Here is a 144,179-nt window from a genome sequence, read left to right on the forward strand (position 1 = left end):
GACTCTACTTCCGTAAATGGTAAGAGCGGTGGGTGTAACCACAAGCTCCAGGCTGCGACAAGACAGTTGCCGCTGACCCTAGGCATAAAGGTGGTGTTTGGGTACCAAGGTATCCAGGAGGACCCTGGGGCAAACTGAAGGCACGAACAGTGGGCTGACAGTGCGTACAGCCCACTCACTCACTTTGCAGGCATAGGGTAGACGGCAAAGCTGGTTAGAAGATAAATATTACAACTCCCCGCTTTCCAGCGGCTCAAACGGCTGCCATGGGAAAGCCTCAAGGACAATAAACGGTCCCATGTGACGGGCTAAAGGCTTGGAGACTGGTTTTGCGTAAGCACACCCTCAAAAACGACACAACAGTGTTACCCTACTATGTAACAATCAAGGCCTGTATGACAGGCGAGATAGCAGTTAATTGGACCTTTGGAGATCTTCCCTCTGTTTCCAAGAGATAATGTATGTAAGTCACACCACTTCTCCAAAATGCATTACCTGTTTTACCAAACAGTGGGCATGTGGGAGGGGCACTGGCAGATCCCTGCGTAACGGTGGTTAAAAGAACTGGTTAAAAGCAGGAGAGTGATTTCTGCCTACCAGGGTATCCTTGGTCATTGAAGGGCTCAAAGATGAGGGATAAGCCTGTTACATCGCTCAGTTAGTGGAGGGTGTCAGGCCTAGGCGAGAGAAAAAGCTTAGGGCATTATCCTTGAGAGGTGGTGCCGGTGCTTCCACCCCGAGTTGTGTGAAAACACCATATAGGGACGGGGTCTCCAAAACCCTCATAGGGTTGTCCCTTCTAACAGTTTGGATAGATATGGAGAGCGTGCTCTCAGGAACTGGTTTGAATTGCCAGCGTGCATGTGTCATGTGCACCCCAGGGCATGATAAAGTCGCAGGGGGGGGCATAGAGTGTGTCCCATTGCTGGAATTGTCTTGTAATGCGTCCAAGGAATATGGGCGCTTGTACTTTCTGGTCCGTAATGGAATGGTGTACTGACTGTCCTATAGCTCGATATAAATACTTTTCTATCAATAGAGCTAAGTTACCATAAGATTTCCCCACAAAGATCCAGAGAAGCACAGTGGGTTACGGTGATCTTTGAAGTGAACCCCAGAAACCTGTTCCCCTGTTTATCGCCCACCTAGAGTGATGGCACCACTTGGTATTAGTACCGAGGAGGTGCCCACGTGATCCTGTTTAAACTGTGTTGTTCAAACAATAGACATAGGTGAAAATGCTGTAAGGCAAGGGAAATGGGGGAGCCATGGTATAATGGCAAAGATCAATCTGTCATCCAGCTCTGTAAGAGAAGAAACCGGAGGGAGAGTCTACATGCTAGACCAGGGTTCTTCAATTCCGGTCCTGGAGGGCCGAAACACCTCTGTTTTTCATCCTCTCCTTCTAATCAGGGGCTAATTCAGACCTGGGACACCAGGTGAGTGCAATTAACTACCAGGTAGAAATAAAAAACAGAAGTGTTTCGGCCCTCCAGGACCGGAATTGAAGAACCCTGTGCTAGACTGTCGTCCTGGCTTAAAACCTGACAAGGTGCCGAGGAGATAGCTTAAGGGGGGGTGGCACTTGGGGGTAAGAGTGCACATCCCCCATCTTCCCATATGAGCGAGGCAGAGATGGGGAGAGACAGCTTACATTAAACCAGAGAGAGGATAGAGCAAGGAAGCCGGAGGCTTTGCACACTATCCTCCTCTGCCGAATAGGGTTGTGCCCTAGGTACGCCTCCTTTTAGGGGGTTAGGAGGGCGGACCACTGCTTAACTTAATTTTTCCCTGAGCTGCTGACGATTGTTTTTGTCCACTCACAGCACCCTCAGCACCTTTACTTCCCGTGGCTATGAACGCAGGTTTGAACTAAAGGAGAGAAGAGAGCTAGCAATAGTACCGTGTTGAAGGTAGTAATGCTGGTGTCGTTAGCTTGCTTTGCAGCTAGCTAGGCAGGTTAGCTTAAGCCTTGCGGCGGGAGCTAGCCCTTTGTTTATGTGGTTAGCTAGCTTTGCAGCTAGTTAGCCAGATTAGTTGAAACCTGTGTGTGCTAATCTAGTCAGCCGAAGCCATGTCGAGCTAGCTAAACAGAGACTGACGAGTAGAAAATTAATTATACTTGAAGCAAAAACCTTTCGGTCTGTACTCAACTATCAACAGGAGCTGAAGTCCTACATTCAGCAGCATTATGGTTCGCCTGAGAACAGTTCAGTAGGAAGCCAGGAATCTAGTCAAGCTGAGGAGAGCTTAGTGAACCCGGTCACTTCTGCAGAGAAGAGAGACAAGAATGACCAATTGGAGGGCGAGTGGCTCCCTTTATGGAGGGGCTCACCTCATTCACCACTCGACCTTAATTAAGTTCACCAAAGTGGTCAAACATGGCTCTCATCTGAACATTGAAATTGTCCAGTATGTTGTAGTAGATTCACCCCCTTTCTACTCTAATCGTCTGTTTACTACCAGATTCGCTTTCTGCCAGGCCCAGTTCATTGCATTTCTGCTCAAATCGCTCATAAAAACGATCAAAGTATTGTTGCTGCCGTTCCAGTGCTTTCATTGTGTCACTAATACGGGTATGGCAAAAACCCATATCCATCATTTTGTTCTGCAGAACACTGAAGAGAGCGTTAGTTTCATTGAAAATTCCATCATAGGCCATTAGCAAAAAGCAAACACGGTGGCGTTCTCTAAATGGTTAGCTGTATAAAAAAATAATCTGCAAAGGCATTTAATAGTTGCTTCTGGGCCTGTTTGATGAGCTGGCACTCATCGATGCTACGAAATGCCAACTCCAGTTTACCTAGGTAGCATGTAGCAATTCAAATCTCACTGTTTTCTTTTACCTTTGCATTGTGCATGCTGATGTTCAATCTCCGTTGTTCAGTCAATGCCAGATCTATCTGTGAGCTGCCAAATGTCTTATGGGGCTATCTGGCTTTGGATGTGAGACAGATTTCTCATGCTTGTTGAATGCTATAGGCAAGTTGTTCAATTCGCAGTAACTGGCTCTTGTCCACACGCTGTCGCTGGTGGAGAGCAGCAGGCAGGGGAAGCAGTAGAGTCGGCTGCTAGCAGCGCAGCCACAGAGCCAGTCTTTCCGTTGATACCACCCAGATTTAAATGATTGTGTTACTTTCTGTCCCTTCCTTTGATCTAAGTCCCTAAAATCATGTGTTGGTCTTCCATCCCTTATCACCCCCTAGAAAATCCAAAACTGTTTCAGATGCAATATGTTAGCCATCCTGATCAGCTTAGTTTAGCTAGCAGTAAAACGAACGTAACAGCCAAAAGGTGGCAGATGACGTGTGAAGCCCATAGGCAGGAGCGAGCTCTGCCTATCCCAATACTTTTTTCACGCCAATACACATTATTTGAGTGCAATGAAAATGAATGGGACATATTGACACATGAAAGGCAATGATGCTCTCTGCCTGCCTTTCGCCGTCCGTTACCTGGCAGTATTGGTTAAAAAAAACATGCTAGCGCAAATCATGTCAATGCCTTGCATTGAGTTTGAAGGGGTGGGAGAAAGACACATGGCTACCAGATCACCGCAAAAAAATCAATTTTATCGTGCAGAAAAAAACATGAAGATGACAAGATGATTATTGATAGATTGTTTTTTTCCATACATTTTCACAGTGTAGGCACTTGCCGGCAAGGAGTCTGGATGTGAAGAATCACAGAAAGACAAATTGAGAGCCCTGGTATCAGAACAGCCAGCCAGTCGACCTCCTCTCTCCCTCCAGACAGGGCCCCAGCGCCCCAGCTGTCTGCTCCCCCAGGGGGGGCAAAGCTTCCCTGCTTGCCACACAGGGCTCACCAGAGCGCTGCTCTCCCCAGGAATCAATCACCAGCTCTTATTGCACCTTCCATCTGTCTATAGCAAAACACCTAGTGCCATCTGGTAATTGAGCCCTAAACACTCCCTAGACACGAAGGCTTCCTATATGAGTCCTGTGTAGCATGTACTGTATCCATCTGATTTACAGAATGTAGATCTATCTAAATCTGTTGTTGTAGATAGACACAATGGTACGTTCTGTTGATGAGTGTACCCTTTGTACATTTATTTTTACTTCTAACATTTACTAGAAAAGAGGCTTCAGAATGATAGCTCACACAGCATTTTTAATCAATTGGAAAAGCCATCCTTAATTTTTTACATTGCACTTATGTTTTCAAAACATTACAAATGCCTGTTTACTTCATTTAGTTTTTCTTGGAGTAACAAAAAATGTACAACACATACAGTATTACAAAGGAGAGACTTGTTTCAGACTTGTCTTTTTACAATTCTTTTTTACATTCTGCTTCTGCTTGAAACACTTTGAAACAGCTTGAAAAGAAAAATGCTAAGAACAGTAAAAGGAACAGAGACACGAGTTAACATGGAATAGGCATGACTAGAGACTGATTTGACTGGATTAGAAACCGTGTGGTTGTAGACGTCAACACCTCCCTAAAAACGTTTTTTTAAACAACTCAGACATGAATCCACTTAAACACCACAGATACATCTTGCAAGTCCCAAGTTCTGACATCATTAGTGACTATGAGTTTCTCTTTAGAGCATCAGTGACATCGGTAGAGGTCGTACGTGAGGTGAAGAGGCAGAATGCCTATTAATGTCGCTCCTGACTGGTCATCCAGGAGATAACATTGTCAGCCCACTGTATTGAATGAAGAATAGCCATACTACATTGACTGAAGAAAGTGCATCAACCATTTAAATAAATGCTAGTTCCATCCTCTGATCCATAAAAGGGAAAAAGGTGGGAACCCAAGACACTGTACATCCTTCATACTGTATCTGAACAGCAATTGATTCAGGTCAATGCCATAAATGGTTAGTTTGCAGAGTATTGTTCAGCAAAGTGTAAATACCAGACTGCATAATAACACAAGGATACAGGATAAAATACACTCTGTACAGAGAAAACATTCTGTACAACATCCGGCATGAGAATCGGTCACATAGCTCCCTGAGTTGTGTGACGTATGAACAGTAAACTTCAAGTAAATATAATTTCAAAATGACAAAGAACAGAGAGCAACGGTTTCATACCAGCATTCCAATGCATCTTATGCGTTTCTCCCAAACACTTGCTAATCAATGTATCTGATGTAACTCTAGCCTTTAAGGGTTGAATGTTAATTTGAGATACACACTTGTAACTTGAACTTTGGCTACAATTACACAACCATGTCTCAAGTAAGGATTCTGCCCTCAGAACATTCAGTAAACCATTTATACTTATGTCATATTCATGTCGCAATATATGACAGTTAGGGGAGTTTCCCTTAAAACAGGGATGGGCAACTGGCAGCCTGAGCGGGCCCTCCTTTTGAAGGCCTTTGGATCAATTTGCCCCCCAAAAACATGTTTTTTAGGTGGGTTTTTGGGAAATTCAGTCGGGGTCTCAACTTTTTGTTGCGAGTTAAAATAGTAGAATACACATGGTGCAATTTAGAAATGTGGTTGGCATCAACAGTTTCTCTTGTTATGTCAGTCACAGAGTCAGTCAATTAGCCCATGACAGCTAAATCATTTTTGATTGCTAAGTTAGCTGGCTGCTAAACTATCTAAACTTGTTATTATGGTCGAATTACCATCCATGGGCCCCCATTTACTTTGGTAGTCAGTCTCACTCAGTTATCATATTAAAAACGGCAAACATTTAGCTCCACCCTATGCCAAAATGTGTAGAATTGCAGAAAACTTGCTTCAAAACTGCAACATTTTCTTTACACCCCATTGCAAAATGTGTAGAATCTCACAAAATTAACTCTAAAATGTTTTTTTGTTGTTGTTGCTCTCTGTGTGTAAGCGAGCGCAACTGCAGCCCCTCATGATGAGTTCAGATTTTTTGTGGCACCCATCAATACAATGTTGAACAGAGCTAGACTAAGCTATACTAGTATGAAAACTAGTGACATGACATTCATTAAGTAAAGAATGGCACATGTACAGTACCTATGCCGTTTCATTTTTCAAAAGTCAACAAGCACACAAACAGGATGATGCAAACATGTATTTGCATATAGAAAAAAATGCAAAGGTAAAACAGGGACAAGGGATTGGATCTCTTGTTTAAAACAAACCAAAAGCACGAGGTAGATGTTTCACAATTATGTATCAAATGTAGGGTTGCAAAGCTACCAGTAATTTACCAAAGTTACCACAATCTTCAGTAATTTTGATAATTAACAGAAAATCTATGACAATCTATCATAACTTTGGTAATTGATACTAGTACAACTGTAAAAATAAATAAATAAATCATCATATATAGTATTAATTTATTATATCTGTGTCCATATTGTCCATGGGTTTCTAGTAGATAGATCATATGGTTCAAGAGAAAATAGCCTAATTAATGAAAATAATTATTTAATCAACAATGGAATTATTTTCATTTACAAACTGGGTGGTTTGAGCCCTGAATGCTGATTGGCTGAAAGCTGTGGTATATCAGACCGTATACCACGGGTATGATAAAATATAAATTTGTACTCTTCTAATTACTATGGTAACCAATTTATAATAGCAATAAGGCACCTCAGGGCTTTGTGGTACAGTATATGGCCAATATACTATGGCTAAGGGCTGTATCCAGGCACAGACCTTAGCCGTGGTATATTGGCCATATACCACACCCCCTCTGGCCTTATTGCTTAAATTATACCATGGCTTTGTTGAATACTTGTTTCTGATTGGCATTCAAGAGCGTGCATTATTTCCCTATAACGCACGGTATATCAGCACCGTATAATTAAATGGCTATAGTTCACTCTTAAATGTTTTGTTTGAGCTGCTTTTGAAAGCAAAAGTCGAATTGAAAACATTGCCATTGTTGAATTCGATTTTTCATAATAGCAAGCTAGGACTGATGGTTTGGTTAGCTAAACTAGCAAGTCTGTTTGGTTACCACGGCAACTAATGTAGGTATCTAGTAAACTTGCTAGCTACTTGTGGAGGTTGAATAATACACATTTCTAGTGTGATAATTTATAGCCATGGAAATAAAAGGGATAATCAACTCAGTGGAAGGTCAGTTTCACTCCGCTAGCGCGTCATGGAACACATCTTCCACGTCGTTCATTATTTTCCATAGAACGCATAGCCCCTCGTTGATTATCCCTTAACTCTGCAACTCTTCCAACATTTTTCACAACTGCCACCAGTTTGAAGCCAAAACATTGACAAGAAATACATAGACATAGTAAAATAAAATAAAGTTTGTAAAAAAAAAATATTATATATATTTCATGCTAAAACCCTCATATTAAACAAATGCTATTCTCAAAATTATGGTTTATATTTAGGATAATGTTTAACAGCTTTGTCATTCTATATTTTTGTAATCATCTTATTCAATTATTTAATGTATTTTACATGTGATAAAGCCACACAGAGTGCAAGAGATTATTGCAGACCCTGTGATAATCGAATACACCCAAAATGGCCACTAAATGTCTTGTGATGGATTACATAAAATCATTGAAAGATACCAAAATTCTGATAGTCTACCGGTAAACTTAGAAAGTTTCCAGTAATATACCCTCCGTTTGCAACCCTAATCGAATGTGAAGATATGTTCCTTCATATCCTCTTAAGTAAATTCACATTCAGGAGAACAGCAATGACAAAGAAAATACAAACCCATCAATATGGAGAAAAAGTAAACAATGAGATTAACATTGTCACTGGCAATAAAACCAGTCTGACTTAATTCATTTTACACTTGGAAAGGAACACCCAAACTATGGTTCTGAAAGCTATAGTATGTCTGTGGTAGAATTGTACAGTCTAGGTCAGGGGAGTCATTCATTTTGCCCCACACTGACAATGGGTTATATTTCCTAGCTGTCAAAATTAGCAAAAAATAGACAACTATCCATCATTTTTGGAATTTGATGCTCCCTGACTGTCTAGCTTTCATTTTGGTGATTAATAGCGAGCTGGACACAGTCAAGAAACTGTATGAATGTAGGTCCATGATCATTTCTACACCCCCCAAAAAACTATTTAAACAAAAAGAAAATAAATATATATATATATATTTCTTTTTTACTCAAACCACCCACAGGCCAGATTGTATGTTTGACACTCCTAGTCTAGGTCAGTGACTTATGTATGTAATGGATGGTTGACCTTAGTCAGAAAAGACACACAGAACATCATAGGAACAAAACAGGTTCCATAACGTATACTGTACACACAACTCAAACAGGGTATATACACCTGAAATCTATATCTAAAATCCATTCCTGTTTAAGCATATTTACATGTTCATAATCAGTAATATATTAACAATATCTGATCTAAATAGGCTAAAAACCAACACCATAAAGCATTGCACTTCGAAAGACAGTCCCTTTGCCCTTCATTTAAAATTGTCCCATGCGATATCCAAAAGAGTAGTAACACCTCTGTGAAAGCAATACCCTTCCATTGCAACAGAAACCATAGCCTACTGAATAGTTTGAAATACATGGCCCTCATAGGCCTTTGAATCCAGAATTATCCCTTGTTCATTTGCAGCACAGAAACAAAAGAAGAAACTGAAGGTACTGTATATTGGAACATCCTGAGAATTTCCTTTCACAAGAGAGAAGCACAATCATTCTACCCTGTACTGTACAACAACCAGGAGCCATTTTGCATCCTTAGGAAAACAGTCCAGGATTAAGCACTGTGTGAGCACCAGGGCATTGATTTAAGGAAAGGAGGGTTAGGATGGATGGGAGAGGGGGAGCAGCCTGTTTAGAGTCCCATGGTGGGTGGTTAGCTGGGCTTCAGCTAGGTCTGCCGCTTGGACGAGTGCCTAAAATAGCACCCTATACCCTATATAGTGCACTACTTTTTATGGCCTTGGCTAAAAGTAGTGCAGTGCACTATATAGGGAATAGGGTGCCATTTCAGACACAGGCCATGTCTTGAGTCCCATAGTGGGTGGAGGCGAGCTGGGCCTGGGCTAGGTCTGCCGGTTGCCGTACATCAGAGGGATGATGTAGACAGAGATGTCATCTCCAGAGCCCAGCCGCTCGTTGGCTATCCTCCAGCCTCGGTCCTTCAGGACCCCCCGTGCCCTCATGACTAGGTCCTGAGCTGCCATCGTGTACCTGGAGCACAATGGAAGAGACAAAGGACAGTATACTTAGACATAGAGCAGACAGCTAGTTCTATTCATCTCCAGTGTGTGAACAAATAGCAAGAGAATAATGACATGACAACCTACCAATTAGAAAGTCTCTAAACTCTTCCACCGGCCACCTAAAGCTAACTTACTAAACCCCAAACTAAGAAAGCCTTGAAGGGGTGTAGAACCTTTCGTAAACGATTTGAATGTTTTTCCTGTTTTGATTACTTAATCAACCACCATGCCATTGTATCCTCAAGAAACAAACCTTTCCATTACTAGTCTCACAAGCTCTTTATCAACTTACATACTTATCCAAATGTTTAGAAATGAGTGTAATTACGACAAGATAACAACGTTCATCCTCTCCAAATAAGAGTGGGGTGAGCGGAAGTTCAGGCTTGTGACTACATTATCTATCAGTCTATCTGGCTAGGGGCAGCAGCTGTGCTACTGTAGTATGAGTGGAACATGCCTATGCTGGTCGTCAGGGTCACAGTTGGCCAGGAAGCAGGTGACTGCTTCAGCAACCTCCTGGTTGGAGAGAACATCCCACAGCCCGTCTGTCCCCATCACCAGGACGTCATCAGCCCCGTGTTCGTACTGCGTCAGAGGGTAAACTTTGACCTGTGGATGGGCATAGAGGGAGGTGATGGTGATGTTATTACAGAGAGAAGGTCACAGAGGCACATCCTGTCTGTAAACCATTTGTAACAGGTCTCCTTCACTCTATCAAATCAAAGTTTATTGGTTGCGTACACAGTTTAGCAGATGTTGTTGCGGGTCCAGTGAAATGCTTATGTTACTAGCTCCTAACAATGCAGTAAAATGTCAAACAGTACACAATAATAAAACATGTATAAAAAAAAAAAAAAATATATATATATATATATATATATATATATCAGAATAAATCAAATTAACAACCAAATAGCACTGTAACGGTAATCCAAACCAATCTATATACACCAGATGAATTTACACATGATGTACTAAGAGTAATATGTACAGCAGTAGGTATAGAGTGGGTTATGTCAAGAATCCAGTATATAAATAAATATGCGGTGTGTATAAACAGTAACTAAAATGCAATGTACAGTAGTAGAAATATTAGAATGAGCTATATAGAGAATACAATATTTAAATACGCAGTAGAAAACCCCATGCAAAATGGATAGAATTGCAGGAAATTAGCTTCCGGACCAGAGTATGGAATATACACTGTGTACAAAACATGAATTTTTATCCATATCAGGTCCTTTTTATGTGCTATATTGTAGTTGGGGAAAAATGTTTAGAGAAGTGTTTCCTTCTTTTATGATTGGTAGTGTATGTTTTCATGTGTATTTATGTGAGTGTGTTGTATGTGTATTTATGATATATGCATGTGTTCTTGTGTATTTATGATGTGTTTATGTACACTGAGTGTACAAAACATTAGGAACACCTGCGCTTTCCATGACATACAGTGCATTCGTAAAGTATTCAGACCCCTTGACTTTTTCCACTGTTACATTACAGCCTTATTCTAAAATTGATTAAATAAAACATGTCCCTCAATCTACACAAAATACCCAATAATGACAAAGCAAAAACAGGTTTAGAAATGTTTGCAAATGTATAAAAAAAAAAAAAACATATACCTTATTTACAGTGGGGAAAAAAAGTATTTAGTCAGCCACCAATTGTGCAAGTTCTCCCACTTAAAAATATGAGAGAGGCCTGTAACAAAATGAGAAAAATAAATCCAGAATATCACATTGTAGGATTTTTAATGAATTTATTTGCAAATTATGATGGAAAATAAGTATTTGGTCAATAACAAAAGTTTCTCAATACTTTGTTATATACCCTTTGTTGGCAATGACACAGGTCAAACGTTTTCTGTAAGTCTTCACAAGGTTTTCACACACTGTTGCTGGTATTTTGGCCCATTCCTCCAAGCAGATCTCCTCTAGAGCAGTGATGTTTTGGGGCTGTCGCTGGGCAACACGGACTTTGAACTCCCTCCAAAGATTTTCTATGGGGTTGAGATCTGGAGACTGGCTAGGCCACTCCAGGACCTTGAAATGCTTCTTACGAAGCCACTCCTTCGTTGCCCGGGCGGTGTGTTTGGAATCATTGTCATGCTGAAAGACCCAGCCACGTTTCATCTTCAATGCCCTTGCTGATGGAAGGAGGTTTTCACTCAAAATCTCACGATACATGGCCCCATTCATTCTTTCCTTTACACGGATCAGTCGTCCTGGTCCCTTTGCAGAAAAACAGCCCCAAAGCATGATGTTTCCACCCCCATGCTTCACAGTAGGTATGGTGTTCTTTGGAAGCAACTCAGCATTCTTTGTCCTCCTAACACGACGAGTTGAGTTTTTATCAAAAAGTTATATTTTGGTTTCATCTGACCATATGTCATTCTCCCAATCCTCTTCTGGATCATCCAAATGCACTCTAGCAAACTTCAGACGGGCCTGGACATGTACTGGCTTAGGCAGGGGGACACGTCTGGCACTGCAGGATTTGAGTCCCTGGCGGCGTAGTGTGTTACTGATGGTAGGCTTTGTTACTTTGGTCCCAGCTCTCTGCAGGTCATTCACTAGGTCCCCCCGTGTGGTTCTGGGATTTTTGCTCACCGTTCTTGTGATCATTTTGACCCCACGGGGTGAGATCTTGCGTGGAGCCCCAGATCGAGGGAGATTATCAGTGGTCTTGTATGTCTTCCATTTCCTAATAATTGCTCCCACAGTTGATTTCTTCAAACCAAGCTGCTTACCTATTGCAGATTCAGTCTTCCCAGCCTGGTGCAGGTCTACAATTTTGTTTCTGGTGTCCTTTGACAGCTCTTTGGTCTTGGCCATAGTGGAGTTTGGAGTGTGACTGTTTGAGGTTGTGGACAGGTGTCTTTTATACTGATAACAAGTTAAAACAGGTGCCATTAATACAGGTAACAAGTGGAGGACAGAGGAGCCTCTTAAAGAAGAAGTTACAGGTCTGTGAGAGCCAGAAATCTTGCTTGTTTGTAGGTGACCAAATACTTATTTTCCACCATAATTTGCAAATAAATTCATTAAAAATCCTACAATGTGATTTTTTGGAGAAAAAAAATCTCAATTTGTCTGTCATAGTTGACGTGTACCTATGATGAAAATTACAGGCCTCTCTCATCTTTTTAAGTGGGAGAACTTGCACAATTGGTGGCTGACTAAATACTTTTTTCCCCCACTGTACATAAGTATTTAGACCCTTTGCTATGTATCAATATTAGGAATGTGTTCTTAATGTTTTGTTCAATCAGTGTTAATATATATGTATGTGAATGGTGTGTATGGACAGTATGTGAATAGAAAAGGCGTGTACAGTAGTAGTTATATAGGATGAGCCATGACTAGAATACCTATAAAGTGGGTAAAACAGTCTGCAAACATTATTAAAGTGACTCTGTAGAGTTTACAGATGTGTACAGTACTATGCGTCGCTGGTGTGGTTTAATGAACAGGCTAATGACGATAACGGAATTGCGCTGAGACTCAGACTATTCACTTAAAATGTAAGCCAAACAAAAACCATTGATTTCAAAGTTTAACAAACCATACAACTCTATGCACAATGACTACTTTTAACAATTTACTCTGAACATTTTACAAAAACACATTTACTGGAAGAACTGTGCAGATGTAAAGTTTGGTACCAGAATTTCAGTAAAATCTCCCTCTGTTTTTTTGTGTCCACGTTTTCCAAAAACTCTTAAATATCTGCTTCAACTTCAGATTCAACGATGTCTGCAGAACAAATGGGATGTCAGCTATGAAATGACACAATAACTTTGAAAAAATCTATTTTGGTTGTTGAAGTAAGTGAAGTGGATGCTATTCTACACACTGACTATTATTTTAATGAGCTCTGCCCCCAAACAAGACCACATTTGGTTGATCCAGACCAAATCTGAACCATTCATAGACATCTATGTTTCACAAGTTAGGACATCAAAATTCAGCACAGTAGAGCTCAGTAGGGTACCGTAGAGTACAGTTCAGTACAATATAGTGTACTCAACTCGTGTGCTCTACTGTACTATACTCTACTGCACTGTGCTGTCCAAACTTGTGAACCCAACTGTGGTTTGTGGCTACTATGATTTCCCATTGTAGCCATTTCAATTGCATAAATTCGGTTTCCGATTTTTCGGAAATTGGCTGGAGTCTTCAAAGTTTTTGGGTTTTGATGCATTTCTAATACCTTAAGACTTTTTCTAAAACCCCTTTTCCATCTGTTTGACCAGAAATCAAAGCCTTTGCTTATTCAGAATCTTCAGGATGGAAAATGGTTGAAAAATGTATATACAGAGCCTTCGGAAAGTATTCAGACCCCTTGACTTTTTCCACATTTTGTTACGTTACAGCCTTATTCTAAAATGGATAAAATATTTGTTTTCCTCAGCAATCTACACACAATACCCCATAATGACAAATACAGAAATACCTTAAATTACATAAGAATTCAGACCCTTTGCTATGAGACTCGAAATTGAGCACGTGCATCCTGTTTCCATTGATCATCCTTGAGATGTTTCTACAACTTCATTGGAGTCCACCTGTGGTAAATTCAATTGATTGGACATGATTTGGAAAGGCACACACCTGTCTATATAAGGTCCCAGAGTTGACAGTGCATGTCAGAGCAGAAACAAAGCCATGAGGTCGAAGGAATTGTCCGTAGAGCTCCGAGACAAGATTTTGTCGAGGCACAGATCTGGGGAAGTGTACCAAAACATTTCTGCAGCATTGAAGGTCCCCAAGCACACAGTGGCCTCCATCATTCTTAAATGGAAGAAGTTTGGAACCACCAAGACTCTTCCTAGAGCTGGCCACCCGGCCAAACTGAGCAATCGGGGGAGAAGAGCCTTGGTCAGGGAGGTGACCAAGAACCCGATGGTCACTCCGACAGAGCTCTAGAAAAGGCACCTAAAGACTCTCAGACCATGAGAAACAAGATTCTCTGGTCTTATGAAACCAAGATAGAACTCTTTGGCCTGAATGCCAAGCGTCACGTCTTGAGGAAACCTGGCACCATCCCTATTGTGAAGCATGGTGGTGGCAGCATCATGCTGTCGGGATGTTTTTCAGCGGCAGTGACTGGGAGACTAGTCAGGATCGAGGGAAAGATGAACGGAGCAAAGTACAGCAAGATCCTTGATGAAAACCTGCTTCAGAGTGCTCAGGACCTCAGACTTGGGCGAAGGTTCAACTTCCAACAGGACAATGACCCTAAGCACACAGCCAAGACAACGCAGGAGTGGCTTTGGGACAAGTCTCTGAATGTCCTTGAGTGGCCCAGCAAGAGCCCGGACTTGAACCCGATCGAACATCTCTGGAGAGACCTGAAAATAGCTGTGCAGCAACGCTCCCCATCCAACCTGAAAGAGCTTGAAAGGATCTGCATAGAGGAATGGGAGAAACTCCCCAAATAGATTTGTGCCAAGCTTGTAGCATCATACCCAAGAAGATTTGAGGCTGTAATCGCTGCCAAAGGTGCTTTAACAAAGTACTAAGTAAAGGGTCTGAATACTTATGTAAATGTGATATTAACGTTTTTTTATTTTTAATACATTTGCTTAAATTTACAAAAAAAACGTTTTGCTTTGTCATTATGGTGTATTGCATGTAGATTGATGAGGGGAAAAAAACGATTTAATCCATTTTAGAATAAGGCTGTAATGTAACAAAATGTGGAAAAGGTCAAGGGGTCTGAATACTTTCCAAATGCACTGTATGCCATAATTTCTCACAAATATAGACTCTTAGCTTTCATTTGACACCCAATTTGACATGCTCCTATGGACTACACATTGGTGCTCATGGGTCCTTTTACATGGAAATGACCATATGTTCTTCCTTTCCTTTATTTTTTATTTTTGATAACAGACAGCTAGAGCCTGCAGGTTCCACAAAGAGGTCTTCTAAATGTATAGATCAGTGCTACTGTGCCCATTAACTCTGCCACAGCACACTCTTTTTTATTTATCTGGTATAATAAAAAGGCATCCTGCTGCATGTCACACTCTGAGAGCACCAAGTAATGCCCCTGGCTTTGGTCTCTGGACAAAGTGCCATGGTTTTGATGTATTGTTGTTTCCATGTGCTGGTAGAGGGAGTACTATGATGACAATGACCAGGGGCATATTGCTATGTTGTTACTCCATAAGAGGAATGTACTTCACCTCACACAAACTGAGAGTGCGAGTCAGTCAATGAACAAACACTGCATGATGACAGTGTCGCTAATGTATCATCAGTCATCAGTGACATGTTGTGGACCTTACGATCACAAGTCAAAAAGCTATTGGCAGAAAATTAATGCCTCTGTCTGACTGGAATAATAACCAGTGGGAGTAACAATAAAGAATCTATTTTACAATATACAAGGGAGTCGCCGACATTGAGACGCCTTACTGTAAAACAGTGATGACACTCCCACTAACCGCATCTTCCTTTTGACCTACAAGCACCAATGTTTGAACATGTGATCAACAGGAAATGCCTTGAACTTGGGTTCACCGAGTCTGAAACTGCAAAAACCACTGAGGACCAGATTCCATAGCAATTTACGAACTCCATCTTATATACACATCACATACAGTGCATTCGGAAAGTATTCAGGCCCCTTGACTTTTTCCACATTTTGTTACATTACAGACTTATTCTAAAATGGATTAAATCGTTTTTTCCCCCCTCATCAATCTACATGCAATACACCATAATGACAAAGCAAAAACAGGTTTTTAGAAATTTTAGCAAATGTATAAAAAATAAACTGAAATATCACATTTTTATATAAGTATTCAGACCATTTACTCAGTACTTTGTTGAAGCACCTTTGGCAGTGATTACAGTCTTGAGTCTTCTTGGGAATGACGCTACAAGCTTGGCACACCTGTATTTGGGGAGTTTCTCCCATTCTTCTCTGCAGATCCTCTCAAGCTCTGTCAGGTTGAATGGGGAGCGTTGCTGCACAGCTATTTTCAGGTCTCCCCAGAGATGCTTGATCGGGTTCAAGTCCAGGCTCTTGCTGGGCCACTCAAGGACATTCAGAGACTTGTCTCGAAGCCACTCCTGCGTTGTCTTGGCCGTGTGCTTAGGGTCGTTGTCCTGTTGGAAGGTGAACATTCACCCCAGTCGGAGGTCACCTCCCTGACCAAGGCCCTTCTCCCCCGATTGCTCAGTTTGGCCGGGCATCCAGCTCTAGGAAGAGTATTGGTGGTTCCAAACTTCTTCCATTTAAGAATGGAGGCCACTGTTTTCTTGGGGACCTTCAATGCTGCAGACATTTTTTGGTACCCTTCTCCAGATCTGTGCTTGACACAATCCTGTCTTGGAGCTCTACGGACAATTCCTTCGACCTCATGGCTTGGTTTTTGCTCTGACATGCACTGTCAACTGTGGGACCTTATATAGACAGGTGTGTGCCTTTCCAAATCATGTCCAATCAATTGAATTTACACAGGTGGACTCCAATCAAGTTGTAGAAATAGAAACAGGATGCACGTGCTCAATTTCGAGTCTCATAGCAAAGGGTCTGAATTCTTATGTAATTTAAGGTATTTCCGTATTTGTCATTATGGGGTATTGTGTGTAGATTGTTGAGGAAAACAAATATTTTATCCATTTTAGAATAAGGCTGTAACGTAACAAAATTTGGAAAAAGTCAATCTCTAAAAACCTGTTTTCGCTTTGTCATTATGGGGTATTGTGTGTAGATTACTGAATACTTTCCAAATGCACTGTACATACTGTCTGCACATGTATTTACAGTCACTTTAAAGTTTAGAGCAACAGCAAGGATAGAGGATAGGGAAAAAAAGGTTCAAAAGAAGAACTCTTCAAAAAAGCTCATCTACAGTACGGGTAGCACACAGTCTGAACCATGACTGAACTCAGAGGGCGATGAATTAAAGATCAAGAGAGTGTTGAGAGCTTCGTGACTATCAGGAGTCAGGAGGTAATTGTTCAGTGGAGGGTTGGTTGGAAGGTGAAAACTGGTGAGAAAAAAAAAAAAAAGGTGAAAAAAAAAAGGTGAAAACTGCTTTTAAGACGATGAGTTTAAATGTGAATGTATGTATGTATGTCAATAAGACATGTACAGTGGGGAGAACAAGTATTTGATACACTGCCGATTGTGCAGGTTTTCCTACTTACAAAGAATGTAGAGGTCTGTAATTTTTATCATAGGTACACTTCAACTGTGAGAGACGGAATCTAAAACAAAAATCCAGAAAATCACATTATATAATTTTTAAGTAATTCATTTGCATTTTATTGCATGACATAAGTATTTGATACATCAGAAAAGCAGAACTTAATATTTGGTACAGAAACCTTTGTTTGCAATTACAGAGATCATACGTTTCCTGTAGGTCTTGACCAGGTTTGCACACACTGCAGCAGGGATTTTGGCCCACTCCTCCATACAGACCTTCTCCAGATCCTTCAGGTTTCGGGGCTGTCGCTGGGCAATACGGACTTTCAGCTTCCTCCAAAGATTTTCTATTGGGTTCAGGTCTGGAGACTGGCTAGGCCACTCCAGGACCTTGAGATGCTTCTTATGGAGCCACTCCTTAGTTGCCCTGGCTGTGTGTTTCGGGTCGTTGTCATGCTGGAAGACCCAGCCACGACCCATCTTCAATGCTCTTACTGAGGGAAGGAGGTTGTTGGCCAAGATCTCGCAATACATGGCCCCATCCATCCTCCCCTCAATACGGTGCAGTCGTCCTGTCCCCTTTGCATAAAAGCATCCCCAAAGAATGATGTTTCCACCTCCATACTTCACGGTTGGGATGGTGTTCTTGGGGTTGTACTCATCCTTCTTCTTCCTCCAAATACAGCGAGTGGAGTTTAGACCAAAAAGCTATATTTTTGTCTTATCAGACCACATGACCTTCTCCCATTCCTCCTCTGGATCATCCAGATGGTCATTGGCAAACTTCAGACGGGCCTGGACATGCGCTGGCTTGAGCAGGGGGACCTTGCATGCGCTGCAGGACTTTAATCCATGACGGCGTAGTGTGTTACTAATGGTTTTCTTTGAGACTGTGGTCCCAGCTCTCTTCAGGTCATTAACCAGGTCCTGCCTTGTAGTTCTGGGCTGATCCCTCACCTTCCTCATGATCATTGATGCCTCACGAGGTGAAATCTTGCATGGAGCCCCAGACCGAGGGTGATTGACCGTCATCTTGAACTTCTTCCATTTTCTAATAATTGCGCCAACAGTTGTTGCCTTCTCACCAAGCTGCTTGCCTATTGTCCTGTAGCCCATCCCAGCCTTAAGCAGGTCTACAATTTTATCCCTGATGTCCTTACACAGCTCTCTGGTCTTGGCCATTGTGGAGAGGTTGGAGTCTGTTTGATTGAGTGTGTGGACAGGTGTCTTTTATACAGGTAACGAGTTCAAACAGGTGCAGTTAATACAGGTAATGAGTGGAGAACAGGAGGGCTTCTTAAAGAAAAACTAACAGGTCTGTGAGAGCCGGAATTCTTACTGGTTGATAGGTGATCAAATACTTATGTCATGCAATAAAATGCAAATGAATTACTTAAAAATCATACAATGTGATTTTCTGGATTTTTGTTTTAGATTCAGTCTCTCACAGTTGAAGTGTACCTATGATAAAAATTACAGACCTCTACATGCTTTGTAAGTAGGAAAACCTGCAAAATCGGCAGTGTATCAAATACTTGTTCTCCCCACTGTATGTATGTCAATAAGTCATACGTTAATGTTGGTATGTCACTAACTTCAATGCAGACATTATAATGTTTGGATGGAATGATGGACAAAAGTAGTGCACTATATAGGGCAGGGTTCCCCAACTGGCGGTACACGCATGGTTTTATTTGGCCCCCAAGTTCTGAGCAAAAAATTATATAAAATGTGTTTTTTTTTGTGGAATTTTAATTGTTGGACATAACTGTAAAACACAAAAAAATCAGCTCAAAGTGATTTTAATTTAAGACATCTGTTCCCAAGTATTCCCACTCATAATAGACACACACACGACGTGATCGTAAACAAATGTAAGCAAGGTTTGAAATTCTTATGTTTTAGTCAAACATTATATCTGTTTGGGCTTCTTGTGGTCAATTTGCAGTCTACAAATTATTTGTAATTATGTTTCGGCCCCCCGACCATCCGCTCAAGAAAAACATTGGCCCGCGGCTGAATCTAGAACAGGGTGCCATTTGGAACACAGACAGTTTCCTGTCATTTGATCATGATGACATTGAGGTCAGTAAGGTCTGATGCACTTTTATGGCACTATTAGAGACTCTCCAGGTTATTGATAGACAGGAAATAGATAATAAGGAGTACAGTACTCTACCTCGGGGCAGCAGGACAGGAAGGGCTTGATGTAGATGTTGGAGTCATGCACTTTGAGCTCGTGGTCTCCCAGGCCCCTGGTGACCCCGATGGTAGCCAACACACGTGCCTGTGGAGGGATGAGACCATCAAAGAGAGGAACTATAAACATCACCTCCCTCTGACCCTATGATCCTCACTCCCCAACTCTGTTTTGGCAACACGTATTATTTCAAACCAATGTTTGGGTTCATTTGATCCATTGAAGTCCTTTGATGTGTGTGGACCTCAGGGTCAGAGTCAATTCTACCGGTTTTTCAACTCTGTCAACTTGGCGGGAGATGGAATTTAAATTCCGAATCGTCTTTGAAAAATCTCCCTATTAAATACATTAATTAATTTCAATTCACTGCTAGAATCGACTGAGTTGAAATTCTATTTACTCTGGCCCAGACTAAGGGCAAATTTAAAACTGGACCAATGATGGCCTCATGACTTTAATAATGATGACCCCCAAGGATATCTCCCTGGAGACTTCTCTTTGCTACAAGATACATGACTGCACATCTTATCTTCATAAACCCACACACCCTAGCGGTTTGAGAGGCGAGCCAGCAACCAGAGGGTTGCCAGTTCGAATCCCGGGTCAGATGGGACAAATCTGTCGGGAGGTGAGCTGCCAACTGTAGGGTTGCTAGTATCATATCCTAGATGCCATTGCCTACTGTTGTGCTGTTGAGCAAGGCACTTAACCCCCCACAACAACATCTCCCTGGGCGCCCAGTGTGGCAGCCCCCAGCACCTCTCCAAAAAACCTGTATATGTATGTACTGTATGTGTGGGTTTAGGAGGGGTTGGATTAAAAGTGGAAGTAAAATTACAGTTGGACCTTGTGTGCAATTGACCAATAGTCATTTTAAATCTTAACACACACACACAAACACCATTTAAAAAATAAAGGCAAATAAACACAAGCACTGCTACATAATCCACGTTTTGCCACCTCTAATGCAATGGAAGTGATTGTTCACTGTACCATGAAGCAAAGTACAACATCACGGCATGTTCCGGTTCTGTGAATCCTTAACGATCTCTCTCCTCTCTACCTAGTCTAAGACACCGACGCTGTCTACGGTCTCCCTCATTTGTACGCTGTGTGAAATTCCTTTTGATTCCTACTGTCTGCACATATCGCCTCTGCCTCTGAAAAGGGCTAGCTGCTTGGAGCTGGGGAGCAGTGCTAATTGTATAAGGAGCCATGTGAGGAGGAGAGAGAGAGAGAGGAAAGAGAAAGGAGGGAAGACAGAGGGGGCGAAAGAGTATAGAGGGGGCGAGGGGAGAGAGAGGAGGCAGTCGTACAGTCAGTTGGGATGAACTGGGATCAGTATGCAGTGCAGATGCCGCAACGAGAGCGAGATGAGAGAGAGAGAGGAGGAGAAAGAGAGAGGGAGAGTAAGGGGGAAAGACAGAGATAAAGCTCCTTGAGCGGAGGAGAAACATCCTGGGATTAATTAATTAATTGTTGAGGGTACGTACGGCCCCGACAGGCTGTGCCGGGCTTTGAAGTGCGGTGGCGCTTCTCTCCAGCACAACCCAATCCTCTCCCCTCCCTTCTATCACTCTATATCGCTCTCCCCCTCACTTCAAAGGAGGGACTCGGCTCGGCCGGCACTTGACGTCGTGGGCACAGATGACTGTGATAGGAGGCTTACTGTGGTGTGGTAACAGACCGCACTTGGGTGACATCTGCCTGGTCCTCATCTAACTGACTACTGCCTGCATGTCAGATGAGGGGCATAGGCCCTAACATGCAGGGTAGCATACGCTGATAACCAGACTTTGGCTTGGCATCTCAGGAACCCCATTAACATGATATAGGCTAGCAATCTTATTGTGTGTTCAGTGCAACTGTTATAAAGATGGTCTGGAATGCCACCATTGTGAGCCTTCCTGCAGACAAAGACTGCTCCCTCCTCCACAGAGTGACACTGGGCTGACTAATGGTGCCCTGGTGGAGCTTTGATTACAGCTCAGCAAAACAAGGCTGTGGGAGTAGCCCTGTTAACAGGCAGGCTCACGGGCGGCTGGGGCCGGGGCGGACGGGTGAGAGCAGTCTTACCTTCTTCCCTTCGCCATAGATTAGGGGAAACTTCAGGTCGTCATCCTCAATGGTTTTATATGCCCTGCACACAGGAGAGGAGAGAATACTTATGTTTTTTTGTGTTTTATGGCAGCCAGGCAGGCAGAGGTTCGTATGCAGTGGAGATACACCGCCTCATAGCCTCCCTCAGGGCCTGCAGCCTAGACGAGTGAGGAGACAGGGATAGGAAGAAAGGAGCAAGAAAAAAACACACCCAGACAATACAGAAAAGGAGAGACAGATAGAGAACTTGCATATTTTTCTAGCTGTGACAAAATGGTAAATGCCAATGAATGTATGAGATGTTACTGTTTTAGATTGTTTTGGTGTGTGGTGTGTGTATAGGGAGGGGTGATTGATTGATGTTTCCCCCCTGTATATTCCCCCATATTCTCAAAGCGGTGTTTAAACTACCTCAACTCATGTGTAATTCAATTGTATGTGGGAGTCTATGAAGATGCATTACAAGAGATCAGACTGGAAAATATTACACACGTGCTACGGAAAGGTCCCAACATCCGCATTCCATTTGAATCTGGGTATCTATAGTACATTAAATGTTAAAAGTCCATACTTGTCTCCAATGTACTCGTGAGTCATGAACACAATGCTTACTGCCCATTATTTTTCAATGTAAACCTTCCACTTTCCTTGCTTAGCAGTAGTTATGACCATATCGAAAATAACCACCCGATTGCCACAAATCACACACCATTATACTGACTAAAATGATTCTGGGTTTCCTACTCCAAATTCACACCTGCGTGTGAATGTGAAAAACACCGGCTTGGTAATAGAAGCAGTCCATGCATACCTTGTCGGATTCATTTCAGCTGTGCTGGTGTAGAGAGAAGAGGGTTAGACAGGACTGGAATGGTTTTTAGATTACAGGTTCCACTCGGGGAGACCATATGTTTCCACTCTAAGCCAGCAGGTCACACACACTCAGCACTTTCTGCAGAGGTAGAGCTGAGGCCAGGTTACCCATCCATCCATTTGGCATTACATGAACTCTGCGTGTAAGGCTGTGCACTGAAATACGGTTGTTTATGACGCTGCTGAACTAAAACTAGAATAGACAATCACTATAATAGTATCATACTGTAGGGTTATTTTCATTCCAACATTTCATTCAACATTTTACCTGCATAAAATACCTAATAATTAAAGAAACACTGTAATTTAGAATTTTGTACAATTAGTGTGGGAGAAGTGGAAAAATTATTGTTCTCCATCAATAAAGAGAAACCACATGGTATTGACAATTTAGATGGAAAACTACTGAGGATGGTAGCGGACTCTATTGCCACTCCTGTTTGTCATATCTTTAATCTGAGCCTGGAGAAAAGTGATTGTCCTCAGACCAGGAGGGAAGCGAAAGTCATTCCGCTACCCAAGAACGGTAAAGTGCTCTTTACTGGTTCTAACAACCGACCAATCAGCTTGCTGCCGGCTCTTAGCAAACAAACAAAACAAAAACGTTTGACCAGATACAATGCTATTTATTTGTGAACAAATTAAACAAGACTTTCAGCATAATTATAGAGAAGGGCACTCAACATGTACTGCACTGAAACAAATGACTGATAATTGGCTGAAACAAATTGATAAGAATATTGTGGGAGCTGTATTGTTAGACTTTAGTGCAGCATTTGATGTTCTTGACCATAATCTGTTATTGGTAAAACGTATGTATGTGTTATGGCTTTACATCCTCTACCAAAACCATGGGTTGAGAGCTATCTATCCAATAGAACACAGAGGGCTTTCTTTAATGGAAGCTTCTCTAATGTAAAACATGCAAAGTGTGCCATTCCTACCTATAGGCTAAGCACGCACCCCTGAGGGGCCTCCGTGTTGAGGGTCAGCGTGGCGGATGTGTTTTTGCCTACCCTCACCACCTGGGGGCGGCCCGTCAGGACGTCCAGGATCCAGTTGCAGAGGGAGGTGTTCAGTCCCAGGGTCCTTAGCTTAGTGATGAGCTTGGAGGACACTATGGTGTTGAATGCTGAGCTGTAGTCAATTAACAACATTTTCACATGGATGTTCCCTTTGTCCAGGTGGGAAAGGGCAGTGTGGAGTGCAATAAAGATTGCGTCATCTGTAGATCTGTTGGGGCTGTATGCGAATTGGAGTGGGTCCGGGGTGTCTGGGATGATGGTGTTGATGTGAGCCATGACCATCCTTTCAAAAGCATCTCATGGCTACAGATGTGAGTGCTGCACAGCGATAGTCATTTAGACAGGTTACCTTGGCGTTCTGTGGCACAGGGACTATGGAGGTCTGCTTAAAACATTACAGAACGGGTCAGGGAGAGGTTGAAAATAACAGACACCCAGTGAAGTTTTGCGTGAACTCCCCGTCTCTGAGCTTGCTGGAGATAAAGCATTTGTGACAGCGTGACATACACACATGAATCCTGCTATAATATCTGCTCCCACTCACACCTCTGGGACAACACTTGGTTGCTGCAAACAGCACCAGACATTCACAGGCTTCCTGACGAAGACCCAGTTTGGCGTCAAAACGTTGTCTGATTAACCTACCCCTGGGAGCATATACCAGTGTGTGGATTTATTGTTAGTTAAAGTAGACTATTGTTTTAATCATATGAGGTCTATTTACGACCACCACAGTGTGGTATGTGACTGAGGGAGGGGAGGAGAGGTGGTGGGTGTAGCTGCTAGCTTCTTGTCTGTATCCTCTCTGCTCTGCTGATGATGAGAGATGGGCAGGAGTGCAGTGATGTCATCTCTTATGATCGGGCAGGTCCACTGCTCAGTGCAGAGGGGTGACAGAGACATTAGCTCCACGTGCTCAGCATCCTAACCACACACACACGATTTCTTACCCGGGCCACGCCAATCGGCGGATGAAGGTGTGTTTTAGGACGCTAAAGGCCCGTTACGGGTATGGGGGTGGTATGATAGTATCAGGGACAACACCCCCTTCTAGGTGTCTGTAAATGTAAATGTGTCTAGCAGCTTGATCAACATGGTACTTTTTGGTAGTAGGTTTACAGGCATATATTATGGTAAGTATAATTGAAACTTGTATCTCATATGGTAAGTGGTGAAATAAGTATAGCTAGTTATAATTGTAATGGCTTAGCAGATTATAAAAAAAGACTATCAGTCTTTACTTGGCTAAAATAATATCTATTGTTTAAAGGAAACTCACTCTACAATTACAGAAATATATTTCTATAATGGGCAAAGAAACTCAAAAGGGGTGATGATATTAATTAATAACAATTTCGAGCCGAATTTGCAAAATGTCCAAACAGATCCGAAAGGAAGGTGGATAATTTTAAATATGCCATTGGACGATAAACATATTTGGCTAATTAATCTATATGGTCCAAATAATGATGATCCACACAAAATGATATATACTAATCTATCGTGCTTACAAGCAACAAATTACTATTATTATGGTGATTGAATTATAATCTGTTTTAAGTACCCCAATGGATTGTAAAGGAAATCACACTACAAACTATCACCCTCATGCACTTAGGGAAATTACGAATATCATGGACACATTAGAACTAGTGGATATATGGAGGCTTACAAATCCAGACTTAGTGAGATATACAATATATTACCAAAAGTATGTGAACATATGCTCATCGAACATCTTATTCCAAAATCATGGGCATTAATATGGAGCTGGTCCCCCCCTTTGTGGCTATAAACACCTCCACTCTTCTGGGAAGGCTTTCCACTAGATGTTGGAAAATTGCTGCAGGGACTTGCTTCCATTCAGCCACAAGAGCATTAGTGAGGTCGGGCGCTGATGTTGGGCGATTAGGCCTGGCTCGCTGTCGGCGTTCCAATTCAAATCAAAGGTGTTCGATGGGGTTGAGGTCAGGGCTCTGTGCAGACCAGTCAAGTTCTTCCACACCGATCTCAACAAACAATTTCTGTATGGACCTCGCTTTGTGCACAGGGACATTGTCATGCTGAAACAGGAAAGGGCCTTCCTCAAATTGTTGCCACAAAGTTGGAAGCACAGAATTGTCTAGAATGTCATTGTATGCTGTAGCGTTAAGATTTTCCTTCATTGGAACTAAGGAGCCTAGCCCAAACCATGAAAAACAGCCCCAGGCCATTATTCCTCCTCCACCAAACTTTACAGTTGGCACTATTCATTGGGGCAGGTAGCTTTCTCCTGGCATCCGCCAAACCCAGATTCCTCCGTCGGACTGCTAGATGGTGAAGCGTGATTCATCACTCCAGGGTCCAATGGCCGCAAGTTTTACGCCACTCCAGCTGACGCTTGGCATTGCGCATGGTGATCTTAGGCTTGTGTGCGGCTGCTTGGCCATGGAAACCCATTTCATGAAGCTCCCGACGAACAGTTCTTGTGCTGATGTTGCTTCCAGAGGCAGTTTGGAACTCGGTAGTGAGTGTTGCAACCAGGGACAGACGATTTTTATGCACTACTCGCTTCAGCAGTCCCGTTCTGTGAGCTTGTGTGGCTTACCACTTCGCGGCTGAGCCGTTGTTGCTCCTAGACATTACCAATTCACAACAGCAGCACTTACAGTTGACCGGGGCAGCTCTAGCAGGGCAGAAATTTGACAAACTGACTTGTTGGAAAGGTGGTATCCTATGACGGTGCCACGTCTATGGAGATTGCATGGCTGGCTGCTCGATTTTATACAACTGTCAACAACAGGTGTGGCTGAAATAGCCGAATCCACTAATTTGATGGGCTGTCCACATACTTTTGTATATATAGTGTACATGGAGGAGGCTTAATCAAGCTAGTCGTCTTGATTAATTTCTTGTATTATTTGCGCTGGTAACAAAAGTAAAACAAGTTTTGATAGGGGGCGGAATGCGGTCGGACCATCAAATAATTGGTATCCACATTACTCTTACAGAATTTCCACCTGGGTGAGGATATTGGAAATGTAATCAAAGCCTACTGGATGACAACAAGTTTTATCCAAGCGAAAGGATTTTATAAGTGACTTTTTCCTGCATAACATAGGTAGAGCAGATCCACTTATTGTATGGGACAGTTTTTAAAAAATTGACCTTTAGAGGTCATGCAATTCAATACTCATCTTTAAAACACAAACTATTTCAGTCAAAATGTTCTTTGTTAATATGAAGAAATAACGATACAGATGGATAGCAATAAAAACTGTAACATAGAGGTACAGAATAACAGAGGAAAAAGAAAAAGAAATGAAGGAACTTATTCGGGAACAATCAAGTATCATCTATTATAAAAAATCAAGCCAATCGAATGGAAAATGTTGAAAAATGCACCAAATTCTTTTTGAATCTTCAACATAGCTACCAAAAATAATTTACAGAAACTTACAAATGACGGAGTCATCCATGATTCACCAAATTATATTTTGAAAGAGGAAGCAAAGTACTTTAAGCATATGTTCTCTTTTCAGTCTCCTCCATTTCCACTAACTGAAGGTAACTGTAAGGATTTTTAATTGTAATAGTGTAAAATTAACAGATGTACAGAAAGACTTCTGTGAGGTCCAAATTGCAGAGGAGGAACTTCTTGATGCAATTAAAGCCTTTAGGCCAGGGACAACTCCAGGGCTGGATGGCATACCAGTTGAGGTATATGAAACCTTTTTTTGATCTACTCAAAGATCCACTATTAGCATGTTTTAACCACTCCTATTAACATTTTATACTATCAGATACTCAGCAAGGTGGTTTGATTTCACTACTACTGAAACAGGACCCAGGTGGTAAATATAAAGATCCAGTCCATAAAAAAACTGGAGGCCCCTTACACTTACTTCATTGTTGTGATGCAACATTTCTAGCAAAATACATAGCGCATAGAATTAAAAAAGTATTGTCGGATATTATTCATCCTAATCTGATAGGTTTTTTAAATGGACGATACATTGGAGATAATTAGACAAGTACTTGAAACAATAAAACACTATAAAAAACCTGGAAACCAGGCCTGGTATTCATAGCTGACTTCGAAAAGTCTTTTGATAAAGTACGATTGGAATTTATATATAAATGCCTGGAATATTTAACATTTTGGAGAATCTCTTATACAATGTAACCCCAGGTGTAAAATAGTAAATAATGGCTAATTCTCAGAAAGTATTAAAATGGCCATCGAACTGTTAGCTATTAAAATCAGATCCAACAATAATATCAAGGGGCTAGAAATTCAGGGCTTAAAAACTAAGGTGTCATTATATGCTGACGATTCATGTTTTCTTTTAAATCCACAATTTTGATCCCTGCACAGCCTCATAGAGGATCTAGATAATTTTTCTAACCTCTCTGGATTACAACTGAATTATGATAAGTGTACCATATTACCTAAAATAATTACCTCTCCTTTGAATCACTACTTCCCATTCTCCACCCAGCCCAGCCTAGCCCAGCCCAGCCTCCATACTCTGGCTTCTCTGCCTCCATCTCACCCTCTCGCTCCTTCCCTCTCTCCCTCCCTCCCTCTACTGCTGTGCCTACCTGGCTGCTGGGGCATTTGAACATGCACGCTGCTAAACATCCATCAATTGAACACGGCCCTAAAACACCACCGCCTCCCATCCTTAACAACCCCCCATCTGCACTGTCAGTTCACTGCCAACTAGGCATGAGAGAGAGAGAGAGAGAGAGAGAGAGAGAGAGAGAGAGCGTGCGAGAGAGAGAGTGCTGTATTCCTTTATTAGACCATGGCCTTGATTACACATCCCTCTGATGGAACCCGGCGTGTGGCACACAAACAATATGCAGACAGAACATACACAGCACACACTAGGGGCATCATGAGTGGGTACAAAGTGCGTGAGAATGGCTGGGGGGGTGGTCCGGAGTGGGGGATAGGTCCCCTGTCCATAAGTTGGAGATTTTAGAATTTTTTTAAAGACTGAAAGGAATGGGAGTCTTATTCAGTACATACTGTAGTTATTGCTTGCTTTTCTAAAGTTGATCAACCATGCCAGCAGGCATGCCAGCTAATATACTGTAGTTAGAGAAGCTAGCTACTCTAACTTGATAGCCTGAAATGACTGAAATGGCTTCTTGGTAGCTAGTTATGAGGTTGGGAGATTGGCAACCTACAGTGTTTCTGGGCTAGCTAAAACCAACATCATAAAATTGCTAAATGGCTAGTAGTATTACAGGACAATTCTGAGGGGGCACGTGTCCCTGTGCCCTCTATGGGCATGACGTCTCTGACACACACACATACAAATGCAGTCCAAGTGTATCTGTCTCTACACTAGAGTCCAGTTCTGAGAAGGGCCCACTTCACTGTAAAGGAATCTGTTTAAAATACATCAGACATCAGTTCTGTTCCAAGTTCTGGACTCAATGAGCAGCACTGCCCTGTCCTACATCGGCACATCTAAACAGTACACAGACAGAACCGCATTGAGAAAGAGCCAGCACTGATAAATCTCCCCTTAATCACCGCTTTCTCGGTCTGTCCCTCTCTTGCGCTCCTCAGTTCTCTATGGAGTGAATCAAAGACGCTGTGGAGCTGTGATTGGCCCTAGTTCTGTCCAGGGATCACTGATGAGCTGAACTGACCCTGTCATTCATACAGATGACACAGAATGTCTGGGTCTATCAGAGCATTTCCTGTCAATCAGCTGGCACTCTGTACATTGATAAGAATGGGGGGTTCAGATAGACAAAATGATTGCGGAAAAATTACATGATTTCAATAGCGGAGCGTAGTTGCTTGTGAAATTGTGACGTTTCAATCACAAATCCTGCAAAGATGCCTAATCTTGATTATCTCATGATTATGGATCTCATGATTATGGTAAAATGGAGGGGTATGATGAATCGCTCAATGCAGCACCTGTCTGTAACTTATTCCAATGAGAGGACCAAGGCCTGTCATTACTTGATTACCAGTAATCAAACAGATAGATAGATGGATACCCACCAGCCAGACATAGTGAAGTCCCTATAGAGCATTCTCTTCCCCACCTCCTTCCTCTGTACTCGTCTGGGGAACTCCAGATGTGTAAACTCTCCCCCTAACAGGTGTGGCTGCATGTAGGCCTTCACATAGAAAGAGAAGAGAGAAGAGATTGGCATGCCCAAGGGATAGGAAGACAATCAAACAGTCAATTAAACCAGCCCAGACACCAGGCAGAATAGTTAAGCTTAGTAACTGTCTCTGAACAGAGAGAGTAAGGGGTCATGTCTTTTGATAAGTGAAAGCTGTGCTCAATAAGAACAGAGCAGACCTGGGTTCAAATACTATTTGAAATCTTTAAAATACTTTTGAGTGTTTTCTCTGCTCTGCCTGGAGTGCCAGATAAGTGGGGTTTGCACTTTTTGACCAGTCTATTGGTTCCATTGTGCCAGTCAGGCTCAATCAAGGCCAGCTAAAATATTTGAAATGATTTAAAATACTATTTGAACCCAGGTCTGGGACAGAGAACAGTCCAGGTTCACTGTGATTCAGGGGGTTGTAGTGGAGTTCCTCCTCTTACCAGGAACTGTGGGCGTTATTACACCAGCAAAGAGACCAGGTAGGAACGCTAAGCATAGTGAATGTCTGAACAGGGAGGGGAGGTCCTGCATTGTGATACAGTGTCTGTTGAGTTCCTCTTCTTACCAGGAACTGCAGGCGCTGCCTCTCTGACTCAGGTGTGAACTCTGTAGACATGGGGATGACCTCTCCTCCTCGGATAATGATCGCTCTGAAGGGCAAAGCAATCTGTGTTTATTCAAACTGGTTGAGTGTTTATTTCAGTGTGTACGTGTGTCTGTGTGTCTCACCTGCTGTCCCCGGCATTTCCAATGTAGAGCTTTCCGAGTAAAAAGAGTGCACACAGAGCGGTACAGCCTCCTGAGACGTTAAACACAGCCTTGTCTCTCTCAATTTGGGCATCCTGAAAACCCAACACAACAAACACATCATAAATACACTGAGTGTACAAAACATTAGGAACACCTTCCTAATATTGAGTTGCACACCCTTTTGCCCTCAGAACAGCCTCAATTCGTCAGGGCAGGGACTCTACAAGATGTTGAAAGCTTTCCACTGGGATGCTGGCCCTTGTTGACTCCAATGCTTCCCACAGTTGTGTCAAATTGTCTGGATGTCCTTTGGGGGGGGGGGGGGGGGGTTACACATGCTAGACCACTCTGCCTTGCGCTCTTCTGTTGGCTATCAACTATCTGATGAAACAACTGTGTGTGTTTGTGTGTAACTCTCCTGTAACCAGGCCCTAGTGACACCCTCTACCCTGCCCCCACCACTGCTGTCGCCTTAGAGGAGAAACACATTGCTCAGGAATGCGTGTGTGTGTTAGGGAGGGGGAACTTGGTGAACAAAATGTGTCCTTCACCCAGGGTGAGTTATGACTCTGTAGCAGTGCATATATATATATATATATATTTCTCCTGCTATCAAATGCCCGTGGCTGCACGGAGGAAAGCCTTCAATAATGAAAATGTCGGCATTAACAACTAGCTACACCCCAAACCCCCCCCCCCCACCACCACCTCACCCCAAAAAATCACCCTTGCCTTTCTTGCACTAACACTCGCACTTGTCTCGTCTTGTCTTACTAGCGCTGATTTAATGAGGATTTAAATGACTGTGATATGTAGTTGTCTCACCTAGCTACCTTAAGATGAATGAACTGTAATAAAATCTAATCAAGGTTTCTTTGTCACATGCACAGGATACAGGGTGTAAACGATACAGTGAAATGCTTACTGCAAGCTCTCCTCAACAGTGCAGTACACTTTCAATCGCTCTCATCTGCTAAATGACTAAAATAGGTCAATGCAAGACAACAGTTAGGATTATGGTTCGCTCCCTATTACAGGTCCATTTGACTGCAGCTTTAGTCGGGTATATATAGTACATGTCTTTACAGGGTGGGAGACTAGGCTGAATATCGGCTCTTCCCCAGTTATTTCTGTGCTTCTCAATGTAAACAGTGTTGCCATCGTGAGCCACGTTTCTTTTTGATGTTTACACATCTCTGTGTTTATTAGGCTCTGGCAGCCTCCTCCAGAAACGGCCCGTGGTGGTGATTCATGTCAGCCTGAGAACTAGAATCAGAGCCAGTGGTTGGTGGTTATCCCAGATAAGATAAAAGAGGGGTAAACTAGTGTGAAATATGCACCACCATCACCCAAATCGTTTGACGGATTTCATTTGAGAATAAGGTTAATTAAAAATAAGAAGCGGGATTAACGAAGAGACGGGGAACAAAGGGACAGGAAAGTGCAGCTTCAACTCCAGACAAGAGCCAGAGGGGATGAGGGGAAGGGAGGAGGAACAAAACAATTATGGGAGAGAAGAGGGATACAGATTGCCTTGTGCCTGTGAAATAGAGTGAAGAGCGAGAGAGGCAGAGAGCAGCTATATCACATTATGAAATCAAGTATAGGAATGGGCTGAATATACTGTGGAATATCATGGTGAGGGTTTTTGACATTCTCTATAACAGACTGCTGTTAGATCAAAGGCAAAAATGTGCATGACATACACTCAACTGTATCGGCATGACAGTGTACTGCTGTTTGATGAAATTGTGCATTTATATATAGACGTTTAATCTTAAATCCTTGTACATCACACATTCATTATAACACAATCGTTAAACATCAACACAGTCTGAAATGTGCACAGGTGCATGGGAAATAGTGCATTATTACAGTTGATAGCTTGGGTTGACAGTGACACTAGACTTGGAAAATTACACTAATTCACTCAATGGATGACTGCACACTGCCATCTAGTGGTGATGAAGAGGAAGCAGCTACCGCTGCAGTACACAGGTTTGTCTTAAGTTATGCAAGTTATTGTAAATTGTGTGAAACACGTGAGACCAGAATGCAGTTGGCACTCTAAGTGATCAGCATTTCAGACTTTGATTTTATCAGTGGACTAGACACCAGGAGGTGAACTCTCTCTTAGCTCTCTAGATAGGAAACACAACGGACTCATTTAGCGAGTGACAAAATGTATCTTGAAGCCAAAGCCAGAATCCTCAATAACAAGATTAAACAATGAGGCTAATAACCCATGACCTTTCTGACCCCTCATTGACCAAAGCCTGTCAAGAGTACACTCTTTTGATTGGCTGTGTGTCTGACCACTGGGCCGCTCAGTGAGCTAAGTCTAAGTCCACACATCCTCTTACAGCACGACAACCAGATGGTGTGCAGCACTGAACAATTTTTGGCCTGTGGGTTAGAAGGGAAAAAGTATATCTATGCTGCTGTGGACTGACTGGCACCATATGCTGCTGATTTGAGAGGAACAGTCACAGATAATGGATTAGAGAGAATGGGAGGGGGGCAATATGCCGACGCTACACTACACGTCGCCTTATCGCTGGCAGCCAGCTGTTAAATGCCCACTCAACTCTCAGTACTAAGGAGCTGCTGAGGAAAGCAGACACAGCTAAAGATCGAGCTAATTCAAATCAAACCTGGAGTTATAACACATTAACCTATTTCAGACATACAGGCAGAGTATGTACAACAACCGGACAGTTATTCTTAGAAATAAAAAAGGAAGCTGCATTTAGACAATGCTTACTAGTCCTATTCCCACTGCCCAGTGGACTGTGATGTTGATCTCAGTATGCCAACTGCATATCATCAGAAAAAAACATGTAATTGACAAGATGCCGCTGATCAATGCCTATCGACTAAGCAGATAATGATGGGAATGAGTGGAGCGCTGCGATGTCTCTTACAGTGAATGTGTTGTAATTACTGGATGATGGTTAGTATGTTCTTTCAGACAAGGGCTGAATTCACCAGGGCACAACATAGTGGAACGTTCAGAGAGAAATAGATCATACACAACAAACATGCCTGTCTCTGAGATGTAGAACAGGGAATCACATCAACTCTATTCATGACATTGCTATCTGCAACATTCCACAATGTTTGCCTACTGAACATGGCAATGAACTCACCATCTCTTTGAAGGCGTTCTCGATGGCTCCCATCACCAGGCTCTCATGATGGACCTTCTTCTCTGTGAAGAACCTGGTGGGGGGGGGGTGACTGGGGGAGCCGGGAGCCCCTGCGGCCCCCCGCAGTGAGGCGGCCCTGGTGATGCCCCTGTGGGTGGTGGGGGTGAGGTGGTGGTTGGTGGGCTCTTCCCCCTGGATGATGGGGACCAGCAGGGCCGGGTTCCTCAGGACATCCAGTACCTCTTGGAGGTGTTCTACGATGTGGTGCTGGAGCAGCTTAGATGCCACCACCGCTGCCCCTGAGCCAGCATGGCCGTCAAACAGCCCCCAGTAGTGGAAGGTCAGTCCGGGCTCTGCATCCTGGGCACACAAACACGGACACACACATTTTGCAATGTTAAAAGCTGGCACGCACAGACACACACAGGAGTATAAGTAGAACAAAACACAAACAATTAGCCAAATCAAAATTTTTATATTTTCAATATTCATGTTTATATTTTTCAATATTCATAAAAATATATACATTTTAATCTAAATACTACACATATTACAGAGCAAGTGGTAAAGCTTCATATGACACCAATGTTTGCTTTGTAGCACCTACATATGAAACACTATGGAGTCTTAAAAGGAGTCCTGAGTAAGGCGAAATTGTCACAAATATGCAAACTTCAATAAATTATTTCTCATTATGCTTTTACACTGAACAAAAATATAAATATAACTTGCAAGAATTTCAAAGGTTACACATGGTCTGCGGTAGTGAGGCCGGTTGGACGTACTGCCAAATTCTCTAAAACGACATTGGAGGCAGTTTAAATTAACATTAAATTATCTGGCAACAGCTCGTGGACATTCCTGCCGTCAGCATGCCAATTGCAATTGCGCAAAACTTGAAACATCTGGGGCATTGTAGTATGTGACAAAACTGCACGTTTTAGAGTGGCCTTTTATTGTCCCCAGCACAAGGTGGCACCTGTATAATGATCATGCTGTTTGATCTGCTTCTTGATATGCCACACCTGTCAGGTGGATGGATTATCTTGGCAAAGGATAAATGCTCACTAACAGGGATAGAAACGAATTTGTGCACAACATTTGAGAGAAATAACGTTTTTGTGCGTATGGAAAATATCTGGGATCTCATGAAACATGGGACCAACACTTTACATGTTGCATTTATATTTTTGTTCAGTACAGATACAAATGTCAAATATACACGAGTATACCAAACATTAGGAACACCTTCCTAATATTGAGTTGCACCCCCCTGCCTTTTTGCACTCAGAATAGACTCAATTCGTCTGGGCATGGACTCTACAAGGTGTTGAAAGCGTTCCACAGGGATGCTGGCCCATGTTGACTCCCATCGTTGTGTCTAGTTGGCTGGATGTCCTTTGGGTGGTGGACCATTCTTGATACACACGGGAAACTGTTGAGCGTGAAAAACCCAGTAGTGTTGCAGTTCTTGACAAAAACAGGTACGCCTGGCCTGGTACCTACTACCATACCCCGTTCAAAAAGGCACAAATCTTTTGTCTTGCCCATTCAACCTCTGAATGGCACGCATACACAATCCATGTTTCAATTGTCTCAAGGCTTGAAAATCCTCTTTAACCTGTCTCCTCCCCTTCATCTACACTGATTGAAGTGGATTTAACAAGTGACATCAATAAGGGATCATAGCTTTCACATGGAAAGAGCAGGTGTCCTTAATGTAGGTGTCTTTTCTCTCCAAAACTCTTGAGCGTGCCGTCCATAGCCAACTCTCTTGCTATCTCACTCAGAATTACCTTCTTGATCCAAACCAGTCAGGTTTCAAGACTGGTCATTCAACTGAGACTGCTCTTCTCTGTGTCACGGAGGCTCTCCGCACTGCTAAAGCTAACTCTCTCTCCTCTGCTCTTGTCCTTCTAGACCTGTCTGCTGCCTTTGATACTGTGAACCATTAGATCCTCCTCTCCACCCTCTCCAAGCTGGGCATCTCCGGCGCGGCTCACTCTTGGATTGCGTCCTACCTGACCGGTCGCTCCTACCAAGTGGCGTGGCGAGAATCTGTCTCCGCACCACGTGCTCTCACCACTGGTGTTCCCCAGGGCTCAGTTCTAGGCCCTCTCCTATTCTCGCTATACACCAAGTCACTTGGCTCTGTACGCAGATGACACACAACTAATCTTCTCCTTTCCCCCTTCTGATAACCAGGTGGCGAATCGCATCTCTGCATGTCTGGCAGACATATCAGTGTGGATGACGGATCACCACCTCAAGCTGAACCTCGGCAAGACGGCGCTGCTCTTCCTCCCGGGGAAGGACTGCCCGTTCCATGATCTCGCCACCACGGTTGACAACTCCGTTGTGTCCTCCTCCCAGAGTGTGAAGAGCCTTGGTGTGACCCTGAACAACACCCTGTCGTTCTCCGCTAACATCAAGGCGGTGACCCGATCCTGTAGGTTCATGCTCTACAACATTCGGGAAGCTCTACAACAACATACACAGGAAGCGGCACAGGTCCTAATCCAGGCACTTGTCATCTCCCGTCTGGATTACTGCAACTCGCTGTTGGCTGGGCTCCCTGCCTGTGCCATTAAACCCCTACAACTCATCCAGAATGCCGCAGCCCGTCTGGTGTTCAACCTTCCCAAGTTCTCTCACGTCACCCTGCTCCTCCGCACACTCCACTGGCTTCCAGTTGAAGCTCGCATCTGCTACAAGACCATGGTGCTTGCCTACGGAGCTGTGAGGGGAACGGCACCTCCATACCTTCAGGCTCTGGTCAGTCCCTACACCCAAACGAGGGCATTGAGTTCATCCACCTCTGGCCTGCTGGCCCCCCTACCTCTGCGGAAGCACAGTTCCCGCTCAGCCCAGTCAAAACTTTTCGCTGCTCTGGCACCCCAATGGTGGAACAAGCTCCCTCACGACGCCAGGACAGCGGAGTCACTCACCACCTTCCGGAGACACTTGAAACCCCACCTCTTTAAGGAATACCTGTGATAGGATAAAGTAATCCCATCTGAAACCCCACCCCCCCACAAAAATATATATATATATATATATATATATATATATATATATATATATATATATATATATATATATATATATATATATATATATATATATTGTAAAGTGGTTATCCCACTGGCTATAAGGTGAATGCACCAATTTGTAAGTCGCTCTGGATAAGAGCGTCTGCTAAATGACGTAAATGTAAATGTAATGTTTTGTACACTCAGTGTATGTCAACAATCCTTCCACCAAAGGACTAGTCTATGGATTACATTTAGTGAAAATCCCTGAAATCATGGTCTTTTTTTTGTCTGGTTTTCAGTAGGAATCACTCATTGAGCAAGCCAAAAACAGTACTTCATACTGGTATAATTTCACTGCTGAAGTGAGTCATGGGGTACTTGTGTAGGTGTATGTTGGTGTAGGCTTTCAGTGGGCCTGAGTACAAAGGGGGAGGGTTGTGTGGGAGAGGAGGCTAAAATAACAGCAGAGGGGTTATGAAAAGCTGAAATGTCTTGAGTTAATAAGTATTCAACCCCTTTGTTATGGCAAGCCTAAATAAGTTCAGGAGTAAAAATGTGCTTAACAAGTTACATAATAATTTGCATATGTGCAATAATAGTGTTTAACATGATTTTGAATGACTACCTCATTTCTGTACCCCACACATACAATTATCTGTAAGGTCCCTCAGTCGAGCAGTGAATTTCAAACACACTCCTGATTCAGCTAACCATAATGTTGGAGATTAGTTGATAAGGTCAACAGTGGTGTGTATTTATGGATGCCAAGGGAAGCCAGGTTTCCCTCCAAAAATGACAAAAGAATAAATAGCATTAAATAATGTATCTTTCGTCTCTCTGTGTTTCATAATTTTCCTTCAATTCGCAAGAGGCTGAATGTACAGTGGGGAAAAAAAGTATTTAGTCAACCACCAATTGTGCAAGTTCTCCCACTTAAAAAGATGAGAGAGGCCTGTAATTTTCATCATAGGTACACGTCAACTATGACAGACAAATTAAGAAAAAAAAATCCAGAAAATCACACTGTAGGATTTTTAATGAATTTATTTGCAGATTATGGTGGAAAATAAGTATTTGGTCACCTACAAACAAGCAAGATTTCTGGCTCTCACAGACCTGTAACTTCTTCTTTAAGAGGCTCCTCTGTCCTCCACTCGTTACCTGTATTAATAGCACCTGTTTGAACTTGTTATCAGTATAAAAGACACCTGTCCACAACCTCAAACAGTCACACTCCAAACTCCACTATGGCCAAGACCAAAGAGCTGTCAAAGGACACCAGAAACAAAATTGTAGACCTGCACCAGGCTGGGAAGACTGAATCTGCAATAGGTGAGCAGCTTGGTTTGAAGAAATCAACTGTGGGAGCAATTATTAGGAAATGGAAGACATACAAGTCCACCGATAATCTCCCTCGATCTGGGGCTCCACGCAAGATCTCACCCCGTGGGGTCAAAATGATCACAAGAACGGTGAGCAAAAATCCCAGAACCACACGGGGGGACCTAGTGAATTACCTGCAGAGAGCTGGGACCAAAGTAACAAAGCCTACCATCAGTAACACACTACGCCGCCAGGGACTCAAATCCTGCAGTTCCAGACGTGTCCCCCTGCTTAAGCCAGTACATGTCCAGGCCCGTCTGAAGTTTGCTAGAGTGCATTTGGATGATCCAGAAGAGGATTGGGAGAATGTCATGTGGTCAGATGAAACCAAAATAGAACTTTTTGGTAAAAACTCAACTCGTCGTGTTTGGAGGACAAAGAATGCTGAGTTGCATCCAAAGAACACCATACCTACTGTGAAGCATGGGGGTGTAAACATCATGCTTTGGGGCTGTTTTTCTGCAAAGGGACCAGGACGACTGATCCGTGTAAAGGAAAGAATGAATGGGGCCATGTATCGTGAGATTTTGAGTGAAAACCTCCTTCCATCAGCAAGGGCATTGAAGATGAAACGTGGCTGGGTCTTTCAGCATGACAATGATCCCAAACACACTGCCCGGGCAACGAAGGAGTGGCTTCGTAAGAAGCATTTCAAGGTCCTGGAGTGGCCTAGCCAGTCTCCAGATCTCAACCCCATAGAAAATCTTTGAGGGAGTTGAAAGTCCGTGTTGCCCAGCGACAGCCCCAAAACATCACTGCTCTAGAGGAGATCTGCATGGAGGAATGGGCCAAAATAGTGTGTGAAAACCTTGTGAAGACTTACAGAAAACGTTTGACCTGTGTCATTGCCAACAAAGGGTATATAACAAAGTATTGAGAAACTTTTGTTATTGACCAAATACTTATTTTCCACCATAATTTGCAAATAAAATCATAAAAAATCCTACAATGTGATTTTCTGGATTTTTTTTTCTCATTTTGTCTGTCATAGTTGACGTGTACCTATGATGAAAATTAAAGGCCTCTCTCATCTTTTTAAGTGGGAGAACTTGCACAATTGGTGGCTGACTAAATACTTTTTTTCCCCACTGTATCTTACCGGACAAAGCATCAGAGCAAGCAAAACAGCACCCCCTCTGTCTCTGTAGGCCATCTGTCTGATGCTGTCTGGTCAAAAAGAGTATGATATTGTTGCCGCCCGTAGCATTGAATGCAAGGGAAGCCAGCGAGCATTTGGCCTCCCTTGATAAAACAAATATACAATAATAGCCAATCAGCGTTGAGCTAAACTGAGTGAGGTCAACTGTGAATGGTCCGGGAGCACCAAAAATAAAAAACAAAACAAAAAAGTGTCAAGGGAAGACAGTTTGGATTTGGCTTCACACCAATCACATCACGTCAAAAGCCAAACATCACTGACATAAAAAAAAACTTGAATTAATGCATCTCGTTGTTGTCCTCCGCTGGCTAGCTAGCTAGCTGAAGTTGGCCCTTTCCTAAATTAGCCATGGATGGATTTGGACTTGTGGTTTTACTTAATTCTCCGTACTGGTTAAAATGGCAATTCTGATTCAACCATATATTCATACATTGTGTCCCTGACCTGAGAGGATGGAAGTTCAATATGTAGCTAGATTTAGTAGGCTAATGTTAACTAGCTGGCTAATCATTGCCCATGAAAGGAAGTTAGGCTAGAGAGCAAGCATTTTAGCCAGGTAGCCTAGGCCAACAAAAACTAAAAGCGTGTACTGTATGACAGTCTTAAACCATTTCAGCAACATTATTATAATATTATTATTTATATTATATGAAAGCGAGGATGGCGTTGGCGTTTCTCTACAAGTTTTTTTCTACTTACGCGCACATACACACACACACACACACACAAGTACCATGGACAGCTACATGATATTTAGCTTACATTGATTGGAATAAATCATTTTTGGAATCTTTTAGTTGTCACTGTATTAGACTAAGCATAGGTGATTTGATGACGTTGAAATGTTGAAGTTGAACTGGTGCTGGAATAGTGGAGGAAGCTCCTGTTTTCTTTGCGACTTGTGGTAACTCTCCGGTGTTATAAGTCAATAGTTGTTTAGTAGTCCCAAAATGTTGGAAACATTAACTTCATTGACCATGCTGTAGGTCATGTAACTGTTTGTTACATGCAATATGCTTTGTGAACTCCACCGGACAGATGTTGCTCTCCGGTTTTGTGATGAAACAAAGGTGAGGTTGAATTTATTCTGCCACTGTGTCTTCTTATTGTCTCGGCCTTAGGTTTATATATCACGGTGGCAAGGCATATGAACTAACAACGCAATTATCACAACATTTTTTCCCCGGCTTGGTTTCCCCAGTGATTGTACCCACGCATCGCTACTGATGGTCAAGTGTGTTAGCTCTGGGCTAAAATAACAGTAAACACGCCCTGTGTATTAGTGCTGGGCTGGAAGGAATCTCAAAACGGTGCACACCACACCCTGCAGCTCTATTCAGAACCAGGGTTAGTGAACACTGCTGTAGCTGGAAGGCAGAGGACAGCAGCCTCAGTTAGCCTTGTTTGCGCCAGGCTTATATGCCAGGCTGGGTAAGACTATGGCCTCTATTTTAACAAACCTAAAGCAATGGTCAATCTAAGCAGTGGCGGTAGCGCTATAGGTTCGGGGGGGGTGGGGGGGGGTCAGAATTATTTTTGCTATTTTCACAACCACAATTATCTGAGCAGTTGCTGGCGTTGGTGTGAAAGGGCTGGGTTTTGATTAATAAACAAGTTGTGGGTGTGTCGAGGATTGCTTGGCCACTCACTGGCGAATCAGAACATGCTCCATGGCTAAATATGTGGTTGTTTCAAGTTGTGTATTTACGGTATTTCATGTATTGCCTTGGAATCAACTCCAATTCCCATGTTTGTCCGTTATAGTTTGTTAAACAGCTTACAGAACAAAATAACAACATTAAGCAAAATCTTTGCTAAATATGTTAACTTGAACCTGTTTGCAGCCCACATTGTTGTATGTAATGCATGGCTTCAATGTGGAAAGATATACATAGCATTCACACTGATATAGGGGCTAGGCCTACTGTAAATTGCATTATGGCTGAGCATGGACATGCCAAATGTTGTCAATAGGCAAGATTAAATTCACTAAAAAGAGAGTGATTAATTCTAATCAAATTCTAAACAAAACATAAATAGGTTGTGTCTAAATACACTTACAGGCACCATAATTGCTTCCCGTGGGCATATAATATTAAAACAACGCAGACTATGGAGGGTTTTACACACATCCAATCCTTTCACAGTAGCTGGACAAAGAACCAATATAAAGACAAAGTGAGAATGTCCACTCACAGTTATACTGCTCCTAAATATACATTTTTATATACATATTGGAACCATCTTACAGATCGCATTCACACTTCTCCAGAAGTTGCAATGCATGCGTGGCACGGACATTCTCACCATAAAACCAGGACAGTGAATCATTCAAATAAGTTTGGTTTTAATAAGATTCAACGAAAAACAAGCAATCTGTTCCTTTTTTAACAACAATATATACATGTAAAATGTAATGATATCATAAAATCGCCAGCATAAAAAAAAAGACAAAGCATTGCTGTTGACCCAGCCTTCGTTATAGTAGGCCTAGGGTAAGGGTAGCCTATAGAGGGCTAGGGTTTAAAACATATGAAACAGAAAACAAACAATCGTTATGAAGATTCACATCTCTCATTTCATGATGGGCATGGACACATGTAGCCTACATCATGGAGGGGGTTTTAAGCACGTCCAAAGCATGGCTAAAATAATGTCGGCCTGCCTACAATACATAGATTAAAAAGGAAAAATGTCAGCTCACCGTTTTGCTCCTCTCAAACTTGATATTTTAATAAAACTTTGGTGATTAAGATGTATTTTCAAGCTGTCTCACGATCCAAACACTTTATCGACGGTCTTGACTAGCCTACTTGATTACATTGGGCAGGACAAAAAGAAAACAGCCTTCATTGAGAGGAGGGGAGGCTATGCTTAGTTTTTAATCAAATAAAACAAATAAATGTGGAAAAAACATTGTTTGTTTCCAAATACGAAGTATACAGGCACCAAATCAGATCTTGTTCCATGCGCATATGGGCAGTGTGTGTCACGGTTTCCTTTGTAAAATTCATGCCATAACCAACTGTGTTACCGCTAAAACCAGCTTTTGGTTGGTCTTAAATATCCCTACCAGCGCTGTCTGAAATTAGCACTTTGGATCATGTTTTTAAGGACACGCCTCAAATATTTCCACCCCTCTCATCTGAGCGCAAGCCTGCTGATGTTAGACAGGTAAATTGCCGAACCTGGCGTTAGGGCTGGAAAATGCCAGTGAGCCAGTTTTTACATGACGGAATTGCAAACTAACGTGCATTTGACTCTAGCGCCGCCTTAACGCCAGTCGAAAATAGAACCCTAGGACTGATGTGAGGCTGAGGAATAAGGGTTAGGTTGGTGACCACTACAGTAGCTGAAAGGCAGTACTTTAGCCTACTAATTACTGTAGCCTGACAAACTCTCGTTTACCAGGCTTATAGGACATGCTGGGGAATAGACTATGGCTGATGTGAGGCTAGGGAAGAGAAGCGTCTACAGGTCCTGATGTGACAGAATGGGGGGGAAAGCCCCCAAGGGGTTAAGACTAGGTCTGGAGGGGTGGGAGGGGGGGTAGGGGTGGGGGGGGGGGGGGGGGGGGGGTTTGGGGGGGGTACTCACAGCGTTCTCCCTGAGCCCCAGTCCCTCTCCGTTGGGCAGGGAGGACCTCCTCCGGGTAGTGGGGGTCCTGTTGGGGGTGGAGTTGCCCCCAGCACTGGGTCCCCTCCTCACCACCACCACCTCACAGCATGCCTGGTCCTCGTTCAGATGGCTCTTCCCTGCATTGATCACCCTGCAGAAGGAGAGAAGAGCACAAGAATGTGAGGAGCAGAACCAGACACACACTGTGGGAAAAGTATAGCAGATTTCAATGTAACGCTGTGTGGTTTGTGACACCCTACTACAGAATTTCCCAAACTCGTCATCAAGCTTTGATTTTTTGAATCAGCTGTGTATTGCTTTGGCAGAAAACTAAACTTGCACCCCTTGAGTTTGGGAAACGCTGCCCTAACATATACAAGACCTGGGCAAATAATTTCCCTCGTACATGAAGGACTGGGCCGCAGGGAAATCTGAACCAATGGATACATTTTGTCTGCTTTTGTCCAGTCTAGACTCCAGTGTTACAAAATATGAACATGTACTAGTCTCGCCTTCCATTGCAAATGTCAATGCAAACATTAATGCCAGGGTATGTACATTAGTTGTTACATAATCTGTACTTGAGGGTTTGCTATAATACACTGTTAAAAAATAAAAACATAATTCACGATTACTGAATGTCCACCTACAGTGCCTTCGGAAAGTATTCAGACCCCTTGACTTTTTCCACATTTTGTTACGTTACAGCCTTATTCTAAAATGTATTAAATTGTTTTTTTTACCCCCTCATCAATCTACACATAATACCCCATAATGACAAAGCAAAAAGAGGTTAAGACATTTTTGCACATCTAATTCAAATAAAAAAACGGAAATATGACATTAACATAAGTATTCAGACCCTTTACTCAGTACTTTGCTGAAGCACCTTTGGCAGCGATTACAGCATCGAGTCTTCTTGGGTATGACGCTACAAGCTTGGCACACCTGTATTTTGGGAGTTTTTCCCATTCTTCTCTGCAGATCCTCTCAAGCTCTGTCAGGTTGGATGGGGAGTGTTGCTGCACAGCTATTTTCAGGTCTCTCCAGAGATGTTCGATCGGGTTCAAGTCCGGGCTCTGGCTGGGCCACTCAAGGACATTCAGAGACTTGTCCCGAAGCCACTCCTGCATTGTCTTGGCTGTGTGCTTAGGGTCATTGTCCTGTTGGAAGGTGAACCTTCGCCCCAGTCTGAGGTCCTGAGCAGGTTTTCATCAAGGATCTCTCTGTAATTTGCTCGGTTAATCTTTCCCTAGATCCTGACTAGTCTCCCAGTCCCTGCCACTGAAAAGCATCCCCACAGCATGATGCTGCCACCACCATGCTTCACCATAGGGATGGTGCCAGGTTTCCTCCAGACATGACGCTTGGCATTCAGGCCAAAGAGTTCAATCTTGGTTTCATCAAACCAGAGAATCTTGTTTCTCATGGTCTGAGAGTCTTTAGGTGCCTTTTGGTAAACTCCAAGCGGGCTGTCATGTGCCTTTTACTGAGGAGTGGCTTCCGTCTGGCCACTCTACCATAAAGGCCTGATTGGTGGAGTGCTGCAGAGATGATTGGCCTTCTGGAAGTTTCTCCCATCTCTACAGAGGAACTCTAGAGCTCTGTCAGAGTGACCATCGGGTTCTTGGTCACATCCCTGACCAAGGCCCTTCTCCCCCGATTGCTCAGTTTAGCCGGGTGGCCAGCTCTAGGAAGAGTCTTGGTGGTTCCAAACTTCTTCCATTTAAGAATGATGGAGGCCACTGTGTTCTTGGGGACCTTCAATGCTGCAGAAATGTTTTGGTATGCTTCCCCAGATCTGTGCCTCGACACAATCCTGTCTCGGAGCGCTACGGACAATTCCTTCGACCTCATGGCCTGGCTTTAGTTCAATTTCGAGTGTGATAGCAAAGGGTCTGAATACTTATGTAAATAAAGGTATTTGTTTATTATCTTTAATAGATTTGCTAAAATAAAAAAATAAAAAAACGTTTTGCATTGTCATTATGGGGTATTGTGTGTAGATTGCTGAGGATTTTTATTTATTTAATCAATTTTAGAATAAAAAGTCAAGGGGTCTGAATACTTTCCGAAGGCACTGTATATCTATATGATGAGGAAATGAACTGACAGACAGGGTGGACAAAGCAGGGCACCAATCTTTTGTCTCCAGCTAAGTACACAGCTGAGTACAGACATACTGGAGAGAACAGGATATTGGCAGGAAGAGAAGCTGAAGTTCACACAGTCAGATCACTGATAATTGGTCTCCTTGTAAGGCTTACACAATGGGTGATCTCCCAGGACCCTATAGACTCAATCATAGAGCCCTCACATTGGCAACAGACCTGTAGAAAAGTGATAGTGCTCTAATTAACTGTTTTCATTGGTAAGCACTAGTGCACCCAACTTAAAAAGGTGAAGAGCACCAAACAGTATAGGAGCAAAGTGATTAGGTTTAAAATATTCATCCTACCTCTGAAGCAAATATCCTAGCTATCCAGTCCATTTCCTTTCTTCCAGTGCCATTTTAAACCATACTGGGCAAGTTACCAGTTTGTTAGAGCCCATGATACTAGGTTTGAATAGCTCAGTTGGTGTGCAGAGCTGTTCAATGTTTTAATTATTGTATGGGCCATATACAGTGTAGGATTTAAGTGTTTGCTAAACACCTGTATCACACTGAAACTCACCCAACACCTTTATCTGGTCCTCTGTAGCTCAGCTGGTAGAGCACGGCGCTTGTAACGCCAAGGTAGTGGGTTCGATCCCCGGGACCACCCATACACCCAAAAAATTAAATGTATGCACGCATGACTGTAAGTCGCTTTGGATAAAAGCGTCTGCTAAATGGCGTATTATTATTATTATCAAAGTGACACTGGTCTGAGACTTGCAATAAAGGCTTAACCTTACATTAGTCTGAAAATTAGTTTAACCAGAAACTGTCCTTATTGTCCTTACTGAGGAGACTTTCTTTGTTTCCATGGTAGCAGGCCAGCCAGGTGATACAAATTGACATCCACCTCAGCAGAGTTTCCCATAGAGGAATAGAGAAGATACGGTAAATGAATGATCCCTTTGTGTTTGAGCCCAGACTGTCTGAGGCTGAGCTAAGGAGGCTGAGCCACTGAGCCGGAACCCCGACCACCACAAGTGTTACACTTGAGCGTTAAGAAGTCTTTAATCTCTGATCTGAGTGGAATGGGCAGCCATGCCCTGGCCTAAGGAATGAAGAGTTTCAAGTTTCAAAGTTTATTTTCCACGTGCACAGGATACAACAGGTGTAAAACAGTAGCAACATTTTTACCTTGAGAGATCTTTCGAAGAAGAAGAAAAAACAAGAAACAGGAGAAACTCAATGTGCAGGGGTACTGGAGAGGTTGAGGTGGGTTTATACCTAAAAAGTGACTGGTAGTAGGATATACATATAAACAGTGCTGAAAAGTGACTAGGAACAGGAATATATAAATATTGATGGTAATATACTAAATGGTAATATATACATGTAAACAGGCATAATAGTGACCAGTAGCAGGATAAATAGTTAAAAACGAATGGTAATGGCAATCAATAATCAATGGACAGCAACGTAATGGAGTAATACATCTAATCAATAATCATTTTAGCAGCAGTGTAGGTTGTGTCTGAGTGGGTAGCGACCTGTGGATGGGCATAGTAGAGTCAGTCAGTGTGGATAGACTGTGGGAGAGGGAGAGCAGTAGTTGTGAGCCATTTAACAGTCTTATGGCCAGGGGATAGAAGCTATTTAGGTGTCTGTTGGTCTGAGCCTTGGCTTTGATGCACCGGTACCGCCTGCCGGACAGGAGCATGGAGAACAGTCCATGTCTCGGGTGGCTGGAGTCTTTGGTAATTTTTCGGGCCTTTCTCAGACACCACCTGGCATGTACAGTGGGGAGAACAAGTATTTGATACACTGCCAGAAAATAACATTGTATGATTTTTAAGTAATTAATTTGCATTTTATTGCATGGCATAAGTATTTGATCACCTACCAACCAGTAAGAATTCCGGCTCTCACAGACCTGTTAGTTTTTCTTTAAGAAGCCCTCCTGTTCTCCACTCATTACCTGTATTAACTGCACCTGTTTGAACTCGTTACCTGTATAAAAGACACCTGTCCACACACTCAATCAAACAGACTCCAACCTCTCCACAATGGCCAAGATCAGAGAGCTGTGTAAGGACATCAGGGATAAAATTGTAGACCTGCACAAGGCTGGGATGGGCTACAGGACAATAGGCAAGCAGCTTGGTGAGAAGGCAACAACTGTTGGCGCAATTATTAGAAAATGGAAGAAGTTCAAGATGACGGTCAATCACCCTCGGTCTGGGGCTCCATGCAAGATCTCACCTCGTGGGGCATCAATGATCATGAGGAAGGTGAGGGATCAGCCCAGAACTACACGGCAGGACCTGGTCAATGACCTGAAGAGAGCTGGGACCACAGTCTCAAAGAAAACCATTAGTAACACACTACGCTGTCATGGATTAAAATCCTGCAGCGCACGCAAGGTCCCCCTGCTCAAGCCAGCGCATGTCCAGGCCCGTCTGAAGTTTGCCAATGACCATCTGGATGATCCAGAGGAGGAATGGGAAAAGGTCATGTGGTCTGATGAGACAAAAAAAAGAGCTTTTTGGTCTAAACTCCACTCGCCGTGTTTGGAGGAAGAAGAAGGATGAGTACAGCCCCAAGAACACCATCCCAACCGTGAAGCATGGAGGTGGAAACATCCTTCTTTGGGGATGCTTTTCTGCAAAGGGGACAGGACGACTGCACCGTATTGAGGGGAGGATGGATGGGGCCATGTATCACGAGATCTTGGCCAACAACCTCCTTCCCTCAGTAAGAGCATTGAAGATGGGTCGTGGCTGGGTCTTCCAGCTTGACAACGACCCGAAACACACAGCCAGGGCAACTAAGGAGTGGCTCTGTAAGAAGCATCTCAAGGTCCTGGAGTGGCCTAGCCAGTCTCCAGACCTGACCCCAATAGAAAATCTTTGGAGGGAGCTGAAAGTCTGTATTGCCCAGCGACAGCCCCGAAACCTGAAGGATCTGGAGAAGGTCTGTATGGAGGAGTGGGCCAAAATCCCTGCTGCAGTGTGTGCAAACCTGGTCAAGACCTACAGGAAACGTATGATCTCTGTAATTGCAAACAAAGGTTTCTGTACCAAATATTAAGTTCTGCTTTTCTGATGTATCAAATACTTATGTCATGCAATAAAATGCAAATGAATTACTTAAAAATCATACAATGTGATTTTCTGGATTTTTGTTTTAGATTTCATCTCTCACAGTTGAAGTGTACCTATGATAAAAAATTACAGACCTCTACATGCTTTGTAAGTAGGAGAACCTGCAAAATCGGCAGTGTATCAAATACTTGTTCTCCCCACTGTACGTCCTATGTCTTCTGAGAAAGTGACTGTTGTATTCGGTTGGTTACCTCGTTCCACTTCCTCTACATTTGGGCCTCACTTACTCTGTCTGACCTTAATAGACCCAAATGCATTTGGAACCGTCATTGTGTCCTTTTGCCTGGTCCTAATAATGGGACAGTGGCTCTGTTCCAATATCCACAGTCCACACTTCGAAACAAATCAATGTATTGGACACTGCTAAGTGGTGCACTAGTGCGGATATGGGAACGTAGCCGGTGATGCTCGGCCTTGACAGTTAGGCACTAGAATAATACAACCAATGTGCATGTGAAGGGTGATTATTGTGTAATCACAGTCATCGTCAGAACAAAGCCAGCACAGTGCAGAGAACAGCAAATCAACAGCCCTCATTCTAAAATGTGCATCTGAGGAGAAGTATGATTCTCTCATTACCAGTAATCTTACTTCACAAGCAGACCTTGATCATTAATAAGAATAGACAGCTCTTATTGAATATAAGTCCTCTCTTATAGACGCGGTAAAGAGGTCCATGGAACGTAGACCGTGGGAGATAGAAGGATGCCAGATTAGGGTTGGGCGGTATCCAGATTTTCATATCGTCATACCGTCCTTCTCTCATTCCTGGATTTATGGTATTACTGGCTTAGTACACAAGGGGGCGCCTAGCTAAATATGCTGAAGAGCCAAAACGAAAACAAATTAAAGTTAGACATATATAGGTAAGAGCAACCGAAAGTCATTTTTGGTGAGTTTAGACATTTACAAGTGAATGTGAATGAGAGACATTGTGCAAATGAACAAAGTTGATGCATGCTTGTTTGAAGGAAGAACTGTACTAGCTCTGAAGCAGCATGTGTACGCTGCAGGCTCAGAGGAGCGACTCCGGGATGCTGACCTTCTAGGCAGAGTTGCAAACAAAAAGCCATATCTCAGACTGGCCAATAAAAATAAAAGATTAAGATGGGCAGTCTGAGATATGGCTTTTTCTTTGCAACTCTGCCTAGAAGGTCAGCATCCCAGAGTCACCTCTTCACTGTTGACGTTGAGACTGGTGTTTTGCGGGTACTATTTAATGAAGCTGCCAGTTGAGGACCTGTGAGGCGTCTGTTTCTCAAACTAGACACTAATGTATTTGTCCTCTTGCTCAGCTGTGCACCGGGGCCTCCCACTCCTCTTTCTATTCTGGTTAGAGACAGTTTGCGCTGTTCTGTGAAGGGAGTAGTACACAGCGTTGTACGAGATCTTCAGTTTCTTGGCAATTGCTCGCATGGAATAGCTTTCATTTCTCAGAACAAGAATAGACTGACGAGTCTCAGAAGAAAGTTATTTGTTTCTGGCCATTTTGATCCTGTAATCGAACCCATAATTGCTGATGCTCCAGATACTCAACAAGTCTCAAGAAGGCCAGTTTTATTGCTTCTTTAATCAGCACAACAGTTTTCAGCTGTGCTAACATAATTGCAAAAGGGTTTGGTAATGATCAATTAGCCTTTTAAAATGATAAACTTGGATTAGCAAACACAATGTGCCATTGGAACACAGGACATGGTTGCTGATAATGGGCCTCTGTACACCTATGTAGATATTCCATAAAAAAATTAAATGTGTTGCACTAATGTCTTTTCTGTGAAGAAAAACTGTAGTTGAACGCCCCTGATCACTCTATTGAAAAAAATATATATTTACACGACTTTCAATATAAAACATCAATATACAGCTGGACTCACCTGCTCCCGCTTTCTACAAATATGAAAATGTATTGAAAAACCATCCTGTGGCCATTTCCAAATACCCCGGTATACCACCCAAGCATATGCCGGATTGGTGCACATTCAACAAATCTGATCTAACAAAGTGGATATTCGTCAAATCCGTCAAGATTGATGTATTGTAACAGGCCCACAATGTAATTAATAAAGTCAGATGTTGATATATTTGGCTGTTTTCAATGTATAAGATTTAGAACAGGGATGGGCAACTCCAGTCCTCTGGGGCCGGAGAGGTGTCACTTTTTCAACATCCCTAGCAAAACACAGCTGATTAAACTAATTGCATTCTAAACTGAAGATCATGATTAGTTGATCATTCGAGTCAGGTGTGTTAGCTGGGGCAAAAGTGTGACACCAATCAGTCCCCCGAGGACTGAAGTTTCCCATCCCTGATTTAAAAGTGGTCCCTTTTCAGGTTTAGAAGAAGTGACTGCTAATTGCTAACTCCCGTTCATATAAGCTGGTAGCATAGCTAGCATAGAGAAATCGGTGGTGGTAGTCAGTCATTTTTAAATGTAATGCAGTTGATTGGTGATGACATGAACATGTATTGGGGTTGACATCCATACAAACATTAAACTCCAACTTTTACCTCAACAGTGTGAAATACACATAAACAACAACCTAAATGTAGGCCCATTTTGCTGGGGCCAATGAGGAGATTCTGGATCTTTCCACCCACGTGTTTCCATGGCCTTTCCATTGAGTTCCATCTCTTACATTCTGATTACATTGTCAGGATCTATTTATGACAAAGGCACAATTGATTGAATATTCTAAACCAAAGAAAGTGAGTGGATCACGTTCAAATCACACTCAAACCATTGTATTAGGAGAAGAGAACATATGACACTGATCCAGTTCCTGTGTATGACAGTCACCGTGTATGGTGGATAAAATGAACTGAAACTGCTCTCATTTCCTTGTGGACATCTACCCTGTTACTAGCCCTCTTACAAGAAAGAAAGAGAAACGTGCTACTACATCATGTGATTGCCCATCCACTATCCAAGTGTGTACAGTGATGTGCATGTGTACTCTGTACGTGTAGTTATCTGTGACATTCCTTTAGAAATGCACGTCTGCCACCCTCCAGTCATCACAATAGCAGTGTTCATTCTACAAACAGACACACATATTGACTGATGTATTGATCCTCTTCCATTCAGTTCATGAGTGCTATGTAGCTGCAGGACAGGAAGTGGGAGGGAGGGACAGAGAGAGACAGCGACAGATAGACAAAGTCATATAAGGGGGTGAGTAGACTTCATGTAGGCCTACGGAGGGGAGCATGAGTAAGAGAAAGAGAGAAAAAGAGGTGGGGACATAGAGAGAGCAGGACTCTCTGCCCTTCTGAAATGTTGGCGCTCACAGGACCTGACAGCAGACCAGGAGAAAGTGTGCGAAGCGGCCAGGTCAGGGGAGGAATGCTGTAGTTCAGACTGCTGCAATACCACTTCTATTCTTCCGCCACCCATGGTCAATCTGTGAAATACAACAGCCCGAGCCCAGCTCTTATAACGCAGCCTCTGACTATGTTATATCACAGTTAAGAGGGAGATTCCTTGGCACGGGACACTGTTCTCAGTGGAGATCACATCATCTTAATATGGGCCTGGCTGCCGGCTGAGAGGGGAGGGAGGGGACAGATCTCATCACAACAACAGAGCCTGATGGTCAACCAGCTGTTGACAAATCCACAGCAGTGTAGCAGTGCCATCCCTACACAGACAGCTGGCAGAAGCATTTTAGGCATAGCCTCACAGGGACTAGATTGCTTTAATTTTCAGAGTGGCGTGCAATCTGGTGCTGTGCTGCATGCATGCTGAGCAGGTGCTGAATGACCATGGTTGTCCAAATATAGACTGCTAGTCCTTTTTTCATTCTTGTGATTGAAGCCTGAGGGAGTGCACAGACAAGTCACTCTCAACATCCCACGGTGGAGGGATGCAGACCGGGAGGTGTTTTAGTGTTGTTTAGAGGAACACAGCAGCCACAATATGAAACCTTTTTGTACTTTGAAGTTCAAACCATGACTATCCTGTGCGGCAGGTAGCCTAGCGTTTAAGAGTGTTGGGCCAGTAACCAAAAGGTCACTGGTTCGAATCCCCAAGCCGACTAGGTGAAAAATCTGTTGATGTGCCCTCAAGCAAGGCACTTAACCCTAATTGCTATGGATAAGAGCGTCTGCTAAATGACTAAAATGTAACATGTTAGGCAGTATCTTGTAATTTGCTGCACTGGGAGAAAATGTTATGCTCAGTTGTGACATTGAGGTGGATTTGTGCCAGTGTCCAACTTGAGATGGAGAAGCATTTGCATAACTAAATTGGGTTCATCGTCAAGACACGGGAGTTGTAACATCAGATGCAGAGCGAGAGAGCTCCTTCCTGCACACTGTATACTTGTATAGCAAATTGCTAAATGTATCCTATTATCAGTGTGATATGTCAGTACCAGAGCTGAGAAATGACTAAGAAACGGAAAACTGAGCAGGATCGATAGACAGATTAAGCTTGAGGAAAATAGACAAGTATTTAATGGCCGACAGGGAACAGAAAATACTTTCAACAAAGCATTTTTTCCACTTCCCATCCTGGCACAATCCACACCTGTCTCTCTGTGAACACATTATAATGTCTCATTTAGGTGGGTATAATACAGCAGTGTCCTTCGCCAATCAATGTCAAATATAGCTGCTTCAGAAGAATGACATGCTTATAAAGTATGTTTCAAGTTATCCTCCATGCCTTCTCCTCCATACAATAAGCATTTCATTGGCATTTGAAATAGTAAAAACATTTCATGATGTTTCTTTTATTTTATTTTTTTATTATCAGCACGGACTGCTCTCTTCATTGAAGCACTGTGAACAAGTTAGCTTTTTCATAAGTCAATCGGCAGCAGTAACTGTTACTTTTACAGTGTGGTTTAACAGTGTGTGCAAAGGAAAGTGTTTACAAACCCATGTCCTCAATAAACTATCCACAACACAGTGATAGAATCTGCACATGCACTAGAAATAGGGCATGCATAAATAATGAAACTGTAAAGGGAAGTGATAATCCATCATTCCCTGACAGACACAATGATATATAGCATGACAAAGCAAATATTGAATAAGCAAATATAATAATAATAATAATAATAATAATAATAATAATATGCCATTTAGCAGACGCTTTTATCCAAAGCGACTTACAGTCGTGCGTGCATACATTTTTGTGTATGGGTGGTCCCGGGGATCGAACCCACTACCTTGGCGTTACAAGCGCCGTGCTCTACCAGCTGAGCTACAGAGGACCACAAATATCATAGCTACAATGCCATTATAGTCCACATGTAGGCCTAACTCATGGTACTGAAACGACTACTAGTTGCACTATATCTATCATAATATTTGAGCCATGATGCACAATGGCATGCATTAGTATTTTGTAGGCCTAGGTGGTGTAGTAGACATCAAGTATGGTATGGGTAAATGCTATAACAATAGGATACTAATGCACCTTTCTGTTGTTGGTTACTGTTGTTGTTAGGGCATAAGACTGGAATTTCCATGAAATGTCATTTAGTAGCCTAAATACAACCGTGTTTATCTCTGTTTGCGTTTCAGACATCAAGGGGCAACCTTTGCACCCACTAGCAAGATAGAAGCTACGATGACAGACCGTATAACCCAGTGACGGGCAACTCCAGTCCTCGGGGGCCGGAGTGGTGTCACTTTTAACCCCAATTCCCCATCCCTAGCAAACATAGCTGATTAAAGTAATTACATTCTAAACTGATGATTAGTTGATTATTGAAATCAGGTGTGTTAACTGGGGCTGAGGCAAAAGTGTGAGGCCAATCAGGCCCCGAGGACTGGAGTTGCCCATCCTTGGTATAGCCTATTCACATGGAAATAAATGGCGCACAATAAATAATATGTTTATGCTTCTTCCTCTGGTCCAGGGAGCGTGCTGAACCTCCCTCTTTAAATGCTGCTGATGCTATAGCCTGCTACGACTTAAAGATGGACGCATACTTACTCTGCATAACCAGTGGCCCATGGCAGCCTCTTCGTCTCTTTCAGAATGAGGATCGGCCGAGCAATATGATCCGCCGAGCACTCGATTTCATCCGGTGACAGTCCCAGAAACTCCGGTCTTGTGTACGGGTATTTCAGTGGTAAATCCGAGCCACCGAAATGGTCACCGTTTGAACTGCCAGCCATCATACCGCCCATAAAATTGGCCACAGCTGATTTCACCCGTGTGAGCATGTTCTTGCCGCAGCGTGTGTCCGAGCGATGGTAATGTGCGGGTCCCCTTGCCCCGAATATCACCTTGGCTCTGCGGCGCGTTTTGTGGACGGCAAAGGTTCAGATATGCGCCCCTCTCTCTTTCATTCAGTCCCGAATGAACGCGGAAATAAACTCATGATGAGCACAGTCATGTGACAAACCGGTTGCGTTCTGGATTTGGTTGCACAGCCATCGTGCTGTGATCAGTTTAAACTATTAGCAGCATGCCAGGCAGTAGGTCAAAGGTAGGCTAGTAGTTATCCTAGAATGCCTTCTAATGGCAGGTATACTACAAAAGCATACAAGAAGTCGCCTACTTGTAAGCTAGTCACATCAAATCCACTGTTTGCTTGCCCTCTGAAGTGTTCCTTGCTCAAACCCCCGAAATAGGGTGAGTGCAGTCAGCTGACACATACATCCTCTTTGGAGTAGCCTAGTCAGACTCCTTTTCTGTCTGACAAAGCATTTAAAGTTCATTCTATTTGACAGACTCTCCCACATGCCCTTCTCAGACATGTCAAAGTTGTCCCATTTGTGCATGGGAATAGAACTTCCAATTGCAGTAGGGACTGTGGAACCAGTAGCCTAATGTGTCAACTGCAGTAGAATTACCTAACCAGAAAATTAGGGGTCTTTCGCACCAAATTGGTTTGGAGCGGTTTTTCCTAACTCTGGCGCATTTCCCCCCTTAGGTCGGTATGTTTGGACTGGTGTGAACACTGTATCCACACTCGGGAGCGCACAAAAAAACGCATTGTGGCTCGCTCAAAAGGGGTGGTGTCGGTCCCATTCCATTCCTACAATGGTGCGGTTCCCTGCAGGTGAGAACACAGTCTGGACCAAACACAAGAAACACACCGAGCAAAATGTTGAAAACACGACTATGCCCCACATCCAATCTATGTTCGGTTTTGGTTGAATGTGAAAGTAGAAAATCTGTATTTTTCAGGTGGATGATAAGACAACTATACAAAGACGTCTTTCTACGTTCGGTTTCGGTTTAAAGTTGAAAAAAAAAGAATTTTTCATGTTGTTGTTTCAATGACTTCAAAACAACTTAATTTCAATGTACTTGCAGCCTATACACATGGACACAGTATAAAAAAACTGGTCTATGAAATTTTTAATTAACATTCATACATCACTCCAGTATTTACACACATTATTTCTTTACAATATTCAAGTGATAGTTGTCTTTCTATTCCACTACTGAAGAAGGATGACTCAAATCATCATACCTACTCATACTTCACATTTTGATACAATACATATTAACAAAAGGGTTTCCATTAGGTTTTGATATTAACATTTCATGTAACATTTAGTAATCATTATTTGTGCAACCAACATTTTTTTTTTTTTTTTACAATTATATTGTTTACAAACAAGCTTATATTTTGGGTTGGACATTGCATGCTGTTCTTACTCTTTTAATCAATGGCAACATATTGCAAAACCAATGAACACACGACTCTTGCAAAACCAATGCAGTATGTGCAAAAGCAACACATATCTTGGTATATCTTAGTATGAAAAACAGTAGAAATTCAGTATGTACCTTCCACTATGTCAAAATTGTGCATGGTATGGAAGTTTAGTTTCACTTTCCAACCAATCCAGTGCATTTTTGTTGAAAATGAAAAATTTTGAAATCAATAATATGTCAAATCAAATCAAATTGTATTTGTCACATACACGTGTTTAGCAGATGTTATTGTGGGTGTAGCGAAATGCTTGTGCTTCTAGCTCCGACAGTGCAGTAATATCTAACAAGTAATATCTAACAATTTCACAACATATACCCAATACACACAAATCTAGTAAGGAATGGAATTTAAGAATATATACATATATAGACAAGCAATGACAGAGCGGTATGGACTACGATACAGTATAATATTATAGAATAGAATACAGTATATACATATGAGATGAGTAGGTCAAGATATGTAAACATTATTAAAGTGACTAGTGTTCCATTTCTTAAAGTGGCCAGTGATTTCAATAGGCAGCAGCAGCCTCTAATGTGCTAGTGATGGCTATTTAACAGTTTGATGGCCTTGAGATAGAAGCTGTTTTTCACTCTCTCTGTCCCATCTTTGATGCACTGTACTAACCTCGCCTTCTGGATGATAGCGGGGTGAACAGGCAGTGGCTCAGGTGGTTGATGTCCTTGATTATCTTTTTGGCCTTCCTGTGACATCGGGTGTGTAGGTGTCTTGGAGGGCGGGTAGTTTTCCCCCGGTAATGCGTTCGGCAGACCGCACCACCCTCTGGAGAGCCCTGCGGTTGCGGGCGGTGCAGTTGCCGTACCAGGAGGGGATACAGCCCGACAGGATGCTCTGAATTGTGCATTTGTAAAAGTTTGTGAGGGTTTTAGGTGCCAAGCCAAATTTCTTCAGCCTCCTGAGGTTGAAGAGGCTCTGTTGCGCCTTCTTCACCACACTGTCTGCATGGGTGGACCATTTCAGTTTGTCAGTGATGTGTACGCCAAGAAACTTGAAGCTTTCCTTCTTCTCCACTGAGGTCCCGTCGATGTGGATAGGGGGGCACCCTCTGCTGTTTCCTGAAGTCCACGATCATCTCCTTTGTTTTGTTGAAGTTGAGTGAGAGGTTATTTTCCTGGCACCACACTCCCAGAGCCCTCCCCTCCTCCCTGTAGGCGGTCTCGTCATTGTTGGTAATCAAGCCTACTACTGTTGTGTCGTTTGCAAACTTGATGATTGAGTTGGACGCGTGCTTGGCCACGCAGTCATGGGTGAACAGGGAGTACAGGAGGGGGCTGAGCACGCACCCTTGTGGGGCCCCAGTGTTGAGGATCAGCGAAGTGGAGATGTTGTTTCCTACCTTCACCACCTGGGGGCGGCCCGTCAGGAAGTCCAGGACCCAGTTGCACAGGGCGGGGTTCAGACCCAGGGCCTCAAGCTTAATGATGAGCTTGGAGGGTACTATGGTGTTGAATGCTGAGCTATAGTCAATGAACAGCATTCTTACATAGGTATTCATCTTGTCCAGATGGGATAGGGCAGTGTGATGGCGATTGCCTCGTCTGTGGATCTATTGGTGCGGTAAGCAAATTGAAGTGGGTCTAGGGTGACAGGTAAGGTAGAGGTGATATGATCCTTGACTAGTCTCTCAAAGCACTTCATGATGACAGAAGTGAGTGCTACAGGGCGATAGTATTTAGTTCAGTTACCTTTGCTTTCTTGGGTACAGGAACAATGGTGGCCATCTTGAAGCATGTGTAAACAGCACACTGGGAAAGGGAGAGATTGAATATGTCCGTAAACACACAAGCCAGCTTGTCTGCGCATGCTCTGAGGACGCGGCTAGGGATGCCGTCTGGGCCGGCAGCCTTGCGGGGGTTAACAAGCTTAAATGTCTTACTCACGTCGGCCACAGAGAAGGAGAGGCCACAGTCCTTGGTAGTGAGCCTCGTCGATGGCACTGTGTTATCCTCAAAGCGGGCGAAGAAGGTGTTTAGCTTGTCTGGAAGCGAGACGTCGGTGTCGGCGACGTGGCTGGTTTTCCTTTTGTAGTCCGTGATTGTCTGTAGACCCTGCCACATACGTCTTGTGTCCTAGCCGTTGAATTGTGTTATGATGAGTTTCTTGTATTGAGAAGTTCAATATGCAAGAATTTACTTAGACATTCTGTGGTGATTTTACCAAGTATTTATTTGATTACGAGCCTGTGGGTTCATCTAACAAACAGACATAGCCTTGCCCCCTTGTCAGGTGAACTGCCCACATCCACAAATCTCACATCTTTTATACTCTTGGTTACACATTTCCTCAACCACATCTGGCCATCGTCAATGAGCACTACCCCTTCTATGTCATGACCTCTTACCCCCAAGCAGGACGTTTCCTCCGTACATCATTCTAATATAAACCCCACTATCTTCCTTGGACAGATTGGAATTTACTACCCCAGACTTAGAGTCACCCAGAACCACTTCTCTCTACTAACTTTAAACTAGTTACACATTCATATGAAATGGCCCCATATCCTCATCATATCAATCCATCTTTTTTTATGTCTATGGTAAGTAACAATTCATTAAATATAACATTACTTAACCCCCAACACTTCACATAAAATTCACATAAAATCAAATGTTCTCCAATCAGTATTATACATATATGATTCGATTCTTAACTATGCTAGATAACTGAACCATCATCTTAGACATGCTACCAAGAAAAACATCCATATAAATGAATTGTAACCATAATGACATCATCCCCACAAATACAAAGATACATGACCATTACTAAGTTACATGGATATTACAATATATTCAAATGAATATATCAAAATAAAAGAACTTCAATCTTCTTCATCCATCTTCATACAGATGAACCCCAAGCTTGTCACTGGTCACATGGAGCGCTAACTGATCTACTGAGATAGTCTTCTTTCCACATCTTCAATCCTGTAAACCTCTAATTTCATCTTATACATTTCCAACTTAACATTCCTCATTCCTCAATCAACATTATCAATGTACTCTAACCTTGAATAACATATAGATTCATAATTTATCCTTTCTCTCCTTGCATTTATATTGACTGATACATCTCTATTCATACTCCTAATACCTTCCTATATGTCTCTAATATTTCCCATAGCTTTATTTAAATCCCCAATACCTTCCTAATCTTAATGGCCAACATGTATCCCCCATATAATCACATACATTCCCTCTTTATCTACTATTATAGCATCCAATGCTGTGTGATTATCACTTACATAGTCTAATGAGTAACATCTCAGACCCAATTGCTTAAAAATCCAAGATTGTTAAAATATACAATGTTCAACTCCGACTTTGTTCTCCTATCATTCCTGATATGACATACACATTATAACACTCTATTTTCACTCCCTGTTAAATCATTACATCCCTAAACTATTCATGCTTTAAAAATTCAACCAAAATCAGATCATATGAAAATACAGTGGGGAAAAAAAGTATTTAGTCAGCCACCAATTGTGCAAGTTCTCCCACTTAAAAAGATGAGAGAGGCCTGTCATTTTCATCATAGGTACACGTCAACTATGACAGACAAATTGAGAAAAAAAAATCCAGAAAATCACATTGTAGGATTTTTAATGAATTTATTTGCAAATTATGGTGGAAAATAAGTATTTGGTCACCTACAAACAAGCAAGATTTCTGGCTCTCATAGACCTGTAACTTCTTCTATAAGAGGCTCCTCTGTCTTCCACTCATTACCTGTATTAATGGCACCTGTTTGAACTTGTTATCAGTATAAAAGACACCTGTCCACAACCTCAAACAGTCACACTCCAAACTCCACTATGGTCAAGACCAAAGAGCTGTCAAAGGACACCAGAAACAAAATTGTAGACCTGCACCAGGCTGGGAAGACTGAATCTGCAATAGGTAAGCAGCTTGGTTTGAAGAAATCAACTGTGGGAGCAATTATTAGGAAATGGAAGACATACAAGACCACTGATAATCTCCCTCGATCTGGGGCTCCACGCAAGATCTCACCCCGTGGGGTCAAAATGATCACAAGAACGGTGAGCAAAAATCCCAGAACCACACGGGGGGACCTAGTGAATGACCTGCAGAGAGCTGGGACCAAAGTAACAAAGCCTACCATCAGTAACACACTACTCCGCCAGGGACTCAAATCCTGCATTGCCAGACGTGTCCCCCTGCTTAAGCCAGTACATGTCCAGGCCCGTCTGAAGTTTGCTAGAGTGCATTTGGATGATCCAGAAGAGGATTGGGAGAATGTCATATGGTCAGATGAAACCAAAATATAACTTTTTGGTAAAAACTCAACTCATCGTGTTTGGAGGACAAAGAATGCTGAGTTGCATCCAAAGAACACCATACCTACTGTGAAGCATGGGGGTGGAAACCTCATGCTTTGGGGCTGTTTTTCTGCAAAGGGACCAGGACGACTGATCCGTGTAAAGGAAAGAATGAATGGGGCCATGTATCGTGAGATTTTGAGTGAAAACCTCCTTCCATCAGCAAGGGCATTGAAGATGAAACGTGGCTGGGTCTTTTAGCATGACAATGATCCCAAACACACCTCCCGGGCAACGAAGGAGTGGCTTCGTAAGAAGCATTTCAAGGTCCTGGAGTGGCCTAGCCAGTCTCCAGATCTCAACCCCATAGAAAATATTTGGAGGGAGTTGAAAGTCCGTGTTGCCCAGCGACAGCCCCAAAACATCACTGCTCTAGAGGAGATCTGCACGGAGGAATGGGCCAAAATACCAGCAACAGTGTGTGAAAACCTTGTGAAGACTTACAGAAAACGTTTGACCTGTGTCATTGCCAACAAGGGGTATATAACAAAGTATTGAGAAACTTTTGTTATTGACCAAATACTTATTTTCCACCATAATTTGCAAATAAATTCATAAAAAATCCTACAATGTGATTTTCTTGAAAAAAAAATCTCATTTTGTCTGTCATAGTTGACGTGTACCTATGATGAAAATTACAGGCCTCTCTCATCTTTTTAAGTGGGAGAACTTGCACAATTGGTGGCTGACTAAATAGTTTTTTTCCCCACTGTATCATAACCCCATGATAGGAACCAATTAAGTACTTTCCTAGTAACATAGATATTTACCACTCTAAACATCCATATCAATATCAACCAATACTTCAAATGTATATAATGACTAATATGCTAATACATTAACCCAATTAATCAACATATTCATGATTTCATTCACAATCCTTACATTAACTTCCATGTTTGAAACAGTATGATTCAACAATGTCTACTCAAAATAATTCATATAAACGTATCCTAAGACATTACCATAATGTATTACTGTTTTTAACCCATCATCTATATAAAACATTTCTCAATTGAACAATCAATATCCTTCATTTTGAAAATAATTATACTAATACATACTAATGAGTCACTTAAATCACTCATTCATGTTATAAATTATAACCAACCAAATTACTTAACTCAACCAAATTTAAAATGACAATTGATTCACTTTATCCTTATCAGTGAAAATTAAAACCCTCAACTTTATCACCCATTACAACTGTCATAATGTACACTTATATTAACATATAAACATCCATAATTCTATTATGACTTTCCTCATCCTGATAATAACTACAGATCATTATCTCAATGCACTCTTAATACTATTAATTTAGCAGTGTCTATACCTACTACCCAAATTATCAAATTTAGATAAACCAAATTTTATTATCAACACAGCTAAGCAACCCCTTTATTTCTCCCGGCACTTAAATCTTCTGGCGTCTCTTCATTATGTTCTTCAGACCTCTTCACATTTCAAAATGACTTGCCCATGACAATGTCACCACTACAATGTCTTATTCGATTCACCACCAACTCCTCAACCTCATTGTCTTGTCCATTTGCCAACCATTATGCCCACATCATTAAAAATGTTGCATTTGAACAGATCTTTCTCCATTCTCACACAATGGTAGACTCCTTTCCCACTCCTTCAAGATAAAAACATGAGAAAATCCCTTGATATCTTCGATTGGTTGTTGTAGACCAGTTGCATGTAGACGTGGTATTTTACAAAAACATCTTCAACGCCTCTGATATTCATCTTCAGCCGGTTCATAATTTGTTACTTTTATTTATTTAGGTTCACACCATGCTAGTCCAAATTATCCCTGCCATGCATCAAGACACCATCTGTATTTATCTCACTAGAAGACAAACATTTTAATTGATTACATTTCTAATCCATACAATCCATACAATCATTCACCATATGACAAATTATTATGTTTTAACAATTATTCTTAATGCCAATTTCTAATATACTTCCCAATTTCTATTAGATAAACCCTTTAAATACATATAACCGAATGGAATGACAGTCAGTTGATTCCTGAAAATCTGGAAGATCTTGAAATTCATGGAGGTCTATAGCTCCGTGCCTCCACTGAGGTAATCAGCCATAACCCACAGCTCATCAGTATCATTCCTCTGACATCGTCTTCCATCAACTGATAATTGTCATCAACAGCAGCCTCATCTCCCTCATCTCTAGATCGTCAGTTTCCTCGTAGCAATCTGTTGCAGTGGTTGACATGATACCTGGTCAATCTCCCCTCTATCCATACCCCCGTTGGTGTAGACTGTGTGACGATGCATGAACCTTCTTCCTTCACTAGTTCTATGATCATGCAGAGTCCTTCTCCATTTATCACCATCTCTCTGTGGAGTGTGTCCTTCTATCAGCGTACCAATAGTCCCTGCTGCAAAAACACACAGAAAAAACAAAACAATGCACCGCCGCAGCGGTGCCATCTTCCTCCTCTGCGTTAGAAAAGTCCTACAGTGGTACATATAGATCTAGGAATCTCTCTCTGCTACTTGCCCCTCCATCAAGGTAGCCAGCAACACCTATTACTAACCATCCCACTTGGGTTTTGTCCATCTCTGACTTCTTTAATCCTTTACCACCACATAGTCTCCAAGTCGCAGAAAATGTCCAGATTCTCCTGTCAGGTCTGGCAGAGAAGCCTTCACCTTTTGAAAAAAATCTTCAGAACATTGTTTAGGTGAGACACAGCATGCTACTTCATCCTGTCTTCTTATCAGTCCTGATAAGCCTTTTAGATTAGGAAGTGCACATTCTTGCAGCTTGTTGCAGTCCACTCATGTCATAGAAAGGCCTCCTCTAAATTCTGCCTTATACCACAAATACATTTTCCCCTAAAACATTTAATCTAACCCATAACACATTACTTACTACTGCTCATATTCTTAATACAATATGCAAATGTGCCAATAAATCCTCTTACCATTACTACCCCCTTTTATGAACACATGAGTCACAACGTGATTCATGCTTTCAAAAACAAAACACCAACATTGCCTAAATTAAAATGACAACATTTGATAATACCTCAATTTACTTCTATCCCGTAAAGTAATCCAAGATTAGTACAATTGACTAGCAACAGGTATCCCTCATTCAGGGAAAGCGCTCTCTCTCTTTTGTTATTTTATGGCTTTGAATCACATATATTATTACCAAATTATAAACTTCTTCACACTTTTCAGTATTATAAATTACCCTCAACTCGGTAAAATGAACTATCTTAAAATCCTCAGCCCTTGTTTCTAGGATTTCCAGTGTGGATGATCAAATCACACTAGAAAGTCAGTACAGAGTTCAGAGGTCATTGAAATGATTCAACGAATTGTTCCATCCAATAGTATACTAAACATTACCAACATTCAAAACATTTCATAAATGTTGTGTATCCCAAGTGTACATTAAGTCCTCATGACATTTCTTCTCATAATAAATCATGTATACCCAAAACTCAGTCAAAAAAGAAAGAAACTCCATAAAATTCACTGTGTGTGCTCCTTTAAGACTTATCACCTTTTACCTGTTGAAAACCCCCTAAAATCAAAATAACAACCCTTTATAAACATCATACTAGGTGTGTTGTGTTTTGTTTGAAAAACCCAATTGAAAACAACAAACAAAAATAGCCAGGCCTCACTTAATTTGTTAGCTCCCTTTTACGACCTAATACTGCCTAACTTCACTAAACTGCTCCCCCTAGCCCTGGGCAACATTCCAATGAGATAAGCAAATCCCCTTTCTCCTGGAAGAGAAATTATACATTTTGTATAACATTCAATTACAATCAATAATCCAAAAATAGTAAGTACACACAAAACATGATACAGATATACACAGTCCTACCTCATCAATAATTGTTTGTATCAATCTAATTCCTCATATCTACTCCATAAAAATATTATATAAAATCTCTCAAAAGATGAAAACCACTCAAAATTCCTTGAGTATACAATGATTATGTTTAATTGATTACCCTTCAGATCATATCCTCTTTAAATCTCACAATGATTATTGAACCCCTAAATCTGCTCCATGTGATCCCATATCAAATGATCCATTATTGTTTACTTGATCAACAACATAGGAAAATCTGTTTCCCCTTCTATTGTTCCTGTCACCCCTGTAAATATCATATTTCATTCATTAGCCAATACAATCACGTACTCCGTGTAAGTAAGACGTGATATTTTATCCCAGGCATCTATTTAAAAATTGTTTGATACGTTGTCTCCTACTCTCCCCTTAACATAATGCTATAGGAGACTTCCATCAATCCTGGAAAAAAAACTTCCACTCACAAGACACTAGATAATACCACGTTTCATTAAGTTCACTACACCTTCTAATATAAACCTATAACCCCTTTCTAGTAATTTAATCATCGCAGCCTGTTAAATGGATGTTTTAAAATATAAAACTATTGTTTAATAACTTAATAACTTACAAAAAATGTTTATTTAATCCATCATCCTAAACAGATTATCATTTTTAGAATTAATGAACTGTCTGCATAACTCAATGTTGTTTAAACAAACTATATAATGCAATAATAATAATTACCAATTATAAAATAACTTTCCATATTCAACTATCTAGACATGTTCTTCATATCATCCCAATGCGTCCTACATACAGTTGAAGTCAGAAGTTTACATACTCTTAGGTTGGAGTCATTAAAACTCGTTTTTTCAACCACTCCACAAATTTCTTGTTAACAAACTATAGTTTTGGCAAGTCGGTTAGGACATCTACTTTGTACATGACACAAGTAATTTTTCCAACAATTGTTAACAGACAGATTATTTCACTTATAATTCACTGTATCACAATTCCAGTGGGTCGGAAGTTTACATACACTAAGTTGACTGTGCCTTTAAACAGCTTGGAAAATTCCAGAAAATGATTTCATGGCTTTAGAAGCTTCTGATAGGCTATTTGACATAATTTGAGTCAATTGGAGGTGTACCTGTGGATGTATTTCAAGGCCTACCTTCAAACTCAGTGCATCTTTGCTTGACATCATGGGAAAATCAAAAGAAATCAGCCAAGACCTCAGAAAAAACATTGTAGACCTCCACAAGTCTGGTTCATCCTTCGTAGCAATTTCCAAACACCTGAAGGTACCACGTTCATCTGTATGCACAAGAGTACACAAGTATAAACACCATGGGAACACGCAGCCGTCATACTGCTCAGGAAGGAGACGCGTTCTGTCTCCTAGAAATGAACGTACTTTGGTGCGAAAAGTGCAAATCAATTCCAGAACAACAGCAAAGGACCTTGTGAAGATGCTGGAGGAAAAAGGTACAAAAGTATCTATATCCACAGTAAAACGAGTCCTATATCGATATAACCTGAAAGGCCGCTCAGCAAGGAAGAAGCCACTGCTCCAAAACCGCCATAAAAAAAGCCAGACTACGGTTTGCAACTGCACATGGGGACAAAGATCGTACTTTTTGGAGAAATGTCCTCTGGTCTGAGGAAACAAAAATAGAGCTGTTTGGCCATAATGACCATCGTTATGATTGGAGGAAAAAGGTGGTAGCTTGCAAGCTGAAGAACACCATCCCAACCGTGAAGCACGGGGGTGGCAGCATCATGCTGTGGGGGTGCTTTGCTGCAGGAGGGACTGGTGCACTTCACAAAATAGATGGCATCATGAGGAAGGAAAATTATGTGGATATATTGAAGCAACATCTCAAGACATCAGTCAGGAAGTTAAAGCTTGTTCGCAAATGGGTCTTCCAAATGGACAATGACCCCAAGCATACTTGCAAAGTTGTGGCAAAATGGCTTAAGAACAACAAAGTCAAGGTATTGGAGTGGCCATTACAATGCCCTGACCTCAATCCTATAGAACATTTGTGGGCAGAACTGAAAAAGCGTGTGAGAGCAAGGAGGCCTACAAACCTGACTCAGTTAAACCAGCTCTGTCAGGAGGAATGGGCCAAAATTCACCCAACTTATTGTGGGAAGCTTGTGGAAGGCTACCCGAAACGTTTGACCCGAGTTAAACAATTTAAAGGCAATGCTACCAAATACTAATTGAGTGTATGTAAACTTCTGACCCACTGGGAATGTGATGAAAAAAACAAAAGCTGATATAAATAATTCTCTCTACTATTATTCTGACATTTCACATTCTTAAAATAAAGTGGTGATCCTAACTGACCTAAGACAGGGAATCTTTACTAGGATTAAATGTCAGGAGTTGTGAAAAACTGAGTTTAAATGTATTTGGCTAAGGTGTATGTAAACTTCCGACTTCAACTGTATGTCAATATAGCCCACTTATCACTACTTCCTTTCACCCTCTTACGAAATCGTGTCATTAGTAAATTGTCTCCACAAAGCAATACTACCTAATAACATATTTTCATTCACTTAAATATAAATAATTATTTTAATACCAGTCTTATTAAACAATCCAATTCAACATCAATTCAACATGTCTCATCACCCAATTAACTTACTTACTTTGTAAACCCTCTACAATATCTATTATTCTCTATCGCTAACTTTCCATATAACGTTACCTCAACAGATGACAAATTATTGTAAAGTTATAGTCAAAACAAATAAAACATCTATTCACCGATATGCAACTTTAATTACTATGTTATACTATTCGCTATGTGCTGGTAAGACAATTCCTTTCACGTAATGTTATCAATTCATCTAGTAATCTAGGTCAATAGCATCAATGCAAAAGATTTGCTTTCTGTCCCTACCTGGGCTCGAACCAGGAACCCTCTACACATATCGACATCATTTACCATCGAAACACCATTACCCGTCGCTCCACAAAATCTGCGATCCTTGCAAAGCAACTACTTCCAGTTCACAGAGCAAGTTACATCACCAAATGAAACCCCACTAGCTCTCATCGCTAACTAGCTAGCCATTTCACACCGATAACATTCACCAGCCTTTTGACATCCTCTTTTTTTTTTTTCAACTAGTGATCTGTTTACACCTCATTTAACCCATTATTACACTTAAAGCTCTTTCACGTTCAGCGAGACCCAGTTGCTAACACCCGCAGACAAAATATGGAAACCCCTTCTTACGAGTATACCAAATAACATCCATACTCAAGCCGCGTTTACCTCTATTTTAGGGTTTAAAAACTGAGTTAATAACATTAACAATCCTAAATTGCTGTAGTAACGTCATGTTTAGTTCAGTTGATCTATTACGATAGTATGTCCATAATACTTCTAACAAAGCTACATTATCCCTCGTGTTTGTTTAATATTCCTATTATTCTCTAAATTCCCTTGCTTCACTTTCCATGAATATAAGACATTCGCTTCTCTGTGCGTCCTAAACTACATTCTATTTCCCCTGTAATCAACTAAGATTATAGATGCAGCTCATCTGAAACCAACACTCCTCCATTATCAGAATACATCAGATCTAGGTAAATATCATTTCTAAGTAGGCTAGAAGGAACACCAAACATTTGCTGTATTTTTACCATCATAGATTGAATTAATATCCATATTATCAATATCCAATTTATTTATAGACATTACGCCACCATTCTCAATCGTTTAATCTAGCAAACCCTTAGTCAACGCCCAAAAAGAAATAACTACCACACAATCGTCTCTCTATACTTGTTAAATAAGTGAGTCTTTCTATTTGAACCAAAACACGCTACAAATCTTCCATTCAACATCACCAAACCAAATACTCTGTAGTATCCTTTCAAGCAACACATACCATCAGTTGAATTACACTCATAGATACAAATTTTACTCTATGCCATTGAAATGACAAATGCATTTCACAAATAGCTAAATTACAATGATTTGTCATCTTACCCTCTGATACACAATGAAGTTCCATCACTTTGTTAGCTCTACCCTGATAATTAGTTCAATGGAAACCCTATATTAGCTTTGTGCTATATTATACATTACGTCTATAACCACATTACTTATGGTCAGTTTATTCCTTAAACATTTACATTTTAGTCATTTAGTTCTTATCCAGAGCGACTTACAGTTAGTGAGTGCATACATTTTCATTTTCATACTGGCCCCCCGTGGGAAACGAACCCACAACCCTGGCGTTGCAAGCGCCATGCTCTACCAACTGAGCTACAGGGGACTGTAAACCTCATCTCTATCACATGATCCAACAACAGTAAAAACTTAGAAAACCTATATTAATTACTTCCCCACCCACAACGTATGTCTACGTTTTGGGTGAGCAAGTTCAATACAGACATGGCACTCTAATTTTCTCATTACTATTTCTACATCGTCACAACTCCATATAGAATGTTTGAAACTTCTAGGTACTCACATCAAAGAATACTCACATGCTTTATACGCCTCTTTCATATATTCTAAATCCCATTTTGTGATGCTTACGGCGATATTGTCAATTATATATTTTTGTGCTATTTGTAATTTACCCCTTTTAACTACTCTATTGAGGATATTCATTATCTGTACATGCTGACCTATCACTAAGATATGGTTCCACAATGTTTTGTATTATTAGTTCATGCAATGTTAGTAAATTAAACACTTGCATCAAATCTCCACCCTGATGTTATTAAAATGTTGTTTGCTTATTTAGACTTTTCGTGCTATAATACAATAGGTTTACTTATCTCTGCTCTGGTTCTTTCTGTCGTATGACTTATTGCTTTCTCTCTCTCCTTCCTGTTTGGAACAACTTCACACGCCTTATTCTCTTGTTACTACAGCACTCTACCTCTCAGAAGGTTGACCCTCCTTAATTTGTACTTCTCCTCTATATTGCTCTTACTCCTGTAAAGAATGACAGCTTATTTTAATTGTAACCTTCCACCAGGGATTTGAACCTTTATCCCTAACCTCGCTGAGGACTTGAACCTCGCACCTTTCTACGTTCGTCTACCAAGACGTTATTGCTGAGGACCTGAACCTTGCATCTTTCTACGTTCGTCTACCAAAGACGTTTATCGCTGAGGACTCGAACCTTGCATCTTTCTACGTTCGTCTACCAAAGACGTTTATCGCTGAGGACTCGAACCTCGCATCTAATAATGTCTAGCCAACAAGAGCGTACAGGTCACAATGGTGGGTAGTATATGGGGTTTTGGTGACAAAACGGATGGCACTCCGATTTCCAGACAACAGGCCCTCCGATTTGACACATTGAACTCTATCTGAGAAGTAGTTGGTGAACCAGGCTAGGCAGTCATTAGAGAAACCAAGGCTATTTAGTCTGCCAATAAGAATGCAGTGGTTGACAGAGTCGAAAGCCTTGGCCAGGTCAATGAAGACGGCTGCGCAGTACTGTCTTTTATCGATCGCGGTTATAATATCGTTTAGGACCTTGAGCGTGGCTGAGGTGCACCCATGACCAGCTCGGAAACCGGATTGCATAGCGGAGAAGGTACGGTGGGATTCGAAATGGTCGGTGATGTGTTTGTTAACTTGGCTTTCAATTACTTTCGAAAGGCAGGGCAGGATGGATATAGGTCTGTAACAGTTTGAATCTAGAGTGTCACCCCCTTTGAAGAGGGGGATGACCGCAGCATCTTTCCAATCTTTGTGAATCTCAGACTTTACGAAAGAGAGGTTGAACAGGCTAGAAATAGGGGTTGCGACAATTTTGGCGGCTAATTTTAGAAAGAAAGGGTCCAGATTGTCAGCCGTAGCAAAATGCTTGTTGAAATTCTCGATTATTGTAGATTTATCGGTGGTGACAGTGTTTCCTAGCCTCAGTGCAGTGGACAGTTGGGAGGAGGTGCTCTTATTTTCCATGGACTTTACAGTGTCCCAAAACTTCTTGGAGTTAGTGCTACAGGATGCATATTTCTGTTTGAAAAAGCTAGCCTTTGCTTTCCTAACTGATTGTGTATATTGGTTCCTGACTTCCCTGAAAAGTTGCATATCGCGGGGGCTGTTCGATGCTAATGCAGTACGCCACAGGATGTTTTTGTACTGGTCAAGGGCAGTCAAGTCTGAGGAGAACCAGGGGCTATATCTGTTCTTAGATCTGAATTTTTTGAATGGGGCATGCTTATTTAGGATTGAGAGGAAAGCACTTTTAAAGAACAACCAGGCATCCTCTACTGACGGAATGAGGTCAATATCCATCCAGGATACCCGGGCCAGGTAATTAGAAAGTCCTGCTCGCTAAAGTGTTTTAGGGAGTGTTTGACAGTGATGAGGGGTGGTCGTTTGACCGCGGACCCATTACGGACGCAGGCAATAAGGCAGTGATCGTTGAGATCCTGGTTGAAGACAGCAGAGGTGTATTTAGAGGGTAAATTTGTCAAAATAGACGTTCATTTTCCATATTCCATTTCTCATCATTCGGATGTTGAAATATGTTGTCCCAGTGTTCATTGTTGGATGTTGAAGTTTTTGGGCGGCAAAAAGTATCTGAAACAAAGGACATGTACCGTCAAATCTTGGGTGAGAACCTCCTTCCCTCAGCCAAGCTGCTTACCTATTGCAGATTCAGTCTTCCAAGCCTAGTGCAGGTCTACAATTTTGTTTCTGGTGTCCTTTGACAGCTCTTTGGTCTTGGCCATACTGGAGTTTGGAGTGTGACTGTTTGAGGTTGTGGACAGGTGTCTTTTATACTGATAACAAGTTCAAACAGGTGCCATTATTACAGGTAATGAGTGGAGGACAGAGGAGCCTCTTAAAGAAGAAGTTACAGGTCTGTGAGAGCTAGAAATCTTGCTTGTTTGTAGGTGACCAAATACTTATTTTCCTCCATAATTTGCAAATAAATTCATTAAAAATCCTACAATGTGATTTTCTGGATTTTTTTTTCTCAATTTGTCTGTCATAGTTGACGTGTACCTATGATGGAAATTACAGGCCACTCTCATCTTTTTAAGTGGGCGAACATGCACAATTGGTGGCTGACAAAATACTTTTTTCCCCCACTGTATATATATATATATATATATGTATATATGCAACTCCTTAGTTGCCCTGGCTGTGTGTTTCGGGTCGTTGTCATGCTGGAAGACCCAGCCACGACCCATCTTCAATGCTCTTACTGAGGGAAGGAGGTTGTTGGCCAAATCTCGCGATACATGGCCCCATTCATCCTCCCCTCAATACGGTGCAGTCGTCCTGTCCCCTTTGCAGAAAAGCATCCCCAAAGAATGATGTTTCCACCTCCATGCTTCACTGTTGGGATGGTGTTCTTGCGGTTGTACTCATCCTTCTTCTCCCTCCAAACACGGCAAGTGGAGTTTAGACCAAAAAACTACTATGACCTTCTTCCATTCCTCCTCTTGATCATCCAGATGGTCATTGGCAAACTTCAGACGGGACATGCGCTGGCTTGAGCAGGGGGACCTTGCGTGCGCTGCAGGATTTTAATCCATGACGGCGTAGTGTGTTACTAATGGTTTTCTTTGAGACTGTGGTCCCAGCTCTCTTCAGGTCATTGACAAGGTCCTGCCATGTAGTTCTGGGCTGATCTCTCACCTTCCTCATGATCATTGATGCCCCATGAGGTGAGATCTTGCATGGAGCCCCAGACCGAGGGTGATTGACTGTCATCTTGAACTTCTTCCATTTTCTAATAATTGCGCCAACAGTTGTTGCCTTCTCACCAAGCTGCTTGCCTATTGTCCTGTAGCCCATCCCAGCCTTGTGCAGGTCTACAATTTTAACCCTGATGTCCTTACACAGCTCTCTGGTCTTGGCCATTGTGGAGAGGTTGGAGTCTGTTTGATTGAGTGTGTGGACAGGTGTCTTTTATACAGGTAACGAGTTCAAACAGGTGCAGTTAATACAGGTAATGAGTGGAGAACAGGAGGGCTTCTTAAAGAAAAACTAACAGGTCTGTGAGAGCCGGAATTCTTACTGGTTGGTAGGTGATCAAATACTTATGTCATGCAATAAAATGCTAATTAATTACTTAAAAATCATACAATGTGATTTTCTGGATTTTTGTTTTAGATTCCGTCTCTCACAGTTGAAGTGTACCTATGATAAAAATTACAGACCTCTACATGCTTCGTACCGTGAGGGAAACAAGTATTTGATCCCCTGCTGATTTTGTACGTTTGCCCACTGACAAAGAAATGATCAGTCTATAAATTTAATGGTAGGTTTATTTGAACAGTGAGAGACAGAATAACAACAAAAAAATCCAGAAAAATGCATGTCAAAAATGTTATAAATTGATTTGCATTTTAATGAGGGAAATAAGTATTTGACCCCCTCTCAATCAGAAAGATTTCTGGCTCCCAGGTGTCTTTTATACAGGTAACGAGCTGAGATTAGGGGCACACTCTTAAAGGGAGTGCTCCTAATCTCAGCTTGTTACATTTATAAAAGACACCTGTCCACAAAAGCAATCAATCAATCAGATTCCAAACTCTCCACCATGGCCAAGACCAATGAGCTCTCCAAGGATGTCAGGGACAAGATTGTAGACCTACACAAGGCTGGAATGGGCTACAAGACCATTGCCAAGCAGCTTGGTGAGAAGGTGACAACAGTTGGTGCGATTATTCGCAAATGGAAGAAACACAAAATAACTGTCAATCTCCCTCGGCCTGGGGCTCCATGCAAGATCTCACCTCGTGGAGTTGCAATGATCATGAGAATGGTGAGGAATCAGCCCAGAACTACACGGGAGGATCTTGTCAATGATCTCAAGGCAGCTGGGACCATAGTCACCAAGAAAACAATTGGTAACACACTACACCGTGAAGGACTGAAATCCTGCAGCGCCCGCAAGGTCCCCCTGCTCAAGAAAGCACATATACAGGGCCATCTGAAGTTTGCCAATCAACATCTGAATGATTCAGAGGAGAACTGGGTGAAAGTGTTGTGGTCAGATGAGACCAAAATGGAGCTCTTTGGCATCAACTCAACTCGCCGTGTTTGGAGGAGGAGGAATGCTGCCTATGACCCCAAGAACACCATCCCCACTGTCAAACATGGAGGTTGAAACATTATGCTTTGGGGGTGTTTCTCTGCTAAGGGGACAGGACAACTTCACCGCATCAAAGGGACGATGGACGGGGCCATGTACAGTCAAATCTTGGGTGAGAACCTCCTTCCCTCAGCCAGGGCATTGAAAATGGGTCGTGGATGGGTATTCCAGCATGACAATGACCCAAAACACACGGCCAAGGCAACAAAGGAGTGGCTCAAGAAGAAGCACATTAAGGTCCTGGAGTGGCCTAGCTGGTCTCCAGACCTTAATCCAATAGAAAATATGTGGAGGGAGCTGAATGTTTGAGTTGCCAAACGTCAGGCTCGAAACCTTAATGACTTGGAGAAGATCTGCAAAGAGGAGTGGGACAAAATCCCTCCTGAGCTGTGTGCAAACCTGGTGGCCAACTACAAGAAACGTCTGACCTCTGTGATTGCCAACAAGGGTTTTGCCACCAAGTAGTAAGTCATGTTTTGCAGAGGGGTCAAATACTTATTTCCCTCATTAAAATGCAAATCAATTTATAACATTTTTGACATGCGTTTTTCTGGATTTTTTGTTGTTATTCTGTCTCTCACTGTTCAAATAAACCTACCATTAAAATTATAGACTGATCATGTCTTTGTCAGTGGGCAAACGTACAAAATCAGCAGGGGATCAAATACTTTTTTCCCTCACTGTAAGTAGGAAAACCTGCAAAATCGGCAGTGTATCAAACACTTGTTCTACACATACATATACATGCCCTTTTAAAAATATATTTCCCTTTATTACTTTCCAACCCCAACACCCCTTCCCTAATTGGAGTAAACTAGTGAACAACAATGCTTAGGCCTCTACTTCCAGCTTATACATACTATATACATTTTATGGACACAGTCAATTTTACAATAATTCTATTTTGTTTGTTTTTACTCCTGAACTTCCTCTACCCTCAACCTCGCCGATCATTTTCATGATGTCCATCCGGTTTGCCTCTACATGCCATATCCCCCAAACTGTGCTCTTTCACAAAAGCTCTCAACCTATATACTTATTGTGCTTATTATGGACACAGTATGCTTACATTATTAGTTATCTTGTTGTTATTAGTTGTTGTTAGTTGTTATTAGTCCCATCCTTCAACTCCATTCAACACCACCCATCTTTCTCTTAACACCATCCATATTGGATTTCTATTTGCCATATATTTTTCAACTGTACTGTGATGTTTTACAAAAGTTCTGTACCTTTCTATTCTCATTGTTTCTACAGATTGTAAAATGAAAATAAACATTTTTGCTATAAGTATTATTATATTATTGATCGATTGACTATGACTTTTCAGATCACCCAGTAATGCTATCTGCAGGGTTAGCTCCAGGTAAATATTGCAATCCTTTAGCCATTCCTGGACCTGTGTCCAAAAACAAGCTACAAATGGACAGTACCAAAACAAATGATCTAATGATTATGTCTCTTCACAGCAAAATCTGCAGAGCTGGGAAGATTGTATCCCCCATTTAATAACATTGTATTGGTAGCAAGAATTTTATATAATCTGCCGTCGTTTTGTGTATCATTTCATAATCACTATGCCATGGGACCGGTACGTCAAAGGCCGACAGACAAGTTCCTTACTTTTTCCCCCTTCCACTTTCCTCTTCCATTTTTGCGGTAATGCTGCAATTATTTGGGTGTAATTTTGGGTAGAGCAGACATTTCCATATGTTTTTGTTAGCTGCATGTGTGACATAACTCCACCAGTCCTACCGATGAGATCATTTACGAAGATTATACCTTTTTTAAACATTTTGTAAAAAAAAAAGTTTTTTTTAATCCATTAGTATATATGAGTTTAACTATAATATTTGTTGCATTATTTGTTCTGTCGTTTCTGGAGGATTCAATTGAAATTGCAACCAACTTTCTATGGCTTGTTTTAGAAATAGTGATATTTGGGAGAGGATTTCCTTTTCAAATAACTGAAAGTGAGAGGTTGTAATCTGAATAAAGGGAAAAAGGCCATTCTTGAACATTGGGTGAGACAATCTTACTAATTTGCTAGAGAACCAGTTCGAATTGAAGTATAACTTTTGTATGACTGAAGAGAGACATGAAGAGAGACAGGGAGAGAGAGAGAGAGAGAGAGAGGGTTATCCAGACTGTTTTCACACACTTGCCTTAACCACCACACGACAGAAAGAGAAAGAAAACAGTTATGAGCTGAACATAATAGTATGTCAGTGGAAGGGAGGACAGTAGCAGGTGACCCAACTGTGGTTTGTGACTACTATGAATTCCAATTGTTGCCAAGTCAGTTGCAGTCATTCTGTTAGTGATATTTTGGTCATTGTGTTACCATTTTGGTAACATAATTACATATTTTAATCAATTAATAAATCATAAACCAAATTGTTATCAGTAAAAACACTATAAATAATTGGTAGGTCTACCTTTACTTGTTACTTCTGTGAACTTTCATTATCATCCCTCCTCATGAGGGAGAGAAATTAGAAAATATCTTAAAGATACTGTATGTGGGTTTTTGGTAACAGAATGACAAGACACTAGGCAATATTTCTTACAGAAGGCAAATAATTTCTGCAAAACTAAATAGAAATGTTGACATTAGTTGGCAGGGGTCTTTACTTCAACATTAATGTGTTTTGATGTATTTATAATACCTTTTAAGACTTTTTCTGCTAGATTTTTTGTAAGACCCATTTTACATATGTTTGACTAGATATCAAAGGCATTGCTTATTCCTAATTTGTTGAATGGAAAATGGTAGAAAAATTTATATATACCTTAATTTCTCAAAAATATAGACTCAGCTTTAATTTTACATAAAACTTTATGTACTCCTATGAACACATGTTAGTCCTCATTGGGCCTTTTACATGGGAATCCCCTTATACTAATGAGTATACACTAATACATGGTTGAATATATCCTGGTTTCAAAAGGAAGCCTGGATGATTTTCAGTGCTGCTGCCAGATGTTTTTATGAGACATATGAAATATGAGGCTGCCGTTTTATGGAATACCAGATGGCCGAAGGTGAAATGATATTGATGATGAAAATGAACACAAAGTAAATGATTAAGGACTTGTGTTGTCTACAAAATGAGCCCAAATCAATCAGGCTCTTCTTACCTCTGACAGACAAGTAATGAAAGCCAGAATCAACCCAGTCAACTCACTCATAATTATTGCTGAATATAGAGTCTAAGCTTTAGTATCATTGTTTTATATTTAATATTTCTGCTCAGGGCTGTAATGCTGTGACGGAGAATAGGGTATATTCAAGCACACTAAGGTCATGCTAAGGTCAGAGCAAACATGCTAGGGTATTGGGCATACACCCTTGACTGGGTCAGTGTTAGCTGAGATTGACCTGAAATTAACGTCAATGTCTGCTACAGATATGGTACGAAGTCACCAAGAGAACCGGCATGGAGTGGAACGAATGAGAGAAGAATGCCTGAAACAATCTGATGTGTGTGATGGAGAGAAGTTGTCAATTGCCTATGGCTCCTATGTAAGTTAGTAATGGTGTTTCAGGTTTGTTATAGAAGTTAGCTACAGTACAGTAGTAGATTTGTACAAGGGGTTTATGGTTGACCTCCTGGCATTATGGGTGAGTGTGTGTTATTCCAAAGGGAAAATAATAATTTTGCAACATCACTGTTCTCCCAAGCTGCATGAACAGAACGCTATACTACAGAAATGTGTTGGTTTCAACAATAAAGATGAATTTTAAGTCCTCTTTCATTGTCAACCAACAGTTGCAAAAAAAATCCTACATTTTACATTATAGTCATTTAGCAGATGCTCTTATCCAGACCAGTGATCAGGGACATGACTGACAAACTGCTGGGTAATTGGTCAGGCAGCTGGTGTTGTGTTGTGAATAGTCTGGCAAGCTGTAACGCCATCTCCGTGCTAGAAGCGGTTCTTGTGTTTTTTTTGCAGATGTTGCAGGAATTACCGTAACAGTATTAGACTGTATTCTCACTACAAGAGATTATCTAGAGGTTTCGAGAAAATACCTTCGGCAAGACCTTTTATTGTAATGTAAACTTGCGAACTTGTCACGTCTTCTACGCCACCTCCGGAGGTCGCAGCGAGCATTTCTCGAGAGTCACCACCCTCCTAGCCTTCAGATGTAAACGTAATTGTTTTGTTGAGCCAAATGCTCCTACAGTGAAATTCTGTTTTTGAAACAGCTGAAATGTATAGGCATTTTCCTTTTATTAGATTCTTGTTTTATTGAGTTTTTACCTGAAATTGCAGTAAAAGCTGGTTACTCTGAAATTGACGCTGTAACTTTAAGGGAATCTCATAACCATAATTTATTTCAATGCAAAGACAAGCAGGAAAGCAAGCAGCAACTCAGTGAATGAACCACGTTTTCAGTCGCAATTTGCTGTTTTTCATGTAATGATTTGAATGATATTGATTAAAAAAAAGCATGGTTTGTTCTAAGTTATACACCTGATGGGTCTAATCCTCAATGCTGATTTGTTAAAAACGCATTCCAGCTGGTGTCTATTCCACAAATTACCACCGGCTAAATCTATGAAGTTAAAATTCCTGTCTACTCTGTTCCATCTGACTGCGCAATCCACTGTCTCATCAGCCCAGCCAGGCACTTTATAAACTCCATTATAAAAAGCATCTAGACATTATCTCCCATTTTGTTTAGACTAACATTTAGTTTTCAACAGCGGAGATTTGTATAAATCTTGCTGTCTGTCTCTCCGACATTTGCAACATTGTTTCAATATTCAAATTCGATCTCCAGCTGTCCCATTGCAATGAACGTGTCGGGACAAGACAGGCAGGCAGCATTTCTCAGCCAGTCGAAATAATGAATCAGCTGGCATCATTTTTATGGATGTATACAAAGAAATGTCAATTGAAAAAAGGTGAAACGAAACGAATTGCAGCTAGTTTGCAGCCTTTCCAGCTTCAGTTTGAAGTGATTGTGTTAGCTGTTGTTGGCTAGCTCCTCTGAACAACAGTGTCTTGACAAGTGAGCACATTTTCTATTCCAGGCGAAATCAGGCCTCATTAGCTCATTGTTATGGATGTATCCAAATAAATGTCACTAGAAAACTGCTTAAACAAATGCAAATGCAGCTACTTATTATTCTGGCTGCACTTTTTTGACGTGACTGTAAATTAGCCATAGTTGGCTAGCTAGCAAGCAAGGGATAAGAACGTTGCCAGCCAGTATGGCAATGGAACATTTACCACACAACAGTTTGTGACAAAACCATCAGCAGAGTTGAAAATGCGATGGAAACCCATTTACATTTTATTTTCTATTCAGTACATTGGAATTTAACCAAAAATATATTTTTATGTACACTACGTCAACACGCAAAGCCTTTTATCTGCATGAAAACACATCTCAGGTGAGAAAATGTACATATTGTTTTACGCATATTTTATAATATTCACATGAAAATCTGTCGCCAATTAGATGGAAACCGTGACAGTCTCGGTTTTGTCATGAGGGTATTATGCCTGTGATGGGACAGTGAGGGATTGAGGGAAGAAGCCATTAGGTGTGTGTGTGTGCGTGCGTGCGTGCGTGTCAAGGGAGAGGAGGTGGGGCTAGTAATCAGCCCACATGGCCTGCAGATGAGCGGCTCACAGATGGACAGACAGACCGTCGCCCACTTATTCAAGGGCCTTCACTACACTATTGGATTATCTGTGGGCCTTCAAGGTGGTGTGTATGTGCATGCGGCAGGTAGCTTAGTGGTTAAGAGCGTTGTGCCAGTAACCGAAAGGTCGCTGGTTCTAATCCCCGAGCCGACTAGGTGAAAAATCTGTCGATGTGCCCTTGAGCAAGGCACTTAACCCTAATTGCTCCTGTAAGTCGCTCTGGATAAGAGCGTCTGCTAAATGTAAATGTGTAATGACTCGACAAAGCTCAGAGATTTATACAGTGCTTTGTTCAGCTGATTAGTGGATCTGAGCAGTGCTGCATTAAGAAGAGGAAGCACTGGGATTGAATCCGATTACCAGGATCACATTGAGCCAATAGAGCTCAGGCCTATCAGTTAGTGGAATCAGGGAATTTGTTGTTAAAACAGTTGTGTAAATAATATCAGGGATAGTTTTAAGAGACAGAGACTTCTGTCTTGTATTTAATCTGGAACACATTTTATTACCGTCTGGGCTATCTCAAATGCACTCTTCCTGACTGTCCAGTTTTGCTCTGAACCACAGGACACACTAACCGATGCTTGCTGGCCACAAGCAAAATAAATTGTAAAAACTCCAGCACGCACGATTTTACCTCTGCACATTTATTGTGGTCGACATTTCGGTAGCTTTTTCAACCCTGACCCTGTAACCTCAAAGATAAAAGCAGTGGTATGCTTTTGGTGGTTAGTTGTTACATTCAAGTTTGACCACCAGGTGTTACTAGTTCATTCAGAATCCTAGGAGATTCAGTTGAGGCGCTCATCTGGCTTCAATCACACCAGAGATCTCAGTATTGGACTGAGTGAGACCCACTCAGTAAGTTTGTTGGAACTGGTATAAGCACTGAGGAACTTCACAAACAACCCCTTTGAGACTTTTCTTTTTAGCTTTTTACAGTCCTTGATCTTTTGTCTTTACCGATATAGCCCTTTGAAGAATATGACTGAATGAGTGTGTCTAGTAAGTGTGGGTTTTTCATCACACAAGACATGATGCTGTGCGGCTACAGAGTCCTGTAACGGAGACAAGCTGTGAGTGTTGATGGTGAGATTTATATGAGCAAACAGGCCCAGATTCCATTCCTATCTGCTGAGTTTCAGGGTTAAGCTGTGGATGTTCTGACTGACTCATCATCAATCCAGCCCTGGCCCATTTGTTATTTGTATTACTGTGTGTGTGTGTGTGTATGTGTGTGTGTGTGTGTGTGTGTGTGTGTATGTGTGTGTGTGTGTGTGTGTGTGTGTGTGTGCGCACACATGCGTCTGTAAGTGTGCATGAGTCTGTGAGTGGTTATGTGGCTCACTCTCTCTGTCTTTGGAAAAGTGGAAAGGGAATACTCCACTTTTCACACACTGTTAGAAATTGCAATGTTGTACTAAGAGAGGAAACCATTTATTTTCTGAGTATATGGCCACAACTAAGTATTCAAAGAACAAGAATTCAACAAAAAATTGAATTAATGTGTCACATTCTGAGTCTCATCTCATCACTGCCTTGTCACTAAGCAGAGGATATCGGGCATCCAAGCCTTGACTGCACTGTCTATGGACAGCCACAAGGGGGCAGTGAATAACTGAGTCTCTGTAGAGGGTCAGTGGAGAGAAGCGTTACTATACTTACATTATAACCCTGATATTAAATCTTCTCAATGCTACTGTATATGCTTCATACTCAAATGTAAGCACGTTCTGGGAGGCTAACCTAATTAATATTAGTCTTTATCAGGCCTAATCCCTATTTGACACATTATGAAAGGGAAAATCTAAATTCTGCACATGCTAATGTCTAATTTATTTATCATGGAGGGATGTCACACATTCTGTGTGTGGGTGAAGTGTGTTGAATATATTTTAATAGAAAGTTGGCAAAAATAGATAAGATTTTGCTACCATGGAAAGGAAAATAACTGTCTATTTGTGGAAAATTCACCCTGATTAACTCTTTAGTCATATCCCAGTTTACCTATTTGCTTATGGCCTTTCCTACACCTAGCGACTTGATTTTCAAATTAAATGAGCAAAATGTATTCCATTTTATTTGGAACGTTAAGCCAGACAAAATTAAACGGGCCTTTTTTTTTTACATAATATGAATTCGGAGGGCAGAAATTATAAAATATTAAAGCATTAGACCTCTCACTAATGGCTTCAATCATACAAAAGTTATACTTAAATCCGAAGTGGTTCTCTTGCAGATTAGTAAGATGTCTCACCCCATGTTCAAGAATGGCTTTTTTCCCTTTATTCAGATTACAACCTCTCACATTCGGTTATTTGAAAATGAAATAATCTCCCAAATATTGCTATTTTTAAAACAAGCCATAGAAAATTGGATGCAATTTCAGTTTAATCCACCAGAAAAGACAGAACAAATATTACAAAAAATTTTATGTTTAAACTCAAATACACTAATTGATAAAAAACCAATATTTTTGGAAAAAATGTTTAAAAACTGTATAATCTTTATAAATGATATCATAAATAGGACTGGTGGTGTTATGTCACACATGCAGCTAACAAAAATATATGGAAATGTCTGCTCTACTCAAAATTACAACCAACTATTGTAGCATTACCACAACCAACTAATTGCAGCATTACCGCAAAAATGGAAGAGGCAAGTGGAAGGGGTAGAAAGTAAGGAACTTGTCTGTCGGCCCTGCATTAAAGACCAAATTGGTTAAAGAAAATTGTGATAAATAAATAAAGTATACCAGTTTCATTTAAGGACCCAAAAATTCACAGCTGTGCCATATAGATTGCAAAATAGTTGGGAAGTGATTTTTGATGTACCGATTCCATGGCACATGGTTAATGAACTGATACACAAAACAATGCTGGATTCAAAACTTAGAGTTTTTCAATTTAAATTAGTATACAAAATCCTTGCAACCAATAGAATGTTATATATATATGGTGGATACAACCATCCCAGCACTGCAGAGGTTGCTGCGAAGAGACAGAATCATTAGATCATTTGTTTTGGTACTGTCCAGCTTGTTTTTGGTCGCAGGTTCAGGAATGGCTGAAGAATTGCAACATTTACCAGGAGCTATCTCTGCAAATAGCACTGCTGGGTGATTTAAAAAGTCATAGTCAATCAATCAATAATATAATAATACTCTTAGCAAAAATGTGTAACTTTAATTTACAATCTGTAGAAACTATGAGAATAGAAAGGTTCAGAACTTTTGTGAAACATCACAGCACAGTTGAAAAATATGGCAAATAGAAATCCAATATGGATGGTATTAAGAGATAGATGGGTGGTGTTGAATGGAGTTGAAGGATGGGACTAATAACATCTAACAACAAGCAATAACAACAAGATAACTAATAATGTAAGCATACTGTGTCCATAATAAGCATAAGAAGTATATAAGTTATAGGTTGAGAGCTTTTGTGAAAGAGCACAGTTAGAAAGATATGGTATGGCATATAGAAGCAAACCGGATGGACATCATGAAAATGATCGGAGAGGTTGAGGGTAGAGGACGTTCAGGAGTAAAAACAAACAAAATATAATTATTGTAAAATTGACTGTGTCCATAAAATGTATATAGTATGTATAAGCTGGAAGTAGAGGCCTAAGCGTTGTTGTTCACTAGTTTACTCCAATTAGGGGAGGGGTGGTAGAGGTAGGAGAAAATAATAAAGGAAAATATATACAAAAGACAGATGGGGGATTAGAAATGAAGCAGAAAATTACATTGATGGAAGCCACAATCTATCTGCAATATTAAAGCTGATATAACCCCTATTTTGTAATTTTTTTTATAAAAACAAAATTAATAAAATATACCCGTCTTGAACACTAACACTAGGGAATCTTGAAATAGCCCAGATAATCTCACACTATGTTTGTGTCCCAAAATGGCACTCTATTCCCTATATAGTGCACTACTTTTGACCATGCCCCATAGAGCACTATAAAGGGAATAGGGTGCCATTTGGGACGCATATACAGTGCATTCAGAAAGTATTCAGACCCCTTGACTTTTTCCACATCTTGTTACGTTACAACCTTATTCTAAAATGGATTAAATTGTGTTTTTTCTCTCATCAAACTACACACAATACCCCATAATGACAAAGCAAAAACTGTTTTTTATAAATTTTTGCTAATTTATTAAATATGAAAAACTGAAATATCACATTTACGTAAGTATTCAGACCCTTTACTCAGTACTTTGTTGAAGCACCTTTGGCAGCGATTACAACCTTGAGTCTTCTTGGGTATGATGCTACAAGCTTGGCTCACCTGTATTTGGGGAGTTTCTCCCATTCTTCTCTGCAGATACTCTCAAGCTCTGTCATGTTGGATGGGGAGCGTTGCTGCACAGCTATTTTCAGGTCTCTCCAGAGATGTTCGATCGGGTTGAAGTCCGGGCTCTGGCTGGGCCACTCAAGGACATTCAGAGACTTGTCCCGAAGCCACTCCTGCATTGTCTTGGCTGTGTGCTTAGAGTCATTGTCCTGTTGGAAGGTGAACCTTCACCCCAGTTTGAGGTCCTGAGCGCTCTGGAGCAAGTTTTCATCAAGGATCTCTCTGTACTTTGCTCTGTTCATCTTTGCCTCAATCCTGACTAGTCTCCCAGTCCCTGTCGCTGAAAAACTTCCCCACAGCATGATGCTGCCACCACCATGCTTCACCGAAGGGATGGTGCCAGGTTTCCTCCAGACATGACACTTGGCATTCAGGCCAAAGAGTTCAATCTTGGTTTCATCAGACCAGAGTCTTGTTTATCATGGTCCGAGAGTCCTTTAGGTACCTTTTGGCAAACTCCAAGCGGGCTGTCATGCCTTTTACTGAGGAGTGGCTTCCGTCTGGCCACTCTACCATAAAGGCCTGATTAGTGGAGTGCTGCATAGATGGTTGTCCTTCTGGAAGGTTCTCCCATCTCCACAGAGGAACACTAGAGCTCTGTCAGAGTGACCATCAGGTTCTTGGTCACCTTCCTCACCAAGGCCCTTCTCCCCGATTGCTCAGTTTGGCTGGGCGGCCAGCTTTAGGAAGAGTCTTGGTGGTTCCAAACTTCTTCCATTTAAGAATGATGGAGGCCACTGTGTTCTTTGGGACCTTCAATGCTGCAGAATTGTTTTGGTACCCTTCCCCAAATCTGTGCCTAGACACAATCCTGTCTTGGAGCTCTACGGACAATTCCTTTGACCTTATGGCTTGGTTTTTGCTCTGAAATGCACTGTTAGCTGTGGGACGTTATATAGACAGGTGTGTGCCTTTCCAAATCATGTCCAATCAATTGAATATACCACAGGTGGACTCCATGTCATGATTAAACTGGATTTGAACCCAAATGCAGACAACTACACCGAGCCAGAGAAGGTTTAACAGGTTTATTTACAATGTTCAATTTGTCCAGGTTTCCAATAATAGGGGAAGAGCAAGTCCAGGTTACAGGGAGGGTAACAGATCCAGGCCAGAGCAGGTGTGGTACCGTAATGTCCTAGTGTCCGTGGTGAGTCCAAAAGGGAGGTCCGGTAGTGGAAAGCAGGATGGTGGTGGCAGGAGTGAAGCGGAGGCAGGAGTCAGGTTCCAATAATATGGTCGTCTTGACTATGATCTGACGCTGAGTGGCAAGTTTGACCGGGTCTTAAAGGCTGAGGTGATTATGGTGAATGAGCTGCAGCTGGAACCCTGACTCCCGCACACCAGACTTCACTCCTGCAATCAAGGACAGACAGAGGGGAGGGGAAGAGCAGAGAGAGAGCTACCTAGCAGCAGTAGGCCTAACAGTACCCCCCCCCTCTACGGACGCCACCTGGCGGCCGACAGGGTTTATCGGGATGTAACCGATGAAATTCACGGACCAGAGCAGGATCCACAATGAAGCTCCTGGGCACCCAGGAACGTTCCTCAGGACCATAACCCTCCCAATCCACCAGGTACTGGAAACCACGACCCCGGCGGCGAACATCCAGAAGTCGCGGGACAGTGTAGACAGGACCCCCACCCACGATCCTGGGCGGAGGAGGGGGACGAGAGGGCGGGCACAGAGGGCTGACAGACACAGGCTTGATCTGGGACACATGAAAAGTGGAATGAACCCGTAGGGAGGCAGGAAGCTGTAGTTTAACCGCACAGGGGTTAACAATAGACAGTATCTTGAACGGTCCTATAAAATGCGGCGCCATCTTCTTAGATTCTACTTTCAATGGAAGATCACGTGACTTAAGCCATACCTCTTGACCAGGAGAGTAACCGGGAGCATGGGACCGGTGACGGTTGGCTTGCCTCTGCATGTACGACGAAGCTCGGGACAGAGCTACCCTGGCCTTCCTCCAGACCTTGAAGCAGCGGCGCATGTGGGACTGCACCGAGGGTACCGCCAGTTCCCTCTCTTGAGAAGGGAACAGGGGAGGTTGATAACCCAGAGCACACAGAAATGGAGACAAACCAGAGGAAGCGTTAGTCAAGGTGTTATGAGCATATTCCACCCAGGGGAGCATGGAGCTCCAAGACCCAGGGTTAGACCCTGTGACACAGAGGAGAGCGGTCTCCATCTCCTGGTTCGCTCTCTCGGCTTGCCCGTTGGTCTGGGGGTGATATCCAGAGGACAGGCTGGATGTGATGCCCAAAGCTTTACAGAAAGCTTTCCATACCTGGGAGACAAACTGGGGACCCCTGTCAGAGACAATATCAGTGGGCAGACCATGAGAGTGGAACACATGTTCCACCAAAATATCAGCCGTCTCTCTGGCAGTGGGCAGTTTAGGTAGGGCCAAAAAATGAGCAAACTTAGAAAAACGATCAATCACAGTAAGAATGACAGTCTTTCCAGACGAGGGGGGAAGTCCAGTGACAAAATCCAATGCAATGTGGGACCAGGGCCGGCTGGGTATTGGCAGAGGTCGTAGATGACCAGCGCTGGCCTGGGTGGAGTTCTTACTTCGTGCACATACCGTACAAGCAGCAATGAAGGCTCGAGTGTCCGCCTCCATCCTGGGCCACCAGAACTTCCGTCGCACAAAGTCAAGGGTCCGAGTAACTCCAGGGTGACAGGTAAGGGGAGACGAGTGAGCCCACTGAAGTACCTGGGAGCGAACAGACTCAGGGACAAACAACCGGTTAGGAGGACCGCTCCCAGGGTCAGCTTGATGATGTTGAGCCTGTCTAACAATCCCTTCGATGTCACATGTAATGGCCGCAATACTGCAGGTAGGAGGCAAGATGGGTTCAGGGTTACTACCAGTATCAACAGCCGAATGAACACGAGACAGGGCGTCAGGCTTGACGTTGCGTGACCCAGGACGGTAAGACAGAGAAAAATTGAATCTCCCAAAAAATAGTGCCCACCTGGCTTGACGGGGATTGAGCTGCTTAGCTGACTGGATGTATGCCAGATTCTTGTGATCCGTCCAAACGATGAAGGGTTGTTCCGCCCCCTCCAACCAATGCCGCCACTCCTCGAGAGCCAGCTTAACAGCGAGCAGTTCACGATTGCCAACATCATAATTCCTCTCTGCCTGAGAAAGCTTCCGTGAAAGAAAAGCACAGGGATGCAGTTTGTTATCTTCAGGAGAACGTTGTGACAACACCGCACCTACCCCAGTGTCAGATGCATCCACCTCCACGACAAACTGGCGGTCTGGGTCCGGCTGCATCAGAATGGGAGCCGAGGCGAAGCGATGTTTCAGTTCTTCGAACGCTGATTCGGCCCCTTCATTCCAAGCTAACGGTAGTGAGATGGAGGTGAGAGCGGTGAGTGGTGCCGCAATGCGGCTGTAGTCCTTGATGAACCTCCTGTAGCAGTTCGCAAACCCCAGGAATCGTTGAAGTTGTTTGCGGGTGGAGGGGGCTGGCCAGTCCGTGACCGCAGAGATCTTAGCTGGGTCCATCCGCAACTCCCCCTGAGCTATTATGTAACCCAAAAAAGAGGTCTCAGACACATGAAATTCACATTTCTCCATCTTCACAAATAGTTTGTTCTCCAACAACCTTTGCAACACCTGGCGCACATGCAGTTCATGTTCCTGGGAGGACTCTGAGAAAATCAGGATATCATCCAGATAGACAAAAACAAAACGATTCAACATGTCCCGAAGGACATCATTCACGAGTGCCTGAAAAACAGCAGGGGCATTAGACAAACCAAAAGGCATGACCAGATACTCAAAATGTCCCAAGGGTGTGTTGAAGGCAGTCTTCCATTCATCACCTTTACGAATGCGCACCAGGTGATACGCATTTCGTAGATCCAGTTTCGTAAAGATGGTAGCACCATGAAGGAGGGGAAAAGCAGAATTAATCAAAGGCAGAGAATACTTGTTCTTAATGGTGATGTTGTTAAGTCCACGGTAATCAATACAGGGTCTGAGGGTCTTATCCTTCTTTCCAACAAAAAAGAATCCTGCTCCTACAGGTGACGAGGAAGGACGAATAATACCTGCCGCCAAGGAGTCCCGCATGTAGTTCTCCATAGCCTCCGTCTCCGGGCGGGAGAGATTGTACAGGCGACTGTTAGGGAGAGGGGCTCCTGGCTGGAGGTCAATGGCGCAGTCGTATGGCCGGTGAGGTGGAAGAGAAGTAGCTCTGTGTTTGCAGAAAACGGATGCCAGGTCATGATACACGTCAGGAACAGCAGAGAGATCCATGGACTCCAGTGGAGGTTGAGGCACAGTGCTGGCAGGGGTCTGAGCAGAACACAAACAGTTCACATGACAAAATGTACTCCATGAAACAATTCTACCTGTCACCCAATCAATGTGTGGATTGTGTCTTATGAGCCAGGGGATACCAAGGACCAGGGGGGTCTGTGGGCAGTCAATTATGTGAAATTGAATGCTCTCCTGATGATTACCCGACACTCTGAGACAAACAGGGACAGTCTGATGAGTAATACGGGTCAACAATTGTCCATTTAGACCCTTAGCCTGCAGCGGACGGTCCATAGGAACAGTCTCTAACTCCATTTGTTGAGCCAACTCTCGATCCAAAAAGCTTTCATCGGCACCAGAGTCAACCAGCGCACTAACAGGGAAATCCTGGACCTGCCACTGGAGGGATGCCTGGAGCAGAATGCGGGGAGAAGAGGAAGAATCCGCTGTTCGGCTCACCAAAACTTCTCCCATTAATGATGAGCCGGCCCTTTTCCCGGACGAACTGGGCAGGAAGGAACGAAATGACCAGCCTCTGCACAATACAGGCAGGCCCGAACCTGAATACGACGTGCACGCTCCTCTGAGGACAACCGTGCACGACCCACCTCCATGGCTTCGGGTTCCGTGCTCCTCGTATCGACTCGGGAAGACTCGGCCCTCTCCGTAGGGAAGAGGCGGGGAGGAGTTGGTTGACGACAGACAGGTTGCTTGGAACTAACACTCCTCTCCCGGCGGCGCTCCCGAATCCGATTATCCAACCGGATGGTGAGTGAAAGAAGGTTATCCAGCGTAGGCGATTCATCATATGACACCAATTCATCCTTCAAAGTCTCAGACAAAGCATTAATGAACACTCCTTGTAATGCCTCGTCATTCCAACCACTCACTGCCGCTAACGTCCGAAACTCGACTGCCATCTCCGCCACACTGCGAGACCCCTGCCGAAGAGACAACAACCGTTTAGCAGCCTCCTTGCCCCGTACGGGGTGGTCGAAAACCTTCCTCATCTCAGTGGTGAAGGCAACGTAAGCGTTGCAAATGTCCTGATTGGCAATGGCAGTCCGAATTTGAGTGCCCTCTGGGTTGGTATCCGAGCTACAGTCTGCTGGGTTCATCATGGTCAGATCATACTGTCATGATTAAACTGGATTTGAACCCAAATGCAGACAACTACACCGAGCCAGAGAAGGTTTAACAGGTTTATTTACAATGTTCAATTTGTCCAGGTTTCCAATAATAGGGGAAGAGCAAGTCCAGGTTACAGGGAGGGTAACAGATCCAGGCCAGAGCAGGTGTGGTACCGTAATGTCCTAGTGTCCGTGGTGAGTCCAAAAGGGAGGTCCGGTAGTGGAAAGCAGGATGGTGGTGGCAGGAGTGAAGCGGAGGCAGGAGTCAGGTTCCAATAATATGGTCGTCTTGACTATGATCTGACGCTGAGTGGCAAGTTTGACCGGGTCTTAAAGGCTGAGGTGATTATGGTGAATGAGCTGCAGCTGGAACCCTGACTCCCGCACACCAGACTTCACTCCTGCAATCAAGGACAGACAGAGGGGAGGGGAAGAGCAGAGAGAGAGCTACCTAGCAGCAGTAGGCCTAACACTCCAATCAAGTTGTAGAAACAGCTCAAGGATGATCAATGGAAACAGGATGCACCTGAGCTCAATTTCGAGTCTCATAGCAAAGGGTCGGAATACTTATGTAAATAAGGTATTTCTTTTTTTCTTTCTTTTATAAATTAGCACACATTTTTTAAAACCTGTTTTCACTTTGTCATTATGGGGTATTGTGTGCAGATTGCTGAGTTATTATTAATTTTAAATCCATTTTAGAATAAGGCTGTAACGTAACAAAATGTGGAAAAAGTCAAGGGGTCTGAATACTTTCCGAATGCACTGTATGTGATGTACCCAGACAGTGGGTCTCTCATAATGAAATTCACTGTTAGAATCATAGTGATTAATGCTAGACTCCTATAGACCCCAGTTAACCAGAGTATAGTGCATGCCAGAAAACTGTCAGTTGTGTCTTTTGAAAGCCTTGAGCAACTCCAGAGAGGTCAGAGAGCAAGTCGTTGGGGATGGCCCAATGGATTACACTTTGAAGAACTCATGTCATGTGGCTTTGAAGATGATATGGAGTTGTTTTTCTTACGTACATATTCTAAGTTGACTGAGCAGGTGAAGGTGGACTGGACAGTGAGTAACTCATTGGGGTTGCCCCATAGGAGATGTATTGATGGATTGCATTGTTTCCAATGGCAGTCATGTTGCTTTGAAGATTTGATGTAGTCATTTTTCTTACAGAACATATTTCACGTTGACTGGGTAGGTGAAGGTCGAAGGTGGACAATCGTCAGAGTCTATTTATTGATGTCACATAGTAGATCATAGGCCTACTGTAAATCAATATTTTATTACCGGGGTTTTGAATTCTAGTCAATTCAGAAAGTACACTGAAATTTTAATTATCTTCAATGCTTTTCAATTAGGAAAAGTGGAAGTGGAATTTGGTTTACATTCTGAATTGACTGGAATTGAAATGAAATCAGTAGCAGTCGGTGCCATTTAAGATGAGGGAGGACAATACTTTTTTTAATGAGCATGGCCTTATTTCTCTTACTGCATATTGGATGACTGTCATTCATATTCCATTCACCCAGTTCAATGTAACAGCGATAGGTTTAGGTTACTACACGATACTCACATTTTCCCTATACCCATCATGAGGTTTCTACAACCTCGCCTATGAATGAAAGTTTACAACGTAGGTGCACACAGGTCGAGAGAAAGATTTGACGTGACAGACAGTGACACATGGACAGACAGTGACACATTCAATACCGCCTATGCACAAGTGAAGACATTCCTGTCCCTATAACTGTGTGTAGAACACAATGCCATGGTAACCCACTCACTGCACTGCAGACATGTCTAACACTACAATGTTCCCCCAGAGAATGTGTTCCTTGACTTGCCTCTCTCTGTGGATGGCATTGAGCAGTAATCATTCTTCTGTAAGCTTTTTAACAATCAACTTTTCAATTTATTCTCAGATTCTGAGATCCTGTAAGGTAGAATGCTTGGCATGCTCACAATATGTTACAACAATATGGAAATAGATCAATCTGGCCTAATGTCCCTTACGTACCGTACATTTCAACACATATGGGCTGTCAGGGTATGTTCCAGTGAACTGTTATGACACATATGATGTCATGAACTATGAGAACGAACTCAGAATAAATAACAACAGAACAACACCTTGTCATTCCTTCAGGTCCAATTCATGTTGACAGGTTGGATTATTCCATAGTTACTTGTATCACTGTTTCTGGAAACGGTTAGATAAAAAGCTGGAACCCTGGTGTACTATATAGGGAATAGGGTGCCATTTGGGACACACAGTGGTGTAGTGGAGATTGTATGAAGGTATACACTGTATACCCACTTTTTTTGTGGGCATTCCCTATACTCACTTCTTAATCCCCACGATGCGTATCAAAGTAGTGTAGTGGAGGTATACACCACATCAATTAATAAGGCTGATGGAACAGATCAGAATGTTTAGCTTAAAATGTTGATAAACTATTATTTCTTCATATTTTAAGTACAACAATGTGCACACAGCGGTAGGCCTACGCACAAATGTTCCAAAATGCAATTTGCGGGAAAACACTGTTCTAAAATATCCCCACATGCAAGCAGTTTCATGGACAGAGATGGAAATATCCGTTAGAAATTTAGAAAGAGGGGAGAGCTAAAGATGCAACAATAATAATTAATAATAATAATAATAATAATAATAATAATAATAATAATAATAATAATAATAATAATTGGTCATTTAGCAGACGCTCTTATCCAGAGCGACTTACAGGAGCAAATAGGGTTAAGTGCCTTGCTCAATGGCACATCGACACATCAACAACTATCATGGGTTGCTAATATGACTAGAATAATTCCTTTGGTTGCTAGACAATACAACGGGAGAGCTCATATGAGGAAGTCTTTATAAAATAATTGCCTCCACGTTTCTATTGTGGGATTTTGGCAATAGGCTACTTTGAAGCAAGGTAAGACATGCCTCATAATATGAAGTCAAACGTCCAGATTTCAAACAATGAAGGAACAGGAAAAATATAGAGATGCTAATGATAGGACTAACCATCTTCTGGTCGATATAAAGGCTTTCCCAAAAACTGTCTCAATTAAATGTTAACTAGCTACAAAGTAGCCTATGCCTACTTGGCAGAATTATATCATGATTACTTGAATCAATCCAGTGGCTATTTGTTTTGCATAACTCCATCTCATGTGAGCTACAGAAACACCGCCAACCAAACAACAGTGCTAGGTGCCTGCTCATTTGAATGAAAAGGTAACTACACTCAAACATAAAACTTTCTTAGATTTTTCCCAGACCTCAAAAGTGGTCTCCTGATGTGGTTTAAGCATTGTTGTGGACTTAGAACATCCAATGTTGTTGTTTTTCTATCAAAAAGTGTGACTTTGTGTAACGCCCTGGCTCTGGGGACTCTTATATGTTGAGCCAGGGTGTGGATTGTCTATGTTGAATTTTCTTTGTCAGGTTCTAGATCATGTATTTCTATGTTGGCCGGGGTGGTTCCCAATCAGAGGCAGCTGTGGCTTGTTGTCTCTGATTGGGAACCATACGTAGGCAGCCTGTTTTGCACTTGTTATTTGTGGGATCTTGTTCCGGAGAGGTTTGTGTTTGTTATGACCTAGGACTTCACGTATCGTTTTGTTGTTTTTGTTCGGGTGTGTGTACTTAATAAAATAATGTACGCTTATCACGCTGCGCCTTGGTCCGGTTCTTATAACGATCGTGACACTTTGAGAGTGAAAACCTGAAAAAAATGGGACAAATCTGAAACCTGTGAATTTCTGACTCAGTTGACAGTCTAATTTATCTATTTCAATAATAGACCTACTATTAGCCTACTTGCACAGTACAGCTTGGGTTGGCCTGAATGTGAAAGACCAATATGGGATTCATCATTTTAGGTTATTCAGAGTGTATGTCACTGTTTGTCATAGAATTTTTCACACAGGGTGCCTTTCCTTCGCCGGGCGGGCCCACTTCTCTAGGCACCACTACACCACTAGGGACGCACACTCAACCTGTTTATTAATCATTAGCGAGGACATGACAATTTGGTTGGGGTTCCAAGCAACCACAGAGCTGTGGGGGAATGGGATTTGTGTGGGGTAAAGTGTCCTGCATGTTTTCCTCTGGTGCTGCTGAATGCATGAAGACCTCCCGCAATGTTGCGTTATTTATCAATTGTGTCACTTTGACAGGATTGAGTTACTGTTTATCAGAGTTGTGTTCACTCATCGTATTGTTATCTTTCATAGTGCATCTTGTGTATTGCTTGTGTTCTGTAAAGTGAGATTCTTGTCGATATTTGTGTCTAAAATCAATACAAATAAAGTATGATTATTTTCAGTAATTTGATGGAAATTAAGATACTCCTCACTACATATTTTCACTTTAATGACTTGAATACTGCACCTTGTCATAGTGCTGAGGACTAGATCATAGAAATAGAATGAATACAGTAGAACAGACTTGGAACCTCTAAACCTGGCAAGCTTGGTAAACACATGAGTGCACTCGCAATGGCTGCCTGGTATGTGATGCTTTCCATGGTAATGTAGAATGTTCATTCAAATTACAATTCTGTGGCTCATGTAATGTCAGTTGAGTTGATTCAACAAATGACATCACAGATTGATGGGTAAACTTACTGCTTTTACTTCCTGTTTTGCTCCTACGGGTACACTTGCATGGCTGCCAGTCCACCCATTATGCCATCATTGACTTGAATGGCGATGCCTGTTTTTTATCATTCTATTTCTATTATTTGAATACTGCACCATGTCATAGTGCTGAGGAAGATTTGAATACTGCCTCGTGTCATAATGCCAAGGAAGATTTGGCAGCAAGCCAACCAGCCAAGCAAAGATCTGCTTTAAGTCTTTAGGTAGTTACTTTGTTTCCAAACTTCTATTCCAGCCCTTCGGTTAGGCAGGCTGTCTCTGGCTGTGTGGGCGGAAGGTGGGCCTGGTTGCGTCTATCTCACTTTCCTGGCTCTGCCTTTGATTCCTGGCCGCCTGCCTGGCCTCTGAGCTCACTGAGAAAGACTATCCTCTGTTTGTCTATCTATCTCTTTGCGACATCCACAGGCTCTCGCCGTGTGATCCCAGACACATCAAAACACCTCTGATTAACAAACGATATGACATTTTACTCTTCCTGGAATTACTCTGTGAAATTCACCCCCTTGCCACTTTCAAGGCCCCCGCAAACAAAAGTAAAACCACAATGGACAGCTATGTGTTTCACTCTCTAATTAACTTATGTTCGATTTTATTTTCAAGGTGACCCTGATCTTAAGAAATTAGGAATGGTTAGTTTCACAACAATGGCTTGTTTTGAGGAATCTCTGAATGTATTTTTCTCATCTCATGCAGCATCCATGTGTGTCACAGGAAACAGCAGTCTGACAGGTTCTTTGAGTTCCAAGAGGTCATTCCAATAAAACAAAACGTTTCTAGGAACAGATCACTTATGGGTATGGGGTAAGCTGACTTAAAAGCACAACAGTTTTTATAAAACTGGTTGTTTGGATCCTGGATGCTGATGAGATGAGCAGCGTTCGAAGCCGTGCTGTATTGGCCGTCACAGACACACCTATGCCTGCTAACAGTTCCATCTGGAAATGATCACTGTGCCTCCATAGGAATATCATCAAAGACAGTACTGTATGCCTGTCTGACCTCGGAAATAATGTTTCACTTCTGAATTTCGATCTCCGTAGTACCATACGTAGAGTTGACAATGCCCAGAAGAGACGAGACAACTTTTCCTGAGCAAGTCGAAATTACACATCAACATCATTATCATGGACATATCCAAGTAAATGCCAATAGATAAAAAGCTAAAACAAATAAAAATGCTGTCACGACTTCCGCCGAAGTTGGTGCCTCTCCTTGTGCGGGCGGCTATCGGCGGTCGTCGTCACCGGCTTTCTAGCTGCCACCGATCTACGTTTCTGTTTTCCATTTGTTTTGTCTGTATTGTACACACCTGGTTCCCATCACATTAATTTGTTTCCCTATTTAACCCTCTGGTTCCCTCATGGTGTTGTGCGTGATTGTTCTTTGTTTGGTGTTGTATTCTGCTGTGAGCTGTAGTATTTCCCTGCGTGGAAATTAGATTTGTTGTTTTCCGAGTAAAGTTTGTTATTTACTCAGTTCTGTGTCCTGCGCCTGACTCTGTCCTACCGCTGCACACTGACATCTGACAAATGCAGCCAGTGTACTGTCATTCCAGGTTCAATGTTTGATGTGACTGAGTTAGCTGAAGTTGGCTAGCTAGCTAGCAATTGGCAAGATCCTTATCCAGTTAGTAAGATTGTCTCACCCAATGTTCAAGAATGGCCTTTTCCCCTTTATTCAGATTACAACCTCTCACTTTCAGTTATTTGAAAAGGAAATAATCTCCCAAATATCACTATTTCTAAAACAAGCCATAGAAAGTTGGATGCAATTTCAATTTAATCCTCCAGAAACGACAGAACAAATAATGCAACAAATATTGTGGTTAAACTCAAATATACTAATTGATAAAAAAAACATTATTTTTTTGAAAAAAAGTTTATAAAAGGTATAATCTTCGTAAATGATCTTATCGGTAGGACTGGTGGAGTCATGTCACACATGCAGCTAACAAAAACATATGGAAATGTCTGCTCTACCCAAAATTACAAGCAAATAATTGCAGCATTACCGCAAAAATGGAAGAGGAAAGTGGAAGGGGGAAAAAGTAAGGAACTTGTCTGTCGGCCTTACATTAAAGAACATCATTGGTTAAAGAAAACTGTGATAAATAAAAAAGTATACCAGTTTTGGACCAAAAGATTGACAGCCATCCCATATAGGATTGCAAAATAGTTGGGAAGATATTTTTGATGTACCAATTCCATGGCATAGTGTTTATGAACTGATACGCAAAATGACGCCGGATTCAAAACTCAGAATTTTTCAATTTAAATTATTATATAAAATTCTTGCAACCAATAGAATGTTATTTATATGGGGGATACAATCTTCCCAGCTCTGCAGATTTTGCTGCGAAGAGACAGAATCATTAGATCATTTGTTTTGGTACTGTCCATTTGTAGCTTGTTTTTGGACACAGGTCCAGGAATGGCTAAAGGATTGCAATATTTACCTGGAGCAAACCCTGCAGATAGCATTACTGGGTGATCTGAAAAGTAATAGTCAATCGATCAATAATATAATAATACTTTTAGCAAAAAAATATATTTTCAATTCACAATCTGTAGAAACAATGAAAATAGAAAGGTTCAGAACTTTTGTAAAACATCACAGTACAGTTGAAAAATATGGCAAATAGAAATCCAATATGGATGGTATTAAGAGATAGATGGGTGGTGTTGAATGGAGTTGAAGGATGGGACTAATAACATCTAACAACAAGCAATAACAACAAGATAACTAATAATGTAAGCATACTGTGTCCATAATAAGCATAAGAAGTATATAAGTTATAGGTTGAGAGCTTTTGTGAAAGAGCACAGTTAGAAAGATATGGTATGGCATATAGAAGCAAACCGGATGGACATCATGAAAATGATCGGAGAGGTTGAGGGTAGAGGACGTTCAGGAGTAAAAACAAACAAAATATAATTATTGTAAAATTGACTGTGTCCATAAAATTTATATAGTATGTATAAGCTGGAAGTAGAGGCCTAAGCGTTGTTGTTCACTAGTTTACTCCAATTAGGGAAGGGGTGGTGGGGTTGGAAGATAATAAAAGGAAATATTTTTTTTTAAAGGATGTATGTATGTATGTATGTATGTATGTATGTGTATGTGTGTATATGTATATATGTATATGTATGTGTGTATCTATGTATGTATGTATATATGTATATGTGTGTGTATATATATATATATATACAGTGGGGAGAACAAGTATTTGATACACTGCCGATTTTGCAGGTTTCCCTACTTACAAAGCATGTAGAGGTCTGTAATTTGTATCATAGGTACACTTCAACTGTGAGAGACGGAATCTAAAACAAAAATCCAGAAAATAACATTGTATGATTTTTAAGTAATTAATTTGCGTTTACAGGCTAGTCATCGCACCGAACGTTAACGTTAGCTAGCTATCGTATGCAATAGCTAGCTGGCTATTGGATAAGAGCAGATTCGTGAGTTGCTCACGTTCCATTCTACGAATAAATCGCCATGGAAAATGCACTGAAACCTCCGGGAAAAATAGACTTTGATGATTGTAATTTAGCACTGACCTGGAAAAGATGGAAAGAGGAATTCAATTTGTACATGGCTCTTACAATGAGAGAAAAAACCTGAGGATTACAAAGTGAAGCTACTGTATTATCTCATTGGGGGAAAAGGCAGAGAGATTTGTGAGACTCTATGTGTGGGCAGTACAATAGACAATCTCTCTGTTGAGGAAGTAATTGCAGCACTGGATGCATTTTGTGATCCCAAGATAAATGAAACAATATAATTTTTTCATGCGAAGTCAGGGTCAAGATGAGAGTTTAGACAAATATCTCACTGAATTGAGGACTCTAGTGGCCACCTGCAACTTTGGAGTAATCACAGACTCTCTTATCAGGGACATGATTGTGTGTGGCACATGTGACCCGCACTTAAGAGAGCGCTTACTCAGAGAGACTGATCTCAGTTTAGAGAAATGCAAACAGATTGGAAGAGCTGCAGAACTGTGCATACAGAGACAGTGGCGGCTCCTGAAAAAATTCTCAGGAGGGGCAATTTTTCTGATGATTTAGGTGACCTACACACGTGCACGAGTCCGTGCACGCGATTCCAGATATCTTTACCTCTGAATAAACTGCCTTTATTATACCATATCCACCCTGTCCAAAGTCTCTACTTGGTCTCAGTTCTCCAGTAAACTTGTGATTATCAACAGTACACAACGGTAACAAACAATTGGGGGAACTCACGGGGCAGATAGTAACCACTTAAAAGGAAGCGATTCCCAAACCTTCCATAACAAAGCCATCACCTACAGAGAGATGAACTTGGAGAAGAGTCCCCTAAGTAAGCTTGTCCTGGGCCTCTGTTCACAAACACAAACAGACCCCACACAGCCCCAGGACAACAACAACAACAACAACAACAACACAATTAGACCCAACCAAATCATGAGAAAACAAAAAGAGAATTACTTGACACATTGGAAAGAACAAACAAAAAAACAGAGCAAACTAGAATGCTATTTGGCCCTAAACAGAGAGTACACAGTGGCAGAATACCTGACCACTGTGACTGACCCAAACTTAATGAAAGCTTTGACTATGTACAGACTCAGTGACCATAGCCTTGCTATTGAGAAAGGCCGCCGTAGGCAGACCTGGCTCTCAAGAGAAGACAGGCTATGTGCACACTGCCCACAAAATGAGGTGGAAACTGAGCTGCACTTCCTAACCTCCTGCCAAATGTATGACCATATTAGAGACACATATTTCCCTCAGATTACAGCGATCCACAAAGAATTCGAAAACAAACCCAATTTTGATAAACTCCCTTATCTACTGGGTGAAAAACCACAGTGTGCCATCACAGCTGCAAGATTTGTGACCTGTTGCCACAAGAAAAGGGCAACCAGTGAAGAACAAACACCATTGTAAATACAACCCATATTTATGTTTATTTATTTTCCCATTTGTACTTTAACTATTTGCACATTGTAACAACACTGTATATATACATAATATGACATTTGAAATGTCTTTATTCTTTTGAAACTTCTGAGTGTAATGTTTACTGTTAATATTTATTGTTTATTTCACTTTTGTTTACTATCTACTTCCCTTGCTTTGGCAATGTTAACACACGTTTCCCATGCCAATAAAGCCCTTAAATTGAATTGAATTGATAGTAAGGTCGCAATGACACAGAAAGCAGTTCAATGTCGGGGTACAGAGTCGCTCTCTTACCAGGATCGCGGTCCGCTCTGACCAGGGTGAAGGTGGCCGGCTCCACTTCTCTGTCCGGGACTCATCCAGCCAAGTCTCCCAGCTGTATTGGGATTCAGCTGCCAGCAGCGTTTTCATTATTTAGTCCGTTCGTAGCGGGTATGTACACGATCAACAAGATCAGTCCAAAACCAACCACTGGAAATCCATGGTTGGCAGAATGTTTGTAAACTAAGTCTACAAATTAAAAACATAAAATAACGCCGCACTGCAGGTCGCAACAGAGACGCTTCTAGCCGCCATTGTCTTAGTTACGTTCAACGTTACGTCACGTATGACGAAAGCGCGTAAGTGCAAGCCCACAGACACCCATAGAGAATGTATTGAAAGCTTTGAAATGTGAAAAAAATAGATTTTACATGACAGGCTATGAGAGACTTCTGGGCGATTTTCAACTTGACTGAAATCGCCCCAAAAACGGGCGGGGCCATTTGAAGCACGACTTTAGCCTGATTTGACATTTAGTGGCTGGCAGATCAGACGTGAACACTGATAACTGCTGTTGCCGTGATATAATTGATTAGAAAAAAAATCCCTTCCTTTTCCCGTTTGGCAGTGCGTCGCCCATATCGCCCTATTGAACAAGCCGTCCCTGTACAGAGAGCTAAAGTCATAAATGTGCAGGGCCCTGTAGCAGTGCATGCAGTCACACAGAAAGAGAGACCGAGAGGGAGAGGAGACCCTACAGCGGGACACAGCATTATACAATGCAGATACTGTGGACGGACACCTGAGAGAAAAAATGAAATGTAAATCCTGTGGGAAAAACAATCACTTCTCTACGGTTTGCAAAAGTGCAGGGACCAGCAGGAGAAACAGAGTCCTGGCAATGGAAAATACGTTAGCTGACTCAGAGAGCGATGAAGATGTTCTCTGCATCACACTAGGGCCAAAGTCAGAGAGCATCAACATGGTGCAGGAGAAAACCACAGACCCCAATGCAGCTCTCTTTGCAACCATGCTGGTCAACAAAAAGTCAGTCAGATTTCAGCTAGATTGTGGTGCTAGTTGTAATGTTATCCCTGCAAACCTCATCAAAGCCAGTCACCTAGAGCCCTGCAGTCAGGTATTGGTGATGTATAACAAGAGTACTCTGACGCCACTGGGGAAGTGCACACTTAGAGTGATCAATCCACGCAATAAGAAAACCTACCGAGTTGAGTTCATCGTAGTCAACAAGAATGTGCACAGGCCCATTCTAGGCAGTAAGGCTATCCAGGCAATGGAGTTGATTACTGTGCAGCATCACAACATCCTGGCCATCGAGAAAACAACAGGATCCTGGACTAAAGAGCAAATTAAACAAGAGTACTCCAGAGGAAGGCCCTCAAAATTGTCAAAGACTCCAGCCACCCTAGTCATAGACTGTTCTCTCTGCTACCGCACGGCAAGCGGTACCGGAGTGCCAAGTCTAGGTCCAAAAGACTTCTCAACAGCTTCTACCCCCAAGCCATAAGACTCCTGAACAGCTAATCATGCCTACCCGGACTATTTGCACTGCCCCCCCACCCCATCCTTTTTACGCTGCTGCTACTCTGTTAAGTATTTATGCATAGTCACTTTAACTCTACCCACATGTACATATTACCTCAACTACCTCAACTAGCCGGTGCCCCCGCACATTGACTCTGCAACGGTACCCCCCTGTATATATAGCCTCCCTACTGTCACTTTATTTTACTTCTGCTCTTTTTTTTCTCAACACTTTTTTTGTTGTTGTTTTATTTTTACTTTTTTGTTTAAAATAAATGCACTGTTGGTTAAGGGCTGTAAGTAAGCATTTCACTGTAATGTCTGCACCTGTTGTATTCGGCGCATGTGACCAATACAATTTGATTTGATTTGATTTGATGTATTCCGGGGAGATGGATGCTTACCCGGCAAACTGAAACTGGAAGTGGATGAGCGAGTGGAGCCCGTCCAGCTGCCAAAGAGAAGAATGCCAGTAGCACTATATAAACCACTCAAAGAGGAGCTCAGTGGTCTAGAGCAAAGAAGGATGATAAAAGCAGTTGTAAAAAGCACCGATTGGATTAGCAGCCTGATCGTAGTGAAGAAACCGTCTGGAAAACTAAGAGTGTGCATTGATCCGAAACCTCTCAACAAGGCGCTCAAGAGGAGCCATTACCCACTTCCCACTATTGAAGATGTGCTGCCAGATCTGTTCTCTGTTTGTGATGTAAAAAATTGATTTTGGCATGTGGAACTGGAGGAGGAATCCAGCTATCTCACCACGTTCTCTACTCCCATGGGACACTACAGGTGGCTGCGCATGCCAATGGGAATCAGTCCAGCCCCAGAGATCTTTCAGAGGAAGTTGAACCGGGCGGCAGGTAGCTTAGTGGTTAAGAGCGTTGTGCCAGTAACCGAAAGGTCGCTGGTTCTAATCCCCGAGCCGACTAGGTGAAAAATCTGTCGATGTGCCCTTGAGCAAGGCACTTAACCCTAATTGCTCCTGTAAGTCGCTCTGGATAAGAGCGTCTGCTAAATGACCAATTATTATTATTATTATTAACCAGGCAATGGAAGGTCTTCCAGGAGTAAAAATCATTGCAGATGACATCCTGATTATGGGAGAAGGAGACAACGATGAAGCGGCGACTCTGGACCACGACAAAAACCTGAAAATGCTCCTGGACAGATGCAGGAAGCTCAATATCAAGCTGAATCCGGAGAAGCTGCAGCTCGGGCTGAAGGAAGTGCCCTACATTGGCCACCTGCTAACATCAGAGGGGTTGAAAGTGGACCCAGGAAAAGTGAAGCCTAGGCCTACAGATGTGCAAGGGGTACAGCGCTTCTTGGGCATGGTAAACTACCTATCCAAGTTCTGCAGCCACACCACGGAGCTCTGCGAGCCACTGCGACAGTTAACACACAAGGACTCACTGTGGGAGTGGTCAGAGAGACATGAGCAGACTTTCAATAAAATCAGGGATACCATTGCACAGACCCCTGTGCTGGAATACTACAACCCAACAGAGCAGCTTGTACTACAGTGTGATGCTTCAGAGAGTGGGTTAGGAGCAGCCTTGATGCAGGGAGGACAACCAATAGCATACGCCAGCAGAGCCCTGACAGTGACTGAAAAAGGGTATGCACAGATAGAGAAGGAGCTGCTTGCAGTGGTGTTTGGCATGGAGAGGTTCCACCAATTCACATATGGATGAAATGTAGAAGTGCAGTCAGATCACAAGCCTCTAGAAAGCATCATGACAAAGCCTCTCCTCAGCGCACCAAAAAGACTACAACGCATGCTCATGAGACTCCAAAACTATGAGGTCAGTCTCCGATACGTTCCGGGAAAATATGTGGTTCTGGCCGACACCCTGAGCAGGGCGTACCTCACAGAACAAGACAACAGAGGCCCTGTGGAGGTCGAAGTGGAATCAATCAATATGATACACTACCTCCCTGTGTCAAGCAAGAGACAAAAGCACATCCAGAGAGCCACTGAGCTGGACCGAGAGCTCCAGACACTGACAAATGTGATCCTGCAGGGGTGGCCTGAAGTGAAAGGACATGTACCCTTGGAAGTAGCCATGTATTTTCACAACAGAGATGAGCTGAGTGTGCAAAATGGAGTCATATTCAGAGGTGAGCGAGTCATTGTGCCTACTGCCCTCAGGTCAGAGATAATGCAGAGAATCCATTCCTCACACATAGGAACAGAGGGATGTCTGAGAAGAGCTCGCGAGTGTGTCTACTGGCCAGGCATGAATGCACAGCTGAGAACATACATGGCACAATCTAGCACCTGCACGGAATGGGGTATGAAGCAGCAGAAAGAAACGTTGAGGCCCCACAAAGCACCAAAGCGTCCCTGGGAAAAAATAGGGACTGACCTGTTCCAGTTCAACGACAGAGACTACATGGTCACAGTTGATTATCTCTCCAACTTCTGGGAAGTGGACCATTTGGAGAACACACAGTCGAAAACAGTCATTCGAAAACTGAAGACACACTTTGCACGCTATGGGATACCTGACATCCTTTACTCAGACAATGGTCCCCAGTACTCTTCAGACGAGTTCCGAAGTTTCAGCAAGGCTTGGGACTTTACACACAAAACATCGTCTCCAGGATACCCGCAAAGTAATGGTTAAGTGGATCGGCAGTGAAAACAGCCAAAAGACTGATGGCAAAAGCAAAGAGAGCAGATGCTGACCCATACCTGGCCATGCTGGATCACAGAAATACCCTGTCACAAGGAACAGACAGCAGCCCTGCAATGGTGCTCATGGGAAGACGTACAAACACAATACTTATAATGAGTGAAAATCTTCTGAGACCGGGGATGGCAAACTGTCAGCTGGAGAAGTTCAAAGAAAGACAGCAGAAACAGGCGAAGTACTACGACACCTCTGCTAAGGATCTCACAGAGCTGCAACGAGATGACAGGGTGAGAGTTCAGCCACTCACAGGACAGAAACACTGGTGGCAGAGGGCCACAGTAGTCAGACCAGTGGAGGAAAAGTCCTATGAGGTGAAGACAGAACAGGGACACGTTTTCAGGAGGAACAGGCGACACCTGAGGAAGAGCAGAGAAATAGAGGAGGAGCCTGGCACAGAGCCAGTAAACAGAGCACCAGCTGACACCCAGCAGGGTGCTGAACACAACCTAGAGGTGGACGCTGCACCTCAACAAGAACATCCAAACATCTCAGGTCAAGCACCTCATGATGTAATCAACACTCACCACACAAGGTCTGGTAGGGCCATCCGAAGACCTATACACCTGACAGACTTTGTGGGAAGGTAAAAAATAAGAATAATTAATGGGCAGTCAGAGACAGTAAACAAACATTCAGTTCACATTCCAGATTATTGCAGACATGGACTACAATCCAAAGTTAGGTGGAGTCTGCCTTTGTTGTAAAAAAATTAATATATATATAAAAAAAAAAAAAAAAAAAAAAAAGAGAACATGTAGCAATATTGATGTTACTCATATTGATGTTACACAGGACACGGAAACCAATTGACACTTACTATATGAATGTGCAGGTTGACAACATGCCTAGTAAAGTTTGCTTAACTATATATCTTTGTCTATCGTGACTACAACGCAAAGCATATTGAAACAGGTGTTGTATGGCATGAGACGAAGTCGCTGCGGTTATATCTGCGGGACAGGCGGGTTTAGGGTCATGAAATGCGTGTATGAAGGGCAGGTGGCTGGCAGGTTGAATAAAGAGAAAACAATGCATAAAAAATCCATGAATGTATAATTCTTCTGCAATTCATATCTATAGGCTACATTGAGGTTTTTATTTCATTATGTTTATCTGGCATTAGTGCGTAGCAATTAGTCTAAGCTTTACCCTACACTCGCCGAATACACACCAATTACCAAATGCTTTTGGGAACTTGGGCAAAAAAAGTTAACATTGATTCACTGAGGCAAAAAGGACAATGTCAGAGTTTAATTCAATAAGAGAAAAGCTGTGAAATGGAGAGTTGAAAATAAATAGGAGGGAGGGCCAGAACAGTAGCATAATGTTTGAAAAAGATTTGAAGTTATGTGTGATGATTGTGAGGTGCTATACAAATTCGACAGTCACAAGAGGACTTCAAAATGTCAGGTCATAGCCTAATATAGCCTAATATTAACTCCTGCAGAATAAAACATTTATTGCAGTAAAATCATACACCAAATGTAGATTTTTAGTTGTGAACAGGAGTGGCAAAATATTATGTATTTATTTATTTCAGCATCTTGAGAGAATGAATGCTCGGTTAGGCACAGTCTGTAAAGGTTCTATCTTTATCAGCATCATAAAAGCTGATAGTAGCCTATTTCAACCACATAAAGTAAAATATGCATCCAAGCTGAACTGAAATCTTATCAGAAAGATGTTGGGTAGTTTTCACAGCTTTTAATTTCCTCAAAACCGGTTAAACGGATGTCATTTGGAAATTTTGCATGGAAAATCTTTCCAGTAGTTAGGCCTATTGCATTTTCTTCCCGGTCCCCAAATGTCTTTGCTGTGTGTCATGCCCGAGAGAAGCAGAGTTGAAAATATAAAACTTTACCGATGTCAACTACAGTGAAGCATTCATTCTATTGATTTATGACATTATTCTGGTGAGCAAGTGTTTATTTAGCATTCTAGGGCAACAAGTAATGACAGAGAAGCTGCATAGGCCTACCTAATTATAGACAAGTTGAGTAACAAATAGCTTACCAAAATGTCGGAAATTCTAAGCAGAAACATAGGACTATCTAAAAGGCCGGTCAACAAATCGCTCAGCCATCTCTGACTGTATAGCACATTTTCTATATTTGAGGGTTAGGGTTGGGTGCGAGCCTCAGATTTTCACTTTATCACATATAGTCGGGTGTTTGGGGTGTGGGTGAACAAACAGCTGACCCGCACACCACTAACCCTATTCCTTTGACAGTGAGGGAAAAGGGTATTTGATCCCCTGCTGATTTTGTTTGTTTGCCCACTGACAAAGAAATGATCAGTCTATAATTTTAATGGTAGGTTTATTTGAACAGTGAGAGACAGAATAACAACAAAAAAATCCAGAAAAACGAATGTCAAAAATGTTATAAATTGATTTGCATTTTAATGAGGGAAATAAGTATTTGACCCCCTCTCAATCAGAAAGATTTCTGGCTCCCAGGTGTCTTTTATACAGGTAACGAGCTGAGATTAGGAGCACACTCCTAATGCTAAGTGCTCCTAATCTCAGTTTGTTACCTGTATAAAAGACACTTGTCCACAGAAGCAATCAATCAATCAGATTCCAAACACTCCACCATGGCCAAGACCAAAGAGCTCTCCAAGGATGTCAGGGACAAGATTGTAGACCTACACAAGGCTGGAATGGGCTACAAGACCATCGCCAAGCAGCTTGGTGCGAAGGTGACAACAGTTGGTGCGATTATTCGCAAATGGAAGAAACACAAAAGAACTGTCAATCTCCCTCGGCCTGGGGCTCCATGCAAAATCTCACCTCGTGGAGTTGCAATGATCATGAGAACGGTGAGGAATCAGCCCAGAACTACACGGGAGGATCTTGTCAATGATCTCAAGGCAGCTGGGACCATAGTCACCAAGAAAACAATTGGTAACACACTACGCCGTGAAGGACTGAAATCCTGCAGCGCCCGCAAGGTCCCCCTGCTCAAGAAAGCACATATACAGGGCCGTCTGAAGTTTGCCAATGAACATCTGAATGATTCAGAGGAGAACTGGGTGAAAGTATTGTGGTCAGATGAGACCAAAATTGAGCTCTTTGGCATCAACTCAACTCGCTGTATTTGGAGGAGAAGGAATGCTGCCTATGACCCCAAGAACACCATCCCCACCGTCAAACATGGAGGTGGAAACATTATGCTTTGGGGGTGTTTTTCTGCTAAGGGGACAGGACAACTTCACCGCATCAAAGGGACGATGGACGGTGCCATGTACCGTCAAATCTTGGGTGAGAACCTCCTTCCCTCAGCCAGGGCATTGAAAATGGGTCGTGGATGGGTATTCCAGAATGACAATGACCCAAAACACACGGCCAAGGCAACAAAGGAGTGGCTCAAGAAGAAGCACATTAAGGTCCTGGAGTGGCCTAGCCAGTCTCCCGACCTTAATCCCATAGAAAATCTGTGGAGGGAGCTGAAGGTTCGAGTTGCCAAATGTCAGCCTCGAAACCTTAATAACTTGGAGAAGATCTGCAAAGAGGAGTGGAACAAAATCCCTCCTGAGATGTGTGCAAACCTGGTGGCCAACTACAAGAAACGTCTGACCTCTGTGATTGCCAACAAGGGTTTTGCCACCAATTACTAAGTCATGTTTTGCAGAGGGGTCAAATACTTATTTCCCTCATTAAAATGTAAATCAATTTATAACATTCTTGACATGCGTTTTTCTGGATTTTGTTGTTGTTATTCTGTCTCTCACTGTTCAAATAAACCTACCATTAAAATTATAGACTGATCATGTCTTTGTCAGTGGGCAAACGTACAAAATCAGCAGGGGATCAAATACTTTTTTCCCTTTACTGTATACAGTAGGGCACTAGCCTACTTTTGACCTACTTTTGAGCCCTATGGGCCCTGGTCAAAGCAGTGCAGTATAGGAAATAGGGTGCCATTTCAGACACATTACAGTATTCCCCTTCTCCTGAGTATATAAATAGTGTCTCCTTTGCTACTTATTTTAAAAAGAGACAGAGACATTACATATTTTGTATAGAAAATGTTCTTTATATTTTCAGAGATGTGTATTGTCTTTACAATGTGTACAAGCAAGGGGAAATAGATGCAAAGTCACATTACACAACTTTACATAACTTATTCATATAGATATCTTCAACACTGGCAAAACTTGTGTTCTATAGAAACATACATTCCAATTGTACAGTACATACTGTATATACAAATTGGAAAACCTTTACTTCAGGTTTTATATTTTACATCAGTATTTTCCTTTTAGTACATTCTTTAGTGCATTTGGTCTGGCAATGAAATGTCAGTCACATCCTATAGAATAAATTGGCATGAACGTACAGCAAATTGTGTAGCCTGGTGTTACAATGTGGGCTGTGTCCAAAACAATAGGTTTCCCCAGGCAGGAAGTCAGGAAGTGTGTCTGTGTTTTTAACCAGTAGCCTGTGTTGTGGAATGTGTATTTTTTCAAATGTTGCTGATGTGGAGGCTGTGGAGGCTATGGGAGGAGCTGTGACACACACACACACACACACACACACACACACACACACACACACACACACACACACACACACATACAGTATATATATATATATATATATATATATATATATATATATATATATATATATATATATATATACAGTATAGTCTATACACAACAGTAGGTGCTCTTTCTTCTCAAACGGCCTCTCCTACTTCACTCACTTCCCCCCCTAAACATACATGCATACACAGTTCATCTCATCCACCAGACGATTCTCTCTCTCTATGAATATAGCCTGGGACGAGGTTAATGCATACATAGTACACTAGCATTCCCCTCCCTCTAAATGTATGTTAGTTATTCTCAAGCTGAGGGAGACAGTCACATCTTGTCTCTCAACACTGTCGGCAGAGGCTCCAGCCACGGAGGCTAATAGAGTCCAGTGATTTAACTAGGGGTTAACGACAATGATAAACTGTATAAACTGGATGAATAATAATGATGATGATGACTCCCAAATTGACATTTTGTGAGTGTTCTAAATGCAGCAAAAATGATTTATCATAGATTTATGAGCAATGAGGCTCTATGGAATTGTTTTGGAAAATACTAAAAGAAGAAAGGGATGGAAAATGGTCCAATGTAGAAGTCCACCAGGCCAGCAGGCAGGCACCTCTGTTACTTTGTAAACAGTCAGGGCCAAATGAATTTCATTTCACACTGAGAGACTCACTGGGCAAATATGGCCAACACATAGTCACACACACAAACAAACAGCCGGCAGCCATAACTGTTATTAAAAAAGTGCATTATCTTAATAGCATGACTGTGATGATCTAATCCATGCATCTTGGTCACAGATCTGTAATTCGTCATCTGAAGTGGTCTGGGTTTTGCTGTAGAAATTCCTAGGCTGGATCATATCAACTCAGAGTGCATAGAAAAGAGGACTCTGGAATGTGGAATGTTGTAGGAAGTTTAAAAAAAAGTGATATAGCTATAGCTGTTGGTATTTAAATATGTTCAGATTATCTGTTTCTTTTCCACTATTATATATTTTCATATTCAGATCTTATGTAGCCTAATTCACCCACTATAAACGATAATAGATTCCATAGAATCAGGTTTGTAACCTGATGAAAAACTGGCCTGTATATGGCAAACAAAGACATAATGTTCACATAATAATGGTTTATACCAGAGGAAATAATTAATCACTTTGTCATTTTAGCTTATCACTTTGACTTTATCAAGACTTAATTCGTGAGCTTTTTTTCTGTATGGCATACCAAACAATAGACCCCCAAACCACTGCATAATCACAAATATTTTTTAGAGACACATTAATTAATCAATCAGTGTCAATATCCCAACAGTTTTAAGGGGTACCTTGAAAGTCTTATAATTCTCAAGTTAATAAGAGTCAACTATAAATAAACTCTGTCGTGTGTTTGTGCTTTTAACGCACTGTGTTAGGTCTCTGCTTGGATAGATAGAATGGAGGACTTGGGGGAGTTGTCAGGGTCTTTCCAAGTCCCGAACTGCATGTTGGGCTCCGGTTGGTCATTTTAGTCAATAGCGTATTTCTCCGGAGACTGCTGTCACTGTCCTCTTTCTTGAACTTATGGCGTAAATTATTACAGCACGGGAAACAGTGAGTAAAATCGTGTAGGAGATGCCCACTGAAGATCATGTATATCCACGGGTTACAGCAGCTGTTTAGACTCGCGAGGAGCGCGGACAGTGTGACAGCAGTGTTCTCAGAATCTGGAAGGAAAGGGGAAAAACAAATGACCAAAAGAGAATTAGTCCAATAGCTGGGGTATAAATCAACGGTGCAGTGAAATTCATAAAACATTTGCGGGTAGTTATCATATCATTAAATGGCACAAACAATGACACTCATATCTATAGGCCTATTTAAACACCTGATATCTCAAGTGCGATAAAAAATAAAAAACCGTTATGGTACAGGATTAACATGACTTTGTCTATTATGTCAGCACACCGTATATGTTATGTTTAATTTGCTACATTTAATTCGATTTTAAACTTCATATTTTGATTCTATACAGTTTGGATTTGAATGTTGTAACGGAATTAAGCAGGGCGCTCAGTGCTCAATAAAGGTTTATGCACAATTACATTTTCTTTCCATGACACATATGGATTCATTTCTATACTGATTCAATTGTATACGTAGGCTACTCCTCCTCAATTCTCATTGACATTCATAAAAATAAAAAAAGTTAATGCTAAAAGCAATAAGGCTAACATTTTGGCACAGAATAGATACATCACCAAATGTTTTGCGCAACCCCCTATAAAGACTATGGCTTCCACATTAGTTATTTGTAGAGGGAGAGAGATAATTGAGTGAAGATATCTCCCCACTTGGCACATACGTCAATTGAACGTGCGGAAACGTTGGTTCAACGTAATTTCATTGCCATGACCTGGAAACAACGTTGATTCAACCAGTGTGTGCCCAGTGGGTCATGTTATTTATTCTATATCAAGGTTTACCTGTTGATTTTGTGTGCGCGATCCAATATTTTTTCCAATACAGTGAAGTCACTTACCATCCCATGCGAAGTTCTCATCCCACACCGACCACATCTGTACGATGAAGAAAGGTGACCAGCAAATAATGTATGCCAGGACAATCACAAAAGTCATTTTGACCGTTCTCAACTTCGCTCTGGATATAGTGGTAACGCTGCTAACGGAGTTCTTGCCCATGAGACCGTTTTTAGACGCACCTCCCGCGGGTGTATTCCTGGTCTTATATTTGATATTTTTCCAAATGCTGTGGCAGATGAACCCGTAGAATATCATCAGAATGAACACGGGGATGAGGAAGATGCCAACCGTTATCCAAGTAATGTATGCCTTTACGCCCCAAGGTTCTATGAAGTGGCCCCAGCAGTCGTAGACCTCCGAGCCGTTCTTGATCTCACTCAGGGAGAAGATAAAGTACTGCGGCATGCTGAGGACCAGACTACACATCCAGGTGCTAATGATCATGATGTAAGACCGCTGGGTGGGCTGCTGGAGGGTCTTCAGAGGGTGGCAGATGGCGATGTAACGGTCCAGGGTCATCATCACCATCATGTAGGTGGAGGCGAACATGCCCATCACCTGGAGGTGCTTCACTATCCTGCACAGGAAATCTGGCCCGTAGAAGCGAAAGGTGATCTCCCAGCATAGCTGCGGCAGGACCTGAAAGAAGGCGACCACTAGGTCAGCGATACTAAGGTGCCGGATGAAGAGGTGCATTCTCGACGTCTTTTTCTTGGTGTTGTACATGGCCAGCAAGACACTGACGTTCCCAATCACCGCCACCACAAAGGTGATGCTCAGGACCGTTATCTCTATTTTGGCGACCTCTTCGTTTCTTCCAAAAGGATCGCTCCCGTTCGGGTGGATGGTGCCATTGCCAAGGATCCCCATCATCGGATAATTCGTAGGTCTGAAAACCAGAGACTGGTTGACTCCGTTAAAGAGGAGCTCATGCACGGGAGTGTGCATGGCATAGTCCCTCTGTGCGCTCCTTGGCCATAGTTACAGTGCTAGAGGGGTAGAGTTGAGTGCCTCTCTTTATAAGGAGCTACCTGACTCTGACCGCGAAAGGACTCCAACGAACTCTTCTTGGTTTCTGAGCTGCTGGGCCTTTTAAACTCGAATCAAATTTCAGCCACCACGCGCTGAGCTTTTATAGCCATACCCACTTCTGTATCCTATGGCAACCAGTCATGTTGCGCAAAACTGGACACAACCCCCAACATCACCAAATCGCCTGCACACAACTTTTTAATCGTCAATAAATTCGAAATGTAAAAGATTTGATTGCCTATCTATTACTTTACTCATGTTTCCCGTGCCATTTAATAGCTTGAACAATTCCGCAATATGTAATGGATGCAACTCACCATTACTATGAACACCTCTGATAGCGAATCAAGTCCTACTCAAATGTTTATATGAAAGGCTGTCTAAATAATGAAGATGCATTTTACAAATTGTTGACAAATTGAATACAGAACGAAATAAAGAAATTTGCCTTATAGTTACAGTTATAGTTACATAATGCGTGAACTGTTTATTTCCATCTACCGGAAGAGGCTCAGTTGACAAAGCATAGGGTAATGTAGGTAACAAAAAAATGTTCAGCACTTTCCCTGACTGCCACTAATCTTGCTCAACTAAAAATGTTATCTGTCTCATCTACATTTTTAAAGTCACTCTAACAAAATGATTCCGAGTTAAGTTGATTTAAACATTTCATCATTTAGAAGAACGTATATATACAGTATCAGTCAAAAGTTTGGACACACCTACTCATTCAAGGGTTTTTCTTTATTTTTACTATTTTCTACATTGTAGAATAATAGTGAAGACATCAAAGCTATGAAATAACACATATGGAATCATGTAGTAACCAAAAGCTGTCATCAAGTCAAAGGGTGGCTATTTGAAGAATCTCAAATAATAAAATATATTTTGATTTGTTTAACACTTTTTTGGTTACTACATGATTTCATATGTGTTATTTCATAGTTTTGATGGAATTGTGATATAGTGAATTATAAGTGAAATAATGTGTCTGTAAACAATTGTTTGAAACATTACTTGTGTCATGCACAAAGTAGATGTCCTAACCGACTTGCCAAAACTATAGTTCGTTAACAAGATATTTGTGGAGTGGTTGAAAAACTAGTTTTAATGACTCCAACCTAAGTGTATGTAAACTTCAGACTTCAAAGGTAGATGTGCCAACTGAGAACAATGTACTAGAGCATGACATTTCACTGAGGAAAATCACGAGAGGAAAGTTACTATGGATATCATAGGAGTTTCCCCTTGAAATCAGACATGCCTGTGGTAAGGACAACTTGGTTGCTGATTGTCTCTCAAGGTGGGCAGTCAATAAGTTTAGCGTTTAGCCAGTGTGTTGCCCTGGCTCACTATTTATTTTGACTGCACGTTTTTCCGTATTGGAGATTAGTTTTTATTTGGACTTGATCCAAGGGGAAAAGAAATGGCGCTGGAGAAGATGGCTGTCGTTTTACAGCCCTCTAACCAATTGTACTATTATGTGTGTTTTTTCACGTTATTTGTGTAATTTGTTATGTACATAATGTTTCTGCCACCGTCTCTTATGACCAAAAATAGTTTCTGGATATCAGGACAGCGATTACTCAACTCGTATTGGACAAAGATTTTTTCTTCAATGAGTCGGACGCGAAGGATATCCTACAGACACCCGACAAGGCCCAAATCCCTGTCATTCACATGAGTAAGAGACGGAGATATCGTGGAAGTATGTCGGGGTGCCTTGTAAGGATCCGACGGCGAGCGAGTAAACTGCCTCTTCCATCAATGCTATTAGCCAATGTTCAATCATTTGAAAACAAATTGGACGTCCTAAGATTAAGGTTATCCTACCAACGGGACATTAAAAACTGTAATATCTTATGTTTCACATCTTCATATCTTATGAGTCATAGCTGAACGACGAAAAACTAAAGCAGATAGCACCAGTGACTCGGTTAATAAAAAAGTGGTCAGATGACGCAGATGCTAAGCTACAGGACTGTTTTGCTAGCACATACTGGAACATGTTCCGGGATTCTTCCGATAGCATTGAGGAGTAAGTCGCTCTGGATAAGAGCGTCTGCTAAATGACTAAAATGTAAATGTAAATGAGTACACCACATCAGTCACTGGCTTCATCAATAAGTACATCGATGACGTCGTCCCCACAGTGACCATACGTACATACCCCAACCAGAAGCCATGGATTACAGGCAACATCCGCACTGAGCTAAAGGGTAGAGCTGCCGCTTTCAAGGAGCGGGACTATAACCTGGACGCTTATAAGAAATCCCGCTATGCCCTCCAACGAACCATCAAACAGGCAAAGAGTCAATACAGGACTAAGATTGAATCATACTACACCGGCTCTGACACTCGTCGGATGTGGCAAGGCTTGAAAACTATTACAGACTACAAAGGGAAGCACAGCCGCGAGCTGCCCAGTGACACAAGCCTACCAGACGAGCTAAATCACTTCTATGCTCGCTTCGAGGCAAGCAACACTGAAGCATGCATGAGAGTATCAGCTGTTCTGGATGACTATGTGATCACGCTCTCCGTAGCCGATGTGAGTAAGACTTTTAAGCAGGTCAACATTCACAAGGCCGCAGGGCCACATGGATTACTAGGACGTGTACTCCGAACATGCGCTGACCAACTGGCAAGTATTTTCACTGACATTTTCAATATGTCCCTGACTGAGTCTGTAATACCAACATGTTTCAAGCAGACCACCATAGTCCCTGTGCCCAAGAACACTAAGATAACCTGCCTAAATGACTACCGACCCGTAGCACTCACGTCTGTAGCCATGAAGTGCTTTGAAAGGCTGGTCATGGCTCACATCAACACCATTTTCCCAGAAACTCTAGACCCACTCCAATTTGCAAACCACCCCAACAGATCCACAGATGATGCAATCTCTATTGCACTCCACACTGCCCTTTCCCACCTGGACAAGAGGAACATCTACGTGAGAATGCTATTCATTGACTACAGCTCAGCGTTCAACACCATAGTGCCCTCAAAGCTCATTACTAAGCTAAGGACCCTGGGACTAAACACCTCCCTCTGCAACTTGATCCTGGACTTCCTGACGTGCCACCCCCAGGTGGTAAGGGTAGGTAACAACACATCTGCCATGCTGATCCTCAACACGGGGGCCCCTCAGGGGTGCGTGCTCAGTCCCCTCCTGTACTCCCTGTTCACCCATGACTGCATGGCCAGACATGACTCCAACACCATCATTAAGTTTGCAGACGACACAACAGTGGTAGGCCTGATCACCGACAATGATGAGACAGCCTATAGGGAGGAGGTCAGAGACCTGGCCGTGTGGTGCCAGGATAACAACCTCTCCCTCAACGTGATCAAGACAAAGGAGATGATTGTGGACTACAGGAAAAAAAAGAGGACTGAGCACGTCCCCATTCTCATCGACGGGGCTGTAGTGGAACAGGTTGAGAGCATCAAGTTCCTTGGTGTCCACATCACCAACAAACTATCATGGTCCAAACACACCAAGACAGTCGTGAAGAGGGCACGACAAAGCCTATTCCGCCTCAGGAGACTGAAAAGATTTGGCATGGGTCCTCAGATCCTCCAAAAGTTCTACAGCTGCACCATCGAGAGCATGCTGACTGGTTGCATCACCATCTGGTATGGCAACTGCTCGGCCTCCGACCACAAGGCACTACAGAGGTAGTGCGTACAGCCCAGTACCTCACTGGGGCCAAGCTTCTTGCCATCCAGGACCTCTATACCAGGCTGTGTCAGAGGAAGGCCCTAGAAATTGTCAAAGACTCCAGCCACCCTAGTCATAGACTGTTCTCTCTGCTACCGCACGGCAAGCAGTACCGGAGCGCCAAGTCTAGGTCCAAAAGGCTTCTCAACAGCTTCTACCCCAAGCCATAAGACTCCTGAACAGCTAATCATGGCTACCCAGACTATTTGCATTTGATTTGATTTGATTTGAAGAGAGTTGGAAGTTTTTCTAAAAAATTATCCTATAGAAAATTTGTGGGCAGAACTGAAAAAGCGTGTGCGAGCAAGGAGGCCTACAAACCTGACTTAGTTACACAAGCTCTGTCAGGAGGAATGGGCCAAAATTCACCCAACTTATTGTGGGAAGCTTGTGGAAGGCTACCCGAAACGTTTGACCCAAGTTAAACAATTTAAAGGCAATGCTACCAAATACTAATTGAGTGTATGTAAACTTCTGACCCACTGGGAATGTGACAAAAGAAATAAAAGCTGAAATAAATCATTATCTCTACTATTATTCTGACATTTCACATTCTTAAAATAAAGTGGTGATCCTAACTGACCTAAGACAGGGCATTTTTACTAGGATGAAATGTCAGGAATTGTGAAAAACTGAGTTTAAATGTATTTGGCTAAGGTGTATGTAAACTTACGACTTCAACTGTATGTAAAAAATATATAAATAAGAGGTGGCTGTTTTTTCTTGTATTTCAGTGGTGACAGCCAGTAGACACCATGTTTACATTGGAGAAGGTGACACATTTAAGTTGATTATGTTGTGCAATGGAAGTTGTTTTCTGTTTGTGGTGAGCAAACTTGTCCAACAAAAATATAGGATATATTTGTTGTATTAAGGGGAAAGGTGTTACAAGTTTTAGTTTTTCCATTTATGTTTTGAGGTTGGACTTTTAGCACGTATGGCATGTTAGCACGTAGGGCGCACAGAGTGGCGTCACCTCGTTAGTCAGTATGTGTTACACCTGTGCTGGTTGCCATCTCGTTAGTGGGAAGGTGTTTCACCTGTGCTGGACCAGGTGGTATTTAAGAGTGGCTGGCCCAGTGCTCCAGTTGTCTTGATTAATGTGGAGTATTAATACTTTTTAGTTGGTGCGCCCTATTTTGAGTCTAGACAAACAATCCTTTATCTGATTTTGTTTTGTGCCACCTTTTTGTTTTGCTTCCTGTCTTTGTTTGGTGTGGGTTGTTCTTTTGTTTACCTCTTATTGGGCAAATTTAGTGGGCGCTCATGGTGGGTGTCTTTTAGGTTCCAGTTGTTGTTGCTAGTTAACTTTCAGTGGACACCCCATGAGTGTCTTTCAGAACCCCTCCTATAATCCCACCTGTTTCGTTTTGGTTGTTGGTCAGTGACTTTTTGTTAACTCTCTCTTCTGTTTGAGTGACATTTTTGGTTTTCTTGCTAGGGAATGGAACGCTAACTAACAGATAAATAATAGTTGAAATGGAAGCAGGAATGATGGCTTTGAAGCAGTTCAGTTCACCTCATCTGTGGTCAGCTTTGTGTAATCAAGACACTGGTGAACTGTTGAAACTTTGTCAAAATGGATGCTCCTGAAATTGTTATTGTGGCTATGTTTAAACGTGCTCTTGAAGTTAATTATTTGATGTAACCTATTTACTTTGTTAGATTAATATCCAAATTCATAATGTGCCAGAAATCAACTTCAAAGACCAAATAAGATTCTCAGCTGGACAGAACCAAATAGATGCATGATATTTCAGTATCAGTTATTTCATGATAGCTCTGATACACAGTGAATTGTGCTGTACAGTCTGTGTGAATGCTCCTCAATATAGATATGTGAGAGTAAAACAATCAGACATATATGGCATTTTCACAGATATGTACTGAGGAGTGCTGATGTATTGTTTTATTAGGTTGGTACAGTATTCCTCTCTGTCAATCTCTCATTGCTCTCTTCCTGCTGCCCCTATCGACTGTTTCTGGCTGTTCTTACTACAGTGCGAGCCTGCACTCGCTCTACCTCCCTCAGTGCCTCCTCACCCCCTCCCCCAGCCTTGTTTGGTCGTGGAGTCTTGCCATTGTGCATTTATTTAGAACTCTGTCTGAATTATGATGATGCCGGTGTGGTTTTGAAGTGACCCTTAAAAATTTCCAACACAATGAACAACTGCAGCCCCAGAAAAGTTATTACAAAAACTGCTGTGGTTATTCAAGAGTAATTTGTGGGTTAAAACCATCTGGTCCTGATGATTATGATGATACTAGCCATGTGCCTCTATTGGCATCCTACCACACGACACTGTAGTTTCACCAATGTCTCAGCTGAAAGAACTCTGGCTGTGGTCAGTAATGAAACCTGATTCTCCAGTTCACACAAGAATGTCGTCTGAATTGCGTCTCAGCTAAATTGGCTTACTGGAATCATCAAATGTTCCCGCTAATCCTCTGCCATAGTGCACTAATCTTCCCATGCATCAGAATCACTAAGAGGACCAACCCTGATGCCACAGGGATGCAGACCACAGTCGCATAGAGATGATAAAACATCTCTGTACCACAAACTCCCAGTGGGGGTTCCTCTCGTTGTGGCTGCCCTGCTGGAGGGGCTCTGTTGTTTAATTGGACTGTCCTCTCGGACAACTCTAGTTAGCTGCGTCATGTCTGCTGCCTAAGGCTAGTCCAGCGGATGGGTCCTGTTAGTTAAGCAACTGACTGCTGTAGCTGTAACCCTGCCCTGCTTGGGCTGATGTGTCCTGTTTCTCGGGGAGGTGATGATCTGTTATTACGCATGGATAGCCTTCATTTCTCAGAACAAGAATAGACTGACGAGTTTCAGAAGAAAGATATTTGTTTCTGGCCATTTTTATCCTGTAATCGAACCCACAATTGCTGATGCTACAGATACTCAACTAGTCTCAAGAAGGCCAGTTTTATTGCTTATTTAATCAGCACAACAGTTTTCAGATGTGATTGCAAAAGGGTTTTCTAATGATCAATTAGCCTTTTAAAATGATAAACTTGGATTAGCAAACACAATGTGCCATTGGAACACAGGACTGCATATATATGCTATATATGTATATAATTTTTACATTTTAGTCATTTCGCAGACACTCTTATCCAGAGCGACTTACAGGAGCAATTAGGGTTAAGAGCCTTGCTCAAGGGCACATCGACAGATTTTTTACCTAGTCAGCTTGGGGATTAGAACCAGCAACCTTTCGGTTACTAGCACAACGCTCTTAACCACTAAACTACCTGCTGCCCATTTTACTAGGATTAAATGTCAGGAATTGTGAATAACTGAGTTTAAATGTATTTGGCTAAGGTGTATGTAAACTTCCGACTTCAACTGTGTGTATATATATATATATATATATATATCGGCTCTATAAAATTAATTTAAAAAAATAAATGTCTCCCCAGAAACCTTCCCAAAGTAGGCCTACATGGCAGAATGATATTATGATGATTTGTATCAATCGGGTTCACATTGGTTTTGCATACTCTGCCAGGGGCTTAATGCACCCCAAAAATCTTAGGATGCACAAAGTACGTAAGGATGTTTGCAGGGTGGTCCCAAGGGGGGCTAGGCCTCCTGTCTGGAAGTTGGAGAATTTTGCATTTTTCAAACACCTAAAACATTATTTTCTGCAATCTAGAGCCATAATAGACCCCTTTCTGTGTTTGAAAAAATTGCCGCACGAGGGCGTTGCGCGCAAGTTGGTGGCAGAACAAAAAACGATATTTACATGTTGCTTATGAGTGCATTTCACACTACTTTTGGATTATAATTGGATTTTAAGGCTTGTATAAATTTCATCGCAAATCAACTGCATTATACTTAAAAAACACTTCAACCAGTAAAATGGCTCTTTGGCTAGCTTTTGCTACAGCCTATATCAATGAGCGTTAGCATTCTCGCTAACAACTGCTGCATCCAAAATAGTTATTTTGCAAAGATCACAACCAAATATAATCTTAGCGACTATTCAAGCAAGAATCAAAACATAATTGTAAGCGTATGAGAACCCCAAAAAGCGTAAATCTAGGCTATGTTGAATGGGCGCAGATGGAGATGGCTTTCTTACTGCCGCCTAAAATCGCGTACATCTGTGAGTGATTTCAGTGTGTTGTATACTGGAAAGGGGTCTATGATCATTGATTCTATGTAAAAAAATAAATATCTAAGCATACCTCTTGTGCTGGCTGTATCCTCCTGAATGGTGGTTCTTTTTTTTAAAGAAATGAAATATGCTTCTCTGCTAAATCTGGGTAAAAGATTGAAAGGAATGTGAGTCTTATTCAGTACATCTAGTTATTGCTTGCTTTTCTAAAGTATACCAACCCTTGCCCTCTAGGTGTTGTACAAAGGTTGTTTATATTATTACAAGGGGTCCAACTAGTTTTTTTGCTGGCTCGCCTCACTTTAAAAAATAAAAAATAATCCGTTATACAGTTAATTACATTTTGATGGCCTTGGGAACAATACAATTATCCTACATAGACTAGCCTAGTACTACAATGGGGGGCAGAGGGAATACTTAAACAGGTACGGATGAGGGGATATGAACCAGGTGTGTGCAATAAACATTTACATTACATTTACATTTACGTCATTTAGCAGACGCTCTTATCCAGAGCGACTTACAAATTGGTGCATTCACCCTATAGCCAGTGGGATAACCACTTTACTTTTTTTTTTTTTTTTTTTTTTGGGGGGGGGGGGTGGTAGAAGGATTACTTTATCCTATCCCAGGTATTCCTTAAAGAGGTGGGGTTTCAAATGTCTCCGGAAGGTGGTGAGTGACTCCTCTGTCCTGGCGTCGTGAGGGAGCTTGTTCCACCATTGGGGTGCCAGAGCAGCGAACAGTTTTGACTGGGCTGAGCGGGAACTATGCTTCCGCAGAGGAAGGGGAGTCAGCAGGCCAGAGGTGGATGAACGCAATGCCCTCGTTTGGGTGTAGGGACTGATCAGAGCCTGAAGGTACGGAGGTGCCGTTCCCCTCACTGCTCCATAGGCAAGCACCATGGTCTTGTAACGGATGCGAGCTTCAACTGGAAGCCAGTGGAGTGTGCGGAGGAGGGGGGTGACGTGAGAGAACTTGGGAAGGTTGAACACCAGACGGGCTGCGGCATTCTGGATGAGTTGTAGGGGTTTAATGGCACAGGCAGGGAGCCCAGCCAACAGCGAGTTGCAGTAATCCAGACGGGAGATGACAAGTGCCTGGATTAGGACCTGTGCCGCTTCCTGTGTAAGGCAGGGTCGTACTCTCCGAATGTTGTAGAGCATGAACCTGCAGGATCGGGTCACCGCCTTGATGTTAGCGGAGAACGACAGGGTGTTGTCCAGGGTCACGCCAAGGCTCTTCGCACTCTGGGAGGAGGACACAACGGAGTTGTCAACCGTGATGGCGAGATCATGGAACGGGCAGTCCTTCCCCGGGAGGAAGAGCAGCTCCGTCTTGCCAGGGTTCAGCTTGAGGTGGTGATCCGTCATCCATACTGATATGTCTGCCAGACATGCAGAGATGCGATTCGCCACCTGGTTATCAGAAGGGGGAAAGGAGAAGATTAGTTGTGTATCGTCAGCGTAGCAATGATAGGAGAGGCCATGTGAGGATATGACAGAGCCAAGTGACTTGGTGTATAGGGAGAAAAGGAGAGGGCCTAGAACTGAGCCCTGGGGGACACCAGTGGTGAGAGCACGTGGTGCGGAGACAGCTTCTCGCCACACCACTTGGTAGGAGCGACCGGTCAGGTAGGACGCAATCCAGGAGTGAGCCGCGCCGGAGATGCCCAGCTCGGAGAGGGTGGAGAGGAGGATCTGATGGTTCACAGTATCAAAGGCAGCAGACAGGTCTAGAAGGACAAGAGCAGAGGAGAGAGAGTTAGCTTTAGCAGTGCGGAGAGCCCCCGTGACACAGAGAAGAGCAGTCTCAGTTGAATGACCAGTCCTGAAACCTGACTGGTTTGGATCAAGAAGGTCATTCTGAGAGAGATAGCAAGAGAGTTGGCTAAAGACGGCATGCTCAATAGTTTTGGAAAGAAAAGAAAGAAGGGATACTGGTCTGTAGTTGTTGACATCAGTGGGATCAAGTGTTGGTTTTTTGAGAAGGGGTGCAACTCTCGCTCTCTTGAAGACGGAAGGGACATAGCCAGCGGTCAAGGATGAGTTGATCAGCGAGGTGAGGTAGGGGAGAAGGTCACCGGAGATGGTCTGGAGAAGAGAGGAGGGGATGGGGTCAAGCGGGCAGGTTGTTGGGCGGCCTGCAGTCACTAGTCGCAAGATTTTATCTGGAGAGAGAGGGGAGAAAGAAGTCAAAGCATAGGGTAGGGCAGTGTGAGCAGGACCAGCAGTGTCATTAGACTTAACAAACGAGGATCGGATGTCGTCAACCTTCTTTTCAAAGTGGTTGACGAAGTCATCCACAAAGAGGGAGGAGGGGGGGGTGGGGGGGAGGATTCAGCAGTGAGGAGAATGTGGCAAAGAGCTTCCTAGGGTTAGAGGCAGATGCTTGGAATTTAGAGTGGTAGAAAGTGGCCTTAGCAGCAGAAACAGATGAAGAAAATGTAGAGAGGAGGGAGTGAAAAGATGCCAGGTCGGCAGGGAGTTTAGTTTTCTTCCATTTCCGCTCAGCTGCCCGGAGCTCTGTTCTGTGAGCTCGCAATGAGTCATCAAGCCACCGAGCCGGCCGGGAGGATAGGGGACACAGGGAGTCAAAGGATGCAGAAAGGGAGGAGAGGAGGGTTGAGGAGGCAGAATCAGGAGATTGGAGGGAGAAGGATTGAGCAGAGGGAAGAGATGATAGGATGGAAGAGGAGAGAGTAGTGGGAGAGAGAGAGCGAAGGTTGCGGCGGCGCGTTACCATCTGTGTAGGGGCAGAGTGAGTAGTGTTGGAGGAGAGCGAGAGAGAAAAGGATACAAAGTAGTGGTCGGAGACATGGAGGGGAGTTGCAGTGAGATTAGTAGAAGAGCAACATCTAGTAAAGATGAAGTCAAGCGTATTGCCTGCCTTGTGAGTAGGGGGGGACGGTGAGAGGGTGAGGTCAAAAGAGGAGAGGAGTGGAAAGAAGGAGGCAGAGAGAAATGAGTCAAATGTAGACGTAGGGAGGTTGAAATCCCCCAAAACTGTGAAGGGTGAGCCATCCTCAGGAAAGGAACTTATCAAGGCGTCAAGCTCATTGATGAACTCTCCAAGGGAACCTGGAGGGCGATAGATGACAAGGATATTAAGCTTAAATGGGCTAGTGACTGTGACAGCGTGGAATTCAAATGAGGAGATAGACAGATGGGTTAGGGGAAAAATTGAGAATGACCACTTGGGAGAGATGAGGATTCCTGTGCCACCACCCCTCTTACCAGATGCTCTCGGGGTATGCGAGAACACATGGTCAGACGAGGAGAGAGCAGTAGGAGTAGCAGTGTTTTCAGTGGTAATCCATGTTTCCGTCAGCGCCAGGAAGTCGAGGGACTGGAGGGTAGCATAGGCTGGGATGAAGTCAGCCTTGTTGGCAGCAGAACGGCAGTTCCAGAGGCTGCCTGAGACCTGGAACTCCAGGTGTGTGGTGCATGCAGGGACCACCAGGTTAGAGAGGCAGCAGCCACGCGGTGTGAGGCGTTTGTGTAGCCTGTGCGGAGAGGAGAGAACAGGGATAGGCAGAGGCATAGTTGACAGGCTGTAGCAGATGGCTACAATAATGCAGAGGAGATCGGAATGAAATGAACTAAACATCTGGGAAAGGAGAGAGCAGGGCCTCCCTCACCAAAAAAATATAACTCTCCCAACTTCCACCTCAGAAACTATAATTGTTTCACTGAACCACCCGAATAAAACTCTCCCAACATCCACTTTAGAAATTAGAATTGTTTTAAACTACAGCGGTTCAATGTTTCAAGGAATGGACTCAACTTACTTAATTCAGCTAGCTAACTATGACGCCATAGCTAACTAGCATGCTAGCATCCAATAACACACAGTTTAGCACCAATACTTGGTTACAACAAACTACCAATAGTGTGTTAACACACTAAACAGATAATTCGTGTCCGTGTCTAGTTCTTTCATAACGCAGCAATAATGATTCACCCGTTCCACCTGCCCATTAGACTCGGGGTGAAACCCAGAGGTCAGGCTGACCGAGACCCCCAGACATTCCATGAACGTCTTCCAGACCCTGGACGTAAACTGGGGACCCCGGTCAGACACGATGTCCTCTGGCACCCCTTGGTGCCAGAAGAAGTGAGTTAACAGAGCCTCCGCTCTGTTTGCAGGGCCATGGGGAGACCGGGCAGAGGAAGGAGGCGGCAGGCTTTAGAAAAGTGGTCCACAATGACCAGGATGGTGGTGTTACCCTGAGAGAGGGGAAGATCGGTTAGGAAGTCAATAGATAAGTGGGACCATGGCTGTTGTGGAACTGGTAAGGGGTGTAACTTACCTGCTGGAAGGTGCCTAGGTGCCTTACTCTGGGCGCACACCGAGCAGGAGGAGACATACACCCTCACGTCCTTAGCCAAGGTAGGCCACCAGTACTTCCCGGTCAGGCAGCGCACTGTACGGCCGATGCCTGGGTGACCAGAGGAGGGGGACGTGTGTGCCCAATAGATAATATGATCATGGACAATAGACGGCATGTACCACAGCCCAGCCGGGCACTGAGGTGGAGATGGCTCTGTGCGTAATGCCTGCTCTATGTCCGCGTCCACCGGCGCCACAATGCAGGAGGCCGGGAGTATGGGGGTGTTGTCTATGGGCCTCTCCTCTGTGACGTGCAGCCGTGACAGTGCGTCTGCACTCACGTTCTTAGGGCCTGGTGAAGTACAAGGCCCACCTGGCCTGGCGAGGGTTCAGCCACCTCGCTGCCCGGATGTACTCCAGGTTACGGTGGTCAGTCCAGACAAGGAAAGGGTGTTTCACCCCCTCGAGCCAGTGCCTCCACGCGGTTAGGGCTCTGAGAACAGCCAACAGCTTCCGATCCCCAATTACGTAGTTCTGCTCCACCGGGCTGAGCTTCTTCGAGAAGAAGGCACAGGGGCGGAGCTTGGGTGGTGTGCCCGAGCGTTGGGATAGGACAGCACCTACCCCTACCTCGGACGCATCCACCTCCACTACAAACGGCAATGATGGATCGGGATGGGCCATTACCGAGGCTGAGGTGAACATAGCCCTCAGGTTACTGAAAGCCCTGTCAGCCTCAGCAGACCAGCGGAGCCGGGACGGCCCACCCTTCAACAGAGAGGTGATGGGCGCTACGACCTTGCCAAAGCCCCGGATAAACCTCTGATAGTAATTGGCAAAGCCAATGAAGCGCTGCAACTCCTTCACCGTGGTTGGAGTCAGCCAATTCCGCACGGCGGAAATGAGGTCTCCCTCCATCTCCACACCGGAGGTGGTGATGTGGTATCCGAGGAAGGAGATGGACTGTTGGAGGAACATACACTTTTCTACCTTGGCATATAGGTCATGCTCCAACAGTCGGCCCAGCACTCTGCGAACCAGGGACACATGCTCGGCACGCGTAGCAGCATACACCAGAATGTCATTGATGTAGACCACCACACCGCGACCAAGCATGTCCCGAAACACCTCATTCACAAAGGACTGGAAGACTGATGAAGCATTCATCAACCCGTACGGCATCACCAGGTATTCATAATGCCCCGTGGTTGTGCTAAAGGCTGTCTTCCACTCGCACCAGGTTGTACGCACTCCTGACTCCTAGATCTAATTTCGTGAACAAGCGTGCCCCATGCATTGATTTGATAAGAGGAGATAAGGGGTAGAGGGTAATTGTAGCGAATGGTAGTTTGATTAAGTGCCCGGTAATCAATGCAAGGGCGCAGACCTCCGTCTTTCTTCTTCACAAAAAATAAACTTGAGGAGGCAGGTGAAGTGGAGGGACGTATGAACCAATAGCGCAGGGTCTCAGAGACGTATGTCTCCATAGCCTCCGTTTCAGCCTCCGACAGGGTATATACATGACTACTGGGAGGCACAGCGTCTACCCAGAGGTTTATCGCGCCTGCGTTTGGTCGGGAATGCGCACGGTGAAGGTAGTGTCTGGACTTTCCACCGTGTTGCACCAATGGAAACAGATATACACCTACCCTAACACTCTCGCGACCACTCTGTGAGAACCCTCTACGGCCATGAAAAGGTGTGGTCGTGTAGTGCTAACCAGGGAAGGCCCAACACAACAGGAAAATCAGGGGACTCAATAATAAAAAAGGTGATTTGCTCCCTATGGGTCTCCTGCATAATCATCGTGACTGGTGCTGTAACCTCCCTAACATAACCTGACCCTAATCGTCAACTTTCAAGTGCTTTGATGGTCAATGGAATGGGTAGGGAAACCAATGTGATACATAGACTATTAGCTAAAGACCTGTCCATGAAGTTCCCAGCTGAGCCTGAATCGACCAGGGCTTTACACTGGGGAACTACAGTGTAATCAGGGAAGGTGACATGTATGGTGAAGTTCGCAGCAGAGGGCTCTGAACGAGTGTGGGTTTGCGCTACCTGGGGTGTTCGCGAGAGTGCCCTGCCTGCCGCCTCCAGACCCAGAAGAACTCTGACGACAGCGTGCAGCAGTGTCCTCTCTTGTCACAAGAGTGACACTGGAGCTGTCATCCTCCGTTCTCCCGGATAGCACCACCCAGCTCCATCGGAACAGAATCCGGGTTGAAGGGGGGTGAAACGGGGTGAAACGGGCAGGCCCCTTCCACGACGTCCTCTTGAAGCCAGCAGGTTGTCCATCCGGATGGCCATGTCCACCAGCTGGTTGAAGGTCAACGTGGTATCCCGGCAGGCTAGCTCCCTTCGGACGTCCTCTCGCAGGCTGCACTGGAAGCGGTCGATGAGGGCCCGCTCGTTTCACCCGGACCCAGCCGCTAGAGTTCTAAACTCCAGGGCAAAGTCCTGCCCGGTCCTCGTGCCCTGCCTCAGATGGACCAGTCACTCGCCCGCCTCTCCTCCCTTGGGAGGGTGATCAAAGACTGTCCGAAAGAGGCGAGCGAACTCCCCGTAGTTGTCCAACGCGTCTCCTCCTTCACTCCAGACCGCGTTGGCCCACTGCAGGGCTTTCCCAGAGAGGCAGGAGACGAGGGCGGACACCTACTCCCGCTCCGATGGAGCCCGGCTGATGGTGGAAAAATAGAGGTCCAGCTGCAGGAGGAATCACTGGCAGCGGGCCGCTGTGCCGTCGTACTCCCTCGGTCGGGATAGGTGAATACCTCTGGGCGCTGAGGTGTGGGTGGCTGGATCCGGTCGCTCAGCTGGTCCCGAAGGGTCGGGTCCTCACCTCTCCAGGCGTTGGACGACCTGGAGAACCCGATCCATCTCTTCTCCCAAGCTGGCTAACATGTTGGAATGCTCCCGGACCCGCTACACGACTCCAGGCATATTCCCTGCTCCTGCTGACTCCATGCTGTTAGCTGTGTCTATCTGTGGGTGATGGGATGGACGGAGTCAGGCGCAGGAGTGTGAAGAAGGAATATGCTTTATTCAGCCCAATAAGGTAATCCCAGTGCGTAAACACGATCCCAGTGCTACTTAAATACATACTGGGAACCAAACATACACGGGTAAATATTCCTGGCGATAAAATAACAAAATGCTCAACCGAGCTAGTGATACCTCCACAAAGTAACAATCACACACAAAGACATGAGGGGCAGAGGGAATACTTAAACAGGTACTGATGAGGGGATATGAACCAGGTGTGTGTAATAAACAAGACAAAACAAATAGAATGATGAGATGAGGAGCGGCAGTGGCTAGAAGGCCGGTGACGATGAATGCCGAAGTTTGCCCGAACAAGGAGAGGAGGCAGCTTCGGAGGAAGTCGTGACACTACTTCACTTTCATTCCCTGGAGAAATCCTTCTTTTTTTTACTCTGTTTTTTATGTGTCCCTCAAATTAAATTATAATTATACATAAAATCAGCAATTAAACTGGGTCTACAAGCAAATATCTGTCTTCTAATCTAAAGCCTAAATCAAATAGGAAATGTAATCTAGGTTTTTATGGAAGTTCACAGACTTTCCAAGCGGGGCTCTTGTTGATGCTGCTACTTATAAATGATGGGTTATGTAAGTTTTATATACTGTATGTTTATATATGTGTTGTAGTTTACCCTCCAGGTGCTATATGGATGCATCAGCAAACATGGCATTAGGTTTTTAACTATAGGAAAATATACTGTACCTGCTGCCTTACACGTCAAGCAACCTATAGTCCAATGACATCAGGAAGACTCCAGTATCATGAACAGCATCTTTTATTTGAATCCACTGGCTTCTCTGTATGTTTAAGATTTACAAAGGTCACAGTGGCTGTCAAAGTAGATCCAAAAATTGTGTGGCATTCCGCAGACTAGCCACCAGGGGGACACTTGTCGAGGCCTGGTGACAGATGGAGTCTACATCACGCGGCAATGGCTCCCTCTGCTGGACGTGCCAGGTCTCAACAGGCCCTCCAGCCAGGACTAATTGGGGATGATTTAGGCTGGTGAGTGATCAAGGGGCTGATTGCTCACCAACCGTATGAGCAGGGACGGCTTGTTCAATAGGGCGATATGGGCGACGCACTGCCAAACGGGAAAAGGAAGGGATTTTTTTTCTAATCACTTATATCACGGCAACAGCAGTTATCAGTGTTCACGTCTGATCTGCCAGCCACTAAATGTCAAATCAGGCTAAAGTCGTGCTTCAAATGGCCCCGCCCGTTTTTGGGGCGATTTCAGTCAAGTTGAAAATCGCCCAGAAGTCTCTCATAGCCTGTCATGTAAAATCTATTTTTTTCACATTTCAAAGCTTTCAATACATTCTCTATGGGTGTCTGTGGGCTTGCACTTACGCGCTTTCGTCATACGTGACGTAACGTTGAACGTAACTAAGACAATGGCGGCTAGAAGCGTCTCTGTTGCGACCTGCAGTGCGGCGTTATTTTATGTTTTTAATTTGTAGACTTAGTTTACAAACATTCTGCCAACCATGGATTTCCAGTGGTTGGTTTTGGACTGATCTTGTTGATCGTGTACATACCCGCTACGAACGGACTAAATAATGAAAACGCTGCTGCCAGCTGAATCCCAATACAGCTGGGAGACTTGGCTGGATGAGTCCCGGACAGAGAAGTGGAGCCGGCCACCTTCACCCTGGTCAGAGCGGACCGCGATCCTGGTAAGAGAGCGACTCTGTACCCCGACATTGAACTGCTTTCTGTGTCATTGCGACCTTACTATCAATTCAATTCAATTTAAGGGCTTTATTGGCGTGGGAAACGTGTGTTAACATTGCCAAAGCAAGGGAAGTAGATAGTAAACAAAAGTGAAATAAACAATAAATATTAACAGTAAACATTACACTCAGAAGTTTCAAAAGAATAAAGACATTTCAAATGTCATATTATGTATATATACAGTGTTGTTACAATGTGCAAATAGTTAAAGTACAAATGGGAAAATAAATAAAAATAATAATGGGTTGTATTTACAATGGTGTTTGTTCTTCACTGGTTGCCCTTTTCTTGTGGCAACAGGTCACAAATCTTGCAGCTGTGATGGCACACTGTGGTTTTTCACCCAGTAGATAAGGGAGTTTATCAAAATTGGGTTTGTTTTCGAATTCTTTGTGGATCGCTGTAATCTGAGGGAAATATGTGTCTCTAATATGGTCATACATTTGGCAGGAGGTTAGGAAGTGCAGCTCAGTTTCCACCTCATTTTGTGGGCAGTGTGCACATAGCCTGTCTTCTCTTGAGAGCCAGGTCTGCCTACGGCGGCCTTTCTCAATAGCAAGGCTATGGTCACTGAGTCTGTACATAGTCAAAGCTTTCATTAAGTTTGGGTCAGTCACAGTGGTCAGGTATTCTGCCACTGTGTACTCTCTGTTTAGGGCCAAATAGCATTCTAGTTTGCTCTGTTTTTTTGTTTGTTCTTTCCAATGTGTCAAGTAATTCTCTTTTTGTTTTCTCATGATTTGGTTGGGTCTAATTGTGTTGTTGTTGTTGTTGTTGTCCTGGGGCTGTGTGGGGTCTGTTTGTGTTTGTGAACAGAGGCCCAGGACAAGCTTACTTAGGGGACTCTTCTCCAAGTTCATCTCTCTGTAGGTGATGGCTTTGTTATGGAAGGTTTGGGAATCGCTTCCTTTTAAGTGGTTACTATCTGCCCCGTGAGTTCCCCCAATTGTTTGTTACCGTTGTGTACTGTTGATAATCACAAGTTTACTGGAGAACTGAGACCAAGTAGAGACTTTGGACAGGGTGGATATGGTATAATAAAGGCAGTTTATTCAGAGGTAAAGATATCTGGAATCGCGTGCACGGACTCGTGCACGTGTGTAGGTCACCTAAATCATCAGAAAAATTGCCCCTCCTAAGAATTTTTTCAGGAGCCGCCACTGCGTATGAGTCCCATAAAGCTGCCAGAAGGGCAGCACACAGGTGGTTTGTCAGGGAGAGAGGTTGCTCCCGTATAGTAATCCTCACGGTCTGCTAGAACTGAGGGGGCTCGGGTTTTTCCACAAAGGAGACAGCGCTACCCCGGAGCCCAGAAGACAGTAACCCGGAGGAGGTCTCTTGGAGGAGACCTATTATTTTATTTTGCTTTATTGTTTTAATAAACACCCTTAAAACTGAGCTATCACACTTGTGTCTCTGTCTGATCAGTGTAAACGTTTTGATCAAACCCCTGGTCTGCCACAGTGTTTAATAACTTCAAATAGTTACATACAGTGGCTTGCGAAAATATTCACCCCCCTTGGCATTTTTCCTATTTTGTTGCCTGACAACCTGGAATTAAAGTTGGATGTGTTCCGCTGGTGTACATCAATCTTTAAGTCATACCACAGATTCTCAATTGGATTGAGGTCTGGGCTTTGACTAGGCCATTCCAAGACATTTAAATGTTTCCCCTTAAACCACTCGCGTGTTGCTTTAGCAATATGCTTAGGGTCATTGTCCTGCTGGAAGGTGAACCGCCGTCCCAGTCTCAAATCTCTGGAAGAATGAAACAGGTTTCCCTCAAAAATTTCCCTGTATTTAGCGCCATCCATCATTCCTTCAATTCTGACCAGTTTCCCAGTTCCTGCCGAGGAAAAACATCCCCACAGCATGATGCTGCCACCACCATGCTTCACTGTGGAGATGGTTTTCTCGGGTTGATGAGAGTTGTTGGGTTTACGCCAGACATAGCGTTTTCCTTGATGGCCAAAAAGCTCAATTTTGGTCTCATCTGACCAGAGTACCTTCTTCCAAATATTTGGGGAGTCTCCCACATGCCTTTTGGCGAACACCAAACGTGTTTGCTTATTTTTTTCTTTAAGCGATGGCTTTTTTCTGGCCACTCTTCCGTGAAGCCCAGCTCTGTGGAGTGTATGGCTTAAAGTGGTCCTATGGACAGATACTCCAATCTCCGCTGTGGAGCTTTGCAGCTCCTTCAGGGTTATCTTTGGTCTCTTTGTTGCCTCTCTAAATAATGCCCTCCCTGCCTGGTCCTTGAGTTTTGGTGGGTGGCCCTCTCTTGGCAGGTTTGTTGTGGTGCCATATTCTTTCCATTTTTAAATAATGGATTTAATGGTGCTCCATGGGATGTTCAAAGTTTCTGATATTTTTTTATAACCCAACCCTGATCTGTACTTCTCCACAACTTTGTCCCTGAACTGTTTGGAGAGCTCCCTGGTTGGTCTTCATGGTGCCGCTTGCTTGGTGGTGCCCCTTGCTTAGTGGTGTTGCAGACTCTGGGGCCTTTCAGAACAGGTGTATATATACTGAGATCATGTGACAGATCATGTGACACTTAGATTGCACACAGGTGGACTTTATTTAACTAATTATGTGACTTCTGAAGGTAATTGGTTGCACCAGATCTTATTTAGGGGCTTCATAGCAAACAGGGTGAATACATATGCGCGCACCACTTTTCCGTTATTTATTTTTTAGACTTATTTTTAACAAGTTATTTTTTAAATGTCACTATTTTGTGTATGTCCATTACATGAAATCCAAATAAAAATCAATTTCAATTACAGGTTGTAATGTAACAAAATAAGAAAAACGCCAAGGGGGATGAATACTTTTGCAGGGCACTGTAACTGTGATTGGACGGACAAGGGGCAACGATTAAGTCAAGATCTAGGCTAGACAGCTGTCGTATGCTGGACACATTTCAGGGTTTTTGTGTGTTTGTCATAACTAATTATCTGTAAAGTTGTTCATCGATTTGTTTTTGTCTGGGTTGAAACCTCTTAAGGATCGTACTCTTTTTTTCATTTTTCGCCTAAAATGACATACCCAAATCTGGAGCCAGAGACAGCAGGGGGTCAAACTGTAGAACCCAGTTCCAACATTTGAATATAAAAATTGATTTTATCAAACAAACCTATGCTACATTTTATCAGAATGACAAATCAGAGCAAGATTACTGAATGTAAGTACATTATTTACCTTAAGAGGTGAATGTATCAAACCAGTTGCCGTGACAAAAGTGTTTTGTTATTGTGCACTATCCTCAAACAAAACATGGTCTTTTTTTTAGCTGTAATAGCTACTGTAAATTGGACACTGCAATTAGATTAACAAAAATTTAATCTTTCTGCCCATATAAGACATGTCTATGTCCTGGAAAGTTCGTCACATATCGGATATTGAGCAGCAACCATCCCGGTATAGGGACACCAATCCCGTAGAGGTTAAAGTTAATAATAGAAAGTGCTGAACATATAGTATTGACACATCTAATGTAATAATAATGAAACTTTTATAGTGCTATTCATTACATAAAGAATCTCAAAGCGCTTTAAAGCTACGGTAAACTTCATGTAGAAACTGATGTACGGCTACACTAAAATAATAGTAGCTCTCCCAGGGTATGTACTGTTTACATGGGTTGATAACCTTTCTGTGTTTTTGTTGCGCATCTCCTCCAAAATAGGCCATCTTCTATCTAAATCGCTTATGTATAACATCCCTTACCGAAAAACCACATGATTTCACATGTTGAAAATCACATGATTTCACATGACATTTCCAAATGTTTTGCACATGTGAAATCATGTGTGTTTGGAACACTTGACATGTGATGATATTTCACATGAAGTTTCACATGTGGATTCAAGTTTTCACAGGTGATGCCCTGTCGTTATGATACACGCACAGTGCTTTTAACATAGTGTTTTCAACTTACATATTTGACACACGACTACATTGTGTATATTTATACAGTAATTATTATTCAACATGTCCTTACCTGGGATTTAAACTCAAAACCTCTTTGTTCACGCCATTCCGATCTTCCTGCTATGCCATCATGTCTGTGCCAGTAACTGATTACACCTGTATTCCTACACTATGTACTTCAAAGTAAATCTCAGCTTTGTTAAAAATACACTCAAGAAAAATGATTATATGTATCATAGTGGTTCAGGAGTAACATTAAAATAGAATAATATGCCCCACCAACATTAGACAACTATACAGAAAACCCTCAAAAATCTGAAATAAGTAAATGTAATCAATGATGAGAGAATATTCAGAATAATTGATAAATAATACCTCTGCACTGCTATTTTAGTTAAGCAATAAGTTCCGAGGGGATGTGGTATATGGCCAATATACCATGGCTAAGGGCTGTTCTTATGCATGTCGCAACGCGGAGTGCTAGGACATAGCCCTTAGCCGTGGTATATTGGCCATATATCACAAACCCCCGAGGTGCCTTATTGCTATTATAAACTTGTTACCAATATAATTAGAGCAGTACAAATAAACGTTTTGTCATACCCATGGTATACAGTCTGATAAACCACGGCTTTCAGCCAATCAGCATTCAGGGCTCGAACCACCAAGTTTATAAAAGGTAAATTCTGTTTAGGGGAACACTACAGACTTTTTGGCGGAGCAGAAAGAGCAGCTTACCTCATTTTACATTTACATTTTAGTCATTTAGCAGACGCTCTTATCCAGAGCGACTTACAGGAGCAATTAGGGTTAAGTGCCTTGCTCAAGGGCACATTTACGTCATTTAGCAGACGCTCTTATCCAGAGCGACTACAAATTGGTGCATTCGCCCTATAGCCAGTGGGATAACCACTTTACAATTATACTTTTTTTTTTTTTTTTGGGGGGGGTAGAAGGATTACTTTATCCTATCCCAGGTGTTCCTTAAAGAGGTGGGGTTTCAAATGTCTCCGGAAGGTGGTGAGTGACTCCGCTGTCCTGGCGTCGTGAGGGAGCTTGTTCCACCATTGGGGTGCCAGAGCAGCGAACAGCTTTGACTGGGCTGAGCGGGAACTATGCTTCCGCAGAGGAAGGGGAGCCAGCAGGCCAGAGGTGGATGAACGCAATGCCCTCGCCTGGGTGTAGGGACTGATCAGAGCCTGAAGGTACGGAGGTGCCGTTCCCCTCACTGCTCCATAGGCAAGCACCATGGTCTTGTAACGGATGCGAGCTTCAACTGGAAGCCAGTGGAGTGTGCGGAGGAGGGGGGTGACGTGAGAGAACTTGGGAAGGTTGAACACCAGACGGGCTGCGGCATTCTGGATGAGTTGTAGGGGTTTAATGGCACAGGCAGGGAGCCCAGCCAACAGCGAGTTGCAGTAATCCAGACGGGAGATGACAAGTGCCTGGATTAGGACCTGTGCCACTTCCTGTGTAAGGCAGGGTCGTACTCTCCGAATGTTGTAGAGCATGAACCTGCAGGATCGGGTCACCGCCTTGATGTTGGCGGAGAACGACAGGGTGTTGTCCAGGGTCACGCCAAGGCTCTTCGCACTCTGGGAGGAGGACACAACGGAGTTGTCAACCGTGATGGCGAGATCATGGAACGGGCAGTCCTTCCCCGGGAGGAAGAGCAGCTCCGTCTTGCCAGGGTTCAGCTTGAGGTGGTGATCCGTCATCCATACTGATATGTCGGCCAGACATGCAGAGATGCGATTCGCCACCTGGTTATCAGAAGGGGGAAAGGAGAAGATTAGTTGTGTATCGTCAGCGTAGCAATGATAGGAGAGGCCATGTGAGGATATGACAGAGCCAAGTGACTTGGTGTATAGGGAGAAAAGGAGAGGGCCTAGAACTGAGCCCTGGGGGACACCAGTGGTGAGAGCACGTGGTGCGGAGACAGCTTCTCGCCACGCCACTTGGTAGGAGCGACCGGTCAGGTAGGACGCAATCCAGGAGTGAGCCGCGCCGGAGATGCCCAGCTCGGAGAGGGTGGAGAGGAGGATCTGATGGTTCACTGTATCAAAGGCAGCAGACAGGTCTAGAAGGACAAGAGCAGAGGAGAGAGAGTTAGCTTTAGCAGTGCGGAGAGCCTCCGTGACACAGAGAAGAGCAGTCTCAGTTGAATGACCAGTCCTGAAACCTGACTGGTTTGGATCAAGAAGGTCATTCTGAGAGAGATAGCAAGAGAGTTGGCTAAAGACGGCACGCTCAATAGTTTTGGAAAGAAAAGAAAGAAGGGATACTGGTCTGTAGTTGTTGACATCAGTGGGATCGAGTGTTGGTTTTTTGAGAAGGGGTGCAACTCTCGCTCTCTTGAAGACGGAAGGGACATGGCCAGCGGTCAAGGATGAGTTGATCAGCGAGGTGAGGTAGGGGAGAAGGTCACCGGAGATGGTCTGGAGAAGAGAGGAGGGGATGGGGTCAAGCGGGCAGGTTGTTGGGCGGCCTGCAGTCACTAGTCGCAAGATTTTATCTGGAGAGAGAGGGGAGAAAGAAGTCAAAGCATAGGGTAGGGCAGTGTGAGCAGGACCAGCAGTGTCATTAGACTTAACAAACGAGGATCGGATGTCGTCAACCTTCTTTTCAAAGTGGTTGACAAAGTCATCCACAGAGAGGGGGGAGGATTCAGCAGTGAGGAGAATGTGGCAAAGAGCTTCCTAGGGTTAGAGGCAGATGCTTGGAATTTAGAGTGGTAGAAAGTGGCCTTAGCAGCAGAAACAGATGAAGAAAATGTAGAGAGGAGGGAGTGAAAAAAAAAAAAAAAAAAAATCTAGAGGTTGTGAGTTTATATCCCACGTGGGTCAAACATTATTTTAGCTGAACAGCAATAACACATGGAATTGCACATTTCAAAAACACATTCACATGTGAAATGTCTTGTGAAGTGTTCCAAAAATACATGTTTTCACATGTGGTACATTTTACAGTAATACGATACTGTATTAGTGTTTTGCTATATATTTACTGTCGTCGCAATGTACTTGGGTACTTTTTGGCCCGTCCTGCAAATTAACTTGGCATGCCTCACTTGCAATTGCATTTAAACTTCTAGGATACTTTAGATGTGCTTATGGCACAAACAGTTTTTTTTAAATCCAGTAATTTTATAGTAAGGTACTGGCTAATGAGTTGCAGTGAAAATAGTGGAAACGACATAATGAATTTCTACAGCTGAACTGTATTTTGTCAGTAAATACACAGAAATTCAAATTCTAATTCAATTATTTTAAATACCGGAAAAATAGGAATTGGGTTTACTTTCTGAATTGACTAGAACAAAACATTGGTTAGCACACTTGGAATGCAACCACACCTGGGATTTGAACTCGCAAGCTCTTAAATGACAGGAATCTGAATTTCCTGCTTCACCACCAGGTCTGTGGCCATGACAGATCATCCACAGATTTATTGGCAAGAATACATTTCTGCACTTTGCTAAAAGTTGCTCCAGAATCAAGTCAATAATTGTGCGATTTATATGACAACACCAACTAAAAAGTAGCAGTGCTCAGGGATACTTCACATTGAGGCCTAGATTCAATCCGATCAAAGATAAAGACAAGATAGCCGACACCCTCATAGCTGGTGTCGGAGGTGTAACTGTGTTAGAGCTTTGAAATCGGTGAGCGGCTGCTTGTGTGGTCACTGTCACGAAGCCACACCCGTCCTACTCTCATTAGAAGTTCAGAAGGAGAAAGTGTAGTCTATATAGAAATAATGACACTCAAATTGAAAATCATTAAATAAAATAGAGGATTTCTATCAGCCTTATCGAGGTGTAGATTACATATCACATTCCTGTGTTCCAACTTGTAAACAAGGCTGCATGGGATTTCTCTTAATGCAGCTCTGTGCAGCCAATGGCAATTTCCGCTTCAGGCATAATGCCACGAGGCACTTGTGGATTTGACAGTTATAATGCAGTTCCACCTCAGAAACAACCACTATGCAGGTGTCCGCTATCGCAGAATCTAGCCAAGTGTGCATAAATGCTCTCGGGATTTGAACTTCAACCTTTTGGTCGGGAGTGCATTCATGTTTCAACAGTGCCATCAGATGGTTATTTGTTATCAAGAACCTATATCCACACACTCTCAAAAATAAGAGTATGGTTACGGTACAGTGTTTTTCCATGGTGTACAAAAAGGTCAAAGGTACACATAAGGTACCTTCAGAGGTACACATAGGAACTCACATGGTACTGGTCGCTACCTGTGCGGATAATCAAGGGTAATGGTACATTTTTCTACCCAATATATTAAATATAAACCAACCGTAACCATGTTGGAGGTGAGAATTTATCAGTTGTGAAGTCGTAAATACCAGTTGGATGCATTCACATGCTTTGAAAATGTTGAGAAATGCCAATTGGCTAATGGCCAACGAGCTGCGTCAATGATAAACTAAAAGTACATCTGCTTGTAAACAAATTATAGAGTTCAAAAACCATATTAATAGATTTTTATAAATAATGTTTTGTTACATTTAATGGCCGAAAATGCTGTTATCGAGATAATTTCCTTAGTAGGTGACGTCAGAGGTCAGAATGTGGGAGAAGTCGGATCTCATGGATTATAGGCGCGTTTCCCACTAGTAATTACCAGTTGGAGGGCCGTTCAAGTAGATTTTTCCCAGTCGTAAATTCCCACTTCCCACTTGGTTACGAACGCAGCATTAGGTACAATCATTACTGCGCTTTGAAATGCGTGTGGGGGCAATGTGCTGGCGGGGGCTCATTAGTATATTTGGGGGCATGGTCTAAAATATGTTGTATTTGTGCTAACCGTCTGTGGAAATGTTGTACCAGTTTAAGTGGTTTTATCGTTACGGTAATGATGGTTGAGCACTACCTTTGACATTGCCAGTTATCCAATCTTTGTTAGCGCTTGTGACAATCAAGCGCTGCACTGTTAAGCGGTTACTGTGCATTTTCCAGTAGCTTAATAGTAGCTGATTCACAGGAAGTTAATGTTAAATTTTTAGCAACTTACTGTCATCTAGTAACAAGTGGGTTATTGTAAAATTCACAGTAACTTACTGGAGCTAATCCATCACACTTCCTGACCTGATGGTCTGGTAGGAAAGTGAGTATTAGAATTATATGGTGACTAGCTATTAATTATTGTATGGGTCTTTTGTATCACATTCATTTATGGCAGCCTTTAACAAGGCTGCAGAACAGACATTGTTCAAGCTTAATGTTTATGAACAGAGCACATTAACTGGGATGACATTCTCTCTTATGGGGTACCAAAAAGAACTAGCTGAAAGTCACGCCTCGAATAAGTCATGCCTGCAATCTTCTGACAGGCTGCCGCTATTACAGTATGGTGCCAATCAGCAAGTGATGTGCATGTTGTCAACAGAAGAGTCAGTGAAGGCACAGTAGGTTACTTTCTAAATTTAATCCGTTAGTTACCTGTCCAACATTGTAATCAGTAACATAACTTTTGGATTACCCAAACTCTGTAACGTAATGTGATTACTTTCAGTTACCTTTAGATAACCTTCTCCTTAAAGGTCATCAACAGTCAAAATCATGTTTTTAATGAAATTTGAAGGAAACCAGATCAAAGTATGATGACCAAGGTATGAACATTTACTGTTATCCTACATTGATAAAGTTTGATCATAAAGTTACTGGTCCCTTCCCCCATGTCAAACAATTGGAATCATTATTAAGGGGACAAGGTGACATTACCTTAACGCACATTTTAATACACCAATGGTAACATAATATTCTCTTACCTAAGTTAAATAAGTACCGCCTTGTAACCAACATCAGAGAAGGCGTGTTTGCAGAGGGGTGTGGTATATATAGCTAGATAGCTACTCTACTGGTGCCAACATTTGACTGTAGGGTGTCAGCAAATATAATTAAAAGTTTAGCCTATTAATCTACGGAAAATATACTTAAATGTTTCCCCTTTCATCTGTGTCTGGTGTTAGTTAGTTACTGGCTAGCTAGGTCTTCTGCCAGCATGGAACAAAAGGGGGGGAAGGGTCGTTCAAATCTCCGACGCAGCTGTCAAGTCAACACATCCGTCATTGCTGCTGTGAACCGAGTCACAATAGACGTGCCAAACGGGAGATGTGCAGTACCATTCAAAAGTTTGGACACACCTACTCATTCCAGGGTTCCAGTGTTTTATTTTTACTGTTGTCTACATTGTAGAATAATAGTGAAGCCATCAAAACTACAAAATAACACATTTGGAATGATGTAGTTACCAAAAAAAGTGTTAAACAAATCCAAATATTTTATATTTGCGATTCTTCAAAGTAGCCACCCTTTGCCTTGATGACAGCTTTGCACACTCTTGGCATTCTCTCAATCAGCTTTATGAGGTAGTCACTTGGAATGCATTTCAATTAACAGGTGTGCCTTGTTAAAAGTTAATTTGTGGAATTTCTTTCCTTCTTAATGCGTTTGAGCCAATCAGTTGTGTTGTGACAAGGTAGGGCTGGTATACAGAAGATAGCCCTATTTGGTAAAATACCAAGTCCATATTATGGCAAGAACAGCTCAAATAAGCAAAGAGAAACGACAGTCCATCATTACTTTAAGACATGAAGGTCAGTCAATCCGGAAAATGTCAAGAACTTTTAAAGTTTCTTCAAGTGCAGTCACAAAAACCATCAAGCGCTATGATGAAACTGGCTCTCATGAGGACCGCCACAGGAAAAGAAGACCCAGCATTACCTCTGCTGCAGAGGATAAGTTCATTAGAGTTACCAGCCTCAGAAATGTTTGCCCAAATAAATGCTTCAAAGAGTTCAAGTAACAGACACATCTCAACATCAACTGTTCAGAGGAGACTCCGTGAATCAGGCCTTCATGGTCTAATTGCTGCAAAGAAACCAAATTTGAGATTTTTGGTTCCAACCGCCATGTCTTTGTGAGACACAGAGTAGGTGAACAGATGAACCCCGCATGTGTGCTTCCCACCGTGAAGCATGGAGGAGGAGGTGTGATGGTGTGGGGATGCTTTGCTGGTGACACTGTCTGTGATTTATTTACAATTCAAGGCACAGTTAACCAGCATGGCAACCACAGCATTCTGCAGCGATATGCCATCCCATCTGGTTTGCGCTTAGTGGGACTATCATTTGTTTTCAACAGGACAATGACCCAACACACCAGGCTGTGTAAGGGCTATTTGACCAAGAAGGAGAGTGATGCATCATATGACCTGTCCTCCACAATCACCCGACCTCAACCCAATTGAGATAGTTTGGGATGAGTTGGACCGCAGAGTGAAGGAAAAGCAGCCAACAAGTGCTCAACATATGTGGGAACTGTTGGAAAAGCATTCCAGGTGAAGCTGGTTGAGAGAATGCCAAGAGTGTGCAAAGCTGTCATCAAGGCAAATGGTGGCTACTACTCTCAAATATAACATATATTTTGATTTGTGTAACACTTTTTTGGTTACTACATGATTCCATATGTGTTATTTCATAGTTTTGATGTCTTCACTATTATTCTACAATGTAGAAAACATTAAAAATAAAGAATAACCCTTGAATGAGTAGGTGTGTCCAAACTTTTGACTGGAAGTGTATATATATATAAAAACATTTATATCATTGATGCAATGTCAATGTTGTTTGAGTTGCTTTGTAATCACCAAATTTGCTTGATGATTTTACTGCAACACTGCTCACTGCCTCCAAGTTGCTTGACATAGGCGTTTCAAAGTGCTGTCAGTCATTTACATTACATTTACATTTACATTTAAGTCATTTAGCAGACGCTCTTATCCAGAGCGACTTACAGTTAGTGAATATAAGCTCCCCTTGAATATAAGCTCCCCGCCCACTCAGCCTGTCTTTTCAAACTTCCTGGTAGTTAGCCTTGACAGAAAAAGTACTTTTCAGAATGACTGTTCAGGACCTTTTAAGAGGTTCAGGTTACCGTTTTATTTCGTTATGAATCTTGTTTTGGATGCAGCTCTGCAGAGTGGTCACTAGCTGGCACCCTAACCTTAACCCCACTGCTAACCCAAATGCATAACCCTAACCTTAAATTAAGACCAAAAAGCAAATGTTTGTTTTCATAAATTTTTACAATATAGCCAATTTTGCAGCTGGACCATCTAGTGGAAATCGCTCAGTTCTGCCTCATCCCAATAAATGTCAACCTACTTAAGAGGCATTCGAAAAAGCCAAAATGAATATAACCAATTGAACAACATCTTGCAGGATAAATGATTGTCAGAGTTTACATACCTGGCCATAAATGGATGTTGCATTTTACTTTATGGGTTGGTGATGTAGGTTTCTTCTAACCCAATGCTTTCTAATACAGATAATAATACGATTAGGCTAAATCTTTACATAAAAAATAAATAAATACAGAGTCTGTTAGATTTCTAGTAATTCCAGTTAATTTAATACCCCATGATCTTCAAAAATAGGACTTGGAAATATAGAAAATATAGTTTAGCCAAATTGTTTTACCTGAGCATAACCCAAAAACTAAGGACTAATAACCCTACTCTGTTCTTGTCACGGATTCAGCCGAGGCTGCTCCTCCTCCTTGCTCGGGCAGGCTTCGGCGTTCGTCGTCCCCGGAGTACTAGCTGCTGCCGATCGATGTTTCGGTGTTTGTCTTGTTTGGTCTTGATTGTTTACACCTGTTTCCCATTATGTTTTATTTTGTTCCCTTTATAACCCTCTGTTTCTCATTGTGTATTGTGCGTTATTGTTTTGGTCTTTGCGGCAGTTGCCCATGTGTGCGGGTCTTGTTATTTCCCTTGCTGTTTGAGGTTGCCTGTGTACTTTGTATTTTGCACTGTATCCAGTAAAGTTTCTGCCAGTAGCTCGGTGTCCTGCTCTTGACTTCGCCTACCGCATACACGTCGCTGTGACAGAATTACGCACCATTAGACATGGAGTCAGCAGGAGCGGCGGTGCCAGCTGGATCAATAGAAGAGCGCGTAGAACAACAAGCGGCTATGATCCAGGCTCTAGGCACCGCCATGGAACAGGTGGTGAAAACCTTGGAGCGATGGGAAAGAAGAAGTTGGTCTACACCTCCTCCAACGATACCACCACCATCAGCTATGCCCATCGCTTCATCTCCGGGGTCCAGTGGGATTCGGCTCTCGCTCCCGAGGGCTTATGATGGCACAGCTGCCGGGTGTCAGGGTTTCCTGCTCCAGGTGGAACTCTACCTGGCAACCGTCCACCCGGCGCCCTCGGGATACGAGAGCGTGTCCGCCCTCATCTCCTGTCTGTCCGTCATGGTGCTGGAGTGGGCCAACGCAGAGTGGGGGGGAATAGACGCCGCTACAGTCAACTATGTGGAGTTTTGCCGTCCATTCCATCCCCCAGCACTTCCGAGCCGACCCCGATGGAGCTCGGAGGTGCTGGTACTAGGAGAGAGACCAGGAGAGAGGCCGTCCCCTGCACCAACTGTGGCCGCAGAGGACACACTGCTGGTCAGTGCTGGGGAGGGTCTCCTCGGAATCGAGGCAGTAGGCCGCGCACTGATGAGTCATTCCAGGTGAGTATGCGCCCAACTCACCCAGAGCTCCCTGTTGCGCCTATGTGTATTAAAGTTGTGTTTCCCGAGGTTTCTCCTCATTCCCAGCATAAGGTGCTAGTCGATTCAGGCGCAGCTGGGAATTTTATCGATCGCCATTTCACCCATAAGTTAGGGATTCCTATAGTTCCAGTGGATGTGCCCTTCCCTATCCATGTCCTAGATAGTCGCCCTTTGGGGTCTGGGTTGATTAGGGAGGTCACGGCGCCACTCAGGATGAAAACGCAGGAGGGCCATGAGGAGATAATTTGGTTGTATTTGATTGACTCTCCTGCGTTTCCCGTGGTGTTGGGGCTTCCCTGGTTGACGTCTCATGACCCCAACATTTCATGGCAACAGAGGGCTCTCAAGGGATGGTCTGATCATTGTGTCGGGAGGTGTGTGGGTGTTTCCTTGGGTCACTATGAGTACCTCGTCATGCCATACGTTAATGAATGCTCCTTCAGTCTTCCAATCTTTTGTGGATGAGATTTTCCGGGACTTACATGGACAGGGTGTAGTGGTGTATATTGATGACATTCTAATATACTCTGCTACCCGTGCAGAGCATGTGTCCCTGGTTCGTCAGATGCTTGGTAGACTGTTGGAGCATGACCTGTATGCAAAGGCGAAGAAATGTCTGTTCTTGCAGGAGTCCATCTCCTTCCTGGAACACCGGTTGTCCGCGTCAGGGGTGGAGATGGAGATTGACCGTGTTTCAGCCGTGCGCAATTGGCCGACTCCCTCCACGGTGAAGGAGGTGCAGCGGTTCTTGGGTTTTGCCAATTACTACCGGAGGTTTATCCGGGGCTTTGGGCAGGTAGCAGCTCCCATTACCTCCCTGCTAAAGGGGGGTCTGGTGCGTCTGCAGTGGTCGGCTGAGGCGGACAGGGCTTTTATGCATCTGAAGGACCTGTTTACCTCGGCTGCGGTGCTGGCACATCCGGATCCCTCTTTGGCGTTCCAAGTTGAGGTGGATGCGTCCGAGGCTGGGATCGGTGCTATACTGTCTCAGCGCTCGGGTACGCCACCTAAACTCCGCCCCTGTGCTTTCTTTTCTAAGAAGCTCAGTCCGGCGGAGCGCAATTATGATGTGGGGTACAGGGAGCTGTTAGCTGTGGTGCAAGCCCTGAAGGTGTGGAGGCATTGGCTTGAGGGGGCTAAACACCCTTTTCTCATTTTGACTGACCATCGTAACCTGGAGTATATCCGGGCGGCGAGGAGGCTGAACCCTCGCCAGGCTAGGTGGGCTATGTTTTTCACCCGATTTGTATTTACGCTCACCTACAGACCAGGGTCACAGAACGCTAAGGCAGACGCCCTGTCCCGACTATATGACACAGAGGAGAGGTACATTGAGCCTACTCCCATACTTCCGGAGTCTTGTCTGGTGGCACCGGTGGTATGGGAGGTTGATGCGGACATCGAGCGGGCGTTACATACCGATCCTACTCCCCCAAGTGTCCAGAGGGTCGGAAGTACGTGCCGCTCGAGGTTCGTGATCGATTAATATATTGGGCTCACATGTCACCTTCCTCTGGCCATCCTGGTATTGAACGGACAGTGCACTGCCTTAGTGGAAAGTACTGGTGGCCCACTTTGGCTAAGGACGTGAGGGTTTATGTTTCCTCCTGCTCGGTGTGCGCTCAGTGTAAGGCGCCTAAACACATACCCAGAGGGAAATTACAACCCCTACCCGTTCCACAACGACCGTGGTCTCACCTCTCGGTGGATTTCGTCACGGACCTTCCCCCTTCCCAGGGGAATACGACGATCTTGGTCGTTGTGGATCGAAAGGCCTGCCGTCTCATTCCTATGCCAGGTCTCCCTACAGCCCTACAAACTGCTGACGCCCTGTTTACACACGTCTTCCGGCACTACAGGGTACCTGAGGATATAGTGTCTGATCGGGGTCCCCAGTTCACCTCTAGAGTCTGGAGGGCGTTTATGGAACGTCTGGGGGTCTCGATTAGCCTTACCTCAGGGTTTCACCCCGAAAGTAATGGGCAGGTGGAGAGAGTGAACCAGGATGTGGGTAGGTTTCTGAGGTCCTATTGCCAGGACCGGCAGGGGGAGTGGTCGGAATATATCTCCTGGGCAGAAATAGCCCAAAACTCACTTCGCCACTCCTCAACTAACCTTACGCCTTTTCAGTGTGTGCTAGGTTATCAGCCGGTCCTGGCACCTTGGCATCAGAGCCAGATCGAAGCCCCTGTGGTGGACAAGTGGTTTCGGCGCTCGGAGGAAACCTGGAACGCTGCGCATGTCCATCTACAGCGAGCGATCAGGCGGCAAAAGGCGAGCGCCAATCGCCACCGCAGTGAGGCTCCGGTGTATGCACCGGGAGATCGGGTCTGGCTCTCGACCCGAAACCTGCCCCTTCGCCTGCCCTGCCGGATGCTGGGTCGGCGGTTTGTGGGGCCATTTAAAGTCCTGAGGAGATTGAACGAGGTATGTTATAGGTTACAACTGCCCATTAATTACCGCATTAACCCCTCGTTCCATGTGTCTCTCCTCAGGCCGGTAGTAGCTGGTCCACTCCAGGAGAGTGAGGTACGAGAGGCTCCTCCGCCCCCGCTGGACATCCGGCGTACTCAGTCCGTTCCATCTTGGATTCGAGGCGTCGGATGGGGGGCCTGCAGTATCTCGTGGAGTGGGAGGGGTACGGTCCGGAGGAACGGTGCTGGGTCCCTAGGAGGGACATCCTAGATCCCTCCATGTTGAGGGATTTCCACCGGAGTCATCCGACTCGCCCTGCTCCGCATCCTCCTGGTCATCCCCGAGGCCGGGGTCGGCGCACGGCTGGAGCCGCGCGTCAAGGGGGGGGGGGGGGTACTGTCACGGATTCAGCCGAGGCTGCTCCTCCTCCTTGCTCAGGCAGGCTTCGGCGTTCGTCGTCCCCGGAGTACTAGCTGCTGCCGATCTATGTTTCGGTGTTTGTCTTGATTGTTTACACCTGTTTCCCATTATGTTTTA

The 144,179-nt window shown here is 43.0% G+C and overlaps 2 protein-coding genes across 2 annotated transcripts; both read right to left on the reverse strand.

Moving 5' to 3' along the window:
• Positions 1 to 8,909: 8,909 nt before the first annotated feature.
• Positions 8,910 to 54,343, reverse strand: LOC311135429 (protein phosphatase 1H-like). The gene is made up of 10 exons (XM_084169377.1): positions 53,967 to 54,343; positions 42,740 to 42,911; positions 33,566 to 33,925; positions 30,396 to 30,508; positions 30,232 to 30,316; positions 29,551 to 29,669; positions 21,616 to 21,679; positions 19,519 to 19,626; positions 9,625 to 9,776; positions 8,910 to 9,132 (listed from the first exon to the last, which is right to left on the reverse strand). Exons 1-10 carry the CDS (start codon positions 54,197 to 54,199, stop codon positions 8,985 to 8,987), a joined length of 1,554 nt encoding a protein of 517 aa, XP_084025503.1. The 5' UTR covers positions 54,200 to 54,343; the 3' UTR covers positions 8,910 to 8,984.
• A 54,241-nt stretch (positions 54,344 to 108,584) lies between these two features.
• LOC311135430 (arg8-vasotocin receptor-like) lies at positions 108,585 to 110,643 on the reverse strand (the record flags this gene model as incomplete). The annotated part of the gene is given in 3 exon segments (XM_084169378.1): positions 108,585 to 108,652; positions 108,655 to 108,879; positions 109,695 to 110,643. Coding segments are annotated over 3 exon segments (1,242 nt in total).
• Between the last annotated feature and the right edge of the window lie 33,536 nt (positions 110,644 to 144,179).

Source organism: Coregonus lavaretus (genome assembly GCF_964263955.1).
Source record: "Coregonus lavaretus genome assembly, chromosome: 9".
NCBI classification, from domain to species: Eukaryota; Metazoa; Chordata; class Actinopteri; order Salmoniformes; family Salmonidae; genus Coregonus; species Coregonus lavaretus.

Excerpts from the sequence above, each read along its gene's own strand:
- LOC311135429 (XM_084169377.1), bottom strand. The coding sequence starts at position 54,199 with ATGCTCACACGGGTGAAATCAGCTGTGGCCAATTTTATGGGCGGTATG. Across the intron at positions 33,926-42,739 it reads TGGGGCTCAGGGAGAACGCT|GATGCAGAGCCCGGACTGAC; the intron begins GTGAGTACCCCC and ends TTGTGTGCCCAG. Across the intron at positions 9,133-9,624 it reads GACCCTGACGACCAGCATAG|GTACACGATGGCAGCTCAGG; the intron begins GCATGTTCCACT and ends ATTGTGCTCCAG.